This window comes from Heterodontus francisci, chromosome 38, assembly GCF_036365525.1.
Source record: "Heterodontus francisci isolate sHetFra1 chromosome 38, sHetFra1.hap1, whole genome shotgun sequence".
Lineage (NCBI taxonomy): Eukaryota > Metazoa > Chordata > Chondrichthyes > Heterodontiformes > Heterodontidae > Heterodontus > Heterodontus francisci.
This window is the reverse complement of record NC_090408.1, coordinates 34,440,204-34,571,829: the sequence shown is the minus strand read 5'-3', so window position 1 is coordinate 34,571,829 and position 131,626 is coordinate 34,440,204. Positions and strand designations below refer to the sequence as shown.

At 43.9% G+C, this 131,626-nt stretch overlaps 2 protein-coding genes and 1 pseudogene across 6 annotated transcripts; 1 reads left to right on the top strand and 2 right to left on the bottom strand.

Annotated features, from left to right (window-relative positions):
- Positions 1-15,038: 15,038 nt before the first annotated feature.
- Positions 15,039-30,405, bottom strand: LOC137352527 (hyaluronan and proteoglycan link protein 3-like). Of its 2 annotated transcripts, none has more exons than XM_068018078.1 (5): positions 30,113-30,405; positions 23,451-23,607; positions 21,995-22,360; positions 20,815-21,117; positions 15,039-18,468 (listed from the first exon to the last, which is right to left on the bottom strand). In XM_068018078.1, the coding sequence occupies exons 1-5, from the start codon at positions 30,122-30,124 to the stop codon at positions 18,182-18,184; spliced, it is 1,125 nt and encodes a 374-aa protein (XP_067874179.1). In that variant the 5' UTR covers positions 30,125-30,405; the 3' UTR covers positions 15,039-18,181. The 2 variants fall into 2 exon arrangements, with proteins under 2 accessions (XP_067874179.1, XP_067874180.1); XM_068018079.1 differs by having other exon boundaries at positions 23,457-23,607; positions 30,113-30,404.
- A 15,470-nt stretch (positions 30,406-45,875) lies between these two features.
- Positions 45,876-124,792, bottom strand: LOC137352525 (lactadherin-like). Of its 4 annotated transcripts, none has more exons than XM_068018074.1 (11): positions 124,571-124,792; positions 91,501-91,626; positions 88,595-88,675; positions 85,861-85,986; positions 66,945-67,058; positions 64,124-64,305; positions 61,028-61,183; positions 59,874-60,018; positions 49,766-49,968; positions 48,302-48,457; positions 45,876-46,771 (listed from the first exon to the last, which is right to left on the bottom strand). In XM_068018074.1, exons 1-11 carry the CDS (start codon positions 124,638-124,640, stop codon positions 46,628-46,630), a joined length of 1,503 nt encoding a protein of 500 aa, XP_067874175.1. In that variant the 5' UTR covers positions 124,641-124,792; the 3' UTR covers positions 45,876-46,627. The 4 variants fall into 4 exon arrangements, with proteins under 4 accessions (XP_067874175.1, XP_067874176.1, XP_067874177.1 ...); XM_068018075.1 differs by having other exon boundaries at positions 49,766-49,950; XM_068018076.1 differs by lacking the exon at positions 88,595-88,675 and having other exon boundaries at positions 124,571-124,790.
- LOC137352638 (U2 spliceosomal RNA) lies at positions 67,847-67,954 on the top strand (annotated as a pseudogene).
- Positions 124,793-131,626: the final 6,834 nt, after the last annotated feature.

Here is a 131,626-nt window from a genome sequence, read left to right as displayed (position 1 = left end):
TGCTACAACTACAGCATCAGTGCAAAGTGGTTTAACTTCAGACCAGTGCTAAATGCTGAGTCAGAGAGTGTGATTCCCCAGCTGAGAGAGTTTCACTCCAGTTTGTTGCAGAGTGACATTGAGTTCTCACTCCAGATTTAGGCTACAACTTGTTAGTGTTGGTTTGGATTCCAAGCCCTTTGTGCTCTCACCCCACTTGTACCATAATACAGCCTAAGAAGTCAGTGGTGAAAGTTAATCTCCATTCATAATATAGTCCGACCCCCAAGATGACTTCTTATCTGGAAGCCCCGTAATGCTGTGATCAGTTGCTGGATCAACTTGGTACACAGCAGAAAAGACTTTCCTCACTGGCACAGACAACTCCCATTATAAAAATTAGATGGAAAATGAGAAGCAAGTAAGGGACCATAAGCTAGTCAGTGCCAGTTCCTGATGAAGTTAACACCTTCAGGAGGGGAGTGCAAGAAATAAGGCGAAGAAGATTTAAAAATAATGAATTACCACAATCATAGGGTGATGGCCATTTATTGCCCTGCAGTTTTACTTTCCAGATTCTTTTGCAAACTAAAGCATCTGCATTGGCCTTGCATTCTGTAAAAAGTGACTTTCTCCAACTCCCCTCCCCATTTTTACATACAATTGTTTTTAATAGACCTTTCTTCCCGATACTGAGTTCATCACTTCCCTTCAATCTCAGTTAAGCCCTATCTTGTGAAGTCTCTGACATCACCTCGAACACTGGAAAACCCCATTTAAACACCATATAGATGTAGTTGAGTCTATTCTGCTGATTATGGAGGCTGACATCACATTGCCAAAGCCTCACCAGCAATGCTAATCTTTCGCATATCTTACCCATTGTTTAAACTGGCGCCAGGTGTGGTAAGGTGTACACCTGGATGGTACTCCAAGCCTAGAGAAATTTCCTCTTGGCTGTTATTTCATTCTTATAAGGACAACTCACTTAAAGGAGCATTCCATATCAATAACAATTCTATGATGTAAACTTGCATGTTTATAAATAGCAATCATTCAGGTTACCAAGCAACAGCCCCTGCTCAACCATTTTGAACCCAATAGTCTGGGTTTGGTAGATGTATTAAGTTTGTTTCTATATAAGACTTTAATCTAATATTGTATTATGGATCCCATCATTACAATTAGCAGTTCCAATTTTGTGGTAAGAAGGGAGGAGTATTTGAACAATTCTATGAATATTAATTAAAGGTATTTTACACCAATTACAAATTCATAAAAGTTGCTTTCAAGATGAATTAAATCCTTTCTTCGACAAATGCTGTGAGAGAAATGGGTAAGTGTGGATTATTATAACTCTAAGCAAGCCAGGATTGAGCGCTTCTGAATCTTTGTAGTTGGAGCATTGTATTTGCTGGTAAGAGAAACTGATTGTACACCCTGCATGATAGAATTTGTACCAAACCCTGTATGTGTTTTGCAATTTTGTAATGTTTGTTGTTTTTTTTAAAACTTAAGCCCACAAATGTAGGTGTTAATTCAAGCACGGCTCTGTATTAAGATGAGGAACCCAATCCATTTCTGCATAACTTGAATTGTATACAATAAAGTGTATCCCATGTTACACCTGCTCTTAACTAACCCGGTGACTTCACAAAATTCTTAGAGCTTGGCTGGAGAGAGAGAGAGTGTTTGTATTGTGAGCATGTGTGTTCCATGTGCTTGTCTTCTCAACACAATGGCTTCAATCGTTATTCATTTCATCAGCTGCATTTCAAAACCGTGAAGAATTGTTTCTATTGAGTCTTGTTTGTGTGTTTGTGTGAGTGTGTGTGTTTAAATAAATTCGCTCTGTCACAGAGCTGAAAGTTCTGAGAGCATAGCCTTGCAAGTTTTGATTTTATTATTTGCACCACGTTAATTTAAACCATGTGACACTGACAACCCCTCTTCCAATTCTGCAACTGTGTTCAACCCGAGCCATAGAACAGCGGTTATTGCAAAAAGAACTAACTCTGTTTGGCTATGAATCTCTTTGAATTATTCCACTATTTTACATCCTCCTTTTAATTTCACCTTTTGCAAATATGAATATGAACATGAATTTAAAGCTGATAAAACTTCACAAGTTGTTGGTCATCAAGATGCTTGGCTTTCCAAACAAACCAACTTAGTTTCTTACCAGTGATTACTCTACACCAACTAAATATTTTCGATGGCTAATATTTACCAACAGAAGTTTAGAGAGGTCTTTCTAAGAACATAACGTAAGGAAGAAGCACAAGAGTAGGCCATATGGCCCCTCGAGCCTACTCTGCCATTCAAAAAGATCATGGCTAATCTATCTCAACTCCATTTTCCTGCCATATTTCCATATTTAATTTAAAATGTCCCTCTACTATTGAGATTAGTGAGTCAAGTTTTCAATGAAGCCTCACTCTGGCTATGTGCTGGAAACTTAAGGATGTTAAACAGATGTCTATTGCAGGATTACATTTTTTTTTTAAAAACTAAAATCAGGTTTTCTGGGAACTGCATTCAACACCACATTCCAAACTATTGTCATGAAGGTCTCCTATATCTGGCAATTCCATGAAATCATTTTGGACAGTCGTAATCCAGTTCTTCACAGGAACAGGCTCACACTACATTATTGGCAATCTCATTCAGAGCAGGCATAAGGGGGTGAGTATGGTAAGTGTTTTTGAGAGGGTGAGGTTGAAGCATATTGGGCAAACAAGGAATCTTAGTGTACATCTCTAGTCTAGCTACACCCGATCTGGGCATGCTGGATACTAATACTAACATCCATCACCTTGACGAGCGCAAAAAAGACATAGGCTGAAGTTTTACGCCCCCTCCGCAAAGAGTGGGAAAGTGGTGAAGTGTGGGTATAAAATGGAATGGGAGACTCGGGGGGCCGTTCCTGTCCCACTCCTGCCTCTGCCACCACTTTACGCAGGGTGGCGGTGGTGAAAAATGGCCCACCCACCCCAGGCCAATCAAGGCCCTTAAGTGGCCACTTAACGGCCACTTAATGGCCTCTGCCCACTGCCACAGGGATTTTACCCGTGGCTGGTTGGATGGCCCAGACCCAAGAGAAGACGCCTGACAAAAGCAGGTGGCATTCTGACGGCCTGGGGTGGGGGGGCCCTCATGATCAGGCACCCTGTGCCCAACAGAGGGCTGCCCCCACTACCTCAACCACCCCCAACACTCAACACGCGCCCCCCCCCCCCACCCCATCCCCCAGTCACCCGACCGATCACCCCCGGCGAGGCAGCAAAAACTTACCTTAGTTCCAGGGCTCCCTGACATCTTTCTGATGGCTGGGTTGCAGTCCCAGCAGTGGCCACCACTCCCGGTAGTGCTGCTGGGACTAAGAGCTGCCAGCCACCTGACTGGCCGGCAGCTCCATTAGGCGGGACCTCCTGCCTCAATGAGGTGGAAGCCCCACCTCAGACCAATTAAAGGCCTGTGGACCACATGGCATTCCAGCCATAGGCTTGTTTTTCTCCTAAATAACAATTGGAAACATGTTCACGCAAATATGGACCAAAACACCTCATAAAATAGCTTTGCAAGCTAATGGGGCTGAAGCTTCATCTGTCCCAACACAGAAGCTTTGATATTTCAATGTTACTTTGTATTCCCATTCTCTTTGCTGCCTCTGAACCCTTACAGAATAATCAGGAAACCGCAGAAAATTATAGCTTGGGTTATGTTCTAAGGTGTGTCAGAAGTGACCGCGTTAACAGTATAGGTTACCTGAACCTCTTGAAATAGAACCATTGCTGATTCCTAGCATTAGCATTGGGTGCATCTCCATCGCAATATTGGACCAAAATGGTGTAAAGTAATTGCTTCAAAAATAGTGTGCTCCAAAACAATTTTCCCACTGTTTATTTTTATTTTTGAGATTGACTTGAGCAAGACAATACATCATTGACGACAATGACTGGGTAATAATTCAGAAACTAGTCATCCTTCAATTAGAGAAATGTCTAATTGTACCAGAAAGTTCTGCTTCAATAAGACTGGGGCAATACATGTTTCCACGCTATCTACTGCAAGTGACAATATGAATAGCATGTTGTGTGATTTGTTGATCAATCTCATGCACAGATGTTTTACCAACTCCTGTTGTACTTTGTACCTATAATTATTATCAATCTCTAACATCTTGTAAGATTCTTAGTCTATTTTGTAGATTTATCTAATTTTTTTTTAATTCATTCATGGGATGTGGGCGACACTGGCCAGGCCAGCATTTATTGCCCATCCCTAATTGCCCTTGAGAAGGTGGTGCTGAGCTGCCTTCTTGAACCGCTGCAGTCCATTTGGGGTAGGTGTACCCACAGTGCTGTTAGGGAGGGAGTTCCAGGATTTTGACCCAGCGACAGTGAAGGAATGGCGATATAGTTCCAAGTCAGGATGGTGTGTGACTTGGAGGGGAACTTGTAGGCGGTGGTGTTCCCATGTATTTGCTGCCCTTGTCCTTCTAGTTGGTAGAGGTCGCGGGTTTGGAAGGTGCTGTCTAAGGAGCCTTGGTGCATTGCTGCAGTGCATCTTGTAGATGGTACACACTGCTGCTACTGTGCGTCGGTGGTGGGGAGTGAATGTCTGTAGATGGGGTGCCAATCAAGCGGGCTGCTTTGTCCTGGATGGTGTCGAGCTTCTTGAGTGTTGTTGGAGCTGCACCCATCCAGGCAAGTGGAGAGTATTCCATCACATTCCTGACTTGTGCCTTGTAGATGGTGGACAGGCTTTGGGGAGTCAGGAGGTGAGTTACTCGCCTCAGGATTCCTGGTCTTGTAGCCACGGTATTTATATGGCTACTCCAGTTCAGTTTCTGGTCAATGGTAACCCCTAGGATGTTGATAGTGGGGGATTCAGCGATGGTAATGCCGTTGAATGTCAAGGGGAGATGGTTAGATTCTCTCTTGTTGGAGATGGTCATTGCCTGGCACTTGTGTGGCGCAAATGTTACTTGCCACTTATCAGCCCAAGCCTGGATATTGTCCAGGTCTTGCTGCATTTCTACACGGACTGCTTCAGTATCTGAGTAGTCACGAATTGTGCTGAACATTGTGCAATCATCCGCGAACATCCCCACTTCTGACCTTATGATTGAAGGAAGGTCATTGATGAAGCAGCTGAAGATGGTTGGGCCTAGGACACTATCCTGAGGAACTCCTGCAGTTATGTCCTGGAGCTCAGATGATTGACCTCCAACAACCACAACCATCTTCTTTTGCGCTAGGTGAAATTAGGAACTCAACAATGTGGAGTAATCAAACCCACAAGCTCACCACTCCAATAAATAGCACTGTCTCACTTCCTATGTCAATTCAACCATGGCACCCAATATAATGGGTGTGGACCGTTTATCACCAAGGGATTAAATGTGAGCTCTGTATGTGGGCCAGGACTTCTAGTCACAAAGACAGTTATTGTGCACATGCCCCAATGGTACATTTATGATTCCTACACTGCATCACAGAATCACAGTATTGGTACAGCACAGAAGGAGTCCATTTGGCCCATTGTGTCTGCACCATTTGTAGATTTAGCCTGCAGGATTATTCTACTAAACTGGTTTAAAATAAAACTCTTCAGGTATTCAGCGCAGTTTAGCGATGCTTTCCTTTCTCCCAGAGAATCATGACTCTAGCCAGGAATCAACAGATAGTGGGAAAAATAATCCGAAAGAAATTTGAACAACAATAGGTTTGAAATGTTAAAATAAAAGCAAAATACTGCAGATGCTGGAAATCTGAAATAAAAACAGAAAGTGCTGGAAATACTCAGCAGGTTTGGCAGCATCTGTGGAGAGAGAAGCAGAGTTAATGTTTCAGGTCTGTGGCCTTTCATCAGAACTTCTGATGAAAGGTCACAGACCTGAAACATTAACTCTGCTTCTCTCTCCACAGAGGTTTGAAATGTTGTTGCATTATCCAGCAGCTCTTTCTCATTCTGGGTAAGTGGCTGCTCCGTTAACTCCAACTTTCCCTGTGACCTCCCTTGATTGGACTCTAGGTACCCATAATTAGTCTATTTCAAAGACTTAATCTGGATGGTACAGCATAAATGTAACTACTGTCTTCACTAGTAACTGATAGAATTATTTCATTGTTCTCAAGGAGGCAGCCCACTGTGAGGGAGTAGGATTCTGTTTCACAGTGGTGTCGAAAGAAAACAGATAGAGGAGCCAAGTACAATGTGGACAAAACAGCTGCATCCAAACAGATCAGTTTACAGAATGGTCACTTCAAAAAATTGGTTGGTGATGTATTGACCTGTGTAATTTGAAGTGATATGATAATTTATACTTCCAAATTAAGAAGCACATACAAAAAGGAAACTAGCTCTAAGACAGTCTTTCCTCCTGAACAATAAAATTGGTTCTGACTAATAGAGAACTGATGGAATCCTCTGGAAGAACGTGACAAAGCATGGAACAAAGGAGCACTCTTCATCCAGTCAAGTTCACTCCATCCACAGCCCATGTATAGATCTACCTTGCCACCCATTTAATCTGCTAAATGTAAGTTCTGCATAAATACTCCCAGATTCCCAAAGATAATCAAGCATGACCCCAGAATATTTATCCATCCATCCTCACATCTCCACTATTCAACAGCGGCTTGCAAATCTCTACAGACAATATTCAACCATCCAATCTAGCCCCAGCAGTAAGTCTTGCAGAGTTTCCAATCTCAGTCTATTCCCAGAACCTCCAATTCTCTTCCCAAATATTTATCAGCTCCTTTTTGTTTTAAGCAACAAAACCTCCGTCATTCATTCTGTGAGTTTGATCCACATCCACAAACAATAGGAAAGAAAAACTTCTTCCAATCCCTTGCTTCTTTTGGTAGATTATTAACATTTAGCTCATGCCTTCTAGTTTTTTGCTCACAATGCAAGTTAAATACTCTGGTTCCAGATACAGCATCTGAACTTCCATATGGTTTATGCTCCCCCACCCCACACAATTCCATCCTCTTACCTCCACTGAAAATAAATTTGTCTTTCAGCATACTGAGTATATGGCTGGGCTTTACTATAAAGTTCTTCACAACAATGTGAAAAGCTTGTAGCTAGATGTGTTTTTACAGCAATGGTGTTTTATATGGATTATATATTAATAAAGGGAACTAAACTGCAGTGGTGAACTCATTCTTCTCTCCATTCCAATCATGTAAAAATCTCTGAGCTATCTTTTTGTACCCCTGGTTAGAAATACTGCCACACTGAAGTTAATTCTTAGCAGAATCACCAATCAGATAAGTAAGGACCACTTAAGAAACCTTTACGGTATTTCTTTTCCTGCGATACGCTTTCCTCCAGAAGATGCATGACTCATATTGTGCTATTGCTTCAGAAATCCTCCACTACTTCTCTCAAGTGGCTGTTCTTCAAGTGTGAACATTAGTGTCATCATACTATTCAATTATGAAGCCTTACAGCCCATTCCTGTCCTCATCCAACATTCATACACAGAACTTTTCACTAAAGACTATTGGATAGTGCTCAGGAGTGAGAAACCTAAGTGATTTTTTTCCCTTCTCTAGCCCAGATTGAGGTCAATAGACACACCTCAACTATCACCCAGCCTTAAATAGTCCAACTGAACACAGATGAGGGCCTGAATTGAGATCTTTATGGTCTACGTGGTTCAACACACAATAGAATCTCTATTCATTCAGCCATCCATGTAGCCCCCTTTCACTGAATTTAAATGGAGAGCAGCATGAATAAAGTACTACTGGGGTTTAGGATCTCTTTATTTGGCAATTCTCAGTATATGATACATCACAGGGTATATTATATGATACAGTGCTGTAGGAGAAAATTACTGTACCACTGTGATAAAAATGTTCATAACCAAATTAACACATTCACATTTAGACTCGTTGTAAAGAATTGTATGGTTGGATTCTGAAATCTGCACCATATTATAATGTTATCATAAGCCAATCTAATGTCAGTGAAATAATGGGTTTCATTGTCTTAAATATGTAGATAAAATGCCCAAATTTTTAAAAATATATAAAAATGTATTTTCAAATTCATCATTTTGTTTGTAAAGTTCAGTGATCCAAAATTTTGTGTAGTTAAACTAGGTTTACAAAAGCTGCAGCATTGTTTTCAGTGCAGTCCAGGCATAGGAAATACATATGTTTGAATATAGCATGTATTGTTGTAGCATCTTTTTAGTGAGTCTTGCTTTATCATGCTGTATATGTATTGCACACTGTAGTTTGCTTGTATGATGTATGCGTTAGAATAATCTGTAATCACCTTCATACGCTGAATCCTGGGACCTACTTGTAAATGCTGCAGTTGACATTTTGTACTGTTTTGCCAAAGACTCTTTTATCAACCCAGAGGTTACTGTTGGTAGAAATATGGTGTTACTTTGTGTTTTTTTTCAGCCTGCCTCTTCAAAACCATAGATATTTTGCAATGTACTTATTTCCCATTATGACAGAAACAATCATCAGTAAAAAAAAATTAGTGGGTATCAGGTCTATAAATAAACTATCGGAGGAGACCTGTTGTACTGACTGGCATCAAAAGAACATTTACACTATCATCGACATGCAGAAACATTACGTTTCAAGATACAATATCCCTCTCTGGTGGTCTTCATAATTTGGCAATAGCCAATTGCCAATCTATCTACAATCATAACACAATTTCTGCCTAATATAGCCCAGTAGCATGAATGTAGGCATATTGATGACCAAGCACAATACCTGCCTTTACACCTCTTTTTCATAATACCATGATTGCCCTTGCTGGTTGAAATATATCTGATCGCACTAGTTGGTCAAGCATTTCACTGTAATGAAGGACTGCATCTAAGGGAATTGAGGAGTAGAAGTGAGGACCAGTGTTGCAGCCTGACCATTGATTTCAGCTGGAACTCTTACTTTCCTAGGCTAAGAACTATGGCAGTGAACATCCAACCTTGAGAAACCATTAGGTAGATCTTGGCTTTATGTGATAGTTTAAAACATCAAGGCTCCTTAATCAGCACCTTCCAAACCTGCAACCTCTTCCACCTAGAAGGATACGGGCAGCAGATGCATGGGAACACCTCCACCTGAAAGTTCCCCTCCAAGCCACACACCATCCTGACCTGGAACTATATCGTTGTTCCTTAACTGTCACTGGGTCAAAATCCTGGAACTCCCTTCCTAACAGCACTGTGGGTGTACCTACCCCACATGGACTGCAGCAGTTCAATAAGGCATCTCACCACCACCTTCTCATGAGCAATTAGGGATGGGCAATAAATGCGGACCTGACCAGCCACGCCAACATCCCCATAAATGAATACTAAAAAAAAGCAAGTTAACAGTCCCTTTTACATCTCTTGTCAATTTTAACTTCCGTTGAAGTCATCAGGAGCAATTTAAAATGGGCTGCCAACTCACTATCATTTAATTTACACTATCGCCCAATGTCAAGACCTACCCCATGCGTCAGCTAAACAAGAACAACCAACAAAGACAATTCTTTTTAATCACCAAGGAATAAGCATAAAATAAATTTCACATTGGCATGATTGGAATGGCATTAGTCTTGAGGTCCAAGACTGCTCATTATTCTGAGCTTTGGAGTGTACTTCATGGGTACTGCTGACTGGCAGATAAGGTGTGATTCAATGGATTAGTGCTAGTAGGACAGAGTGAAAATGGTCAACTTAACCTATGCAAAGAACATCTATCAGACAATAATTGAGCACTACTGAATACAGGAAGGGGCATTCCATATGTTCCACATTTACACCGTGAAGAGATGAGTGGCTCCTGCAGGAAGGCAAAATAGGTAGAAATTTCATTTATGGTAGAACTTTTCTCCAGGAATGAGTAAAGCCACCTGCTGCCCAAAATTAACCAAAGCTGAACAACTGGAGTAGTCATTTGTTTATCTCTTGAAATAGCAAAGAGTAATCCAAATTCAGCTGCCAGTTCCCATTTCACTAATCAAAAAAATTAGTTCAATATGGTGAATGGAAAAAGGGCTCCCCAGAGAATCAGTCATTGTACTTCTCATGTCCAACAGATACTCAGCTCCAATCAAGTTAATACTGACAAGTGAATACTTGTGTTTTGTGAAAACCATTTTCCATTGTATTCACTCCTGTTAAATAAATCACTCTAGACATCAGTTCCTGGTTAGTAAAATTGTTTAAAACATATTAACAATCCAAATTCAATTATTGCTTTTTACACACATTGCATGGCTTCTATTGTTGACAGAATCACAGCTAAAGTGGAACCCTGCAATACTTTTTGAGCACGATGCAACATTTTCTAAATTATAATGTGCAATAAGAGGGATTGGTTCATTTGGAGTTAACACACAGTTGGTTGCTCTCTGGGACCTGGGTTTTAGTGCAGTCAAGACCAATGGGATGAAAGTTCTCTCTCTCTCTCTCTCTGTTGACTATAAGGTTCCAAGTTCCTACATGAAATAAATGTGAGGTAACGTATATCTAGTTTTTAGTGAGCACAGACCCATTAGCATAATACTGCTCCTAACTGATAATCTTACTTGGATGGACCAAAAACATAGGAGATCAAACTAAATCCATTCGGAAGTGCCTTTCCGAGGATAGGAGCCACAGTACATTATTGATGTGGGTGGCCTCACTGTGCCTGTCATACAACATAAAAGTGTTCCATTTCCTTACACTGCCAACTTGATCAACATTCAAAAAAATCAGAAAAATAAAGGTCGAGAAACTGTGCAACACAGAAGTGTTTTATGAGTAAACTGAGGTCTTCATTGATGAATCAAATGAAATGTTGAACAGAGATATTTTGCTGCCTTTTGTTTATACCAGAGTTTTCTGTTAAGTTTTAACATTTCCTCAGTCAGCAGAGCAGCACATGAGAAGCGCAGCTCCCCACTAATACCATCAATCCCCCACATAGATTGAAGCAGCAGTGCTTGAGAGATGGGCAAAATGGCCTCTTCTCACTTCATGGTTCTTTTATTTGTGTACACTGGAAGCCATAGTCTGTGAGGAAAGGCCATTGTTTTACCTTTCCAATAAAATGGAACATCTCAACACAGCAGGGCCTCAAAGTCTAGTGAATCAAACTATTTATATAGAGCTCAAAAGTCAGGCAGCCAATAGACTCCAAACCTGCGACATTTTGACCAACAATCAGGTGTTCATCCTCTACTTTTAACAGAGTTTGGTGCTACATCCTTACTAAGGAAAGTGAAAGGGATAGTGTCTCTTGATATTGATTATATCAGGAATACATGTCCTAAATGCATAATCAATTACTCTAGTCTGCTTACAAATCAGATTGCATTAGGTATTCCAGTCATAAATTGGTCTTTCTTTTTGTCTGAATGACTGATTTTCAAATAAAAGATAGGTAAATAAAAGGAAGACATGACCTAACACAAAGTCCGTAATCCTTCTCTGTAACAATACAGAAATGAAATATGAGCATTTAATAAATCTGTCAACACCTCAATATGTAACCTTATAGCAAACACTATTTTACCAAAATCTGTGGTCCCAGGCAAAGGGGTTGGTATGAGCAATATTAAAATATTTTGGCAACAGTTGTTGTGTTAGATTTCAGCTGTAGACTGAGAATTTCCAAACAAATAGAAATAAGATGGGGCAATAAATTAGATGTTGTTCTTTCACTTTAGCTATCAAATTGAGCCTACGTAGAAAAGATGATGTTTTAAACAGAGTACTCAGTTTGTAGAGAAAGCACAGATCTCAAAGACACAATTATAATTATCATTTAAGATACTCCTCCTCACATTCCCTAACTTGCATGTGTCATAATCCCTTGATACAATGCAACAAGCTTGTAAATGTTCTTATACTTTGAGTATAAAATGTAAAACTGTTCTGATATATTGGAGACGCCAACGGGCATAAATCAGGCACACATTTTAATGTGTTAAACACAGTTAGTGTGGGAGGCAGCTCTCCACTGAACTAAATTGGCTGCATTCACTAGGAACCAAACTTATTCACTTACAGCACCTAGAGCCAGCAGAGACCTACCCGCGATTGACCAATTTCTCTTTGTGTTAATATACACCTACGTATTGCACCTCCTCAGCACTTTAGAGGATGGTTACATTTTTAATGTTATGACCTGAATAATTTAGGTTATGCAGAGATTACATGTCAAGGATTTTAAACAGACTGAGAATTGCAATTGGAGAAAGGCAGTGCTGGTGAAATAAATGTTTGAAGATGAAAAGTTATAAAACCTCAGTCACTTGTACAGAAAAATCCATGTTTATTGGTGATAGATGCTTCTAACACTCTTTGTATCCATTAGTTTATAGAAGCTTTATTAAGAGAATTTATCACTCTGAAGTACTAACTCTTTAATCACTGTTATGCTTCAATAATAAACGTAGTGATGTTTGGTCCATTCCTGTATGTCCTAGGCTATTTGGGAATCACTGTTAGAAAAAAAAAATTATTCTACCCAGTGTTTCATTTTAATTCCATTCTCTTCCACCTGTTCATAGCACTCATTTCTAAATAATAATTTCCATATCAGACTCCATGTAAACTGGTCTCGGTCTTTAACCGAACTGATCTCTTTGGTATAAATAGGCCCAGGCCAGGTTTGAACCATTACAACTTATTTATTTGAAACATTTTTTGATGTAAATGTTTCATCATCCACAAGGACTTATTTTCACAAAGGAAATTTGTCAGCAATGTGTAAAAGCATGGAGTATATAGCCAACATAATATCAACTGATAACAGCTTTGTGCTTATTTGAAAGATAATTAGCCACAGACTATCAGACATCAATGTCAAAGCAGAAACTAATCTCTGCGCCAAGAGAGAGAAAAAAATCTGTTACCTTAAAATAAGTTCAAGTTTGTCTAAAGTTGAGGCCATTAAGGCATGCATTCTGGAGCAATTAAACAGAACATATGTGTGTTGACTCAGTTATGACTTGACTTTGCCTGCATTTTTAGAAAATATATACAGTCTAGAAATATTTTATTGTAAATATAGCATAAAGTAGACACCAAAAGCACACTTTCCCAATATCAAAGCTTTTCCCCTCTCAAAGTTGATTTGCCAAGAGTCTTTTGTTTACGTAATGAAAACAAATCTCATCTGAGAGGAGCAATGAATGTCGATAATGAACAAGTCAATAATATGCATCCACAGTCTTAACAGTAAAAACATCTTATAATACAATATAAAAGCAACATCTTAGGACAACAGTAAGTAGTAACTGTGAGGTAACAGAAGAGCCAGGACTAGTGAATAGCTAAGAATCTAAATAATAAGCAACATTAGCATGTGGAAAGCCTTCTCTCATTGATCATTTATTTTGAAGTCTTTGATTGAATAGTATACTGCATCTTTTTTGCATTAAGGCAAAGAATATTGGATAGGAAAGATCTCTGTTAGTTACTGAATTGAAAACTGAGACTACAATTTGTGTCTTTTCACTAGGGGTCTCTCTTACTCTACCTGACTCCAAGTTACAACTTAAACCTAGAATATGGCTTTCTTCCGAGACCAGCTAGTGCTCGGAAACCTAATGGCTTTGGCTCCATCTGTGCTTTAGTTATGTCTGAGGGTGATTTGTCTTATAGATAGTTACTTGCATTCAAGAGAAGCAACGTAGTCACAAATCAACACCAGGGGCACTCATAATACATTTGCTGGCCATTTTGCGGGGACTTCATCTCATCTGAACCTCCGTGGAGTTACTGCTTCACGTGCCTTGGACTTCTAGTCACAGTTGGTCTGATTGGAGAAGCCACCAGAGTGGGCATCAGTGCTGTTCTATTCTCCTCTTGCTCTTCAAATGGAAAAAGCAAGAGCTGCCATTTGATTCAAGCTATCTAGGAATCATAGCACAAGTGAAAAAGCCACTCAACCATTCTCTATTATTGAAATCAAGAGCGCAAGAGTGTGAGGATTAATGGGCACAGGCCATGTCCCACCACTCAAAGGTGTTGCGTTCCTTAGAGTGTCCCTGGAGAAGCCACTGCCTTGGGAGTCTCGCTCTTTACAGAAATTTGATGCATTTATATGTGCCTGCCCCAATGATCTGTATATTCAAATACATAAAAGAGTAGAGATGGGACATCTGTAGTTAAGTATGCAAAAGCCATTGACCACCCCAATATCTCATTTTGGAGCAAAGGATTTGTTAAACATGTCAAAATACCAAAAGAGCCTCAGACCGCCTAAAAGCCACAGCTTAGGTGTCTTGTGGAAGTGTGCAACCTACTTCCTACCAGGCAGAACCCCAATAGAAGTGGCTGGTTCTCAACTCACTGCAACACGCCAGTATTACATCTCTGCCAAGAAAACCGCAGGATGTCAGGTCACCTCGAAGTACAAATGAACCTCATGCACATCCTGGCGTTAAAGTTGCAGAGGACCTCATTGTTCTGCCCACTAGCTCTACATCTGATGAGAGAAAACAAATTGGGGATAAAGCCAACAGAAGTGGAGCAAAAACCTTTCTCATTATAAAATATTTTTTAACAATTACAGTTCTTTGATTGTGCAGAGATGCAGTGTTTAAGCACTAGAACTCTGTGTCACAGCAATGGTGGGATATAAGTGAATCCTTCCTGGGGGGACAGTTTCAGGCATGCGACTGTGAGAAGTCCGTTTCCCTTATTAGTTATTTTTGTAACTTCCCTGAGCAAGATTACTCAATTTAGAGACAATTTGCATTCAATGACTGGCAGTTCATAGTTTTATGCCCCTGGCCATAGGGAACTGGGTTGAGACTGCCCAAGTTGATTTCATATAACCCATCACCAGCAAAGAGTAGAGACTTTCTTTCCAGAGGCTAAAGGACAAAATACAAACTCATTGCACCCCTCGGTTTTCAGAATGTTAGAATTTTAGGTATCAACCAGTCTCTGATTATGTGTGGAATGTTGTGGCATAGAAAGGGTTAATTAAATCCAACTCAGTGAACCAACCCTAGTTGATTAAGCATGCCCTGCTGCTCACTTCTTCACCCCACCACACACCCCCCCACCGCCCCCCCCCCAAATCAGCAGAATAGTTTAGCTAAATGTCATAAGAATAACATATTTAAACAGAGCAATACTCTGGTACCCCAAAGCCCATCATCAAACACAAATCCTTTACTGCCCATTATTACACCTATTTATCTTTAAATGAATATTTGCTTTGGAATAAACATTCTGAATTGAATAAATACCAGAAGAAGGGTCTATATTTTTAGTTTGAAAGCATTTTCAAACCATTTTTATACAAATGTACATAATCTATTCTGCACATGACTTTATTCAGCAAATTATAGGTACAGAAAAATATGTTTCCATAAAGTGTCTGTCCTCCCCACCCCCGCTCCCCCCCCCCACTCTGTCCTGGAATAGCTCTTCTCTGTTCCCCACTCTGCACTGGGATAGCTTGTCTCTGTTCCCCACTCTGTGCTGGGATAGCTCGTCTCTGCTCCCCACTCTGTGCTGGGATAGCTCGTCTCTGCTCCCCACTCTGTGCTGGGATAGCTCTCCTCTGCTCCCCACTCTGTGCTGGGATAGCTCGTCTCTGCTGCCCACTCTGTGCTGGGATAGCTCGTCTCTGCTGCCCACTCTGTGCTGGGATAGCTCGTCTCTGCTCCCCACTCTGTGCTGGGATAGCTGCAATATAATTGGTCTCATCATCTTTAGGCTAGGAACGAGAAAAGGGTGAAATGTCAACTAGGGTTCGTCTCTCAATCACTATCCAGTGATTCTGCTGGAAAGCGTGCAAGTGTAAGCATCTGGTGAAACTGAACAACAATGTTAAACTGCGTATTGATCTTACTGCACTACAGATTCATATTTGGCTTAAGTATCTAAACAGATATTGGAGTGATAATGATGTCTGGTACAAACCAATAAAATGCTATATCTATAAAACTTTAAAAAATGCAAAACTTCAGAATTCCCCTCCCTTCCCCCAATATGACAGGTTGATGCAGACATCTGCAGTCACTGGGAACATCAACTCTGACCATTAAAGAAGGTTTCCTTTACTTCCTGGGTAACAAGCTAACATACCATGTGGTTTCTCGGCTGGTCAAAGTATTCACACTTTAAAGGTGAAATCACAGGTTTTCTTTTAACTATACGCATTAAATGAATTGCGTTGGAGAATAATTGAATCTAAAGAGTTCCTTGTCTCTTCAGGTTGTTTTTCAGCTGGAGCAGCAAGCTGACTTTAGATCCTCTGATGGCTCAGTTGGTAAATGCCCCACACAGGGTGCACCACACAGAGTTGAAGGTCCCAGGTTTGATCCCTGGTCTGTGATTCAAGCAGGGCAGAGGCAGAGGCGTTACCATAAGCCGCGTTGCCCCTGAACTAGGAAGAAGGAAAAGAATCAACCAGGGTTCTTGTTCTTCACTTCTGTCCAGTGACTGCTATGGACATCGGATAAAGATGGGATTAGGCTCAACTGTGCTACCTCCTATGGTTGAACAGCTTAACACTTGGGTAAGATACTCAAGGGCTGCTAGAACTGTCTCACTGCAGGGAACCAGTGGCTTCAGGAGACAAGGGAAGAACATGGAAAAAAACATGCAATTGGTTATGCCCAAACTCAAGTGGGCACCCTCCAACCCGAGACGCACTGGTGAACCCACTCGAATCTATACTCAAGCTGAGCAAGCTTATAGTGCAAAGTTATTCGAACAGCTTATGGGCCTTAGAAACACCAACGAGAATGAAACCAAGGTGATCCCAATAGGCCTAAATCTGACCAACTGAAGAAATAGACCAGATGGGACACACCTGACAGTGTGCATATGACCCAGGATAAATACCCTCCATCACACACACAAATTGTTTGTAATATTCCTCTCTACTAATGTGTCAGCTGGTCTTCTCTGGACAACCCCTTATTGACCTTTGTCACTTTACTGCATGCGTGTGCTGGAGTGCTGATCCTTGGTGATCTAATTGAAGATGTGTAGCCTGATTCCTCGTGGCATATGTGACTATTGGTCCTTGTTTCCTGCTGGAACAGGAAGATATTTTTTCTCCACCAGTGGGCGCAATGATATGGGCCTAGTGGAAAACGAGGTCTATCTGGGTCTGATCCTTGTTATCTCTACGGGTGAAGAGATTTAGATCTATTCTCGGTGTCTCTAACTCCCTCAATAAGGAGAATTTCCTGTTGGAGGAAGTCCATGCATCATCCTACCATTTACTTTTTAAACTTTGGCATCACAAACCCCTGAGTTTCACCAACCGGGAATCCAAAATGTACAAAGAAAAGCCAATTTGGAATAAACATTACCCTCAATTGGCCCTCAAATCACAGCTTTAAATCTACGATGGTTTTCTTGGGTGTGTTTGACTTAATTTAAACACACAATGATTGGACAGCAGTTTTTCAAGACTCCGAGCAGTGTCATATTACAGAACCGTATGTTGGAATATGATTATTCCGTAAACTGGTTGTTAAGTGTCCACAGTTGAACTGAGTTCAGTTTATCAATATGGTGCCATGATATGGATAAGATAATGGATCCTAATCCAGAGGTCATATCTTGGGCTCATTCGATATATTCCAAACTTACTGCTCTGCAATGGGCAAATGTCTGTCAGATCAGTGCCCAACAATGCAACACAATATCCCAACCCTAGGACCATTCCCTCCAAACAAGTTGGTTAGATTCCAGGTTGCTATGGCTGGGATCACTGCTTGGACCATTAGATTCTTAAACGAAGACACAGTGGTAGAGAAACTAAAAGGAATGATGGTATATAGGAACAGGAGAAGGGCGGGTGGAACAGCTATTCTGAATACAAAACCCCTTTACTGGCCAAACTGACAATATGGAGTTTCACTGTACAATAGGAAATTTTGGTTTTCCAAAGCTGCCTTAATGAACTCTGAAAGGCTGGGTTTAACATTTTCTTGAAATAAAATGCTCCTGAAGCGGATAGAAGCAGATGTACTATGGAAATCAAAAAGATAGATGTGTATGTGGAATTTAAAATTAATGCAAGTTAGAAAGGATTTTCCAAATAGATTTGGGAGCAACATGGAAGATTATATTTTAACTTTTTTGTTTAAATAATCTGATTTCACTTTTAAAGAGGAGCATTGGCTCCATAAACAATGAGGGAGACTCAAGTGTAGGTTCTCCTGTGATCAACACAGCAATGCCCCATAGCTTTTAACTCATCTTGAAGCAGTAGACCCCAAACTTTCCATTCTCCTTCCTCGGAAAGCCGAAAGAGCGCACGCCGGGCTCTGGTGGGCCGCACTTTGGCCGTGGGAAGGCGATGGGGTAGCGAATGCTACCATCAGCAACCCACCCAGCTTCGCAGCGATCGAACTTGAGAAACTTCCAGGCAGCGTAGAGCTGGCCCACTTTGGCGATCTCGCCCCCATCCTCGCGACAGGCTTTCACTGCTTCATCAAAGTTGAACTTCAGTGGATGGCGTAAGAAGTACAATTTACCTGGAAAAAGACACAAGGAGTTTGGCAAAGAGATTGGAATCAGTACAGGAACCAAAGAACCTTCCTGAGAATAGTGCACAGAGCAAGTTAGTGCAAGCCTGCCTGGTGTTCATGCAGGAACCTCAACACCATCACTCAAATGTCAAGAAGCTGAATTTGCCAAAGAAAGAAAGACTCACACTTAGATAGCGCCTATCACAGGATCAGAACAACCCAAAGTGCTTTACAGCCAATTAAGTACTTTTTTGAAGTGTGGTCAGTGCTGGAATGGAGGAAACGCTATAGTTAATTTGTGCACAGCAAGATCCCACGAACAACAGTGCGGCAATGAACAGATCATGTGTTTTTAATGATGTCGGTTGAGGGATAAATATTGGCCAGGGCAATGGGGAGGACCCCTCTGCTCTTCTTCAAATGGTAAAATGGTGCCGCAGAAACTTTTAAGCCCACTTGAGAGTGAAGGTGGTTTAACGCCACATCCGAATGACGGCAACTCTGAGGGCGCCGCACTCTGTCAGTACTGCACTGGAGTGTCAGCTTAAGCTGGCTCAAGTTGCTGGAGCAGGACCTGAACCCACAACCTTGAGACAAGCGTGCTACCCAATGAACCAATACTAACATCTAAGATAGTGCACTCTTCTACACAGTACCACTAGTCAACCATATGTTCCAGTACTATGGCCGGGATTTTACGTTGGGCAGAGGGGAGCCGGTCACCGACTGAAAAGTCAATGGCCAACCCGCTTCCGCCACACCTAGGGGTCTGTTCAGTATTTTACAGGTCCCCAGGCTTCAATTGTTCTGAGGCGGGACTTATACCCGCTTGAGGGAGGAGGTCCCGCCTCATTGAGCTGCCGGCCAATCAGCAGGCGGCAGCTCTTAGTCCCAGCAGCGCCACCGGGAGCGGTGGCCACTGCTGGCACTGCAGCCCAGCCAAAGATAGAAGAGGACATGGATCTGGGGGTAAAGGTAAGTTTTGGTTGCCTCGCCTGGGGTAATCGGTTGGGCCCCGGCGAGGAAAGGGTGGTTGGATGGGGAGAAGGGTGGCATGTTGGGTATGGGGGTGGTTGGAGTGGCGGGGACGGCCCTCCATCGGGCATCCTGTGCCCGGTGATCAGGGCACCCCTCCCCCGGGACAATTGGCAGCTGCCTGGTATTTCCAGGCGGCTTCTCTGGGTCCTTGGCCACCCGCTTGCCATGCATAAAATCTGCGTGGAGGCTGGCAAAGGCCCTTAAGTGGTTGGTAAGTGGCCACTTAAGGGCCTTGATTGGCCTGGGGCGGGTGGGCCGTTTTTCATCCCCCGCCGCCCTACGTAAAATGGCAGAGGATGCAGGATCGGGTCGGGAAAGCCTCCCGGAGCATTCCGTTCCATTTTACGCCTCCCGGCCCCGCCACCGCCCCGCTCACTGGGGTGACGTAAAATTCCGGCCTACGTGTCACTTGTGTTTCTCCCTAATGGCTTAGTGCTTACTGAGGCTTTCAGACCAGCAAGTCTTAAATTGTCCTGCTCTGTGCTGAGGAGACACTACAATTGTTTTCAACATTAATGGGCTATGGAGCGGGAAATTAAATGAAAACCAGCTATGGCATTTGCTATCGTGAGACCCTTGCTGGAAAACCCATGCGTGCGGACGTTGGTTGAAGGTGCGATTGGGTTGATGCTTTCCACAGTTAAACATTCTAATGTTACTAAGTAGAAGAGCCTCCCTGAGGTATAGTTGAGTCATTAGGCAAATCATTACTTTGCTGAACACTCCTAAAAGATAAATAAAACATAATGAACAATTTCTAGCCATCAGGTAGAAAAAAATTGAAATCAAAACTGTCTAAATTTCTATTCTATTTCAAATATCTGTTATAGGTTTCTAAAAATGTAAACTTTAGTTATTTTTGTAAGTTGAGAAAACCCATTCTACTGGTTAGTGATCTCATAGCAACACCAAAACTACAGACATGTGATTGGCTGTGTTCATTGGCTGTGCAGTGCTTTGAGATGTCTGGTGGTCGTGAAAAGCGCTAGATAAATGAAAGTCCTCTTTTTGCTGCCCCACTTCTTCTTTCTCCCCATGCCCTGCACTTTCCCAACCCTGAATGTGAGATGGCAAAGCTGTGCCCAATTAATGCCACTGGAGGGACCACAGACTTGAGACCTCATCCCAGGCCACAGCAATAGCAATAAGAAGCACACAAGAGCTGCGTACAGAATCATGGGCACAGTCCCTTATTCTTTCACCGTGATGCACTTGCTGTGCCCTCATACTGCTTGAAGGTCGATTTTTCATTTCTGGGGTTACCTCCCACCTTACGATGCGCCATGAATTCTCCGCTGCCCTTTTCCTCTGTACCTTTCAAAGTTGAGGCAAAGCAAAACACATCGTATCGGTGCAGGTTTTTGTGTCGCTGCCCATAGTTTCGGACACCCGCCGAGCTGTCCTTGCCACCGCATGGCCCTCGCGGCACGGTGATGGGGTACTGAACGGATCCATCCATCAGCCAGCCGGCGTTGCACCAGTCTAATCCATCCTCCCAGGCCTGGAAGAGCTGTTCGAACGACGCGATCATGGCATCCTGCTCCTCACAGGCATGCTTGGCATCATGGAAGTTCAGCTGGTACCGGCCATGATGAGGCTGGTAAGGGAAGACCACACCTGAAAGACAAGGCACGAGCAACCATTAGTCTCTGCAAAGTAGGCACCCAAAAAGCAACAACCTCTATACCATAACCCTCTGGAATGTTAATTGGTTTGATCAGTTATTTGTGGCTCAGTTGGTAACTGCACCATCCAGGATACAATCTGGGTCATCTAGATGAGGAAAGCCAATCCCTGGTCTGTACTGGTTTCGCTGATCTTGGATCAGTTAGGGCTACAATAGGTTTCAGCTCCTTCCTGCAATGAGGGATACTGGAAAATCAGCCAGGGTTCCCACTCCTTATAACAATCCATGTGGACATCAGGTGTGCTGAGGTCCCACTTGGTTGTGAAAGGCCCCTATGTTCAATTAACTGTCAACACTCAATGTAGATTCATAGATGAAGTATGGTCATTTGAGTGCCTGGCACTTGTAACTGTACCTAATCCCTTCTTAGTCATGACCCATAGATATACCCACATCGAGAAAACAGATGTCTAGGAATATAGCAACAGTAGGAGGCCATTCAGCCCCTCAAGCCAGTTCTACTCTTCAGTTAGATAATGGCTGATCTGTATCTTAACACCATTTACCCGTTTTGGTTCCATAGCCCCGATACCCTCGCCTAACAAATATCTATCATTCTGGGTTTGGAACTTTCAATTGACCCCACCGCCCCGCCCCTCCCCCGCAGCCTCAATTGTTTTCCGGGGAGAGGGTTCCAGATTTCCACCACCCTTTGTGTGAAGAGGCGCTTTGCCAATGTAACTCTGAAATCAGCCATAAAGAGGAGCTAAAGGTCATCCCTCTTCTCCCAGCTTGAGCTGCTGGTAGGCTGTGCAGTTCATCAGAAACGGCCCGTTTACTCAGTGTGATGTCTTGTCTGCTGATTACCTCGTAACTCCAGCTCAATTATGCTGCTTTCGTCCTCCAGTCCGTCAATCACTTCACACTTGTATTTCCCATAATCCTCCAGCCTGACATCAGTGATGACGAGCGACACCTCCCGCTCGTCATCCTGCTGCAAGTAAACACGCCCCTTGAACTCTCCAAAACTGCGATGGCGCAGCCCGATCGCCACGATGACGTCACTCTCTTTGGAGAAATCCATGTTGAGTTTGGACCACTTAACCCTGACCTTTCGAGTCGTATTCACTGCTGGCTCGTAATGGTAGTGACAGGTCAGGGTCACGTTCTCCCCTCTGTATGCAAAGAGTCGGTCCTTTTGGGTTTCAATGTGGAGCTTGATGCTGTTGTAATCTGCAAAAAAAAAATAGTGAAAGCAAAAACGACTCATTGCTGGCATTCACCCAAATGCATTTTAAAATAAGAAACTGTCGTGTCCTGCCTGATGTGATACTGAGTCACAGAAACCTGGAAGATGCCAGGTTTGATCCCCTGTCCATGATGATGTTGGTTGATCTCAATTGAGGTAGCAGGTGATAATATTGACCCTGGGCTAGCGTGTGGGGAAATCAGTCGGGATTGCTGCTCCTGAGCACTCTCACTGGATGCATTCCCCATGAGGGCAGTATCAAAGCTCAGTTCAGTTGCTTTCCACAGGTGAATACACTGCTAACACTCAATGTCTGGGACCATACATGGAAAAGAGCCACTTAAATAAGCTGCTGGCTAGTGGCTCGTGCCTGTGGAATCAGACCCCCAGCTGTGAGTCACTATCTTCAGGAAAGGAGGGAAGGAAATTGGAGAGGCTTTTCAGGCTGCTAGGTCTGTAGAAGCATCTCAGAGCCCGATTAGCTGGAGCTGAATAATGTACAGTTAGATGGGTACCACATGGTGGAATAGAGTTGCTGATGGGGTGTGGAAGGAATGGGCTGAATGGGCCAAATGGCCTTCCTCAGACCATACTTTCTCATGTGCTTACTGCTGGCTTGCTCAAACAGCAAGGTTAGTCCCTGAAAGTGTTTTATCCCTTAATCAACATCACTAAAACAGATTATCTGGTCATTATCACATTGCTATTCACAAATTAGCTGCCATGTTTACTACATTACAACAGCGACTATGCTTCAAAGGTACGTCATTGGCTATAAAGCACTTTGGGGTGTCCTGAGGTCGTGAAAGGTGCTATATAAATGCAAGTCTTTCTTTATGGGGTGTGGGTTTTCAAAGCAGCCATGTGTACAAACTGCATTTATCAAGATAGAAATTCAACGTATCTTGCACAGTAGAGAGTGGGAGAAACAGCAAAGGCGACAGGAGGTGGCTTGCTGGTCCTGAGATTGAGTAACATCTGGAGAGGTCTACATCACACCGGCCTCAATAACAGTACACAGCAACAGTCACTGGAGTGAAATAAGGATATGATGGAATTAAAGGCATTACTTACACTCACCATTTCCATTGCCGTTGCCATAGCCATTACTGTTGCCATTAATGTAGAATGCGCCGTTGTGTGCTAGACACAGGGACAGGCAAGTCAGCTGCAGCAACATCACAATCAGAGCAAACTTCATTATTGAAAATCCCTGTTGGATTCTGCAGTTCTACAAAAGAAAAGTAAGAGTTTTTAGTGTCAGTGCTGCATTTAGTAGGAAATTCATGGCTAGGTGATGTAAAGATTGGATTTAGATTGGATTGTAAGAGGAAGCTATGACTGGGGGAGGCCTGCACATTCAGGTAAATAATGAGTTAGAATGAATCAGAAAGGAAGTCACTACATCCATCTTTTTCTTTGCTGTTGCACTGACCGTTCTGTGATTTTTTTCAGTGAAGTTTCTATTGAGAGAAAATTGAAACTTTCTACCTTTCATTGAAAAGCTGAAAACAGGAACAGCAACAATCCAATGGTCCCAGGATAGGTCTGCTCAGAAATTTGACCAGAAAAATACAAGTCATTTTTGGTCTATTGCTGTACTGACCAGTGGTTGCCACGTGGTGGTGCTGGAACGACTAGTTGTAGTAACTAGTTCCAGCCACCAGGTGGCGCTGGTGTGCCGGAAGTAGAATGGCCTCACTTGTGCCACCCAGTGGCCAGGCTCCGGAATTACAGCATTTAGGACCCAGGGTCCCAGAAACAATCATAGAGGGTACTTGAGAAGGTTTCACAGAATTGAACTGAAGAATTCTAAACCCAAAACACTAGTAAAGATCCTTAAAACTGGTATTAAAAGCAGAAAACCCATCTACTTATTGATGATATATGAGGATGAACAGGTTATTGGACTGTGGAAGGCATCATGGCTGAGCCAAACCCAACACTGAACCTTGGACTTTCTGTTCTGCCAGGGTCTGTACTCTGCAATTATCCACTGAGCCATTTGTGGGGTGATAATGCTGATACTAGGGCATTTTGGATTTTCCCTCCTGGCTTCTAATTCCTCCCATCGGGCTCAAGTGGGGGTCAGAAAACCAGTGATTAGATTAGAGATACAGCACTGAAACAGGCCCTTCGGCCCACCGAGTCTGTGCCGAACATCAACCACCCATTTATACTAATTCTACACTAATCCCATATTCCTACCAAACATCCCCACCTGTCCCTATATTTCCCTACCACCTACCTATACTAGTGACAATTTATAATGGCCAATTTACCTATCAACCTGCAAGTCTTTTGGCTTGTGGGAGGAAACCGGAGCACCCGGAGAAAACCCACGCAGACACAGGGAGAACTTGCAAACTCCACACAGGCAGTACCCGGAATCGAACCCGGGTCCCTGGAGCTGTGAGGCTGCGGTGCTAACCACTGCACCACTGTGCCGCCCAGTGCTTGTGTGGGAAACAGTCACTCAATGTGTTGTTTTCCAGAGCAGCCAATTAATGGCTAGAGGGCAGACTCGCCGTCCAATTAAGGGCAGGGGGGGCAGACTGTCAATGCTGGAGGACCAATCAGAGGTCTTACAGCTTGCAAAGCAGCAGCAGGATGCAATGGAAGGTGAGTGAGGGAGAGAGTGCCCTCTCTCCAACTTTTTTAAACTTTACATTAAAAACTGGCTTTTGCATCTGAGCCACCACAACAGGGAGGGGGGGCAGTGAAACCCCTCTGCAGGGTGTCATGCAGCTACTGCTGCACCCAGGCAGGCAGGGCCTCTGGTCCCCCTGGTCTGCTGCCAGGAGGCAGCCAAATTGGCACCCTGCCACCTGTGGGAACCTGGAGGCCAACTAGAAAATCCCAGTCGGCCTCCTTTAATTGGCCTTAAGTGGCCCTTAACAAGCTTGATCGGCTGTGGGTGGGTAGCCCTTGCCACCTCACCGAAAGTGGTCTGGAGACAAGATGGGGCCAGGGAACCAGCATGCCCACAGGCGGGGCTATTTTTAGTACCCACCTGCCCTGTGCTTCCAGCTCTGGCAGGGGGCTAAAACTCCAGCCCCAGGAGTCAGATAAAGAAATATTCTCCTTTAAATCCTCTTTAAAACCTTTAGCCAAGCTAAATAGTTCTTCCTTTGGTTCAACGTTCATTTTTGTTTCTTTGTGGTTCTGTGAAGTGCCTTGGGATATTTGTCTCTTTTGAAGCTCATCAAGTCATTTACAGCACAGAAGGAAGCCATTCGGCCCATCGAGTCCATGCCAGCTCTCCACGGAGCTATCCAGTCAGTCCCACTCCCCAGCCCCGCAAGTTTATTTCCTCTTGAAGTCATTGATTGTCTCCGCTTCCACCACCCTTGTGGGCAGCGAGTTGCAGGTCCTTACCACCCGTGGTGTAAAAGAGTGCTTCCTCATCTTCCCCCTGCATCTCTTGCCCAGAACCTTCAACCTGTGTCCTTATAGAAAGAAAGGCCACTGGTGATTGTTATATCACCGACACCCAGCTCTAACACCCCTCACATTAATAATGCTCAAACTGAATACTAGTATTGTTAAAAATGAGACTCTCTTGTCCATTTCAGCTTTTAAATATTGTAAAGGGTCAGACTGTCAGAGGGGAGTGTAAACTCTGCAAGTGTGAATCACCAGGATGGGGTAGAGTGTCCTGGTTCACGTGGCAGCAAGTGCAACATAAGGATAAGAACTTATGGCCTAAAATAGTTCAATGAGAAGTTAATATTTTATATTTTAAATTGACAATCTCCAGTCTTAATCTCCTGAACTAAAAATAATTCCACACAAAAGTTTTGTGCTGCCAGTTTAAATTCTAACAGCAGATGGCAGCAGAGACCAGCATAGAAAACTCAAACTGGAGCCGATCTGCAATAGGAGAGGGACAAGTGGGTATATCTTGGTTTAATGTCTCATCTGAAAGATGGCACCTCCACCAGTGCAACACTCCCCCAGTACTTCACTGAAGAGTCAGCCCCAATTTTGTACTTAGGTTTCTGGAGCAGGGCCTTCTGACCGAGATGCAGGAATGCTACCACTGAGCCTACTCTGACACCTTGTGCATATGGCACTACATCAACTGCTACCTTATCAACTGAGCAATGAGGCTTTGCCACTTTTTCAATTCACAGTGGCGGACTGGTGCATCATTTAGTGCACTCCTACATTGAGGTGTTGTTAGCCAATTGACGCTCTCACATTGACTCATAGTCCAAACAGCACAGAAGGAGGCCATTTGTCCCATCGACTCCATGTCAGCTCTCTGTACAGCAGTCTAGTCAGTTCCATTCCCCAGCTCTATCCCGGTAGCCCGGCAAGTTTATTTCCCTCAAGGGCTTATCCAATTTTCTTTTGAAATCATTCTTCATGTCTGCTTGCACCATCTTCATAAGCAGTGAGTTCCATGAGACATTATCAATCGCAGAAGCTGTCATTTCTTGAAGAAGTAGGAAGATCATTTACAGCACAACCTTAGGGACGAGGGCGCGTTATTTTGAACTCTCACCCGAATGCCCATTACTTGAGTTTTAGGAATGACTCCCACGTACAAATAGCTCCCTCCTGCTGGCTTACTTTGAGTCTTACTCAGTAGATCCTTGCATTGCGTATTCTGGTGGCAAAGGTGATGCTCAGGGCTCATGGTTCACGGTGACTAAATAAATCAAATTCCATTCTTATTGCATGGACTGTTTAGATACTGACTGTTGTTTCTCGGATTATATTTCAAGATTCCATCCATTTACTCCTGATCACTGCAAGTCAGCAGCCTTGGCGATAGGCTCCCTGGCACTGTTGTGTACTTTGAAAGCTTCTCGTCTTCACAGCTGCATGACAGGTGGGCTCCACCTTGTGGGGACATCACCTGAATTCTTGAGTCAGGTGAATGGACCATTTCCCCCTCCCCCATTCTGACACAGGTATCACAGAAATAACTGACAACTGAGTTAAATGAATAGCAGAAATTTCACTCGAAGGGTCAGGAGCTGAAATCTGGGTTACGGATATTAGATTCTTGTTACCCGAGAAAACGAATTTGGATTTCCAGATCAGACACCAGCGCGAGTCCTGTGAGAAAGGTGGGGGTTCACGTTAATGACAGGCCAAGCCAATCTGTCCCGACTGCACATAACATGTGACGTGACACTGACGGGGTATGAATGCTGCTATATTTTATTCCACTCAAGCCCTTCATACACTTTGCATAAGGAGCTAAATTGAGCCCATTTGTGGCCAAATTAACACATGGATCCTGGGAGCAGAGACACTATAACCTCAGGCACAAAAATGAAAGCACCTTATAACTTGTCCAATGGTACTGGGCAGAGCCTCATCTTGATGACAGCCCATCAACACCCTCCCAACAACCAATAAATAACCTCGATCCAAAGACCAAGGAGAGAGGAAAGGAAGAATGAACTCGCATTTATGTAACAACTTGCACTTATATAGCACCTTCAACATAGTAAAACAGCCCAAGGTACTTCACAGGAGCATAAATCAACAAAATTGGAGTATTTTGCACATTATAGGAACAGGAGTAGGCCATTCAGCCCATTAAGCCTACCCCACCATTCAATACGATCATGGCTGATTATCCACTTCAATGCCTTCTTCCCACACTACCCCCATATCTCTTTATGTCATTTGTATTCAGAAATCTGTCAATCTCTGCTTTAAACATACTCAATGACTGAGCTTCCACAGCCCTCTGGGGTAGAGAATTCCAAAGATCCACAACCCTCTGAGTAAAGAAATTTCTCCTCACGTCTGCCCCAAGTGGCTTCCCCCTTATTTTAGCACGTACAAATATAAAATATAGCACATTAGTATGTCCCTGGGACATCCCAAAGCATTTCATGGCTAATGAATTACTTTTGAAGGGGGGCGGGGTACTGTGGTTATGTAGGGGAACACAGCACACCATTCGTGCAGAGCAAGATCCCGCAATCAGTATTTGAATGGCCGGATACTCTGTTTTTTGGTAGTGTTGGTTGAGGGAGGAATGTTGGCCAGGCTGCCAGGAGAACTCTCTGCTCCTCTCCACAAAGCATCACAGCATCTTTAACATGACAGCCCACTCCCCCAACCCAAGCGGTGCAGACAGTTTAATATCTCATCACCTCTGACAGCGCAGCAGTCCCGCAGTATTTAACAGGAACATTAGTCTGGATTATGTGCTTGGGCAATCCTGAAGCCATCATTCGATTGTGAAGCCCAGAGAGGGGTCTCACAGGCAACTCTGTGCTTAAAACATATTGAGCCCACAGAACCATACTCAATGCTAAATAGACTGGATTAAACCTTTCAGATCAAAGCAATAACCCCATGGCTAAATCATTTTAAAGTTGGTGTTTATTTACACTAGACATTAAAATTGTTTTTCCATAATAGTTTATGTTATAAATTAGATTATTTCACAATAATTTGGCTGTTTTTTCAGCATTCATTATTATTTATAGTTTCTAACCTCGCTCCAAAGTTGAGAGAATTCCTTCAATTGGATCATTACTGCTGTCAGTTTGCATGTCAACGGCAGATTCTGTACTACAGTGAAAATATTTTCTGTGATTCTTAACTTTATTTGACAGAAAGCTCCGGAACCAAACAGAAATATCGCAATAAATAGCCAAAATCAGCATCAAAAATCAGCAACATTAAAACCAGCTAAAATAACACATGCCCTCCCCAAAAAAATCCATTAAATATAACATATAGCTGAGTGCATCTGGAAGGTGTTTTATTTTTTGATCGAACTACTAATTCGATGTGTCTTATGAGGTTTTATTTCTTGAATAGCCCCCTTGCTAGATGCCCACTAGTTCAGCTTTGTTGTTTCTGAGGTGCCTGCTGTCCTCCCAGCTGCAGGGCGGTGGCACTGTCAGCAGAGGGCGCAGCAGACAGTGGTTTCCTTCATTCAAAACTTCGCCAAAAGTTTCGGAACTTTTCCGAGTTTGAAAAACTTCAGAACTTCACCTTCCGCACAAACCTCTTAACCGCACCGCAAACTAACCATCAACATGGGCATTCTCCCTTCATCCGTCGCCTTTGTGTTTTAATCTACATTGCAACTTTTAGTTCATAATAAGTTATCCCAGTAACTTAACTTTTTGAACTAAATATAGACAGAAATCTCGAAAAATTAAAATCAATCTGATTGAAATGTTGCCAAACAATGTGCTGTTTCCACATTGTCCTCTATCCGTTTGGTTATCAGAAAAGTTATTAAAATAGCAATTTTTTGTTCCTCCCCAATTAACCAGGACTCGATTTATGAATTTTATTAAACAAAAAGATACCCTTAATTTTTCTGCCTGGCTTTTAGGGTTTTTTTTAAAGCAGGCAATTAAATATATTTTATTTCCCCCATTCGTTAAAACATGTTATAACAATGAATTGACAGTTTGTATATTTTGAACAGGTAACTCGCTCACGGCTCCTTGTTTTAATGTTCCCCTTTATCCCAGACCCACGCAGCTTTTTCCCCTCTCCTCCTCAACTCTTGCACATCTTCACAACAAAAGGCTAAACCCACCCCACTCGCCAAAATATTGCTCGCATTTTTGTTGCTGCAAACTTTAAAAGAAAACTTGCAAACTTTTTCCCCCTTAAATTTCAGCTAAAACTGAATTAAACGGGCGTTTATATTGATATGAATAAATATATGCTTGAAAGTAAAAATGCAATGAAATAGCATAATCTGTGCCTTTAACGAGAGGAAATCTTGTACTTACAAAGTTGAACATTTTTTTTGTGTGTGCTTCAGGTTAGTTCCCTGCAAAATAAAGTTTACTCTTTTGCCAAGTGCCGCTGTCCCTTTGTATCCCAGAGCTTGTAGTAAATCTTTGGCACCTAATAACTACTTTATAAAAAAAGGGGGGCTAGTAAGACAACGTCACCAGTCAGTCCAGTGACGCTCAGTCCTTAAAGCAGCCCCTTCTCGCTTGTCCGGCCGGACACAGCCCGTCACACTCCTGCGATTACCCAGTATGTTTTTGAAAGAGCCAGATCTCCGACTGAATCATGTCTGCCTGTCCACTGTAGGGGGGCTCGTCTATACTAACAGAGCTGTGGTCAATGGAATTTCGACTATTCAGTGGATATCTGGAGTCCTCAATGTCTCCACGCCACCAAAAAAAAAAGACTACCTGCCTTCCCTGAGTCTGAACTAAACTAGAAGCTAAAGTTTGGTGTATTTTAGACCAGTTATGCCTCTTTTCATAAAAGTTCTTTGTGTAGAATATGTTTGGCATTACATCAATAAACAGCATAGCTGTTCAATTACTTTGCCTCTACCCGTTTCTCTCTTTCTCCATCTATCTATACATCTACCTAGCTATAATCATACATCTACTTTATGTTTCTGTCGCTTGTGAGCAAACCACACTTTTATTCCTTTTAGTTAATTTGCTGTGCTTTCCAACTAATTTTACAGCCCCATGTCAGTGCACCCAGTTTTTAAAAAAAAATGCAACCTCCCACAGCTTGTCAAAGCACACAGACCCATATAGTCTCCCCCAGCTCCACGTACCTTTTTAAAAATTCTTTCTTGGGATGTGGGCATCGCTGGCAATGCCAGCATTTGTTGCCCATCCTTAATTGCCCTTGAGAAGGTGGTGGTGAGCTGCCTTCTTGAACCGCTGCAGTCCATGTGGTGCAGGTACACCCACAGTGCTGTTAGGAAGGGAGTTCCAGGATTTTGATCCAGCAACAGTGAAGGAACGGCGATATAGTTCCAAGTCAAGATGGAATAAGAACAAAGAACAAAGAACAGTACAGCACAGGAACAGGCCATTCGGCCCTCCAAGCCTGCGCCGATCTTGATGCCTGCCGAAACTAACACCTTCTGCACTTCCGGGGCCCATATCCCTCTATTCCCTTCCTATTCATATATTTGTCAAGATGTCTCTTAAACGTCGCTATCGTATCTGCTTCCACCACCTCCCCAGGCAGCAGGTTCCAGGCACTCACCACCCTCTGTTTAAAAAACTTGCCTCGCACATCCCCTCTAAACTTTGCCCCTCGCACCTTAAACCTATGTCCCCTAGTAACTGACTCTTCCACCCTGGGAAAAAGCTTCTGACTATCCACTCTGTCCATGCCGCTCATAACTTTGTAAACCTCTATCATGTCGCCCCTCCACCTCCGTCGTTCCAGTGAAAACAATCTGAGTTTTTCCAGCCTCTCCTCATAGCTAATTCCCTCCAGATCAGGCAACATCCTGGTAAACCAACTCTGTACCCTCTCCAAAGCCTCCACATCCTTCTGGTAGTGTGGCGACCAGAATTGCACGCAATATTCTAAGTGCACGCAATATTCTAAGTCATAGAATCATAGAAAGTTTAAGACACGGAATGAGGCCACTTGGCCCATCATGTCTGTGCCGGCCAAATAACAGGGTGTACTAGCTAGATGGATAAAGAACTGGCTGGGCAACAGGAGACAGAGAGTAGCAGTGGAAGGGAGTTTCTCAAAATGGAGACGTGTGACCAGTGTTCCACAGGGATCTGTGCTGGGACCACTGTTGTTTGTGATATACATAAATGATTTGGAGGAAAGTATAGGTGGTCTGATTAGTAAGTTTGCAGACGACACTAAGATTGGTGGAGTAGCAGATAGAGAAGGGGACTGTCAGAGAATACAGCAGAATATAGATAGATTGGAGAGTTGGGCAGAGAAATGGCAGATGGAGTTCAATCCGGGCAAATGCGAGGTGATGCATTTTGGAAGATCCAATTCAAGAGTGAACTATACAATAAATGGAAAAGTCCTGGGGAAAATTGATGTACAGAGAGATTTGGGTGTTCAGGTCCATTGTTCCCTGAAGGTGGCAACGCAGGTCAATAGAGTGGTCAAGAAGGCATACGGCATGCTTTCCTTCATCGGACGGGGTATTGAGTACAAGAGTTGGCAGGTCATGTTACAGTTGTATAAGACTTTGGTTCGGCCACATTTGGAATACTGCGTGCAGTTCTGGTCGCCACATTACCAAAAGGATGTAGATGCTTTGGAGAGGGTGCAGAAGAGGTTCACCAGGATGTTGCCTGGTATGGAGGGCGCTAGCTATGAAGAGAGGTTGAGTAGATTAGGATTATTTTCATTAGAAAGACGGAGGTTGAGGGGGGACCTGATTGAGGTGTACAAAATCATGAGAGGTATAGACAGGGTGGATAGCAAGAAGCTTTTTCCCAGAGTGGGGGATTCAATTACTAGGGGTCACGAGTTCAAAGTGAGAGGGGAAAAGTTTAGGGGGGATATGCATGGAAAGTTCTTTACGCAGAGGGTGGTGGGTGCCTGGAACGCGTTGCCAGCGGAGGTGGTAGACGCGGGCACGATAGCGTCTTTTAAGATGTATCTAGACAGATACATGAATGGGCAGGAAGCAAAGAGATACAGACCCTTAGAAAATAGGCGACAGGTTTAGATAGAGGATCTGGATGGCCGAAGGGCCTGTTCCTGTGCTGTCATTTTCTTTGTTCTTTGTTCTTTTGTTCGATTCTAATCCCACCTTCCAGCATTTGGTCTGTAGCCCTGCAGGTTATGGCACTTGAGGTGCATATCCAGACTCCTTTTCAATGAGTTGAGGGTTTCTGCCTCAACTACCCTTTCAGGCAGTGAGTTCCAGAGCCCCACCACCCTCTGGGTGAAAACGTTTTTCCTCATCTCCCCTCTAATTTTTCTACCAATCACTTTAAATCTATGCCCCCTCGTCACTGACCTCTCTGCTAAGGTGAATAGACTCTTCACCTCCACTCTATCCAGGCCCCTCAAAATGTTGTACATTTCAATCAGATCTCGCCTCAGCCTTCTCTGTTCCAAGGAGAACAATCCCAGCCTATCCAATCTTTCCTCATAGCTGCATTTTTCCAGTCCTGGCAACATCCTCGTAAATCTCCTCTCTACCCTCTCTAGTGCAATTACATACTTTCTGTAATGAGGTGACCAGAACTGCACACAGTACTCAAATTGTGGCCTAACCAATGAGTTATACAGTTCCAGCATAACCTCCCTGCTCTTATTCTATACCTCGGCTAATAAAGGAAAGGATTCCATATGCCTTCTTAACCACCTTATCGACCTGTCCTGCTACCTTCAGGGATCTGTGGACATTCACTCCAATGTCCCTCACATCCTCTACACTTCTCAGTATTTTCCCATTAATCGTGTATTCCTTTGCCTTATTTGATCTCCCCAAATGCATCACCTCACACTTCTCCAGGTTGAATTCCATTTGCCACTTTACTGCCCATCTGTCCAGACCATCAATATCTTCCTGCAGCCTACAGCTATCCTCCTCACTATCTACCACACGGCCAAACTTCTTGATCATGCCCAAATCGTTAATATATATCACAAAAGCAGGGGACCCAGTACTGAGCCCTGCAGAATGCCACTGGAAACAGCCCTCCAGTTGCTGAAACACCTGTTAACAATTACCCTTTGTTTGCTGCCACTGAGTCAATTTTGTACCCACCTTGCTGCATTTCCCTGGATCCCATGTGATTTTATTTTTTTAACCAGTCTGCCATGTGGGACCTTGTCAAAAGCCTTGCTAAAATCCATGTAAACCACATCAACTGCACCACCCTCATCTATCTTCCTGGTTACTTCTTCACAAAATTCGATCAAGTTGGTCAAACAAGATCTTCCCTTAACAAGTCCATGCTGAATATCCTTGATTAACCTGTGCCTCTCTAAGTGACAGTTTATCCTGTCTCTCAGAATAGATTCCAATAATTTGCCCACTACTGAGGTTAGACTGACTGGCCTGGAATTATTCGGAGTGCGGCTTGAAGGGGAACTTGCAGGTAGTGGTCTTCCCATGTCTTCTGGTGGTAGAGGTCACGGGTCTTGAAGGTGCTGTTGAAGGAGGCTTGGTGAGTTCCTGCAGTGCATCTTGTAGATGGTACACACTGCTGCCACTGTGCGCAGTGGTGGAGGGGGTGTATGTTTACGGTGGTGGGTGAGGTGCCAATCAAGTGGGCTGCTTTGTCCTGGATGGTACCGAGCTTCTTGAGTGTTGTTGGAGCTGCACCCATCCAGGCAGGTGTCGAGTATTCCATCACATTACTTTGTAGACGATGGACAGGCACTGGGGAGTCAGCAGGTGAGTTACACGGCACAGATTTCCCAGCCTCTGACCTGCTCTTGTAGCCACAGCATTTATGTGGCTGGTCCATTTCAGTTTCTGGTCAATGGTAACCCCCAGGATATTGATAGTGGAAGATTCAGCAATGGTAATGCCATTGAGTGTCAAGGGGAGATGGTTAGATTCTCTCGTGTTGGAGATCATCACTGCCTGACACTTGTGTGGCACAAATGTTACTTGCCTCTTATCAGCCCAAGCCTGGATTTCGTCCAGGTCTGACCGCATATGGACACGGACTGCTTCAGTATCTGAGGAGTTACGAATGGTGCTGAACATTGTGCAATCATCAGCAAACATCCCCACTTCTGACCTTATGATGGAGGGAAAGTTATTGAGGAAGCAGCTGAAGATGGTTGGGCTTAAGATACTACCCTGAGGAACTCCTGCAGCAATATCCAGGAGCTGAGATGATTGACCTCCTACAACCACAATCATCTTCCTTTGTTCTAGGTATGACTCCAACCAGCGAAGAGTTCTCCCCCTGATTCCCATTGACCAATTTGGATAGGGCTCCTTGCTGCCCTACTTGGTCAAATGCTGCCTCGATATCCAGGGCAATCACTCTCACCTCACCTCTGGAGTTCAGCTCTTTTGTCCATATTTGGACGAAGGCTGTAATGAAGTTAGGAGCCGAGTGGCCCTGGTAGAAGCCAAACTGATCATCAGTGAGCAAGTTATTGCTGTTTAAGTGGTGCTTGATAGCACTGTTGACAACTGTCCCATACAGTGTCCTCCAACTCCACATACAGTCATATACAGTCCCACATATCTATATACAGTCTTATACAGGGCCACACAGCTCCAATTACAGTTCCATAATAGCATCCCATGACTCCAAAAAGCACATAGAATCATAGAATGGTTACAGCACTGAAGGAGGCCATTCAGCCCATCATGTCCATGCTGGTCCTGGTACATATCCCAGTACAAAACACCCTGGTTGCACAAAGCAAATAATCCCACCTCCTCCTCACCCTACCAGTTGGATTCCCACATTGTTAATCACCCTTGCTCAGTTTACCAAGTTCTAACCACCAAACCCCAGTTTTCTACCCAATCAAAAATCATTTATGCCCAGACAATGACATTCAAAACCCGAATGATCCAAAATTCAATTTATTGTAGCCCACTTGTGACTCAGTCAGTTTGCGCTCTGCCTGTTGTGATTTGGAGATCCCCAAACTCAGCAAAACCTCGGGTTTGGTCCCAGGTCTCTGTCCAGTTAACTGGTCTCAGCTGAGGTGAGGTGGGATTGCTACAAATGGCCTTAGTGCCCGAAGCTAGAGAGAAGGATAAAAACAGCTCGGATTTCCGCTCCTGATCAGTATACGAGATTCAAGAATTCTTTTCTCAAATTGGACGAAATAATCAGAGAAACTTTCCTTCACTTCAGAGTTTGAACCGTAGCAACATCTGGATCCCAAATGTCGGGAACGCTGATTTATATAATTATTTCAAAACAAATTATTAGAGTTAAATCTACTTTCTGATTCCTTCTTGACCCTAACTCAAAATTGCATTACGGGTTAATGTTTGGTCCTCAGCTGTGTTTTTATAAGTGATGTGCATAACACACCATACAGGCAAGAATTGTTGACTATAGTCAGTCTCATACACAGATTTTAAAAGGCTGTTCGTTACTTTCCACACAGGTAAGATTCTCTTCAAGAGATTTTACACCTTTTAGTTCATTGACCTAAAGCAGCAAAGTCAGACCAGATTGAGGATCAGACCTGGGACATTCAGCATTGTGTGACTTTTATTGCTGCACCATATTGTGGTGCCTCTGTCTATTTATTTCAGTTATAACGTGAAAACTATGACAGCAACTGGTTCTTTAAAGCAGTGCATTAGGTGCCTGCTGCTTTCAGCCTCTCATCTGGCATTGTTAAAATTCCTTCTGCCAGATATAGGGCAAAGTTCTGTTGAAAACAGCTCAGAGATATTGGGCTTCGCTCTCAATCCTGTGCTCTGGGCTCACCCACAAAACTGACATCAGGAATGTTGATACTGAACAGGAAATTCTATTGCTAACCATAGGAGAGATCCATCTGTATATATATTACTTCATTACATTATCAGAGGACATTAATTCGGGTAATCGACTGTCAGTGAATTACATAGCAGATATAGACTGACAGTGAGTTAGACTAAAGGTTAAGACTGCCTGTATTGAATGTATGCTGTATTTGATCTGGGAATGCTTGATGGGAGAGGGTAGAAAGAACATAACTCGGTATCTAACCCATTCTGTACCTGACCTGGGTGGTGTTTGATGGGACAATGTAGAAGAATCTTTACTCTTTTTTTATTCATTCATGGGATGTGGGCATCGCTGGCCAGGCCAGCATTTATTGCCCATCCCTACTTGCCCTTGAGAAGGTGGTGGTGAGCTGCCTTCTTGAACTGCTGCAGTCCATGTGGGGTAGGTACATCCACAGTGCTGTTCGGAAGGGAGTTCCAGGATTTTGACTCAGTGACAGTGAAGCAATGGCGATATAGTTCCAAGTCAGGATGGTGTGTGACTTGGAGGGGAACTTGCAGGTGGTGGTGTTCCCATGCATTTGCTGCCCTTGTCCTTTTAGTTGGTAGAGGTCGTGGGTTTGGAAGGTACTGTCTAAGGAGCCGTGGTGCGTTGCTGCGGTGCATCTTGTAGATGGCACACACTGCTGCCACTGTGCGTCGGTGATGGAGGGAGTGAATGTTTGTAGATGGGGTGCCAATCAAGTGGGCTGCTTTGTCCTGGATGGTGTCAAGCTTCTTGAGTGTTGTTGGAGCTGCACCCATCCAGGCAAGTGGGGAGTATTCCATCGCACTCCTGACTTGTGCCTTGTAGATGGTGAACAGGCTTTGGGGAGTCAGGAGGTGAATTACTCACCGCAGGATTCCTAGCCTCTGACCTGCTCTTATAGCCACGGTATTTATATGGCTATTTCAGTTCAGTTTATGGTCAATGGTAGCCCCTAGGATGTTGATAGTGGAGGATTCAGCAATGGTAATGCCATTGAATGTGAAGGGGAGATGGTTAGATTCTCTCTTTTTGGAGATGGTCATTGCCTGGCACTTGTGTAGCTAACCCATGCTGTACCTGCCCTGGGGAGTGTTTGATGGGACAGTGATTATAGTATAATCTTTTTCACTCTATTATTTAACTTTGCTAAGAGTCCAAGTGAACTGTTTGGAAAAATCTTTGTCATTTCTCTCCAATCTATTTAAAGTTGCTTCGTATTTGGTGTAGTGTCATTTTTGGTGAGTTGATGGTTGCCTCTGGTGTTGAATGTCTGTGGATGTGACCAGGACTTGGGTCAGCCCAGCAGGAGCTCAGTATTCATACAGACTGACATTGAAAACAAACATGATTCCCCTGAGATAGGGAGGGAGGCAGCCTGAGCCCCTCTGTAACAGACCAGATGTACATGCAGTTAAACAAATGTGTGTGTGTGTGTCTGTGTTTACATATGCATGTATCTGTGTATGTCAAACACGTGCGTGTATGCAGTTATGTATGTGAATGTGCATGTGTGAATTTGAGTGCGAGTGTACCCCACTTTTTGCTTGGGAAGCCTAGGTGATAGTTCAAGGCTGAGACTGCAGGAAACCATTAAAGATGAACTTTATGGAAGCATTTTAAACTTTGTTTTACATTCAGAGCAGGAATGTCACAGAGAATGGAACCTTACACAATGTGAGATTAACCCACACAGTGGAAGATTAACCCACACAGTGAGATATTGACCCACACATTGATATTACCCCACACAGTGAGATATTACCCTACACGGTGAGATATTAACCCACATGGTGACAGATTAACCTACACAATGTGGGATTAACCCACACGGTGAGAGATTACTTGAACGGTGGGAGATTAACCCACATGGTGACAGATCAATCCACACAGTGAAAGATTAACCCACACAATGTGAGATCAACTCACACTGTGGGAAATTAACCCACACAGTGAAAGATTAACCCACACAATGTGAGATCAACTCACACTGTGGGAAATTAACCCACACAGTGAAAGATTAACCCACACAATGTGAGATTAACTCACACTGGGAAATTAACCCACACAGTGAAAGATTAACCCACACAATGTGAGATTAACTCACACTGGGAAATTAACCCACACAGTGAAAGATTAACCCACGCAATGTGAGATTAACTCACACTGTGAGAGAGTAACCCAAGTGGTGGGAGATTAATCCACATGGTGGGAGATTAACCCACACAGCTAATCTAACATCTCCTCCTCTGGTTGCATTGATATGAATCCTATAGTTTAACCAAAATGTTTAGTTTAGTTTAGTTTAGAGATATAGCACTGAAACAGGCCCTTCGGCCCACCAAGTCTGTGCCGACCATCAACCACCCATCCATACCAATCCTACACTAATTCCATATTCCTTACCACATCCCCACCTGTCCCTATATATTTCCCTACCACCTACCTATACTAGGGGCAATTTATAATGGCCAATTTACCTATCAACCTGCAAGTCTTTGGCATGTGGGAGGAAACCGGAGCACCCGGAGGAAACCCACGCAGACACAGGGAGAACTTGCAAACTCCATACAGGCAGTACCCAGAATTGAACCCGGGTCGCTGGAGCTGTGAGGCTGTGTTGTCCTAGTTTACAGTCTATCCATGAACATCCAGCACAGTGATAGGTACAAATAATCAGAATCATAGTTTTGAATATCCTGGAATTCAAAATTTCAGCACAGAAAGCCATTCGACCATGGTGCCAGTGGTAGCTTCACATTGGAACTGCCTAGTCAGAACACATCCCACTCTTTAAAATCCTTTAATATTTTATTGGGAGTGTCCCATTAACAAACCACAACCTTAGAACTACAGTACCAATGTAGCATTTTTTCCATTTCCCATATCAGCCTGAGTGAAGTGGTGCCAAATTAGTGCCATATTCATGATATCGATTTTTTTATTCATTCATGGGATATGGGCATCGCTGATGAAGCCAGCATTTATTGCCCATTCCCTAATTGCCCTTGAGAAGGTGGTGGTGAGCTGCCTTCGTGAACTGCTGCAGTCCATGTGGGGTAGGTCCATCCACAGTGCTGTTAGGAAGCGAGTTCCTGGATTTTGACCCAGCGACAGTGAAGGAACCCATTAAAAGCTGGGTTGAAACTTTGACTTGCTGTCAGGATGTGGGAGATTCCAGCAAGTCCACATTTATTGCGCAGGTAATGATGGGCCTTAAGTAACAACTGTTTTCCGATGCAGTGGTTCCCTCAGACTCCATCTTTCCACTTTTCTTTACTTTAGTTACACAGCGAGTGGTTAGGATCTGGAATGCGCTGCTTGAGAATGTGGTGGAAGCAGATTCAATCGCGGATTTCAAAAGGGAATTGGATAATTATCTGAAGAGAAAAAGTTTGCAGGGCTTCAGGGAAAAAGTGGGGGAGAGGGACTAGATGAGTTGCACTTGCATAGAGCCAGCACAGACATGACAGGCTGAATGGCCTTGTTCTGTGCTATAGCCACTCTATGATTCAGCCTGGACTGAATTTGAGTTCCAGAGAAGAAAGGACAGTGTTCCGACTCACTGTGTAACCCAATACCACTTTTCATTTACCATGTACTAAAATAAGTTCCACAGTGTCTGTATTTTGCTTTAGGTTTCATGCTTATCTTCTTAATCCAACACTTTAATTTTTTTAATGTTTGTAATTAGCTACAAATGCTGTTCTGTCGTTTGAAGTTTGCTGAAAGTCCAATTTTGATTGGAGATTGGAGTGAATCCACCAGACATGATAATTCAAAACTCAAAGCCATCTCTTCATGTGGTCTGGACAGTGGAATGAATCAGCCTAATGGGCAGGGTCAAGATCAAACAGAGTTGCATTTGGCCACTTTCATTTTACAATATATTTAAAGGCACTGGTTTCTGTAAACTTCAGAAACTGTTTTATCTCTATTCCATGTTGGATTATAGATCTGAAATTAAAGGAGTTTGATGTTTTACTGGCATATTCAACCATCTGCGGGATATTTGACCCATTCTCTCCTAAAACAAACCACGTTACTCCTGCAAAAGACTCTTGGTTTTGTTTGTTAATGAGGCAGGTCTCTTTATGTATGGGATCATTGAAGTCTACCCCCCAACCCTTAATAAACCCACATATTGACAGATTTACTGTATCTCTAAACTGAAAACCTCATGGTGTTATAAGGAAACTTGCTGTGAACCGTGTGCTTATGAATGAGTCAGTGTTTAACGGCCTCATGCTAGGCCAGACTTCCAATGTTGGCAAATACAACAGAAATGGAAACATTCCTTGTTCCCACACCTGATTTGCTGGGGAGTGGGGAGATGGTGTAGGTGGGGGACGCTTGGTGGGACGGGAAGGTCAATGAATGCTTTTGCCACTTATACTGAAGGTCTTCATTCTTGTTGACAGGCAGTTTTGTGCAATAAATCATCCAAGAGTCCAGTCTTCGACTGTGAGTCGAGAATGCAGATGATGGCAGGCTATTCAACCACGGGGGCATGACAGGCCAGCCCAATCCTATCCGTACTTCATTTCCATAGAGGCAGTTTCCAGTTAGCTGTCACCAGTCCTGGCCCCAACACTAAGGCACTATGGACCTTGATGCCACCAGAGCCGGGATCAGCTAACCCAATTTGATATAAATGTACTTTGTCGTTTAGTTACCAAGATCAAATCTGTCCTTTTTCTCCCCCACTCACCTTCCCCTTCCCAGGCCACAGGCTAGCCCTGTACAACAGGCCCCATCTTGTCTTCAGATAGTGCCAAGTGTGCAAGACTGACCGGAGCAGGACACCACTGTGTCCCTCCCATTATGGACACTCATCCACCACATTGTGCCTACCTTTGGCGACATGGCTGAGATTAGGTACTCGGAACTTGTGGCTGAACAAGGCTGCCTCCTGTGTTTGTGCCACAGTTAACTTTCAATTTTCTGTGAACTGTTCAGACTGTTTAAACATTTCAGGAATCATTGAGAGGTGTCTCTGGATGGAGAGGGCTTCCTGGGTCAAAGGGCCTTTTCTCATCCCCTGTTTCCTGTGTTTTTATAAAAATATTGCAGTAGATATTGACCAATATTGGTGGAAATGGGATAGTGAACATGTGGAACAAACTCCAGATATGGGTATCTGTTGAGAAACGGGATTGAGAATTCAAGAGCGATTAATAACACTAGTATTTTTTTTTCCAGATGGTCAGAGAAAGAAATTGCTGTTCCTTCAAGTATGGGATCAACACTGGTGGGAGAGGTAGAAACATAGGAACATAGGCGCAGGATTAGGCCATTCAGCCCATCGAGCCTCTCTGCCCTTCAATACAATCGTGGCTCATCATCCACTTCAATGCCTTTTTCCCACACTAGCCCCATAGCCCTTTATGTCATTAGTATTTAGAAATCTGTCAATCTCTGCTTTAAAAATACTCAATGACTGAGCTTCCACAGCCCTCTGGGGCAGAGAATTCCAAAGATTCACAACCCTCTTCACAAATTGGCTACTGCGATTCCTACATTGCAACAATGACTATGCTTCAACTAGTACTGCATTGGCTGCAAAGTGCTTTGGGTCATCCTGAGGTTATGAAGGGAGCTATATAAATAAAAGTCTTTCTTTTTTGAACTACTTATGCTCTTCAAATAAAGAAGAAAGACTTGCATTTATATAGCGCCTTTCACAACAACTGGACATCTGAAAGTGCTTTATAGCCAATGAAATATGCTTTGAAGTGTAGTCACTGTTGTAATGCAGGAACGTGGCAACCAGTATGCGCACAGCAAGCTCCCACAAACAGTAATGTGTTAATGGCCAGATAATCTGTTTTTTGTGATGTTGATTGAGGGATATATATTGGCCAGGACACCAGGGAGAACTCCCCTGCTCTTCTTTGAAATAGTGCCATGGGATTTTTTACATCCACCTGAGCAAGCAGAGGACAAAAGAAACAATCAGATGGCAAAAAAGAGAGCCCAGCAGAAGGAAAAAACATCAGTCACCCTTGGGCCAATGTTATTTATCAGTGCCAGCTGCAGAAGGGATTACCACTCAGGAGTCAGCCTCTACAGCCACAACAGACTTGTTCAATCCAGAAGTGACGAGCGCAGTTCATCATCTGCTAGGTCAGAGAGATGCCATCATCACCCAAGTAAGCAGATGGGGCCTCAGTTTAACACTTAATCTGAAGGACAGCACCTCAGACAATGCAGCACTCCCTCAGTATTGCTTGGGAATATCAAGCTTGATTTTTGTGCTTAAGCCCCAAAGGGAGTGGAACTGGATCCCAGAAGCTTGTGACTCAGAGGCAAGAGTGCTACCAAGTGAGCCACATCTGGCATTCATTTTTTCATAAATTGAAGTTGTGTGTGAGATATATCTCAGTGAAGGGTCATAAAACATGGTGCAGGATCCTGATGTTCGAAAGAAAATGGAAACTTAAAGTGTGGGTCTATCAAAGGAATCAGGATTATTGGTGTGATACAGAGTTTTGGAATGGAGACACAGAAAGCATTGTTTAAATCTTCTTTAATTGATTGCGCCAATATTTAAAAAGATTCCAGCAGGATTAGTTCTTACCTAAATCAGAGATTACAGTGAGTGGAGGAGTGTTTGTTGTGTTCTGTACACTACAATACTTTATAACGTAAGTCATGCAAGTTGTTTGAAATTCAGCAGAAGGGTTAATCCAAAAAGGAAGTTCTTTTCATTTCTCTTGTCCTCATTGGAAAGGCTTTAAAGCCTGCTAGGACCTTATGACCCCATTCCATAGGCACAGGATATTCCCATAATGCTTTATAGAGGTCAAGCATGCTTCATTGAGTTTTGTCGGATTTTTTTGGTGGCAAAAGGGGTTAGCTGAAATGATGTCACTTGCCTCATTTTCAAGATAAACTAGGCCCTAAACCTGCACCCTGTAACTTCACCAGAACACAGAATCATTGGAATTGGATATGCACTTGAAAAGGAAGCATTTGCAGGGGTATGGGGAAAGAGTAAGGCTGTGGAACTAATTGGATAACTCTTTCAAAGAGCCAGCATGGGCATGATAGGCTGAGTGGCCCCGCACTGTGGTGTATGATTCTATAATTCAACACCTTCATTTGAAATCCTATTTTTCAGTCAAGCACCGACTTTGACCTTAAGTCACAAACTGTTGCGTGCATCTACGAGTCACTGTTACAAAACATCCGCTGTTGTAAAAAGTCCTCCAACACTCCCATTCTGAAGCGTACACACACTCGCATGATCATAATTCACTTGTTTTCCCAATCACCTGAGTCCGTCTCTGTCACCGCATCACCCATCACCCACAGACCGCACCCTTACCACCGCCACGCACGCTGATTTAGAACGCAAGAAACTTTAGACTGAGAAAAGGCCATTCGGCCCATCAATCCACTCCTCCCACAGTGCTTATATAAACTACCTTATTGTTGACTCTACTCCACCCATATAATCACCTTAAACAGTCCATGAACAATCTGCTTTATCACAGACTCTACCTCAATAAGTTGATCTTCCTCACAGCCTATGTACAACTGATCTTGCCATTCACTCTACCCATTTACTTTCCTGAGGCAGAGTTCTGTATAAATACTCCCTGATCCCCAATGCAGCAAACCTTCAGAAGTTCAACCATCCTCACATCTTTTACTATTCTACCTTGACCTTCTGCACTTCACAGATAACAATCCCCCAGTCCTAGCTGAGAAGACCATCATCCCGTGGAGCATTTGATCACTGGGTGTTGGTGGCATTAGCATAATTTAAAAGCACCTTGAGAAGGTCCTAGGAAAGGATTGTAAAGCCCTATTTGGTCAAGGATTTGCAGCTTTCCCATTACCAGTTTAATTTTGCTCTTGGGATACACACTCCCTGTACTTCCATTGGTTCTACAAATTGGTTCAAACTTTTAGATGTACTTGACATTGCAGTATAGAAATTATGACGTGGAAAGCTCCATGGAAAATAATAAATGTTTTGCCAATGAATTAATGAGTTAAAATTCTCAGCTAGCAAACTAACCTGTGGCCAACCAACACCAAATCAATATGAAAACTGATTTGCAAGAACTGGTGACCAAGTTAATAAGTAAGTTAATAAATACCTAAAGGTCACCTGTAAGAACCATACCCTGTTGTACTAGGGTTTGCCTACAGGCATGTTCACAAGTCTTTGCGTGTTGAAGTCTGGTGTATCATTTTACAGAGCATTTCTGAATGGAAAGTGTTACCAACATTAATGGTGCATTGATAATGCAAAAGCTCTCCTGGTGTGGCGCATCGGTTGTTTTCAAGTGAGCAGTGCAAACAGAAATGCTCATATTGCCCCAACATTCTCCCATTCCCTGACAGAGCAGAGTTGAACTGCATCCTGGCTATTGAGTAACAAGTGCACATGACCTGAAGGGAAATCTGCAAACAACAGACAGATTGCAGATACAAGCCAGCAAAAATATCACCTCCAGGTGTCTCTGGTAACAAGTCTAATTTCTCTGTGTTAATTAAAATGGTGCATGATTAGAAACTGGTCTCTTCACTAATCCTGCTTTTTAATTTAGTTGAAAGTGATGCCTTTGTAAATTGTGACAGCTGTAAACTTGTTTGGAGTTTCCTGGTCTTTGTTATGATTTTGGGTGGCAGGGAGATGGGAGACTGTATTCTGCCAAACCCTTATTGCTTTTCATTTAGGAACAGAGGAACAGAAGGAGACCATTCAGTCTCTCAAACCTGATCTGCCATTCAATTAGATCATGGCTGATCTGTATCTTAACTCCATCTACCCGCCTTGGATACATAGCCCTTAATATCCTTGCCTAACAAAAATCAACCTCAGTTTTGAAATTTTCAATTGACACCCCCAGCCTCAACAGTGTCCCAGATTTCCATTCTCCTTTGTGAGAAACACTTGTTCTGTCTTTAGTCTCAGGATGTCACTTGCATTCATTGCTATCAAACTGCGTGGGTGTTCTCCCGCAGACGTTCAGTCTGTCCCAATCTGAGGCTGCTTTGACCATCACTGCACAACCCAGTCGTTGGCAGTTGCAGTGAGACACTCACTGTATAGCAAAAGGGATCCACTTATATTGCCCCAGTGTCTTGCACATAAACAGAACCACATTGTAACAGGGATTACTAACCCTTAAGGATCTTCGTGGAGGAGTTAATGGGGGTAATTTTGACTTTGGGCAATATTGAATTGCTCCCCCGTTCTACATCTCTCCTGATTTTCTGTTAAATTCAATGGAATACAAAGTGAAAACCAGGAGATGTAGAATAAGCAACTGATCCGATATCGTCTGCTTTGCATTATCGTAAAGAGTTAAATTACCCCCAATAAGTTTAAATCTTTATTAGAAATTCCACTGCATAATCCAAATCTACAAAAAGAAACACACAGCCTTGTCAATGATGTGGTATAAAGAACCTTTCTGCTCTGTCACATTGGAGAGTCCCCAGGCTAAGTTGGCAGCAGAGGTTTTCACTTTTAATCCATTAGTGTCACAAACTCATTATTCTGGTAAGGGCCAAAATCCCAATCACTTAAAGCGTTCTCAGAGATACTGGGCCAAGCAGGGATGGGATATAGGTCTACACTTGAGATTTCCCCACTAGCTGAGCTCCTGACTTCAATCACACTTCTCCATTCAGTTATCAAACAGAGGTCAGTCATTTCCCCATAGGAATAGGACCAATGGGCCCAATCTTTCATTTTAATAGGGCTCTTTCACTCACTGTGTGGAAACTGAGGTAACCCTGCCTCCCAATAGCATTCCATTGCCTGTGAGCAAGAGAAGAGGAGGAAACAGCAGGAGTTCCCATTAACATCCCATGGCAAGCTGAGAATGGAGTTTCAGACACACTGGGGCCTAGCAAATCGTGCAGGGCCACAGGTCAAGAGGAGGCACACTACAGAAATTATGGATCCTGTCACTTTAAAATATGGGTTTAAAAAGGGTTACTGCCAATGAAAAGTTACCATAAAGTGAAGCTGGTGTTCCAGTGTGTATAAACAGGTACAATACAGTGATGCAGATCAGCGCGTAAGACATATTGAATGTTCCTCTATTGCATGCAAGAAGCAAGCGTCTATTCCTGACATCCCAGCAGCTCCACACGGAGAGTGATCCGCTCGTGCCAGGTCTGAGGCAAGATCCGGACAAACTGTGCATAGAAAGGGGGATCGAATATGTTTCTCTTGTGGCTGTAGTTGTCGTAGTTTCCCTGGAAAACCTACAGTGATGGTTTCAATAAGCAAAGAAAATGTTAATCTTTGTTCTGATTACAAGCCTTTTATTCCCCAAATCCCTCCCCCTCATTCTCTTTTCCTCAAGCTGGGATTGTTCCATGGGCTCCAGTACCTCACTTAACTGACCATTCATCATGTGTGATTTTAGACAGTGAGTGGCGGTAGACCACTGAATCATGAAGAGGCATCACAGCTGGGCCTATTCCAGCTCTCTGAGGTCCATGCACACATTTTCCAGCAGGGGTCACTGGTGTGCCAACAGGAGTGGGAACTTTTTTCTTCCCCCTCCTTTGCACTAACTGGCTGAGGTGAATTGCCCCCAAGACTATCCCTGGCTAAGATCAACTAAACTGCAGCACCAGAGAATAGTGAGGGACCTTAAAGGGCCAGATGCACTCAGGAATGAGGAGGGAAACTCGCACTGAGGGCCTGAGCCAAGAGGTAGGTTTTTTTAAGCAGGTTAATGTTAGGGGCTAACTGAAAGAAGAGGAGACGACTACAAGGTTTTCTCCACTGTGAGAACTAAGGACATTAGCAGCTCCTTCCCATTATCTATCACTGCCTTTTACATGACGGTGCCAGAAACTGGCTGTAAAGGAGGGAAATCCACTGGCTGCCAGCCTTTGCTTCCTTACCACCACCACCCACTCCTTCACAGGTAGGGAAGGAGTTGCCAACAGCAGTCCTCCTAGGGGCAGTGGGAGGGAAATCACACTCAGGGCAGTGAGATGGATGTAAGCTACAGAGCCGGAAACTTACTGAAATTCACTTGCTCAATACCGGCTGCAGGAGAATTCCCCCCAGTAGCTCCAAATGGCCTAGTCAGACCTCACCAGTTTTCAGTACAAGAATGCCGCTGCCCAATTTTTAACTAGCAGGCTTCATTAGCCTTTGATCAACTGCCCCTAACAGGGCTAATTAAATCTAAGCTGGAAAAACAATTGTATTTATATTGAGCTTATCGCTCAGAAATGTCCCAAAGTATTTCCCATAAAGACAAATTACTTTGAAGTGCAGGGACTATGACATAGGGAAACACAGTACCCATTCTGCACACAGCAAGATCCCGCCATCTGTTTTTGATGGGGGTGGCTAAGGGAGGAATGTTGGCCCAGGAATCCAGGAAAACTCCCCTGCAGGCAGGAAGCCTCTGATGGTAGCTTCAGTTTTCCACTCATATTGTTGTAACATCCACCTGAACTACTGGAGCAGGCAAATGGGGTCGCAGTCTGATATCTGATCAGGAGGACAGCCCCTCTGACAATTCCTCAGTATTGAACTGGACTGTCATTATAGAGTAGGTGCACAAGACCTGGCCTGGGGCTTTCACCCATAATCGCTTCTTCGGAGGGAGAATTGCCAGTAACTGAGCCAAGCTGACACACATATAGCTACAAACAGTAACAAGAATAAATGTGAATTGTTTCCCCACTAACTTCTTTTGAAGTTTTCTCCAGTCTGTTAGGCTTCTTAGCACACAGCACCATAAATATATACCACACCATCTTGTTTACCTTGTCTCTTCTTGTGACGTTGTCTTGGTAAATAGACCACAACTCTCCATCGTCACTGTAGGCAATTTTAAAGGATTCTACATATTGAGGTACTCCAAAATCTTTCGCTCCTTGGGTGATAATGCCAGTGACTTTTTTAGGAATCGTGAGGTCAATCTAGAAAAGAGACAACAGATAAACATCACAGAAGGTACATCTGAGTGATAAAAATGATGAAAGAGCTCTAGCCCAATCGAGCTGAGTCCTTCGAGCAGACCGTGTAAAAATCGCAAACTCATGGTCTCTGTGCAACACATTTGATTTTTCCCTCCAATTTTTATGCCAGCAGTTTGCTGCTTCTGAAGGTGGTAACTAGTGCTGTAGCCTAGCTGTTTGGGTAGTGAAACCACTCTCATATCCCACCCAAGTTGCAATTCCTCCTGTATGAGCCTAGGCATTGAGTCTTGATGGACTTACTTGGTCATGGGGAGGGAACAAATCAGTCAAAATTGTCCCTTTCCACCTGCAACTCTGGTGGGAGGCAAACAGTCCCAGAAGAAAAGTGCTAATTAGATGCAACTTTGGGAAACATCTCCTTGACCATCCCCACCCTCCACCCCCAACAACCTCCTCCAAAGATCATTTTTTTAAATTCATTCTTGTCCTGTAAGCATTTGTTGCCCATCCCCAATTGCCCTTTAGAAGGTGGTAATGAGTTGCTTTCTTGAACCGCGGCACTCCATGTGGTGTAGGTGATGGAAAAACTCAAGGATATCAATCCAATATTATAATCTATGCTAATCATCTCAAAACTATGCATTCGATACATAATACTCACATGGTCCCAATAGGACCTGGGATTATTACTTTCTACACATATTTGGGGATTTATGGTTTTACTTTTCCTAATAACGTGATCAGATTTTAAATGTTGGTTGCAAATGATGGACTGTTGTTTCTGTAGCAACGCGTATTTGAAGTTCACTGCTGTCTGAGATTCATCTCCTGTTATTTCCAGCAGATCTGCTCCTGGGCAGGAAACTATATTATAGTAGGAACACAGGAAAAAGAGGAAGCCTTTCAATTGTTCGAACTTCTTCCATCGTTGTGATAGCTATGGCAGTTCCATCTTTTTAATTCCAATTCTGTTCACATTACTTAACACCCTTAGTTGCCAAGAAAGCATCTATCTCCTTTCAAACATATCAAGTGATTTTACAATTACAACCTTCAGGGACAGTGTATTTCACATTCCCGCAAACTTTTGTATGAAGAGATTTTTTTTTCTGGATCCACATTTACCAAGCTCAGTTCAAATCTTAAAATTAGGTTACAATAGCACTAGAATGTTCCATAAGAGGGAGATAGGCCACCTGCCCAATCTTTGCACTATCCAGTCCCCAATTTATCCATTCAATAAATCATGAAAAAGTGGACTTGAACTTCAATTGCATTCATTTAGTCAAGAAGGTTTAGGAATGATACCTGAAGCCACTCGGATTCGTTGCTGAGCTCAGCAGTCCAGGCATTGGTTTTTCCTTGTTTATCCAGACGTGCTAAGCAAGGTGCCCAGGTGAAAGCATCAATCCCCCACATTTTGTAGGTACTCGAGGCAGTAATCTGCTTGTCTCCAATGAACCTTGACTTCATCCCAAGTGGCTCCGAGCAACCTGTTGTGTTTAAGTAAACTGTAAACACAAATTTTATGACAGAGTGGGAAGTGCCTCCAAATCACTAAATATAACACAGCATCTTTGATTCTCTCCGGCTGCCCTTGATACTGGGCAGCCTCCAGTACCTTGTCAAGGGGCCATTCTTTATGGGTAAAACTAGACAGAGGGTTTTGGCCAGCTATTTTTTTCCACAGGGGCATCACAACCACACAGGCGCCTATTCTCACTTAATGTCTGCACACATGCACTCTTCAGCTGGAGCCACTGGACAGTGGTCAGGGGAGCAGAAATCCTGACTGTTCACAACCTAATTTAATGGTGCTGAGGTAAACCATGGTGACCCAAAAAACATGCCAGACTGAGATCAGCTAACTCAGTGAATCTGGGACTTTCCAATATAAAAGCAAAATACTGCGGATGCTGGAAATCTGAAACAAAAACAAGAAATGCTGGATTCACTCAGCAGGTCTGGCAGCATCTGTGGAAAGAGAAGCAGAGTTAACGTTTCGGGTCAGTGACCCTTCTTCGGAACTGACAAATATTAGAAAAGTCACAGATTATAAACAAGTGAGGTGGGGGTTGGGCAAGAGATAACAAAGGAGAAGGTGCAGATTGGACCAGGCCACATAGCTGACCAAAAGGTCACGGAGCAAAGGCAAACAATATGTTAATGGTGTGTTGAAAGACAAAGCATTAGTACAGATTAGGTGTGAATATACTGAATATTGAACAGCAGCAAGTGCAAACCTGAAGAAAAACAACCTGAAAAAAACAGTGGGTAAGCAAACTGAACAAACTAAGATGAAATGAAATAAATGCAAAAATAGATTGTAAAAAATGTAAAAAGGAATGCAAAAAAAAAGGAAGAAAAAATAACTAAAAATGACGAAAAATGAAAGTAAAGTGGGGGGCTGTCATGCTCTGAAATTATTGAACTCAATGTTCAGTCCGGCAGGCTGTAGTGTGCCTAATCGGTAGATGAGATGCTGTTCCTCGAGCTTGCGTTGATGTTCACTGGAACACTGCAGCAATCCCAGGACAGAGATGTGAGCATGAGAGCAGGGGGGAGTGTTGAAATGGCAAGCAACCGGAAGCTCAGGGTCCTGCTTGCGGACTGAGCGGAGATGTTCCGCAAAGCGGTCACCCAGTCTGCGCTTGGTCTCCCCAATGTAGAGGAGACCACACTGTGAGCAGCGAATACAGTATACTACATTGAAAGAAGTACAAGTAAATCGCTGCTTCACCTGAAAGGAGTGTTTGGGGCCTGGGATAGTGAGGAGAGAGGAGGTAAATGGGCAGGTATTACACCTCCTGCGATTGCAAGGGAAGGTGCCCTGGGACGGGGACGAGGTGGTGGGGGTAATGGAGGAGTGGACCAGGGTGTCGCGGAGGGAACGATCCCTTCGGAATGCTGACAGGGGAAGGGAGGGGAAGATGCGTTTGGTAGTGGCATCACGCTGGAGGTGGCGAAAATGGCGGAGGATGATCCTTTGGATATGGAGGCTGGTGGGATGAAAAGTGAGGACAAGGGGAACCCTGTCACGGTTCTGGGAGGGAGGGGAAGGGGTGAGGGTAGAGGTGCGGGGAATGGGTCGGACACGGTTGAGGGCCCTGTCAACCACAGTGGGGGGAAATCCTCGGTTGAGGAAAAAGGAGGTCATATCAGAAGCACCGTCATGGAAGGTAGCATCATCAGAGCAGATGCGGCGTTTACCTTGTTCACCTTCATTGCTTTCTATTTCCCTCCTGGTGTTTGATAAGGTATCTACCAAAACTCGTTTTCACAGCCACATCTCCTTCCTCAGTGACTGTCTCCGGCTCCGACTGATTCCACGTGGATTCCAACTGCAGTTTCACCCATCATGCTTTGAAACCACCCAGGATCACAGGTATCTCCGAGAAATACAACGTTCCTCGGACTGCTACTCTCGCCGCATCCTGAGATCCACACTCAGTGCTATGCGCCGCCATATGCACACACTGGACCTCTCTCTCCAGCAGCACCGTCTCACCTTATCTCAAATCTGTTCTACTCCGCAGTTTCATCTCATCTTACGTCTCATCCGACGCATTAACAAAAAACTTTTTTTCTTCCTTTCAGGTGTTAAGGAACGCAAGCTCCAGCAGCTGATGGGGACTAATGCCCCTCCAGATCCTCCTTCCGCTTCACTTCCCTCTGACCCCACCCCTTCTGATCTGACCCCTTGCTGTGTATTCACTATACCCTCTGACCTCCCCCTCTCTGATGCTGAGCGTTCTGTACTCAGCAAAGGTCTCAGTTTTATCCCCTTACGCCCCCACCTCAATGAATTTCGCGCTCGGCATGACGTTGAGCTCTTCTTCCGTCGCCTCCGCCTCCGGGCTCACTTCTTCGACCAGGAGTCCTCCCCCCGACCAGCAGACCCATTCACCCGCCTCCAGCATTCTCCCTCTACCTGGACCCCTCACCCTGGCCTCTTACCCGCTCTTGATCTCTTCATTGAAAACTGTCGGCGAGACATTGGTCGTCTCAATTTCTCTGCCCCCCTCACTCACTCTAACCTGTCCCCCTCTGAACTTGAGGCACTCCGTTCTCTCAGGTCTAACCCCGACATGGTCATCAAAACTGCAGACAAGGGTGGTGCTGTTGTTGTATGGCGTACCGACCTCTACATCTCCTCAGGAGATCTTCCCTCTACAGCTTCCAACCTCATAGTCCCGCAACCCCGGACAGCCCGCTTCTACCTCCTTCCCAAAATCCACAAACGGGACTGTCCCGGCAGACCCATTGTGTCAGCCTGCTCCTGCCCAACTGAACTTATTTCTTCCTATCTAGACTCTATCTTTTCTCCACTGGTCCAGTCTCTTCCCACCTACATCCGTGACTCTTCTGACGCCCTACGTCATTTTGACAATTTCCAGTTTCCTGGTCCCAACCGCCTCCTCTTCACTATGGACGTCCAATCGCTCTACACCTCCATCCCCCACCAGGATGGTTTGAGGGCTCTCCGCTTCTTCCTGGAACAGAGGCCCAACCAGTCCCCATCCACCAACACCCTCCTCCGCCTGGCTGAACTTGTTCTCACATTGAACAACTTCTCCTTCAACTCCATGCATTTCCTTCAAGTAAAAGGTGTCGCTATGGGTACCCGCATGGGTCCTAGTTATGCCTGTCTTTTTGTGGGATATGTCGAGCATTCTTTGTTCCAGTCCTACTCAGGCCCCCTCCCCCAACTCTTTTTCCGGTACATTGATGACTGTATCGGTGCCGTTTCCTGCTCCCGCCCCGAACTAGAAAACTTTATCAACTTTGCTTCCAATTTCCACCCTTCTCTCACCTTTACATGGTCCATCTCTGACACTTCCCTTCCCTTCCTCGACTTCTCTGTCTCCATCTCTGGGGATAGGTTGTCTACCAATATCCATTATAAGCCCACTGACTCCCACAGCTACCTCGACTACACTTCTTCACACCCTACCTCCTGTAAGGACTCCATTCCATTCTCCCAGTTTCTCCGTCTCCGACGCATCTGCTCTGATGATGCTACCTTCCATGACGGTGCTTCTGATATGACCTCCGTTTTCCTCAACCGAGGATTTCCCCCCACTGTGGTTGACAGGGCCCTCAACCGTGTCCGACCCATTCCCCGCACCTCTACCCTCACCCCTTCCCCTCCCTCCCAGAACCGTGACAGGGTTCCCCTTGTCCTCACTTTTCATCCCACCAGCCTCCATATCCAAAGGATCATCCTCCGCCATTTTCGCCACCTCCAGCGCGATGCCACTACCAGTCGCATCTTCCCCTCCCTTCCCCTGTCAGCATTCCGAAGGGATCGTTCCCTCCGCGACACCCTGGTCCACTCCTCCATTACCCCCACCACCTCGTCCCCGTCCCAGGGCACCTTCCCTTGCAATCGCAGGAGGTGTAATAGCTGCCCATTTACCTCCTCTCTCCTCACTATCCCAGGCCCCAAACACTCCTTTCAGGTGAAGCAGCGATTTACTTGTACTTCTTTCAATGTAGTATACTGTATTCGCTGCTCACAGTGTGGTCTCCTCTACATTGGGGAGACCAAGCGCAGACTGGGTGACCGCTTTGCGGAACATCTCCGCTCAGTCCGCAAGCAGGACCCTGAGCTTCCGGTTGCTTGCCATTTCAACACTCCCCCCTGCTCTCATGCTCACATCTCTGTCCTGGGATTGCTGCAGTGTTCCAGTGAACATCAACGCAAGCTCAAGGAACAGCATCTCATCTACCGATTAGGCACACTACAGCCTGCCGGACTGAACATTGAGTTCAATAATTTCAGAGCATGACAGCCCCCCACTTTACTTTCATTTTTAGTCATTTTTAGTTATTTTTTCTTCCTTTTTTTTTGCATTCCTTTTTACATTTTTTACAATCTATTTTTGCATTTATTTCATTTCATCTTAGTTTGTTCAGTTTGCTTACCCACTGTTTTTTTCAGGTTGTTTTTCTTCAGGTTTGCACTTGCTGATGTTCAATATTCAGTATATTCACACCTAATCTGTACTAATGCTTTGTCTTTCAACACACCATTAACATATTGTTTGCCTTTGCTCTGTGACCTTTTGGTCAGCTATGTGGCCTGGTCCAATCTGCACCTTCTCCTTTGTTATCTCTTGTCCAACCCCCACCTCACTTGTTTATAATCTGTGACTTTTCTAATATTTGTCAGTTCCGAAGAAGGGTCACTGACCCGAAACGTTAACTCTGCTTCTCTTTCCACAGATGCTGCCAGACCTGCTGAGTGAATCCAGCATTTCTTGTTTTTGTCTGGGACTTTCCAAGTCTGTTTGCCTCAACCACGCATTGACCTGACCAGGTCAGCCAGTAGCTAAGCTCTTCATTATTTTGATGTTTAAAAAAAAAGCACCCTTACAGAACTTTCTAATTAGGCAATATCCAACTAAGATGCCCTGCAGGGCTTGGACATGTCATGCAAACACACTCAAGAAACTTAGAGTCTTTCCAGCTATGGTTCACTCCTCATAGTCTCTCACCCTTTCTCTCCTGAAGTTGCTGACTGACTCCAGATATATATTGTCACAAGTGTAGCCAGGCAAATAAACCATGCTAACTGAGACATACAGATCAGGAAGGTTTCAGATCTGATACCTGAGTTACCAGTCTCAACTGAGAGTGGATGGCAGGTTGTGGGGGTGAAAGGGTCATACAGCACTGAAACAAGCCCTTCAGCCCACCAAGTCTGTGCCAACCATCAACCACCCATTTATACTAATCCTACATTAACCCCATATTTCCTACCACATCCCCACAATTTTCTGACCACCTACCTACACTAGGGGCAATTTACAATGGCCAATTTACCTATCAACCTGCAAGTCTTTGGCTGTGGGAGGAAACCCAGAGCACCTGGCGGAAACCCACACAGTCACAGGGAGAACTTACAAACTCTGCACAGGCAGGACCCAGAACTGAACCCAGGTCGCTGGAGCTGTGAGGCTGCAGTGCTAACCACTGCGCCACTGTAAGAGAATTGGAGGAAAATATAGCATCTATGTCTCCTATTAGCATTTGGCACAAAATTAGTCAACGGGAAAGCCAATAATTACATCAAAAATACAAATTTTAACCAACAAACTCCAACACAGTACTTCACCTCATTAGCCACAAGCAGTGCAGCTCTAATCATCACTAAACATCACGAGCAGAATCAGATCCAAAGTAGCAGACATACTCACACAAGGACACTGGGAGTTTGGCTCATATTGAACAATGAAATATTCCATTGTTTTATGAGAATAAACATTCACAAAACTGAATGCAAAGAAAGTACCATTTTCTGGCTAAATGTATTTTCAGCATATTGCATAGCAATATGAGGCTGATCAAACTACAGCTCATTCAAATCACCTTTTATCTGACACATGTTATGTGTCAGGCCAACAGAACTAAGGAATAAAGGTCCATTTCATCTATTAGCAGTTTCCCACAGATGAATATCGTAATTAACCACCTTAAAAGTGCTGCATTGTGTCCCTGCATCTGTCCTGCAATCACTGAACAAGTCAACTTTTTATCATGTGAGATTACAGGTTATTCGCTGGCGTTTTAGGGATCACCTTTCATGATTCCGGCCGATTTCTTTTGGAAAAAAAAGACCAGTGTTCCTGATAACAACTAAATGAACCAGAAAATTGTAGGATATAGACTTGGTTTGATATTTCCACACAGAACGAATGCCTGATCTTTGTCTGGTTGTCAAAGTGTGAGGTACAAGTGAGGGAATCTCCTCAGATGAAACAAAAAACGCACGGTCAAAAGGCATGTAAATGCTGAACGCTACCTTGGAGTTCCTCTGCTGCAGTTTAGTAAACAGTATTTGGAAAAGTTTCAGCAATTGATTTCTAGTTGTTTGGAGAATGGTGAATGGACACAAAGAGGAACCTTTAGAGCTGGAAGCAAAGTTATAAATCGATAAAGCTAGTTTGATTCATGGGATGAAGTGGTTGGCTTATGAGGAAAGTTGAAACATATAAGATTCTGAGAGGGCTTGACAGGGTAGATGCTGAGAGGATGTTTCCCCTCATGGGGGAATCTAGTACTAGGGAGCACAGTTTTAAATTAAGGGGTTTCCCATTTAAGACAAAGATGAGGAGTAAGTTCTTCTCTCAGAGGGTCATTAATCTTTAGAATTTTCTTCCCCAGAGAGCAACAGAGGCTGGATCATTGAATATATTCAAGGCTGAGCTGGACAGATTTTTGATATAAGGGAGTAGAGGGTTATGAGGGGCAGGCAGGAAAGTGGAGGTCAGGCCCCACCAGATCAGCAATGAATTATTATTGAATGGTGGAGCAGGCTCGAGGGGCCAAATGGCCTCCTATTTCTTACGTTCTTGTTGGGTTAGCTCATCCCTAGTAGATCGTGGGCACAACAAGTGATTTCAGGCTACTGAATGCGATTCATTGATGCTTACTGGATAGTGTGTCTGTATGAACAATTGGTGAGGAGACGCACGACCTCAGCTATCATTGCCCCCATGTTTGAACAGCCTGGTAATACTCACTGTTCAGGATTACATTTGAAGAATGGCCTCTAGGCTGAGATGCCTGAGGGTGACTGGTGGTTGTGGATGGAACCCCATCCCAGCAAAGAATCAGCACCTTCAGGAAAAAGGTGAAAATATTGTGATGAGGAGGACAAGACTCACAGTAATTGATGGAGGGGGAAAGTCAAGGATCACAGTGCTTGCTTGCTAAAGCTCTCTCCAATATGCTATTTTTTTCTGTTTGCCTGCCAGTTACTCCAAGTACCTTATGTCAAATGAGCTGTTTCCAATTAGTAACCTAACACTCACTGTCAATAAGGATGTCAGTGATAGTGTATAAACAGATTGGCAAACTTCCTCTGCCCTCCCATCCATCTCACTGCCTCCAGTAATGGGATATCCCATCCTTACTGTCATGTGGCAGGTTTTGAGCAACTGGGAAAGGACAAATAAATGGCATTAATACTTGTGAGGAGATAACATCTTATCAGACTTTACTTCGAAATGTGGTGACTTTTGTTATGTCAGAAAACACAACACCCAATCTGCACCAGCAATGAGATGAATGGCTAATCAATCTATTTTTTTTTTATGGCATTTGAGGGAGCAAAGATGGCCCGGACATTGAGAGAACAGGAACATGGGGACAGGAAGATAGGCCTGATATAATTCTTATCTGAAGGTCGACACCACTGATAGTACAGCACGCTCTACATACCGTGTTGGACAGTCAGCCTACGTTATGCACACAAGCCCTAGTGTGGAGCTTGAACACTAACATCACATTCTGTATCCAGAAGCAGAAGTGTTAGCAACTCTTTGCACCTTTAGTTTTCTGAGCCAAACTTATTGGCCTTTATAGCCACTCCAGGCACTGCTCCACAAACCACTGACCACCTCCAGGCGCTTACCCATTGTCTCTCGAGACAAGGAGGCCAAAGAAGAAGAAGATAAAGATAAGGACAGACTGATGATCAAATACTTCATCATGGTCCTTGTGCTGGGGACAGGGCAAGATGTCCAGGTATTTGAGTAATGGAGAGGAGAGGAAAGTTGAATATTCTGGAGTTGTGTTTGATTGTCTTTAGGAATAAGGGAGTAGTTATACAGAACTTTCCTTCAGGAGATTAAATGGATGGAGTAGAGTCCACATTGGGGTAGTTTGTACATATCTGTGCTGCAGTCAACAGTTCACCTACCTAGGCTCAACTATCATCAGTAACCTGTCTCTCGATGCAGAAATCAACAAGCGCATGAGAAAGGTGTCCGCTGCTATGTCCAGACTGGCCAAGAGGGTGTGGGAAAATGGCGCAGTGACACGGAACACAAAAGTCCAAGTGTATCAAACCTGTGTCCTCAATACCTTGCTCTACAGCAGCGAGGCCTGGACAACGTATGTCAGCCAAGTGCGAAGTCTCAACTCATTCCATCTTCGCTGCCTCCAGAGAATCCTTGGCATCAGGTGGCAGGACCGTATCTCCAACACAGAAGTCCTCGAGGTGGCCAACATCCCCAGCATATACACCCTACTGAGCCAGCGATGCTTGAGATGGCTTGGCCTTGTGAGCCGCATGGAAGATGGCAGGATCCCCAAGGACACATTGTATAGCAAGCTTGTCACTGGTTTCAGACCCATCGGTCGTCCATGTCTCCGCTTTAAAGACATCTGCAAACGTGAGATGAAGTCCTGTGACATTGACCACAAGTCGTGGGAGACAGTTGCCAGTGATCACCAGAGCTGGTAGACAGCCATAAAGACGGGGCCAAAGAGTGGCGAGTCGAAGAGACTTAGCAGTTGGCAGGAAAAAAGACAGAAGCACAAGGGGAGAGCCAACTGTGTAACAGCCCCGACAACCAATTTTATCTGCAGCGCCTGTGGAAGAGTCTGTCACTCTAGAATTGGCCTTTATAGACACTCCAGGCGCTGCTTCACAAACCACTGACCACCTCTAGGCACTTACCCATTGTCTCTCGAGACAAGGAGGTCAAAGAAAGAAAGTGCTGCAGTAAGCCTGATGGGAGGAATGGTCTATTCTCATTGTGGGCTTTCTCTTATTTGCATGAACAGCTGGGACAATAAAATCAGTGCCCTAGACACTATTAAAAACACTCAGGAGCAATTTCAAATCTTGGGTTAACTATCCCAACAATCTCACACTAACCAACAATGTTACTCTAATAAGGAGAAAGTGTTTCCAGTGGCAGAAGGGTTGGCAATCAGAGGACACAGATTTAATGTGATTGCCAAAAGAACCAGAGTCGACATGAGGAAAGATTTTTTACACAGTGAGTTGTTGTGATCTAGAATGCACTGCCTGAAAGGGCGGTGGAAGCAGATTCAATAGTAACTTTCAAAAGGGAATTGGATAAATACTTGAAGGGGGAAAACTGAATGGCTATGAGGAAAGAGCAGGGGAGTGAGACTAGTTGGATAGCTCTACCAAAGAGCTGGCACAGATGTGCTGGGACCAATGGTCTCCTTCTGTGCTGTACCATTCTTCAAGCTAACAATCTCACTCTAACTATGTCACACTGAGCAGCAATGTAATTCTAACCAACAATCTCATGCTATTCACATCCTGCGTTCTCTGAGTAAATGCCACTTCTTATATTAACGTACAGGATGTTTATTCCCCTTGCCCGAAACAAAAACAACAACTCAGATTTATATAGTGCTTTAACATAGTAAGAAGTCCCAAGACGTTTCACAGGAGCGTTATCAAACAAAATTTCCTCATTAAAGCTGTTTCCTGCATTGATGCAACAACAGCTGGGTAATAATGGGGATACTTTCTATTACCCCACTTCCCCAAATGTTTTTTGGCAGGAGATGTTCCACCCTCAGCATCAAGTCCCAGAACTGTCAATTTTCATCGCACCTCAACCATTCCCAATCAAAGATTTACCATTCAATTCACAGCCAATCAGCTCCATGCGCAACGTGCAGGCTCTTTGACACACCACTGGAATAAGGCGGATGTATTGGGCAGTGACGGGTGGGTCAATTAGGTTACTCTTCTGTTCATTATTATTGTGGTTTCCTGTAAATAACTGTGGGAATGAGAAAAGACAGAAATCCCAGTCAATCAAAATGGCAATGATAAATTCCCAAATCATGAAAATACAAAATCTAATTGGGGAAAGGCTCCTACATCTGTGTGCCAGGGAGGACTACAGTAAGGCACAGTGAGATTTTTGGTGTTATTTCGCACCACCCCAAAGTCTCCCCTCCTCTGACTCCCCACTGGGGTAGGGTTCCACAGGCAATGGCTGCCCTGTCTTACCTCACCTGAGTACCCATTCTTTGAATGTTAGCTTAGACAGCGAATGCTGGCAGGCATTATGACCATGGACAGCATTACAGCTATGCTTGACCCCACCTTTAACCAATGTCCAAATGATCATTGAGTAGTGACTAGGAGGTTTCACCATTCTAGCCCAGCAACACCGAAGCAAATTGTAGAATCCCCTAGCGCCAGACCACAGAGATCAGCAACTAAACCTGGGTGTTTCCTCACTAGACTGGCTCAATAAAAGAAGTAAAGAATTTGCATTCAAATTGCATGTTTCACAACATCAGGATCTCCCAAAGCACTTTTTGAAGTGTTGTAATGTGGGAAATGTGACAGTCAATTTGCGCACAGCAAGCTCCTAAAAACACAAATGAGATAATGACCAGATAATCTGTTTTAGTGATGGTAGTTGTGGGATAAATGTTGCCCAGGATAACTCCTCTGTTCTTCTTCGAAATAATGCTATGGGATCTTATACATTCTCCTGAAAAGCCAGAAAGGGCCTCGGTTTAACGAATCATGTGAAAGACCACAGAGGGCAGCATTATTACCAAGTGGACCAACAGACAAGAAACAACATTTCCCTTTATAGCATTTAGGGTATTTGACTACATATTGGGACTCTATATGGATGAGATCAAGTGACTGGCTTTCATCTGAACTTATCTGAAATTTTGTGATATATATCCTTAGTTACCCAAAGCCCTGCCCATTCAGGCCTTTTAAGAAAACTTCATTAACAAAGATCCCTGTAATTTGCACTTTACCTTTTCTTTACTTTTCTCACTGTCTTTGAAGGTGATGAAGTTTACTCCATCAAAGCTGTAAGCAATTTTAAACACTTTGATGTATTCCGGAGACCCCACTGCCAATGCACCCTGTGTGATGACCCCAGTAATTCGCATCTTTCTCAGCAAATTCACCTGCAAAACAAGAATGTAACCTTTCACAAGAACGAAGAAACATCTTCCTTCAAAACAGGTAATTGCATTGGAGCTTGACATTTTAATTCAGAAGTTACAGGCCCAAATACAGTCTCCCCTCCACCCTTTCAAGATGTGAAAGTGGTAGATTCTCCCCCTCAGGTGAGGGGGGTTGGAGATTGGAAGTCTCCAGGGGGGTTGGGTGGGGGGGGAACTGGAGGCCTCATGGGAAAGGTCAGGGGTTGGGGGGATGGGCGCTGTCCGATCACAGGGGTTGCTCAGACAGGCACGCTGGATCCAGGAGCTAGGTGTAAAGGCGTTCACCTCCTGGATCCAGCAAATCCTCAGCTGGATGTAGTTGCTGGGTTTCCCAACCAGAAAACTCAACCGTCCGTGGTTGAAGTTGAAAAGCTGAATGACAAATTACCACATTTAAAGTCCCAACCTGCCTCCTTCCAGTTCTGATGAAAAATCATAGGCCTGAGACATTGGGGTGAAATTTAATCCCCCAAAATGGGCAGGTTGGGGGGGTGGGGGTCAGGTGACACGTTAAAATTTTTTAAATCTCAAACTGATGCCATCCTGCCTCCAACCCGCCCACGTCTGGGTATAACAGAGGCGGGACAAGGGTGGACAGCCGAACTACTCCCAGGAAGCAGGCTGGCCATTTAAATATTTTAATGAGACTGGCAACCTCAGATTTATCCTGTTTGATAGGTTTAACCCAGGCCTTGAGAAACCCAGCAGTTCAAGAGAGGCAAAAGGGAAGGTAAGTGCCGATTGTGCTTATGGGCCAGGAGGAACAGAAGTGCTTCCTTCCGCACTTTCTTAGATTGGAAACTCTGCCACCCCATCAGACCCTTCCCCACATAAAGACCCTCCAATCAGGGATCGGACCCCCATCCCAGGATTGGGGGTTGGAGTCCCTCATGCTTCCACTAGCAAATGTAGTCTTCCTACCTGGGGCTGTGGCCTGCGCCAGAGTGCTCCCTGCCTGACTGGAAGCCAAGCCTGTCAATCAGGCTGACATAGGAACATAGGAAGATAGGAACAGGGGTAGGCCACTCAACCCCTCGAGCCTGTCCCGCCATTCAATAAGATCATGGCTGATCCGCGGCCGAACTCCATATACCTGCCTTTGGCCCATAACCTTTAATATCTTTGCTTAACAAAAATCTATCTATCTTAGATTTAAAATTAAGAACCGTTCTAGCTTCAACTGCTGTTTGTGGGAGAGAGTTCCAAACCTCTACCACCCTTTGCGTGAAGAAGTGCTTCCTAACATCTCTCCTGAACGGTCTGGTCCTAATTTGTAGACTATGCCCCCAAGTTTTAGAATCTCCAACCAGTGGAAATAGTTTATCTTTATCTAGCCTGTCTTTTCCTGTTAATATCTTGAAGACTTCAATCAGATCACCCCTTAACCTTCTAAATTCCAGCGAAAACAGGCCTAATTTGTGTAATCTCTCCTCGTAAACCCCTGTATTCCAGGTATCATTCTTGTAAACCTGTGTTGCACTCCCTCCAAGGCCAGTATATCCTTCCTAAGGTGTGGTGCCCAGAACTGCTCACAGTACTCCAAGTGGGGTCTAACCAGGGTTTTGTACAGCTGCAGCATAACCTTGTGTCTTTATACTCCCATCCTCTAGATATAAAGGCTAGCATTCCATTAGCCTTTTTGATTATTTTCTGCACTTGCTTGTGGCATTTTAAAGATCTATGCACCTGAACCCCCAAGTCTCTTTGGACATCCACTGTACTTAACCTCTTCCCATTTAGAAACTACCCTGCTCTATCCTTTTTGGTCCAAAATGGATAACCTCACACTTGCCCGCATTGAAATCCATCTGCCACAGTTTTGCCCACTCACCTAGTCTGTCAATATCTCTTTGCAATTTTATGCTATCATCTAGACTGTCTACAATGCCGCCTAACTTTGTATGATCAGCAAATTTGGATATATGACTTACTATGCCATCATCCAAGTCGTTAATGAATAATGTGAATAATTGAGGCCCCAACACAGATCGCTGCAGGACACCACTAGTTACATCCTGCCAACCAGAGTGCTTACCCATTAAAATGACATCTGAGCAGAGATCCACAACATGCGGGGAAACCCAGACTTCCGGGTTTCCCTTCAGAAGCACCACTCCCCGCCCGCCAACCGCCACACTCATCAATCCTGTACCTTTCAATATTGGAGTCGTTAACTCTATCTCCACAGGTGCTGCCTGACCTGATTGGTGTTTATCAAGCATTTTCTGTTTTAGCAGCAGGGCTGGGAGTAGGTTCAAATGGAGCATAAAGACTGGCATGGACCTGTTGGCTTGAATGGCCAGTTTCTGTGCTGTAAATACAATGTAATACTCAAAGTATGGTGTCACCAGAGCACTATATAGTTTGAAGGTAACTTTCCCGTATCCTACTGTCTGGCGATATAGTCTAGCCTTTTATTGGCTTTATTGGTTGGACATTTTGAGCGTCAAGTCTACAAACATGCGTTGGTCAATTGGAGGGTTTTCCTGTATTCCCATTAGAATCAAAGAATCATGACGGCACAGAAAGAGGCAATTCAACCCATTGGGTCTATGCCGGCTCTCTGTAGAGCAATTCAGTCAGTCCCATTCCCCCCATTCTATCCCCGTAGCCCTGCAAATTTATTTCCCTCTAGTGCCTACTCAATTTCCTTTTGAAATCATTGATCGCCTCTGCTCCCACCATCTTTGTAGGCAGTGAATTCCAGGTCATTACCACTCACTGCATAAAAAAAGTTCTTCCTCACATCCCCTTGAATCTCTTGCCCACAATCTTAAAACTGTGTCCCCTAGACCTGGTACCATCAGCTAATGGGAACAGCTTTTTTTGTCTAGCTTATCTAAACCTGTCATAATCTTGTACACCTCTATCAAAGTGGAAAGATTCTCTTAGACTCAGTACCTGGAACCAGGGATTATGGTCAAATGTTGCCATACTCCAAGCGTTCACAATTCCCTTGTTGTTGAGTCGTGCCAGATCTGGGCGCCAACGTTTCAGGCCCAGAAATCCCAGGTGCACTGAAGAGGCAGTGATCTGGTGGTCATCGATCGCTCCTCCCTCCATCCCTAATGGACTTGCACAGGCTGAAAAAAGGTCAACGGAAACTTGTGAATAACTGAGAGTGAGACTTCTTAAAATTATTGACAAACCCTGGAGGGGCCAAGGATCATGATGCAGCATACCAGCAAGGTTGAAGAGTTGGGCAGAGGAAAGCAGGAAGCAATACTGATTACATGTCACCCGGCCTGGATTTGGAAAGCACGAGGGCGGTAGTCGAAAGGGAAGACTGAGGGAGGGAGGGAAGGAGTGCCGAGGTTCTGGGGAAAGAAATAAGCTGGAGTAGGCGACAATGCGATGAGTCTGGATTTCCTACCTGGGATGTTCATGGTCTGTATTACTCAGAGCCATACTGGGCAAGGGTATACCAATGTCAGCCTTTTCTTTTGCAAGAAAAGAGCTGACTATTACCTGAATTTCCAGACAGAAAGGATAAACAAAGCCAATGCTAACACAGAGTATGTACTAAAGGGCAAGCTAACAGCACAATGCTTGTGAGCTTTTCAGTCTGGTTGCTCTACATTCCAAACGGTCGCAAAGTTAACAACCCATTGTCTCAGTAAACCCACACCTCAATGGCAGGGCAGATTCCATCCTGATTGGACTTCATTCAGAGGGGAAATGTGCAAGTGAATAAGCTGTAGCCACTTACATTTCTTACTGTGTGTGTTGGGTGTGGTTGGTGGAAGGTAGTTCAGAGCCACAATAAATTAGGACAAGGGCTCTGATGCATTGAGCAGTATTTACATCACCACAGCCACTGTCGTGGAAGAATGCTCAAAATATGGCAGAAACTGTAGGCCCCACAAAGCAAAGCTAAGTATAAACCATAAAAGAATTGTTAATGGGGACTTTATGTGCTGTCCTAAGCCTCTCACTTCTCCCCTAGTTGTATGTTTATCGAAAATGTCTCTCCTCTCCTGAAGGCTGGAGCACAGTTCCACAAGTGCCAACTCTCCTCCAGTACCTCAGACAATTCTTCTTGTTGAGAGATGAGCTGCTGAGTGGCAGCAGGCTGATTGGCAATGGAAGGCATAATATCTGAGCTCAATGCTGTCCTCAACTGACATCTAAACATGCGGATGTTTCAGCAGGAGTCAGGCAAAGGAACAGGATCATTTTGGTGCTCAAGATGAGCGATGTCAGGACTGAGGAATTAAACACTTGCCACTTCAGACACCCATTGTCTGCATGGATTAATACCAGGCCAAGTACAATGGAAGCCAGATACAGTGTAAAGCTCTCTCTACTTTGTCCCAACAATGTCTCCCATAATGGAAAATGGGGGGAAATCATAGAGCTCTGTGGAAGGATGAGTTTGATGGGCTAACTTTGTGATATTTACTTGAATACCACTTCAAATATGATCACTAAGTTCACAACCCACCACTGATTAATCATCTTAATCCTGTACTGTACAAGAAAAGAGTTTTTCTGTGTCCTCTTTCTGAGCTGTTTAAGGATTCAGGAGAGCATCCCCTAATGCATCCATTTCTGTTTCTCACACAGGCCATCCCGAGTAAGACTGACAAATTGTAGCAAATGTCTTGTGAACCCAGTCCTATTCTCTGGCTAGTAGATGGAGAGACCATCATCCCTTTTTGTTAGGAATGACGGGTCTAGTCGGACTGTGCTGAATCACCTGTTCGTCACAGAAAAGATTGTACAGAAAAACACCTTTGACTACAAATCCATCAGGCAGCGGTCCGAACGTAACATCCTCGACGCCCTGCGGAAAAAGGGGATGGTGGATCCTGTAGGATGGTTCCCCGAGCAGACTGTCAAACTCATTTGGCAGAATGCCTCATTGCCAGAACTTTCAAGGCGTAGCTTGGCTGGTGGTGAGAAAGGCCCTCCCTGTCAGATCCTTTCTACATGCCCAGAGTGTCACTGCCTCCACATGCTGCCCTCGAGGTAGCTGCGGTGGGGAAGAGACTGTCACTCACCTCCTTCTGGAATGTGCCTTTGCAAAGCAGATCTAGAAAGAGATGCAGTCATTTTTCTTTAGGTTCAATCCAAGCAGCTCCGTAATGCAGGATTCAGTACTCTATAGGCTGTTCCCAGGGATACACATGGAGATAAACATCAACTGCTGCAGGAAGACCATCAATTTGGTAGATGCACTTTGCTCTGCCCAAAACATGCTGGTCTTCCAGTGCAAAGAGCTGTCCACGGCCGAGTGTTGCAGTCTGGCACATTCAAAGATCCAGGACTACGTAGTTAGGGACGCACTAAAGCTTGGGGTAGTCGCTGCAAAGACTCAATGGGGAAAGGCCACTGTGTAAGACTCTCCCGCCATAGCACACTGAGGGGCTGGAAAACATGTAAAAGCCCCTCGGACTGTATACACTAGAGAATGTTTTGGTATGTAGTGCAAATGTACATGGTAAATATAACCGAAAAGGGCAAGTGTAGTGAGGCACCTCATGTACTATATTGAAAGAAACTGAACTGTATTGCACTTTATGAAATGTCCAATTTGAATTGTTTTGTAATTTTTCTTCTACAAATTTTATGCTTAAAATATATTTTTGAAAAAAAGACTGTTTTGTGTGGATTTGAATTCAGGTCCTAGAGATGAAAAGGAAAGCGTCCAACCCACAGCCCCACCCAGTGCCCAACCCAACAGAAAGGGTAAGGGCTGATGAGTAGCACAAACACTCACTGAGCTGGCAGCTTTTCCCTACATATGGAGATGGGCAATTACATGAGTAATGCGCATCTAGATCCACACACTGCCCTCCATTGTTACACGGCTGGGAAGCACAGTCATTGACATCTGGAAAAAAAAAGATTGAGTATTTGTTAATGTTGTTTACCTTATTAAAAATAGCACAAACTGTGATCTTCCACCAGTTCATTCCCTTCACCCGCCACTGGTGACAGAGCCTTTAAATACTCTGTCCCATTATCTGGAATTCCCTCCCTAAACCCCCTCTCAATTTCTCTCTCCAAATGTTTAAGCCTCCTTTAAGCCCATCTTTTCAACCAAGTTTTTGGTCACATTCTCTAACTTTCCCACCATATCCTTTACAATTTACCCTCTGTATAGGCATCAGGTTTTTGGTATTAAAGATACTAAATAGATGCAAGCTGTTATTGTTTTGCTGTTGTTATGGTTGATGATAAGATTAAGGGGGACTGAGATATGGAAATATTTCTTCACTCAAAAGTATATTCAAGACCAGAGGTTGATAAATATTTGGGTATTAAGGGATATAGGATAGTGCAGGAAGGTGAAGTTGATATAGAAGAACAGCCATGATCTTTTTGATTGGTGGAGCAGGTTCAAAGGGCAAAATGGCCTAATCCTGCTCCTATTACTGAAGTACTCAGGCTGATGTTAGGTTATGGTAGCTTCACGGTTCTGTTACTGGACCAGAAAATACAGGTTCAAATCCGACCATAGCAGTTTGAGCAATGGAACTAAGTTTAAATAATCTGGAAATTAAAAAACTGGTACCAGTAAAAGTGACCATGAAGGGTTGGACTGTCATAAAATCCCAACTGGTTCATTAAAGTCCTTTAGGGAAGGAAACCTGCAGTCCTTACCTGTTCTGGTCTATTTTTGATTCTCGGCCTTTTGGCTAAGATCAAGTGTAGTATCTGTTCTTATCAGTGCTTATTTGATTGAGAAGAGACCATGATCATTGCCTTTTGATCTGGGGAAGCTTTGAGTGAAATGGCTATAACCAATTTTCGAGCTTCGGGCCAGGGAGTGCGCAACACCGTTCGGGTGGTCGTGAAGGACAAGGAAGGAGATGCACCGGTCGATCGCACCTTCTTCATCAAGAAAATTCTCTTTGATTGCTGCGGATTTCAAGCGACGGATGTCTTCTGCCTACAGGATTTCCCCAGCAGTGGATACTTCGACGTGACGTTCCGGAACGTGGCGGGATGCATCAAGTTCCTGAAGGCGTTCAAGGAGAAAGGGGACCGGGCTCCACTGTCGATCCTCACAGCGGAGCCGCTCTTCACGCTTCCGTCACAACGGGACCGGGTGGTGACGATTCACCTCTACAACCCCCATGTTCCGGTGGTGGATGTACTCACCTTTCTCGCCAGGTACGTCGAGGTGGCCGGCAGCAGCACTGATGTCAAGGACCCCTTTGGGATCTGGACCAGCAAGCGGCAGGTCAAGGTGACCTTGAAGGTAGATCCCAGTGGAGCCATCATCCACCCTCCCTCCAGCTTCGCTATCGGGGGAAGTCGAGGCTTCTTGGTCTACGCTGGGCAGCCCAGAGTTTGTCGCACCTGTGGCAAATCTGGTCACATGGCAGCCAACTGCAGCACGGTTGTTTGCAAGAACTGCAAGGAGGAAGGCCATCAGACCAAGGACTGTAAGCAGACTAAGTGTTGCAACTTGTGCGGTGCGGCAGGCCATCTCTACAAGACCTGCCCCAAACGTTGTCTCAGCTATGCTCAGGCGGCAAGGTCCAAGGAATGGCCGGGCGAAGGTTCGACGAAGGCGTCCGTTGTTCGAAAGGAGACCAGCAACCTTCTCCGCAGTGAGGAACTTCAACCTGAGAAGGAAGGGGAGGCGGCTGAAACCAACGACCCAGCACCTACCCAGCGCCCGGAAACCCCTCCTCCACAGACAGAATCAATGGAGGAGGAGGCAGCAGATGGACAAACAGGTCAGTGGCAAGTGGTCCAGAGGAAAACCACAAAGAAAAAACATCCCAAAGCCACCACCCAAACCAGTGGCAAGAGGAGGCTTTCTTCTGAATCAGACTGCAACAACTCCTCTTCACTGGACGGGGAAATGCTGGAACGACAGCCCCTTCAAAAGAGGCGGCAGAACTCTGAGATGGATGATCAAGCATCCCAGCCCCCGGACACTGGAAGCTGTGATGGGCCCGGCGTGCCCCAACCCCAATTCCCCACACGTAACGACGTGGCCAACGCATCTCAGCTCCGGGACACCGGGAGCAAAGACACGTCTGGCGCACCTGAGCTCCGGGAGACCGGGAGCTGTGATGTTTTCGAGGAGGAACAGATGGAAGCAGCTGAGGACAACCCAATCCTCTCTGCCTACAAGACCCCCCGATGTCACCCGAGCGGCACAAAACCTGCAGGAAAAATCAGGAGGGGTTTCTGAGCCCAACCAACGTGAAACTGCTTGCGCATACGATGGGTATGCAGGAACATCCCGAAGGGGAAGGACTGGGACTAGCGAGGACAAATGGTATGGGAAGCAACAACTAATTTTTTGTAAAAAATGGGTGTAAGAATTGCTTCCATTAATGTGCGTAGCATTAAATCTACTACGCGATGTGTTTCAACCTTGGATTACCTTGCCAAGGTCAAAGCTGACCTACTGTTTCTGCAGGAGTGTGGAATACCACACCTCAGCACCTACAGGCAGTGGTCGCGATGGTGGTCCCACGGGCCATCGATCTGGTCGGGGGGTAATGACTGCCGTTCCTCCGGCCTGGGTATTCTGCTGCGGGGAGGTAACTTCACCATCTCCGAAGTTAAGGAGGTGGTGGGCGGCCGCCTCCTCGTAGCAGACGTGATGTACAACAACGCTCCGCTCCGGTTGATCAACGTGTACGCCCCGGTACAACGCAGCGAGCGGCTGACCGTCTTCCAGCAGCTCCCACTGCTGCTGGCGACGTCCAGGCCGGTCATCCTAGGCGGTGACTTCAACTGCATCATCGATGCGGCTGGACGATCCGGCAGTGACGACAGAAAACTGGACGCTACGTCCAGATTCCTCATAGAAACAGTTAAGGATGCCAAACTGCACGACGTCTTCAGCAAACCTGCAGACGGAGCGCAGCGCAGATACACATGGTCAAGATCGGACGGGTCTGCCCGTTCCAGGATTGACTTCCTGTTTGTGTCCCGTGCTGTCACGGTCGGATCCACCGACGTCAAGCCGGTGTTCTTCTCCGACCACTGCCTCTTACTGGCCGACTGTCACTTACAGGACGACCAGCGGGTTGGCAGAGGGACGTGGAAGCTCAATGTGACACTGCTGACCCCAGAGAACATTGAGGAACTCAAAAGGGATTACAAAGGTTGGAGGACCGTGAAACCCCTCTTTGAGTCTCCAGTTCACTGGTGGGAAGCGATTAAGGAGAACATCAAGAGGTTCTTCATCCACAAAGGTGTTCAGAAGGCGAGAGAGAGACAGAGGGAACTGTCCCGACTCCAGAAAATTATGCAAAATCTACTCCGGTTGCAGTCAATGGGGGTCGAGGTCAAGGAGGACCTCCAAGAGGTGAAGAGCCAGCAGGCCTCGCTCTTTGCCAAGGAGGCCTCCAAGATCATCTTCCGGTCCAGAGTCCGCTCCATCGAGCAGGATGAGACGTGCTCGCGTTACTTCTTCCAAAAGGTACACAGAGAGAGCTCTGTTATCAGCAGCCTGAAGGAAGAAGATGGCTCGGTAACGTCTTCGCAGTCCGACATACTAAGGATCAGCAAATCCTTTTATGCTGGGCTGTATGACGCGAAGCCCACAGACAGCAGAGCCTCCCAGTCCTTCCTGTCATCTATCACAGAGGTCTTAGATGACAGCAGGAGGGAGGGACTGGACAAGCCGCTAACTCTGGACGAGCTGACAAAGGCCGTCGAGTCTTTCGAGGCGAGTAAAACTCCCGGGAGCGACGGCTTACCGGTCGAGTTGTACTCGGCCCTGTGGGACTGGGTCGGCCCGGACCTGCTGGAAGTATACGAGAGTATGCTCCTGGCCGGTAGCATGTCAGAATCCATGAGGAAAGGCATCATCACCCTCATTTACAAGCAGAAGGGGGAGAGGGTAGAAATCAGAAATTGGCGGCCCATCTCACTGCTTAATGTTGATTACAAGATTCTGTCCAAAGTCATAGCCAGTCGAGTCAAGTCTGCTCTGGAGCTGGTGATTCACCCCGATCAGACCTGTACTGTACCCGGCAGGAAGATCTCTGATAGCCTCGCGCTACTCAGGGATACGATCGCCTACGTACGGGACAGGAGGGTGGACACCTGCCTCATCAGTCTGGACCAGGAGAAGGCTTTTGACAGGATATCGCACACCTACATGATGGACGTGCTTTCCAAAATGGGGTTTGGGGAGGGAATCTGCAATTGGATCCAACTGCTCTACACAAACATCAGTAGCGCAGTGTCAATCAACGGGTGGGAATCTGAAAGTTTCCCGATCAAATCTGGAGTCAGACAGGGCTGTCCTCTGTCCCCGGTCTTGTTTGTTTGCTGTATTGAACCCTTTGCTGAGTCTATTAGGAAGGATGCGAGCATAAGAGGGGTGACAATCCCAGGCAGCGGAGGCACTCAGGTCAAAACCTCCCTGTACATGGATGACGTCGCCGTCTTCTGCTCGGATCCGCTGTCCGTGCGCAGACTGATGAGCATCTGCGACCAGTTCGAACTGGCCTCGGGAGCCAAAGTTAACCACGGCAAGAGCGAGGCCATGTTCTTTGGGAACTGGGCTGACCGATCCTTTGTCCCCTTCACCGTCAGGTCAGATTACCTGAAGGTGCTGGGGATTTGGTTCGGAAGTGCCGGGGCGTGCACCAAAACATGGGAGGAGCGAGTAGCCAAGGTACGACAAAAGTTGGGCATGTGGGGGCAGCGATCTCTCTCCATTGTGGGTAAGAACCTGGTCATCAGGTGCGAGGCGCTCACGTTGTTGCTCTACGTGGCGCAGGTCTGGCCCATACCCCACTCCTGCGCCGTGGCAGTCACCCGAGCCATTTTCCGCTTCGTCTGGGGATCTAAAATGGACCGGGTCCGGAGGGACACGATGTTCAAATCTCTGGACATGGGCGGGAAAAATGTACCCAACGTGGCCCTCATCCTGATGACCACCTTCGTGTGCGGCTGCATCAAGCTATGTGTAGATCCCCAGTACGCAAACTCCAAGTGTCACTACGTGCTGAGGTTCTATCTGTCCCCGGTGTTGCGAAGGATGGGCCTGGTCACATTGCCGCGGAACGCTCCGTGCAGTTGGGCGGCGCCGTACCACCTATCCTTCGTGGAGCAGTTTCTGCGGAAAAACACCTTTGACCACCGGTCCATCAGGCAGTGGTCTGCACGGAATGTCCTCAAGGCCCTACGGGAAAAGGAAACGGTGGATCCTGTCGGATGGTTCCCCGAGCAGACCGTCAAAGTCATTTGGCGGAATGCCTCATCACCAGAACTTTCAAACAAGCACCAAGACGTAGCTTGGCTGGTGGTGAGAAGGGCCCTCCCCGTCAGATCCTTCATGCACACCCGAAGTCTCGCCCCCTCCGCACAGTGCCCCCGCGTTGGCTGTGGTGGGGAAGAGACGGTCGCCCACCTCCTCCTGGAATGTGCCTTTGCAAAGCAGGTGTGGAAAGAGATGCAGTGGTTTTTGTCAAGGTTCATCCCAAGCAGCTCTGTAACACAGGAGTCTGTGCTCTACGGGCTGTTCCCAGGGACGCACACCGAGACAAACATCAACTGCTGCTGGAGGACTATCAATTCGGTGAAAGACGCCCTTTGGTCTGCCCGAAACTTGCTGGTCTTCCAGCGCAAAGAGTTGTCCACCGCCGAATGTTGCAGACTGGCACATTCCAAGGTCCAGGACTACGTGCTGAGGGACGCACTAAAGCTTGGGGCAGCCGCAGCAAAGGCTCAATGGGGAAAGACCACAGTGTAAGGTTCCCCCACCAAGCTAGACTGAGGGGCTGGATCCATGGGAAACCCCTCGAACTGTATCGTTAATATTCTGAATTGCTGTAAATGTAAAACTGTAATTGACATGACAATTGTGAAACGGAAGGGTTGGGAAGAAACTCATGACATTATTGAAAGAAACTGATCTCTTTTGCAATGTTTGTATTTTTTCGTGCTGGTTGGAAACTGTTTGGCAATGTAATTTTTACAGATTTTTATGAATAAAGTATATTTTGGAAATAAAAAAAAAAAAAAAAAAATTTTTGATTCCAGTTCCACACCACCGTGGTTGACACTTAACTGAGAAAGCCACACAATTATATCAAAAACTTGGGCAATTAGGAATGTGCAATAAATTCTGGCCTTGCATACGATGCCCACTTCCAGTAATTAATATTAAGAAATCTACCACAGGTTTGTAACTTTTATTAATAAGAACAAGATTGCAATATTATACAGCCAATCATGATGGCACATTGCAAAGCAACATTCTTACATTAAAGTTTCTGCATGTTTACACTTGGAACAATCTAAACACAGTTCAAAAGCTTTGCAGCATAAATTCACCAAACTCGAGAGCCGCGAAACTATCTTCAGAAGTTGGAGAGGGTGAGACAAGAAAATGAAGAGGGGAAATTGGAGACGGTGGGAAATGGCATTTTACGTTCCATCCCAGTGATTACTAATGATTATATGCCCACATTTTAGGCTAAGGCTGCAACCTTGACTGCTGCCTGTTCCATAGGCCACCCTCAGGATTGCTACACCATTGAGTGATGGAGCACAGGCTTTTCCCTGCGATTCCTCACACAGTAAACTTCAGATTATGTCGCTGTGACCTGTTGCCAAACAAAACGCTAGGCACTTCTCCACAGGATGACAGGAAATAAACTACAGGCCAATTTAACAGTCCAATTGAGAATAAAGTTCTTTTTATATAGGTAAGTACAGATAAGGGGAATTGTTCATCCCATCTAGCCCATGCTTCGACAAATGCTTATGTTACCTCATTGCAAAATGTCATAGAGTGATAGAGTTATACAGCACAGAAACAGGCCCTTCGGCCCATCATGTCTGTGCTGGCCATCAAGCACCAATCTATTCTAATCCCATTTTCCAGCACTTGGCCCGTAGCCTTGTATGCTATGGCATTTCAAGTGCTCATCTAAATATTTCCTAAATGTTGTGAGAGTTCCTGCCTCTACCACCTCTTCAGGCAGTGTGTTCCAGATTCCAACCTGGGTGAAAAGAAATTCCTCAAATCCCCTCTAAACCTCCTGCCCCTTACCTTAAATCTATTTCCCCTGGTTATTGACCCCTCCGCTAAGAGAAAAAGTTTCTTCCTATCTATCCTATCAATGCCCCTCATAATTTTGTACACATCAATCATGTCCCCCCTCAGCCTCTCTGCTCTAAGGAAAACAACCCTAGCCTATCCAGTCTCTCTTCATAGCTGAAATGCTCCAGCACAGGCAACATCCTGGTGAATCTCCTCTGCACCCTCTCCAGTGCAATCACATCCTTCCTATAGTGTGGTGACCAGAACTGTATACAGTACTCCAGCTGTGGCCTAACTATCATTTTATACAGCTCCATCATAACCTCCTTGCTCTTATATTCTATGCCTCGGCTAATAAAGGCCAGTATCCCATATGCCTTCCTAACCACCTTATCTACCTGTGCTGCTGCCTTCAGTGATCTATGGACAAGTACACCAAGGTCCCTCTGTACTTCCTAGGGTCCTACCATCCATTGTATATTCAAAATGTAAATGCTTCTTGAATTTTCCAGAGTTTTTGCCTCCTCTACCATACTCAGAGACCATTCCAGATATCAATCACCCTTTGTTTGAAGAAATACTTCCGATGCTCAATTCTGATTCCGACATTTTACTCGTTTGTACGTATGTCCCATTTGTCCTGAACTCATGATTTACCTTAGAATAGTTCTCAGGATTAAGTTTTTCTATTCCAATTATATCCTTTATAAGATACTTTCTTATTTGCCTACGTTCAAGGCTGAAGAATCCAAGTTTTTGCCGTCTTTCTTCATAACTCAGTCCTCTGACTCCCAGGATTAACCTTGCATCCTTTGCATTGCTTTCAGTTCTGTTTTATTAGGGCATTTTAATGGCAACTGGGATAACCCTACTTCCTAATAGCAATTCCTTGCTGACTTTATCTGGAGAGTAAGAAGCTGAGAGGGAACGATATTGGATCCCAGCTCAGCAACATCCCACAACGAGGCAGGGTGTGAACAGAGGCCAAGAGATAAATAGAGCCATACATCGGCAAGAGCCATAGGTAAAGTAGAGATGGGTGCTGCAAATGGCCCCATTAATACTAGGAATACCACTTCTGTAAATCAGTCTTCAGCATAGAGCTTAATCTCAGTCTCAGGGTTGGGCAGGAAATTACATAAATTACTCTTGCTTAATTCCCTAAATTCCTAGCAAAAGTTAATGTGATTTACAAGTGCTGTAATATCTTCAGAGGCTGCAGACTCACAAAACTCTTGGGATCTTGCAGGAACCTGTTTCTCCTGACATTAATTTTGATTCTATCATTCTCAAATCATTAGCTCTCAATCTCGTTAAATTACTCAATGATCAAATGTCTGAGCTATGAGCTTTCCAGGGAATATTTTAATCATCAAGTACAAGGATTCCTTTGCTCGCACAGGCCTGTTAAAACGAGACTGCTTTGGTCCAAGCCCATGTTGTACCTTGTAATAAGCGGAAACCTCTTTTCCAGTCGTCTCCCTCCCCAGAGTGCTCCATTGTTCTGCAGTAAGTAATGTGTAGGATTAAACCATTGACAGCATCTTTCATAAATTTAAAAGACATGTTGCTCACAAGAGTCCAATTACAAAGGTCTTACTCATGAGTGAAGAAACTTCTGGAATGTGGGATCACCTGTTGCCATGTTATATTGATCCTATTCAACTGCTTTATTGAGAGGAGTGACTGAACCACTTACAGCTGTCCACATTATGGCCTCTATAGAATACAGAGGGGTAGATGTGCAACTGTCTTAGATGAGATTACTGATGTACAGTCATGTTTTTCACTGACTAGCAAATTCAAATTGTTTCTGTTAAGATAGAAAGTAAGAGAGAAAATGAGAAAACTTCTGTCTCACCACAGCATACGTCAAATCCCAAGTTTACAGCTTGGATAATTACCCCAACCTTAGGCGTCTTAGACTAGCTAACTTGAAGTATAGGAGATCAGGCTGCAATAGTGTAACCTCCAATTCATTTTCTTCTTTACCATATCTGTCTCGGAGACGCTGAATAGCACAATTAAGATGAAAAACTCAACCAGCAAAGCTGGTAACACTGGAAAAATACAAAGTGAGGTTTGTATGATACAAAAGAGTGAGACGGATTGCAAACTCATTTAAACAAAAGGATTAGTGATTTTTTTTAAAGAGTGAGACAGGTTAAATGTGTGATTTTCAGATCTGCATGCAGGTATCCAATCTTTCAATACAATCCAGCCCCACCAACCTCCACAACCAACTCATTTGTGTTAACATGCAGGTGAAAAGTTATTGTATTCCAATTAATGCCATGGAATACTTACATCCCATTCATTCTGTCTCTGTGTGGTTTGTTCCAGTTGTATAACAGGATGGAGTCAGAGACCAGAGACAGCGCCCAAAGAATTGACATATAAGTAGTTATTTCATATCAAGTTGCCATGTATTTTTTTCAAAGGGAAATTTTGGCAAAAATAGCTCTACCTTGTACTATACAAGAAACCACTTACTGCCCCTCCCGCTGCCTGTTCCTGTCCAGTCAGGTAGAAAAAGAGCAAAGTAGACACACATCTAGTGAGAGGCCGAGGAAACAGTCAAAAGGCCTAGGCTGTTGACAGCTGCTCAAAAGTCACCCATGGGACATCTGCCTAAAGAGGTGGTAGAGGCAGGAACCATCACAACATTTAAGAAGTATTTAGATGAGCACTTGAAATGCCATAGCATACAAGGCTACGGGTCAAGTGCTGGAAAATGGGATTAGAATAGGTAGGTGCTTGATAGCCGGCACAGACACGATGGGCCGAAGGACCTGTTTCTGTGCTGTATGATTCTATGACTCTATGACATCATACCTCTGGTTGTGGATCTTCCCCTGATATTGACAATGGGAAATTGTAACCAGCCTGTCCTAGTCGGCCAAGAATTCAGACCAGCTGCAGATAAGCAAACGGCAAGCGCTATTTATGCTTTACCACCTGATGTAGGGAAGGAGACCATCTCTCACTTGCCACAATGCATCATGTAAATTGGGTACCTCAGGTACCTCATATTGTAAATACCTCCCTCTTCTGTTATCCACGACTTGAAAGGAAACAATATTTATCCTGCAGGCATCAATTAACTCCCTACAGATAATCTCTGATTGGTTACTGAGATTGTGTTGCTCTCCAGGGCAAGGATGGAGAGGGAGGGTCAATAACAGACTTGTGTACTCGAAAGCAGAACAGTTCCATTTGAAAAGAACAAAGGCCAATACGTCATCAAAGAACTTCTCTTGGAAGAACTATCAGACCTGAGGGCTGATAAAGGGTTTCAGCTCACCTCAGAATGAGGGCCACCTCATTCAGTGTAAGTTATTTGTTAAAGGTTCTTTTGCCTTGATTTGGGCTCCAGGTGCAGCTCCTGGTGGAGGTCCTCTGCGTTTACCCAGTATAGTAAGCCTTGGCTTAGTTGGTAGCACTCCTGCCTCTAAGTCACAAAGTTCTGGGTTTATGTCCCACTCCAGGGCTTGAGCACAAAAATCAAGGCTGATACTCCAGTGTAATACTGAGGGAGTGCTGCACTGTCAGAGGTGCTGTCTTTCAACAACTTAGATTTATATACCGCCTTCAACGTTAACAAAACATCCCAAGGTGCTGTACAGGAGCATTATAAAACAAAATATGACACCAAGCCACATAAGGAGATACTAGGTCAGATGGCCAAAAGCTTGGTCAAAGAGGTAGTTTTAAGGAGTGTCTTAAAGGAGGAAAGAGAGGTGGAGAGGCAGAGAGGTATAGGGAGGGTATTCCAGAGCCTGAGGCCTAGGCAACTGAAGTTGCGGCCACCAATGGTGGAGTGATTAAAATTAGGGATGCATAAGAGGGGTGCAGATATCTTGGAGGGTTGAGGGGCTAGAGGAGATTACAGAGATAGGGAGGGGCAAGGCTATGGAGGGATTTGAAAACAAGGACGAGAATTTTAAAATTACAACTTTGCTTAACTGGGAGCCAATATAGATCAGCGAGCACAGAGGTGAGAGGGGAAGGGGACTTTTGGATGAGATGTTAAACCGAGGCCCTATCTACCTGCTCAGTGGATGTAAAAGATCCCATGGCACTATCTCGAATTACAGCAGGGGAGTTCTCCCCAGTGTCCTGGGCCAATATTTATCCCTCAATCAACATCACAGAAACAGATTATCTGGTCATTATCACGTTGCTGTTTGTGGCAGTTTGCTGCGTGCAAATTGGCTTCCGCGTTTCCTATATTACAACAGTGACTACACTTCCAAAGTGCTTCACTGTATGTAAAGTGCTTTGGGGTGTCGTGAAGTCATAAAGGCGCTATATAAATGTAAGTCTTTGAAGTCCTCCCTGGCCAATATTTATTCCGCAACCAAAATCACTAATACAGATTACAACTTATATTTATATAACAGCTTTAACCTAATAAAACTTCCCAAGGTACTTCACAGAGGCATTATAAAACAAAAGATGATACCAAGCCCCATATGGACATTTCTTTTTATTCGTTCGTGGGATATGGGTGTCGCTGGCAGGACAGCATTTATTGCCCTTCCCTAATTGCCCTTGAGAAGGTGGTGGTGAGCTGCCTTCTTGAACCGCTGCAGTCCATATGGGGTAGGTACACCCACAGTGCTGTTAGGAAGGGAGTTCCAGGATTTTGATATTAGGGCAGATCTCCAAAGCTTGGTCAAAGAGGTAGGTTTTAAGGAGTGTTTTTTTTTATTCATTCATGGGAAATGTGCATCTCTGCAAAGACAACATTTGTTGCCATCCCTAATTCTTCTTGAGAAGGTGTCTAAAAGAGGAGATAGGTGGAGAGGTTTAGGGAGGGAAATCCAGAGCTTGGGGCCAAAGCACTCCAATGGTGGAGTGATTAAAATCAGGGTGCTCAAAAGGCCAGAATTAGAGGAGCACAGATATCTCGGAGGGTTGTGGGGCTGGAGGAGATTAAAGAGATAGGGAGAGGCAAGGCCATTGAGGGATTTGAAAAAATGGATGAGAATTTGAGAATCAAAGTGTTGCTTAACCAGGAGCCAGTGTAGGTCAGTGAGCTAAGGGTGAATGGTATTTGGTGCGAGTTAGGACACGGGGAGCAGAGATTTGGATGACCTCAACTTTACAGAGAGTAGAATGTGGGAGGCCGGCCAGGAGTGCTTTAGAATACTCAAGTCTGGAGAAAAACATTATTGGGTTATTATCACATTGCTGTTTATGGGATCTTGCCATGCACAAATTAGCTGCCAAGTTTCCTACATTGCAACAGTGACTACACTTCAAAAGTTCTTCAATGGCTGTAAAGCACTTTGGGATGTACTGAGGTCTTGAAAAGGTGCTATATAAATGCACATCTTTTTTCTTTCTTGCTGAGACTTACATTATGCCTTATGTTGGAGGTGGAGGGGGCGGGGAGGTCTAAAAATCCCACAGGCATTCACACAATGAATTGATTTGTTTTAACTGTTGCTTCCTAGTATTACATAGAAATTACAGCACAGAAGCAGGCCATTTAGCCCAACTGGTCTATGCCAGTGTTTATGCTTCCTCCCACCGTACTTCTAATATTGTCAGCATGACTTACTGTTCCTTTCTCCCTCATGTGCTTATCTAGTTTCCCCTTAAATACATCTATGCTACTCGCCTCGCCTACTCCTTGTGGTCGCAAGGTCCACATTCTTCAGACAATAAGCTGTGAGATGCAGGTTCCACTGCATTTGGTTCTTCTTAAAGTTCAATTTCAATGGGCGGGTTGTCTTATGAGGAAAGGTTGGACAGGCTAGACTTGTATGCACTGGAGTTTAGAAGAGTAAGGGGTGACTTAATTGAAACATATAAGATCCTGAGGGGTTTTGGCACGGTGGATGCGGAAAGGATGTTTCCTCTTGTGGGAGAATCTAGAACTAGGGGTCACTGTTTAAAAATAAGGGGTCACCCATTTCAAACAAAGATGAGGAGAATTTTCTTCTCTCAGAGGGTCGTGAGTCTTTGGAACTCTCTTCCTCAAAAGACGGTGAAAGCAGAGTCTTTGAATATTTTTAAGGCAGAGGTAGATAGATTCTTGATAAGCAAGGGGGATGAAACGTTATCAGGGGTGAGCGGGAATGAAGAGTTGAGGCTACAATCAAATCAACCATGATCTTGTTGATTGGCCGAGTAGCCGACTCCTGCTCCTAACTCGTATGTTCGTATGTTTAATTTCTTTGCTTTGCTCCGTGAGGGGTTTTTTGCCTCAGTGCTACACGGCTGACTCCTTGGGGGCAATTTTAACTGTGGGCAGTAGTGTAAAATGGAACGGCCTCCCATTATACACCTCACCCAATTTCCCTTTCCATAGACTTCAATAGAAAATGGAAAGGAGTGACTTTGATGCACACTTAGCAATTTTTCAGAAAAAGATGCTCACTCACAAATTAACTGAAATGATGTTTGATTTAATATGAATGGCAATGTGTTGAATAGAAACGTCATGGGGAGCAACAATGAGATGGGAGGAAGCAGAATGCAGAGTCTAATGCTGAATCATCACAAACTGCAACTTGCCAAGATTTTAATCTTCTCTCCAACAACCAGGTGTTCTAGCATCTTCCCAGGTTGTTGAAAACCCTTTTCAAAGCTGCTGTATATTGAAAGCATGTTAATCTTCTTAAATCCAGAATTCTGTGTTTAGTAAACACCTATCGACTCTTCAGCAGAAACACTCCCTCAGGCAGCTCACAGAAAGGCGTGGGAAAAGGAACAGAATTAATAGCCGAAAGGCAAGAAACAGATCTGAAAAGGAAGAATGAAAACAACAGAGAATGCTGGAGGGCCATCAGAGCCTGAAATGGGCAAAGGCAGGTTTACGTCTTGGGTGGAGACGCTTCTTGAGAGATACATCCAGTCCCAGTCCCCGCCCGAAACTGTAAACTGTCCTTATTCAGATATTAGCGGATCTGATGTGTATGTCCAGCATTTTGTGTTATGCTTTCAGATTTCTGCTATTTACAGTTTTACTTTTTTTAAATATAAAATATTAGAAACATTTCTTCCGATCATTGACCAGGGGAGGATGAGTATACAAATCAGTTTCGAAGAACCTCTCATCTTTCACCAGCTAGGACCAGTGCATCTATTAAAGATGAAGGCAGAAATGTATTTCCACCTGAATTTTTAACTGGACCAGGACTGTCAGGATTGGAGAATTTCTCTCTCCATGGATGCTGCCAGACCTGCTGAGTATTTCCAGCACTTTCTATTTTTATTTCAGATTTCCAGCATCTGCAGCATTTTGCTTTTATTTGACAATATCAAGACATTTGATACCAGGACTGACCGTACCAGGAATATTGGTACTGATTGTACCTGGTCTGATCAAATCAGGAGTAAATGTACCACATCTAACCTTACCAGACTGTATGACGGTACCAGGACTAATTGTACTGGGTCTGACCATACTGGGTTTCAACACACCATTAACATATTGTTTGCCTTTGCTCCGTGACCTTTTGGTCAGCTATGTGGCCTGGTCCAATCTAGACCTCCTTTGTTATCTCTTGCCCCACCCCCACCTCACTTGCTTATAACCTGTGACTTTTCTAATATTTGTCAGTTCCGATGAAGGGTCACTGACCCGAAACGTTAACTCTGCTTCTCTTTCCACAGATGCTGCCAGACCTGCTGAGTGATTCCAACATTTCTTGTTTTTATTTCTGTGTTTGACTTTATTCCACTTGACCGTGCTGGGTCTGACTTTGCTATTTCTGACCATACCTAGCCTGAGTATTTTGGTGCAGGGGCTGAATGTACCAGGATTGTCTTTTCTTTCATGCAACATTCTAAAAAGACAAAACTGTGAAATAAAATGTAATTTTTATTTAAAAATCAGTCTCATATCATTCATTAAACATCTCACCTTGAATTAATTGCTCCTCCCTCCATGCATGCCATCAATTTTCTTCCTTCACATCAGCCCTAGATGCACTGCAATATATCACTGTGTAACTTCACTTTTATTTCACAGTTCTACATTTTCAAAATTAATAAACCAAACAACTTTGCAAAAATGAGCAGCGAGGGACCAGGTACAGTAAGACCTGGTAGAGTCACTGGTACAGTCAGACCCAGTACAGTCACTGCTACAGTCAGAGCAGCTACAGACAGACTAAGTACAGCCAGATTTGGTACAGTCATTCACAGCTACAGTCAAACCAGGTACAGTCAGAGCAGCTACAATCAATCTCTGGTACAGTCAGACCCAGTACAGTCAAACCAGGTACAGTCAGGCCAGCTACAGTCAGTCACTGAAACAGTCGGACCTAGTACAGTCAGACTCACTCTGGCCATGTCTGATATGGTCAGACTCAATACACAGTAAGATCCAGTGGAATCATGATCTTCCCTGAGAAGATCATACTCAGCAGCCCTTTTTACGGCACGCCTGATTTTCTTCAGTGTGAAACAAGTTGCTGATTTGTCATCAACCCATTTTGCACTGCTTCTGTTCACCAATTCCACCCTGCAAGTATCTGCATCAAGGACTCATACAGCATCTTCAGCACAGTTTTGACATGGAGTAATATTCCTGCGACACTGTGTCCATCAAGCAACCTTAGGTATGGAACAGCACAGATCAGATTCAGAATAAAGTTCTCTCTACACCTTCCCCAACAAAGTGACTGAACCCCAAATTCCAAAGTGGCCCCTGCTGCAAAAGAGCAACATTTACGCTTTTCCTGCATCTGCCATCCTGTAACCACAGTGAGATTGCCAATTTAGTACCAACTGAAGAAGTTTTGGGCTGTAGTCCCACACCCATTAGCACCTGGATCGAAACTGCTCCAAGCTCGTTTCAGGTCAAACATTTACAACCAGCAGACAGAGAAATCTTTCATCCCATAAATCTGGGCTGAATTTCAAGCTAAGTCCCTGAGGTCAAACAATAAATTATTTTTCCTAATTCACTGCATGACCCAGTTCCCAGTGCACATCACAATATATATTAGCTGCAATGGGGTCACTTCCTAATGTGAAGAAATCAAAGGAAAGCTCTTCTCCCCTCAGGATGAGTCATGTGTTATCAGCTGTCCATCAGCTAGAATGATTGGCTGGTTTAATTCAGATTCTTCCAGTTGAATTGGCTGCAGAGAGCATTGGCTGCAGTGGCCAAATCAACGTGTCCCCTACATGCTCCTTAGTGGGGAAATGTGCTCAGTATGAAATCATCTTCCCCTACACTGAGATTAATGTAGAGAATGCTGAAATCCCTGAGGCTGCATAGCAACTCTCACACATGACTATACTGGACAATGCACCAGGGTGGCTTAATTGGAAGCACTTGCATCTCTGAATCATGAAGGTTGTGTTTTCAAGTCTATAAAAGTGAGCACTGCTGACGCAGGTAGGAAACCTCAGGGGCACCTCAAAATGGAGGCACCCCCGGACAGATATGTAAAAATTATAATTTAAGGGGCTGAGAGTGGTAGGCCTTGCGGGATGGAGGCAAGCCCCTCCGGGTGATCGTTGGCGAAGCAAGGCTGCCTTTCCTGCCTGGGGTCCCCTCTTTGAGCCTTGGTGCCTCCGGCTCTGATGCCCCCACCCCTGGCCTGCTACCGAGAGGCTACCTCCATGAAGTTGGCGGCCTCCCAACATGGCTTGTGGGGAGGGGTGGGGGGGAGGGGGGGCTGCCCTACCATCGGCAAAATGCTGGTGGCCCCATAAATTGGCCCCTAATTGGGGGCCTTAATTATGCAAATCAGCTCCCTCCTCCGTGGAGCAGCAACTGATTTGCCTCACAGCCTGCTGCGAGGAACTTCCTCGCCGGAGGGACAGCGACGGGGAGCTGTCCTGACACGGTTCCCTTTTATTTTACGTGCCCCCTCGCCTCCGTTCCCACCACCTGGGGGCCAGTAAAGTCGAGGACATATGTAGGCTGATTATCCAGTGCGGTACTGAGAGAGTGCTGCACTGTTGGAGGTGCCGCCGTTCGGATGAGATGTTAAACCGAGGCCCCATCTCCCTGCTCGAATGGAGTGTAAAAGATCCCACAGCACTATTTGAAGATCAGGTGAGTTCTCCCCAATATCCTGGCCGATACTTATGCCTCAACCAACAACTAAAACAGACTGGTCATTATCTCATTGCCATCTGTGGGAGCTTGCTGTGTGCAAATTGGCTGCCGTGTTTCCGACATTAAAACAGTGACTTCTCTTCAAAATGTACTTCATTGGCAGTCAAGCATTTGGGACATCCTGAGGTTGTGAAAGACGCTATATCAATGCAAATCTTTCTTTTTTTTTAACAGATTATCACCATGAGTGTTTTTTTTGCCTTCTCATTGACAAGACTGGCAGCAATTGGATGAATGAATTCCTAAAACATTGCTTCACATTGTTCTTTCTACCCTGACTAAAGTTCAGGTCATGTTGGGCTTGTGTTTGACAGCTCCAGTTACACTGATGAAGTTCTGCAATATCATCCCCAGTACTGTCTGAGTGATGGAGCCACATAGCTGTGCTTTACAACTATACATTAAATCAACAGTTAACTCAACAACAGCTTGCAATTATTTAGCACCTCTGACCACCCTAAAGAACCACTCCCTCCACCACTAGCACACCATGGTCACTGTGTTTACTATCTACAGGATACACTGCAGCAACTCACCAAGGCTTCTTTAGCAGCCCTTCCCAACCCTGGAAAGGCACAAAGGGCCAAACAGCCTCCTTTTGTGCTGTGTTATTTTATGTTTCTGATTTTAAGGGTGATGGTGGAGAGGTCAAACTGGGTATTGTCAGCCCGACCCATTTCCAGCGTTGGTCTGACCATGAGAAATTTGTAATGGTGATTGAAAATTTCAGCAATAGCAGTTTGAGAACAATCTCCCCTTTATGTCCTTTTGAAACAAGTCAGCTGTCTGGTTCCCCTGAAACTATTCTGGGATAAGATCCAAGCCTCGAGTGATAGCAGCTTCTCCTTTCTTGCTGGCTAGCCATTGATATCATGGGGGCTGTCAGGAGACACATTGATCACTCTGACCTGGTCTCGGGGTTGAGACTAGCTCTCACAAGCTTTAGTGTCAAGGTTTTTTATATTTACAGAGATAATGGACAGGTCTGTAGTCCATTTAATTTTAGGAACCAAACTTTTTAAAGAGTTGGATGCACATTGATTTCCCTTAAAACCAAATGATTTCTCCATCCAGACTATAGGAAGATTATCTACAGAATAATCAATAATAATGGGGTTTTTCGGGAAAAACTTTCAAGGCTCACGATTCATCACTTAACATGAGTATGAGTCACAGATTGGCACATAGACCAATACAGCCAATTCAGCAACCCAAGCTCACCCCTAGCGAGGCTCTAAATTAGGAGCAGACCCTTTCAAAATGTAAAATTTATATGACACTAATGGCTTCAAAGATCATCAGAGACCAGCAGTATTTTACAGCCAACACCTGAACTCCAAGATTACATAACTGCCTTGCCATTAATATATTTGCTCATTTCATGAAGAATTGAGTGAGAGACCATTCAATTCAGGGTCCGTTTTTCTGCCACGAGAGGCTAACAATGTGGAATCCAATTGCCATCGCACTCCATGTCACCGACATGCAATGTTCAACAGCTGTGATATCCATAGATTCTCCACAGATAATAATTTCCCCCCCCAAAAAAACCATTTCACTTACTTGTTTGACAATGAATGCCCTGGAAGCCAGTGGGGCACTTGCAGGTGTATTCGCTGAAGACATCTCCTCTACGTGATATCAATTCGCACAGGCCACCATTTTGACAGGGGTTAGGGTGACAAGGCCCTGCAATGTAACAAAGAAATAATCATGTGTGGAAAGTTGTCATTTAGGTTGGTAGCCGGGAGTTAACCACTCAGTCAATCTGGTTGCCAAAATATTCTAGGCCCCAGGCACTTTGTTGTAGGCCTCAAGCCATTTACTAGTTGTCAACCTTATATGCTTCACTGGAAGCATTTTTCAGGTTTCTTCCACTCTATAAAAAATATCCAGCCGGTCCCTTAATGCTCTACAACTCGGGTACTGCACTCAGAAATAGACTGGTGCTAAAGTTTATGATCCTGCTCTGCCACTGCAACAATGGGACAGACCAAGGTCTTTCAGTCCACCATAGTCCCATTCCCGCACCCATTTTCCCAGCCCTTTTAAATTTTGTTTCTTCAAATATTGATCCTCTTCCCTTTTGGAAGCTATTATAGATTCCATTTCCATCCCCATGTTTGATCATCTGCTCATGATCCTAAATTTATGCCTTCCAGTTACTGACTCACCAACCAGCAAAATAATTGTTCCTGATTTGCCTCATCAAAACCCCTCAATTGAACACGTCTGTCAGATCTCCTCTTTAGCCCATACTGAAAGCTCTGGAATTCCCTCCTTAAACCTATCCACTTCTCTACTCCTCTTTCTTCCATATGAGATGCTCCTTAAAACCTACCTGTTTGGGCAAGCTTTTGGTCACCTATCGTAATATCTCCTTATGTGTTTCAGTGTTAAACTTTGTTTGTTAATGCTCCCGTGAAGCATCTTGGGACATTTTACTCCATTAAAGGCACTATATAAATGCATTTTATTGTTGCCATTATTGTCTATTCTGTTGAGGTGGCAAGGAGAGGAGATTGGGGGAATATACAGAAACGGTGGCTGATGTTTCTGCCAAATTTCCAAATCACAGCTGGGAAATTCTTGAGAGCTGCGTTACTTCTTCAGAAGTGTGGCATAAACAGGGTTTCGGGCAAAGTAATGCTGGCAGAGCATGAGCAACTCTGAGGGATTTCCCAGCCAACATACTTACTGCTTCAGTTCTTTGGTGGCTAAACACAGCATCCAGTGTGGTACTGACCTATACAAACAGGAAGGCTCCTGGCTCCACCATGGGCCTGGGTTAAGGTAACAAGGAGCTGGGTTGGTGACGGGGAATGGTGACAGTGATGGTTTTAACTCTGCCCACCCAGCGGGAATTGTGTGGACAGTGGGTTAAAATGGCAGCCAGGTGGTTCCCACAGCGTTACCGCATTCCTCACAATTTTAACTTCCAGGAGCTTTGCGATCACTCAGTGAAGGCAAATGGGGCTTGATAAATATTGAAATGGTGGGGTTTGATGATGTAATTTGGACCTTACCATAATTCTAACCCCAAAATGCATAAACTGCACCAAGCCTGCAGGTAAGAAATCATTTTTTAAGGTTACTTGTGGTCTAGGATTGTCTTTCCAATAAGGACATCTTCTGCTTTCCCAACCTCCCCCACTGCAATCGAATCAGCACCACCCCTACCCCTGGTCCTGCATGACTTACCTTACTGGGGACCACTTGCTTCGGCCCTCATCGGCGTCCGACACCTGCCCTGATTCCCACTGCCACCCGTTGGTCATGCTGGCACTCCTGCCGGTTTTGGGTAGGGGACAAGAGTTGAACTTTTTTAATGAGTTAAAATGGCCTGGGGCCCCTTGGTGCGGAGCCCATGAGGATTTCCTTCCTGGGCCCAACCTCCACCCACCCCTGAGCTAAAGATAGCACTTGAGACTAAGGAAAGGAGAAAAACACAGTGTCAATCTCCCAATCTGTGACTCCACTGGGAAATGTGTGCATGGACAATAGGTGAAAACACAATTGGCTTCAGCTGGGGTGGTCAAATGCTCACTTAGACAAGATACTGGGGGTTCATCAGCTTCAGGAGAGGAAGAACAAAACAGTCAGAATTTAGGGGGATTGATGAGCAAGGGCATTCCTTTAGGCTAATTATCAGACAATAGTGACATATTTCAAGAACAGATCTCATCTTTCAATAAAGGCAGCAACTTAAAGACAGCAGACAATGATTTGCCTGGAGTGCAATGTCATGTAGAATGATGCAGGTTCTAGGCTAGAAGAAAGGCTCTCAGGCTTAATATTCAGCTATTGCCTTATGCTCAGCTACCTGCTTCGCCATGGAAGCTCTGCACTCACACACTGGGGGCGCAAGAAGCCGAAAGCTCACTTACAACTAGTCAGCTCCAGAGTTGAAAGGTCTCCCTGGAATGCATTTTGCTCAGATCATTGAGCGGCAAGACGGCAGGCATCAGAATCAGCCCGCCAATTTGAGAAACGTGCCTAGTATTTCCCGTAACGTTACGCTGGCAGCTAGCATTCAAACACAAGCCAAAGAATGGAAAGGAAGTGCAACAGCCCAAGCGGTCAGTGTACACGCACAAAGCAGCAACTACAATTGCCAAACACTCATTTTAGAGAGATTAAAGAAAAAAGAAAGAGTTTTGGCATCTTCTGCAAGAGTTTGAGAATGGCATTGAACCCCACACAAGAGTCGTGAAAATCCAAGACCTGCAGCATGGTCAAGCTTTGAATTTCTGTCCAACAACATTGTTTCTGTTGTCAGAAATCACAGGCAGCTTACCTGAAGGTTTGGAGTATCTAGTGACATCGTTATACCTTATGTCTTCCAACGTATACCCGGTAGGTTCCTCTGCACCACTTCCTGTTTTGATTGCATCAATAAATTATATTAAAATAAAATGATGTGCGGGCTGGGGGGAGAAGAAACATGGTTGCACAATTACTTCACACACCACAGGAAGTGATGCGAAGGAACTTCCTGGGTACAGCTATGTTGAAGATAAAAAGCAGAATGGCTTTGTAGAAGTGCCCAATCTCAGACAATTCCCCACTGAAGTACATCTGACTCCTGAAGTCTTCTCACAAATGGAAATGGAAACTCAAAAGGCGGAAACTGCTTGGTTAACAACAAAGAAAGTGCTTGCTCTAAAAAAAAGTAAATTCATCTTGTTCACTGGAGTGAGCCTTTCTCCTATAAGGCTTTGTCCTCCTCTCCTAAAGGTACTGATGCTCACAGGGTACATGCTATGGTTCCATGGCACTATTGAAGAAGAGCAGGGTGTTCTCCTGGTATATTGACTAACATTTCTCCCTCACCCAACGCCACAACAACACAGATTCACTGTGAGGTTTGTCAAGTGACGAATAGTTGCTCTATTCACCCAAGCAGCAACAGGGCCTGCACTTCAAAAATAAAATTTTCGATATGTAGTAATGTGGGATGTCTTGGGCACACTAAAGAGACTATGCAAGTTTTAATTCTTTCTTTCACAGATCATAGAATTTTATAGTACAGAAGCAAGCCACTTGACTTAGATACATTGTTCATTAATTTGCTAATTAATTACAGCCTGGGGTTCTGTTAGTCCAGGCATTGAATTAACTACTTCATGAATATAACTGTGAAGTGAGGGAGAGACTTAGGTACATAAGCAAAATTGATTAATTTGATGTAGTCAATCCACCGGTGTGTAATTATTTATATACTTGTGACTGAACATTGCCAAATCCTTGCCTCAGACTACAAGAAAGGTACAAATGAGAGAGGCTTTTAGGCCCATTTTAACTCACCCATCCAGAATAAAAGACCTACTATCATCCATCGCATCATCTAACCAAATCTTATATGAGTCTTATGTGAGGTTTTTACCTCCAATATCCTCTTCTGAGGATCGTTCCAAGGGGATACACTGGGTGAGAAAGTTCCTCCTGCTACCTGTCCTAAACTTTTCTTCCTGCAATTATATAAGCCACCCTTATCCCAGCATACCCTGGGACAGTCAATCTAGAATGAGGGTAGAGAGAAGAGTTGAGAATTTGAAAGTTAAAAATTTAGACTCACTGTGGACCTGACCCAGTAGTTATACAATGCAATCATTCAGTTTTTAAACCAAAGCTGGCTCTCGGGTCCTCCTCAAATGTTTTAACCTTTTCTAAAAGGTGAATGTAAAAGATCCCCTGGAACTATTTTGAAGGAACAGCAGGGAAGTTCTCCCCGGAGTCTTGCCCATATTTATTTCTCAACCAAATGCTAAAAACAGACTATCTGCTCATTATCATATTGCTGGTTGTGGGAGCTCGCTGTGCACAAATCAGCTGTAGTGTTTCCCACATCACAACAGTGACTACACTTCTAAAGTGCTTCATTGGCTGTGAAGCACTTTGGAACATCCTGAAGTTGTAAAAGACGCTATAGAAATGCAAGTATTTTTTTAATGATCTTTTTCTTTCATCTTAACTGGGGCTAATAAGCTGTTGCTTGGAGGTTTAGATGTGACCTGACACTGTTCAGCAGTGGGAGGGAGAGATAACACTTCATTTTAGGCATTGCCCATCCCTTTGTGTAGTGGACAGTTGTAGCTGAGATGGCTGTTGCCCTGCCATCACATTTTCATTAATACGCTGCCTCAAACTGGCCTGCACTATTACAAGACCTCCTACAATGAAGACACTTCAAGAAATATTTAATTGACTGTAAAGTGCTTTGGGACATCCTGAGGTTGTGAAATGTATCATATAAATGTAGGTCTTTCTATCTTGTCTCAATTCCAGTACATCAGTAGTTTATAGCACACCGAGATAAACATCAACTGCTGCTGGGGGACTATCAATTTGGTGAAAGACGCTCTTTGGTCTGCCCAAAACCTGCTGGTCTTCCAGCACAAAGAGTTGTCCACGACTGAATGTTGCAGATTGGCACATTCCAAGGTCCAGGACTACGTGCTGAGGGACGCACTCAAGCTTGGGGCAGCCGCAGCAAAGGCTCAATGGGGAAAGACCACTGTGTAAGATCCCTCCACCAAGGTGAACTGAGGGGCTGGATCCATGGAAAACCCCTCGAACTGTATCCAGAAAATATTTGTTTGCTGTAAAATGTACATGGCATGTAAAATGAAGTGGAAGGGTTGTGGGGCAACTCACTCCTGTATTGAAGGAAACTGATCTGCTTTGCACTCTTTGTATTTTTTGACTTGGTGCTGTTTGGAACTGTTTTGTAATGTATTTTTTACAGATTTTTATGAATAAAGTATATTTTGGGGAAAAAATCAGTAGTTTATAGAACAAAGTCTGAAAGAATCAACAGATGGTTTTACTGTCAGAGATCCTCAACTAACAGCTGCATAGCCTTGCCTATCAATGAAATACTGAAGGCGCTTGAATGCATCCTTTCTCTAGTAAATTCTGCTCAAGGAGAAGTGATTAGGAACGGGGCCAGGTTCTGGACACTGGGCAGGGATTTTGTTTGCTGCTGCATCTGACATTTATTTGCTGTCAATTATGTCTTTCATTTCAATCCAATTTTGGTTGTTCTGCTTCTGTGTAAGCCACAGAACTGTAAAATTATTAAACCAACAAAGTAAAAAAGGATAGATAACAGCCATGCAGATAGAAACACAAGGTAGAAGAACAACCAGCTCAAACTTTAGCATTGGTCATGCTAGTTAAGGTCTTTCCCACGGTTCTTACCTTGCTCCATCTCCGTGCAGTCTTTCCCAGTGAATCCGTCCATGCAGATGCAGTAATAGGGATCTGAAGAGATTCCAGCCAGGCACGTGCCTCCATTCTGGCAAGGGTCAGGGCGACAAGGATGAGCTGTGAAGCAACAAGAAGCATTAATGGATCTGAAATGCATGGGACGTAACCATGGCAGTTACTCCGGGATCATGACCACCCAGGACCTCTGCCATTGACCCTGCCAAAGTTTGTGGGTTGGGGAAGGTCCCTTTAGTTGCACGTCACCGCTGGGCATCTGCATGATTAGTGGTGAAATGCAAATGCCCGCCGTAGTGAAGACGCCGCAAATTGCAACAAAATTGTAGCTGCCCGAGGGAAGGATTGCCAACTGAAAAATAAAATATTACCCCCAGCCTTTGTAATAACTGAAGAAAAAAAAATTGCTGCCTTTCTCTTAAAGGGTTTGGACCATAATTCTGACCTGCTTAAGGTGGGCCCCACAATTGCCAATCCATAGTCCCATTTGCCTCTTTTCATTGAGCTTACTGGCTGCCAAGAAGAGGCCAAGGATGTGGGAACTCCCAGGCTTTAGTGTTCCTGTCCCAGCTCTGCACCATCCACATCAATGGCCTTGTTTGGGACGGTAGAGGCTTTGGCCACTGGAAACTCCAGGACATGATCAGTACCTGGGACATCAGGGGCTTGATCTAGTTTGCAGTCCTTCTGTTGCATTGCCATCAGAGTTAAGGTGAGAGCATGCCAGAACAGCCAAATATATTTGACTCAGTAACAAGTAAATCTTCGTTCAAAGTCAGTTCCTTTTTTAACGACAGCAAGGGAGGGGATAACGGAATATTAAAGATTTTAATGGCAGAAATGCCTTATTCCTCAGAAAGTTGAGTGAAAAACTGATACAGATGATTCACTATTTACACTTACCACTATAAAGACAGGAAAGTTATACCATGCATTGCACAATGCATTATTTTATGACCATGTCCCTTTAAAGCCACAAAGTCAATTGTTGTTAAGTCAACAGAGGCTCAGGCCACTCAAGAGTTTAAATTTTGTTTGGCTCAGGCGCTTTCCAGATAGGAAAATACTTGTCATTTTTAGCCTGTACTTGTAAAACATTCAGCATTTAGTGACTGATACCCTTTCTCTTTAAGATTGTTTTGCCCTGTAACCAAGTGTGATGGCTGGACTTTGGTATCTGGAAGATGACATGTGGAGTGTGCCATCTGGCTCATGAAAAATGATGTGCTATATGTATTGGGAGAGCTTTACCTCCTCTGTCTGCTGGAGATACATCCAGCTTCTTGGTGTAACTCCAACAGACGAATCAGGAAAAACAGACGGGAAGGCATTCCGCTGGTTCCCCACTGCCCACCACTACTTTTGGGATTTCCCACTAGAAGTGATGGCAAAAGACCTCCCATATGTCTGCCCAACTATGGTGGGTATTCTATGAGGAAAGTGGGATGAATTGGATAGCTCAAAGAGTTTGCCTGGGAACGATAGGCCAAATGGCCTTCTTCAGTATTGTAGCATTCTATGATTTTCTGATGATAATGAGTTGTAAATGATGGGATAGGTCATACAATGGAGTTCTGATCACTTAAATTATAGCATTGCTGGACACCAGGAATGGCAGTCTTTTCTGATGGAAAGCTTTGCTGTGAGAAGAGGGGAATTAAAACTCATTCATCTCCAAATTTTTTAAAAATGTAAACAAAAGATTGAAAATGTGCTTGGCTGCCGCCAACACTGACTTCCCTCCCTTTCTGAAACCTGATCCCTGATGGGGGAAATACAACTGGGAGCCTGCTCATATTGACCCCGACCCCAGGAAATCAGCCAGGGGTGAGGGCATATCTCGGCCACTAAAGCAGCTTTGCTGTAGGGACCAGGAGGGAAATAGACCCCACTGTTTTTAAAAAATCAACATATATACATATATTAAAGGAGAAAAGTGTGCTAAAATCATGAAAGATAAATGATCAACAACATGCATATAAATATGGCACCTTTCATTTACCAGATGTCCCAAGGTATTCTACAAGGTTCTAATAAACATCAAACAGCAACAACAATAAATTGTATTTATATGGTGCATTTCATGTAATCAAATGTCCAAAGGCGCTTCACAGGAGCAGTATAATACAAAATTTGACAGCAGGCCACATAAAAAGATATTAGGCTAGGTAACCAAAAGCTTGGTCAGACAGGTAAGTTTTAAGGAATGTCTTAAAGCAGGAAAGGAAGGTGAAGAGGCAGAAAGGGTTAGGGAGGGGGGGCGGAGTCGGGAGCTAGGGAGGGAATTCCAGAGCTTAGGGCCTATGAAGCTGAAGGCACAGCCACCAATGGTGGAGCAATTAAAATCGGGGCTCAAGAGGCCAGAATTAGAGGAGTGCAGATATCTTGCGGGGTTGTGGGTCTGGAGGAGATTACAGAGATATGGAGGGGTGAGGTCATGCAGTATGTTAGTGGAGTTAAATGAAGGTATAGCTGAAGAGGCATATTGAGGGAAAGGTGAGATTTTGTAAGGCAGACAGGTACAGGGGAAGAATTCCAGAGACTAAGAGCATAGTGGCTGAAGGCTCTGCTAAGTTGCTGGCATGAGGGAGGAGCAGGGTTGGGACTCACTGAAAACCAAAGTCAGTTGAGTGGATGATGAGTGTATGGAGAAAATTGCAGAGGTGATACAATATATGAGTGAATGTATCCAAATGCCTTCACTTCAGTTTAATTTTGGCCACTCATTTCTGGTCACTCATGTTAGTCAGGGATAGATATTACAGCAGTGAACAGTTTGTGGTTAGCGCTTGCTGAAGTGGTGCACATACCTCTTTAACTATGCCTTCATTTACCTCCACTAACATTATTTTACTTTCAATTTGTTGCTTATTAAAACCTTTTAGAATATCTTGGATCATCTGTAACATGAAAGGCACCATATATATATATCCACTCGCTTGGCAGCACAGAACATAAGTATTGCTGAAAAAAGAGACTTGCTGTCGATGCTTTTAGTCTTGCACTCATCAGGACAGACACAAGAATACCAAATTTCAAAGGGAGCAACAATTTATACTACTTGAGAAAAGGGTGCTGATTGGTTGGCAAGTTGACTCTGATTAGTCGAGGCACTGCCATGAAGAATGCAGAACTATTGTCCCCCACGTTTTTGTTTAATTAAAAAAAAAGGTATAATGCCTGGACATGATCCTTTTGCCTTCAGAGGACGGGTCACTGCATATACATATGTGTAGCTTCTAGCAAGTGTAAGTAAGCCACATTGTGAACCTGAATGATAATCTTAAATTGGTTCTAGGTATAATTCTTAATTAACTTGATTGTTCTATAAGTGCTGTCCAATCATGGAATAACATACAACATTAGACTTCATGTTCTAAGTTTTGCAAGTAAACAAAAGCATGGGAGACAATAGTTCCTTGATGCATTCTCCATGCCAAAACCTCATGGTGTTCCCATGTCCTTGCTGCCCTTGTCCTTGTAGGCGATAGAGGTCACGGATTTGAGAGGTACTGTCGGAGGAGCCCTGGCGAGTTGCTACAGTGCATCTGGAACACACTGGAGCCATGGTGTGCCATGCAAATTAAATGTTCTCCAATTGCCGTGCTAACTCCAGCAGAATCCACACTGAAGTACACTGGTTAACCACCAGTATTACAGTCGGCTGATTTTCAGGGACAATATTTTTAATGGAGTAAACCCCCCGAAGAAAATACAAGAGGAGCACTAGGAAAACAGGCAATGTTTAAATTATCCATTTTAACATTCACTCAAGCATTTCCATTCCTTCAAGGTCAGACAGTACAAACAGAGCCCACTTGTGATTCCGCGGGTAGGCTCAGACTCCCTAGAACAGAATGATGTGAACTCTTATCTAAACATGTCACAGTGCTGCTAAGAAATCTTGAAACTCAGTCTATTTATTTATAGTTTTGTGTTTTGAAAGTCAATGCTTGTATTCCCTCCTCCGCTTTCCTGTTTGATATCTCTTTCCTTGAAAAGTCAATTAAGAAACATTCACAGCAGCTGAACAAAAGACAGGCTCATGGCTTGACAAGAAAGTGACAAACACTGGGATTTATTCCCATCAACCAGGTGCTCCTAACCACCTTTTCCCATGGAAAAGTGGGTGCGCACACTGTGTGGTATTGGGTCAGACAGAACAGGAAGGAGTCAGGTTCTCTTCCTGGTCTGTGCTTAATTAGTTGGTCTCAACCGGGGAGCACAAGGGATTGTTAGAATTATCCAGTAACCCTGAGATGGGGATAGGGAAAAGGAAATCAGCCAGGAATCCCATTCCTGATCACAACCTACTGGAAGGTGCCATGTGTGAATTTTGGTTGAGGATGGGATGGTGCTCAGTCACAAGCCCTCCATGGTCGAATAGGTTGTGGAAAATAATGGATAAATGTTACATTTAAGCTCTCCCGATGCAGTGTTTCATGTGATGATCGTGACGATCAGGAATCTGGGCACAGACGTCAACGCGGCTAGTTCACAGCCGCCATGTTTTTTTTCCCCTTAAAATGGATGGTAATTCTGGGTCACAAACCAGATTGCCAGACCTCCTCATCTAAATTCTGATATGTGCTCCCATCTTGTGAACAGGGGTCGGCAACATGTCCGTGCACGGACACCAGTGTCCGTGGTAAAAGATTTTGAGGTCCGTGACTGGTAATTTCAGGAATGAGAAATTTCCCGTTGACTTCTTCTTCCATACAAATCTGACTTTAAAAAAATTTGCAGCCGTCAGTTTCAGTTTCACAGCTGATAGGTGCTGGGAGCAGAACAGCGGCTTCCGAACTCAGGACAAGTTTAAGGTTTTATGGCGGGTTCCGATTTTTTTTTTAAAGCCTGCCGAAAACCACGAACTTGTGTTCAGCAGCCACTGTTCCCACTCCCGGCACCTGTCAGTGTGAAACTGAAACTGACGGCTGCAAATATTTTTTAAAAACTGACCAATCACAAAGCAGCTCCAGGGAGAGTTCCCGCTTTCTGCAACTGTCACAGAGAGAGGGCGCGATAGGGAGAGAGAGGGGAGAAAGAGAAAGAAGGGGGGAGAGAGAGAGGTGGGAAGAGAGAGAGAGGGAAAGAGAGAAGGAGATGAGCGAAAGAGAGAGGAGGAGAGAGAGGAGGAGAGAGAGTGGAGGAGAGAGAGAGGGGGAGAGAGAGGGAGGGAGAGAGAGAGGGGGAGAGAATAGGGGAGAGAGGGAAAGGGGACGGGGAGAGACTGAGGGAAAGAGAGTGGGGGGGTGAGAGAGGAAGGGCAAGAAAGAGGGGGGAGAGAGATGGACACAGAGGGGAGAGAGATGGACACAGAGAGGGGATAGGGACTGACACAGAAAGGGAGCGAGAGAGCAAAAGGGGAGAGAAAGAGATCAAGATCACACCTGACAGATGAACATCTGTCCAGATTGTCCTGATCACTACATCAGGTGTACAGGCAGACGTTGAGTACTTGTGCAAAAAGAAACAATATCAAATACTCACTAAATAGGGAGAAATGCATTTTAAATCAGACTGTGTTTTGATGGCATTAGATTGGCTGTATACTTTATATACAAATTAATTGCCCCCATGTCTGTGGTTGAGTCAATAATTTTGTCAAATGTCCGTGATGCAACATGTTGGTGCCTATCCCTGCTTGTGAAGTTCTCCAGCAGCAATGATAAATAATCAAATTTATCGCCAATTGTTTGCCAATTGGATCATGTGCTAAAGGGCTGCTGTCCATGGAACTGTGCAAGTGAGTCTGTGGAATTCTCTTCTTCAGGGATGAGTTTCAACTGTGCAGGACTTCATCCCTCCCTGCTCATCCTTCTTTTTCCGCCCATACCATTTTCCTAGGTCAAGGCTTATTCCGTATTCACAGCAGTCTTCCACTTGCCAAAGGGAATTTAGTCGAGGAAACTCTGGCTGTGCTGTAGCAGGGGAGTCCAGCATGTGAAGGGGCATCAAGTGACTTTAAAAGGGAGCAGATGAAGATTGGATTGAAGATTCCCAATGAAGGCCTTAGCCACAACTGAGATCTTCAACATTTAAGTGTTTGTAGCTGACTGGAGGGAGGGCAGGCCACTATAAGCCCTCTCCATTCAGTGAAGGATCTCGAGACCCTTGACATCTTCCATATGGCAGCCTCAGGGAGTGGTGGCAAGTGGGGCAAACTGGAGTGTAATTCGCCTGGGACTGGGGCATAGTGCTCCCACTGCCATTGGTATATATCAGGTGGGGAATGTGCAGTCAGTGATGGTCCCAATCAGGGAAGGGAAGGAGGGTGAAATCCTGGTTGAGAAATTGCAACAGCAATAGATCTCGCTGCTTAAATTCTGTCATTTCCCACTGCAATCCTGCTCAATTATGGGCAGAAAGAATCTCCACCCCCACCCTGGGCAGTACCTTCACAGTACAAAGGAGAAAAAGGGTAGAAAAATCCCCAGGAGTCTCATTAACCGGCAACATACTGCACTTGAACAGATTATTCGAACATCATCACACCATGCACATTATCTCATCTGCAATCAGTCTCATACCATCAAAACATACCATAATGTCTCTAATTCACTGAACCACAAAATAGGGACGGAACAGTTACTGATTTTGACACTGACGCTAAGAAGCATTGTGGAGCTTTGCACACGATTCAGAACATGAAGCAACAAGTACGACAGACAGTAAACACCGTCAGAGGCACAATTAATAAAATACTTTGGCTCTTGTTGCCAATGTCTTACAAGGTCATGCAGATTCTGTGAAGTTAGTCCAGACCATCATGTCCCTAAACAGTTTTCAAGACTCTCCCATCCCCCAACCACAGTTTATCAATGTGGATTTAACCAGTTTAGAGTGACTTTAATTGTCCCTAATTCATTTAGCAACACATAGTTTTGTCCAACTGAATTAGTTTGAATTCAGGTCGGGCTACAACTTTAAGAAGGAAATCAATCACAGCACAGAAACCTAACTGAATGTGTATGTACCTGTCATTACTGTCTCATTGTTCCTCCCCTATTAACATGGCAACTGACTGCCAACCCCCATCCTTCGATAAAGATAAAAGAGCATAATGTGAGCAATGCCACAGGAGATATGTATTTGGAGATTAGACACCTTGATCAGAAGCTGCACAACCCCAGTTAAGATTTCCAATCTGTTAGTTGTACTGGACAGAAAAATACTGGCTGGAGTTTTGCAATTTCCCAATACATGCCAAAATGGAAAATGTCCTAAATTCCTTCCACTAGCTCCCCTGAGAAAGCTCTGTGCTATTAATAATCCCCAATCCCACACCCGCGCCCCCATCCGACCTTTTCAACAAATATCAATCCAGTTCCCTTTTAAAGGTACAATGATTCTTTTTTTGGAATGCTCTGCATTCACTATATCCCTTGGGAAAATAACTTTTTCTGATCACCAAATTGTGAATTTGTACTTGTGATCTTTAGTCCTTTCCTTCAATTCTCTCTTTACCAAGCACTATTTTAAGGGCTGCTCTTCAGGGATAAAACATTTGGTCGGAGCCTTTCATTATTTAATCCTTTTCATAGCGGGAAGGTGAATTCCTGCCTGAGCAGGAATTTGCAAGGAATATATGATTTTAATTATCCAATTATAATTGCGTGTTCACTTCAAGTTAGGCTCCTAAATAAACCCAGCCAGAGCATGTATTTAATCCCAATTTAACTTGGATCCTACAGAGGCAATAAACCACATGCCTGCAATTTCTTTTCTTATCTCAAATAGATCAAAAGCTGAAGGCGAGCATTTATTCCATGAACTACTTTCTGAAAAAATGTTCTGATTTACCTCTGTGGTGATTTGATGAGAGGTGATGAGAGATGGCACAGTGGGGGAAAGATTAGCTCCCATTAATTGGGCTCATTTTAAAACAGTTATAGCCATAAATCTGCCACAAATTGGGATTCTTGCTTGCCACTTTCTTTGGAGAAACAAAGGAAGTTGGTGACTGTGACTGTCAGTTTTAAGGCTTGGAATTCAAATCTTCTTCTTCTTTGGCCTTCTTGTCTCGAGAGACAATGGGTAAGCGCCTTGAGGTGGTCAGTGGTTTGTGAAGCGGCGCCTGGAGTGGCTATAAAGGCCAATTCTAGAGTGACAGACTCTTCCACAGGTGCTGCAGATAAAATTGGTTGTCGGGGCTGTTACACAGTTGGCTCTCTCCTTGCGCTTCTATCTTTTTTCCTGCCAACTGCTAAGTCTCTTCGACTCGCCACACTTTAGCCCCACCTTTATGGCTGTCCGCCAGCTCTGGCGATCACTGGCAACTGACTCCCACGACTTGTGATCAATGTCACAGGACTTCATGTCGCGTTTGCAGGCGTCTTTAACGTGGAGACATGGACGGCCGGTGGGTCTGATACCAGTGACGAGCTCGCTGTACAATGCGTCCTTGGGGATCCTGCCATCTTACATGTGGCTCACATGGCCAAGCCATCTCAAGCGCCGCTGGCTCGGTAGGGTGTACATGCTGGGGATGTTTGCCGCCTTGAGGACTTCTGTGTTGGAGATACGGTCCTGCCACCTGATGCCAAGGATTCTCCGGAGGCAGCGAAGATGGAATGAATTGAGACGTCGTGCTTGGCTGACATATGTTGTCCAGGCCTCGCTGCCGCAGAGCAAGGTACTGAGGACACATACTTGATACACATGGACTTTTGTGTTCCGTGTCAGTGTGCCATTTTCCCACACTCTCTTGGCTAGTCTGGACATAGCCTTTCCCATGCGCTTGTTGATTTCTGCATCGAGAGACAGGTTATTGGTGATAGTTGAGCCTAGGTAGGTGAACTCTTGAACTACTTCCAGAGCGTGGTCGCCGATATTGATGGATGGAGCATTTCTGACGTCCTGTCCCATGATGTTCGTTTTCTTGAGGCTGATGGTTAGGCCTAATTCGTTGCAGGCAGCTGCAATCCTATCAATGGGTCTCTGCAGACCCTCCAGTGTGAGATGTTAATGCAACATCATCAGCAAAGAGGAGTTCCCTGATGAGGACTTTCCGTACTTTGGTCTTAGCTCTTAGACGGGCAAGGTTGAACAACCTGCCACCTAATCTTGTGTGGAGGAAAATTCCTTCTTCTGAAGACTTGAATGCATGTGAAAGCAGCAGGGAGAAGAAGATCCCAAACAGTGTAGGTGCAAGAACACAGCCCTGTTTCATGTCACTCAGGATAGGAAAGGGGTCTGATGAGGTGGCGCTATGCTGAATTGTGCCTTTCGTATTGTCATGGAATGAGGTGAAAAGATCGGATGTCCACCAAAGCTACTTTTTCTAGTAGTCTGAAGAGACCACGTCTGCTGATGAGGTCAAAGGCTTTGGTGAGATCAATGAAAGCGATGTAGAGGGGCATCTGTTGTTCGTGGCATTTCTCCTGTAGCTGGCGAAGGGAGAACAGCATGTCAATGGTGGATCTCTCTGCTCGAAAGCCACACTGTGCCTCAGGGTAGACACGCTCAGCCAGCTTCTGGAGCCTGTTTAAAGTGACTCAAGCGAAGACTTTCCCCACTATGCTGAGCAGGGAGATTCCACGGTAGTTGTTGCAGTCACCGCGGTCACCCTTGTTCTTATAGAGGGTGATGATATTGGCATGGCGCATATCCTGTGGTACTGCTCCTTCGTCCCAGCACAGGCAAAGCTGTTCATAAAGCCCTGAAAGTATAGCAGGCTTGGCACTCTTGATTATTTCAGGGGTCATGCCATCCTTCCCAGGGGCTTTTCTGCTGGTTAGAGAATCAATGGCATCACTGAGTTCCGATTTTGTTGGCTGTATGTCCAGCTCATCCATGCCTGGCAGAGACTGGGCTGCATTGAGGGTGGTCTCAGTGACAACACTTTCCCTGGAGTACAGTTCTAGATTGTGCTCCACCCAGCGGTCCATTTGCTTATGTTGGTCAGTGATTGTGTCCCCTGATTTAGATTTGAGGGGGGAGATCTTCTTGATGGTTGGCCCAAAAGCTCTCTTAATGCCATCATACATTCCTCTGATGTAAGAGAGGCTATAATGTTATTGTATACCGTGCTGGTTGGAACTCATCAGGAACAGTTCCAGTATCTAATCACAGGGTGAATATTAATGTATCATAAATGTCAATCTTCAGGACAAATTAAGGAAGCTGGGCTTATTTTCTGTAGGAAGGAGGAGGTTTCAAACTGCTGGAACTGAAGTTTCCCAAGATTATGAAAGGAATTGATAAAATCAACCCAGGCAAATAATTCTCAATGGTCAAGAATTCAAACGCCAGGGGGCACAAGCTAAAAAAAATAGGAAGTTAGGAATGAGAAATCAGATGAAACTCTGCAAAGAGTTTTGGAAGGAAGCCATTGAAGTGGGACATTTTAAATGGAGAAGAGGCAACCAGATGTTCCTATGTGTTTCTGAAGGGAAACAAGATTGAGGGATAATGGTGAAAAGGTGCAGAGGTGGGTTGATCGGTCAAAAGGGGCAAGTTTATCAGCCTAATCGCCCTTTCTGCTGCTGAAAATTCTATTGTTTTTATTCGGGAAGAGAGGAAAATTAAATTGTTCATCTCTTATGTTACCTATATCTTAGGCACTTATTATTCTACAGATGGAAGCTCTATCAGCACTCAAATTCCTGGCAAGCCACTACACCCTCGAAATGGGACTTGACTTCGAATGGTCCTGCATCCCCATTCCAAATCCCAGGGTCGGAGTCATTTAAATAAAGGGGCAGATGCTCATGCCATTTACAACCTCTGCCCCACAGAAGCCTGGAATGTCAGACTGGCACCTTGCCTCTCTATTGGGTGGTTGGGCTGGTCGTTCTGACCAGAGAGGCAAATGTCTTTTTAAATTCCTGTTTACCAGTTTCTTAATGGCAACAATGAGCGATCATCATTGTGAACCCCATGTAAACCACGGGCCAAGTGCTGGAAAATGGGATTAGAATAGTTAGGTGCTTGATGACTGGCACAGACACGATGGGCCTGTTTCTGTGCTGTATAACTCTATGACTCTAAACCTTTATACATCACATTCGCCTGCATCATGCATGAATACTTTATATTAGCTTCCAGAGAGGTAGAACTGGAAAGATTTTTGGTAGGGGATACTGTCCCCTATGCGGCACCTGTTTCAATTATGTCATAATGGAACATGTTGAGGGGTTGGGGGGGGGGGGGGGGTGGGGGGAGCTGGTTGCAAGAAGAACCAACCCTCACCCCATCAGAAATATGGATCATTGGCAAAAGGGACAGAGAACCCATGGAACTGGGTTATTCCCCATATGTTATACTGCCACTTGTTGCTCATTTAATGATTTTAGAATTGGCCATGTTTTCAATTATTTTAGTACTAGACAGCAAAAGTAATTCTTTTAAAAATCTCTGTCCATCACAGGTCTCAAAATCAGGTAGAGCATTTCACCGCAGCATAGTCGAGGAGTCAAGCTCGGCTTTACTTTCGCTTGGTACAGCTTCTCACTCCTGGCAGCTGTACCATTGAAGTCTGCAAAGCAACAAAAGCCAACAGTAGAACAGAGATGCCTTTGGACAGGAATGAACCATTACGTCCCGCTTGGTGCATCTTTGACCTTCTAGTTTAAAACCCCAGAACATTGAAGAACAGACACAAAGCGTGTTGAGAGACATTCATGTGCTTCTAGAAACAGTCCTTTTGTGTATTTTCCTCTTCATTCATACTTTATTGGTGGGTACTGTGCAGATTCGGATATCTTTGGGCATGGCAACAATGGGATTTCTGAACCCTGCCTGGCTACCATCCCAGTTTTGCAACCTCATTCTGTCCATTGCACTGGGAAATCCTCCAGTCACCTATTGTAAACTAACAACAGAATTTCCCAGGGTCGTGTAGGAACTCGAGGGCAAATCACACAATGAGGTTTGGTCTGATTCAGCTAGAAGGCAAGATCTAAAAGTTCACAAGTTCAATGACTTCTTGAAAAGAAAACACTGATGGCAGCTGTCCCTTCCCAAATTAACCTATCTAAATGGACAGTGAACATGTTGTCTCTTAAATAGAACTTTCAACCTTCTCAGATATGCTTGACCATTATGGTCCACACCAAGGTTTCAGGAATCACTTCACCCTCTAACATGGTTCCATGACATTCAAGTCACAATTACTAGTTCAGATTCTTCAAAGTCTGAGAACATAAGAAAGTACAGAACTGGAAATAGTCTTTTGGTTTATTGAGCCTTTTCTTTGCCCATGGATCATTGAAGAATCTGTTCTATTGTTACTACCCAAACGATCAAACCAAATTAATCAAAATTCAGAATATCAGTCTTACACTACATTACACATATTAAATCAGTAGCCATGGCATAACTTGGGATCAGTACAAGAAGCAGGGAAGGGGTAGGGGCTGGCCAGGGATGGGGCGGGGAGGCGGGGGAGGTCAGAAGAATTATTTTAAGCAAAGGGTTATTACATTGTAATTACATTACATTACATTCTATTTACAGCACAGAAACAGGCCATTCGGCCCAACTGGTCTATGCCAGTGTTTATGCTTCACACGAGTTTCCTTCCACCCCAACTTCATCTCACCCTATCAGCATATCCTTCTATTCGTTTCTCCCTCACGTGTTTATCCAGATTCTCCTTAAAAGAATCTTAGCTATTCACCTCAACCAGTCCCTGGGGTAGCGAGTTCCACATTCTCAGCACTTTGTGGGTAAAGTAATGAAGTAGTGCTCTGTTTAACATTCGCTGTTTGTTTCTCTGTTTAATTTTATTTGACAAGTAATTTTGCTAGTAAAATATGTTGGACATTTCCTACATTACAATTGTGAGAACACTTAAAAAAACTTCATTGGCTGTAAAGCACTTTGAGGTGTCCTCAGGCCATGAAATGTGCTATAGAAATGCAAATGTTTTTTTATATAATCTTACAGCACAGAAGGAAGCCATTCGGCCCATCATGCCTGTGCTGGCTCATTGAAAGAGCTATCCAATTAGTACCATTCCCCCGCAACCCCTGCTCTTTCACCATAGTCCTGCAAATTTTTCCTTTTCAAGTATTTATCCAATTGCCTTTTGAAAGTTACTATCGAATCTGCTTCCACTGCCTTTTCAGGCCGAGCTGCCAAATCACAACTCGCTGTGTGAAAAAATTTCTCCTCATGTCCCCATGTTGTATTAATGGTGATGACATTGAGGTTTTAACCTTGGAAAAACTCAGCAGGTCTGGCAGCATCTATGGAGAGAGAAACAGAGTTACTATTTCAGGTTGATGGTCCTTTATCAGAACTGATGAAAGGTCACAGACCCAAAAGGTTAACAGAATCACAGAATTGTTACAGCACTGAAGGAGGCCATTCGGCCTGTCATGTCTGTGCTGGTTCTCTGAAGAAGCAATTTACCTAGTGCCACTCCCCCGCCTTCTCCCCATAGTCCTGTACATTCTAACTTTTCAGATAGCAATCCAATTCCCTTTTGAATTCCTTGATTGAACCTGCCTCCACCAAGCTCTCAGGCAGTGCATTCCAGATCCTAACCACTCGCTGCGAGAAGATGTTTTTCCTCATGTTCCCATTGCTTTTTTTGCCAATTACCTTAAATCTGTGCCCACTTGTTCTTGAACCTTCCACCAATAGGAACAGTTTTTCCCTATTTACTTTGTCCTGACCCCTCATGATTTTGAATACCTCTATCAAAACCCCTCTCAACCTTCTCTTCTCCAAAGAAAACAGTCCCAACTTCTCCAATCTATCCACATAACTGAATTTCCTCATTCCTGGAACCATTTTTGTGAATCTTTTCTGTACTCTCTCTAATGCCTTCACATCTTTCCTAAAGTGTGGCAGCCAGAATTGGACATGTAGTGTTTGATTGATCAGGTTTTGATTGTATCAGTCTGTTCACTTATCTATGTTCACTGTGTTTGATTGCTTAAGCCTCTGGGCGAGGCTGCAAAGTCAAAAGTGAAACTAAGACACACATGGCCGGAAGCATCTACAGAACTCATGCACTGGCTGCTCTCAAAGACATGTTCTGAAATTGTGTAAGAACCTTTATAGTTAAGTGCTGTAAATAGACCAGTTGGTTATTTAACACAGTGTGATATCTGCATTTCTCTAAGATTAAATCAGATATAAAAATTAAGCCCAGTAAGCTGGCGTAAACATAATAGGACACAATACTCAGTTGAGGCCAAATCAGTGTTTTATACAAGTTTAGCATAACTTCCTTGTTTTTGTACTCTGTGTCCCTATTAATGAAGCCTAGGATGCTGTATGTTTATTAACCGCTCTCTCAACCTCTTCTTCCACCTTCAATGTTTTATGCATATCCACTGAGGGTTATGATAATGATTTCAAATGGCTTTTGAAATGAAGTCAATAACAATGCTTAAAAGGGAATTATATAAACGCTTGAGGAAGGAAAATATTAATGGATATCGGAAAGAGCATGGAAATTGGAATGGGTGGCTCCAAAATGGGACTAGCACAAATACATTGGGGCAAACGGCTTCCCACCGTACTGCAATTTACGTGCTCCCAGAAACTCAGCAGTGTCACATAGTGAAGACAGAGGATAGAGGAACTAACACTAAACCTCTCACTCCATATTTTGGTTCCATGGTTAGATTCTTAGCCTCTCCCTCGAATACTCCAACAACCATGTCCATTTACACTCTTTTCTTTGAAAATCTAAAAATAGAGTTTTATAAGCCTTAAATATTCGCTACTGATTTTGATCTTATAGTTTAAATTCCAAATTTGATTAACTCTAAACCTTTCAGACAACAACCACAAGCCCTCAAAAAGGGTTTAACAGCTGTGTATCCTCCTAATGAATAATCCAGGGTAGGCTCGCAAACTGGATATCCATTAGCTTTTCCCATTTATGGAACAAAAGTGGATTTTAAGGCATGACCTATGATAAGTAGTTGAGTTTTAATCCGTTAACAAGTGACACCTCTGATGTGCTAAGCTCCGAATAAATGGTATGAATTTGTATGCAAAAAATCTCAGCCAGGTGCTGCCTTCACAGCGAAGCCTCACAGCAACAGCCCAGTTAATGTCCCTCTGTTGACCAGTGTTGGTATTGGCTGATTGGCTGATATGTGTCAGTTGTGGCTCAGTCGGTAGCATTCGCCTCTAAGTCACAACTTTCTGGGTCCAAGTCCCGCTCCAGGACTTGAGTGCAAAAATCTAGTCTGACACTCCAGTGCGGTATTGAGGGAGCACTGCACTGTTGGAGGTGTCTTTTGCATGAGATCGTAAAACCAAGGGCCCGTCTGCCTTCTCAGGTGGGCATAAAAGATCCCATGGCACTATTTCGAAGAAGAGCAGGGGTGTTATCCCTGGTGTCCTGGCCAATATTTATCCCTCAGTCAACATCACTAAATCAGATTATCTTGTCATTATCACATTGCTGTTTTTGGGGAGCTTGCCAAATTTCCTACATTATAACAGTGACTGTACTTCAAAAGTACTTTATTGGCTGTAAAAATACTTTAAGACGCCTTATCGTCTTAAACTCAAAATACTGTGTTACACAGCACAAAATGCTCTCTCCAGACACCAGTGTGGAAAGGCAGAATGTACAATTGCACTGCTGGATCCAGTCTGAAAATATCACACCCACTATTATATTTGACTAAAATCCTACTGACAACGTAATCATTTATTGACAATATGTTTGGAGAGGGATTTACATTGGGAAATGCAAGTAACCTGACAAGAAAGACCTTCAGTACGATAAGGCCATGACAGAGCTAAGACAAACTAATTTCAATATGTTCCTCTTCAACTTCTCTGCCACTTCAAATTTTCTAAAACAGTAATTTAGTCTTGCAAGAAACAGCAATGCATTTCTCTCTCTCAATGCTATTTTTGATGTAATTTGCATCATACATGAGGGATTGGCTCTGCTTCCTTCCTTTTATTATTTATAAAGACAGATTTCAGAAGTATAAGATAGGATGAAAAAATCTTAATAGTACAGCAGGTCAAGAAACGATAATATTTATCAAAATCAAATAAATATGACTTGGAGAGCCATGGTGAGTGGGGTGCAACATTTTAACCTAAACTGAGGGGACCGGGTTGGCTCATTTTACATCTCGCCCCTCCCTATCGCTGTAACCTCATCCAGGTCTACAACCCTCTGAGAACTCTGTGTTCCTCCACCTCTGGCCTCTTGACCATCCCCCGATTTCCTTCGTCCCACCATTGATGGCTGTGCCTTCAGCTGTTTAGGCCCCCAAGCTCTGAAATTCCCTCCCTAAACGTCTCCACCTCGCTACCCCTCTCTCTCCCTTCGGAAGGCTCCTTAAAACCTACGTCCTTGACCAAGCATTTGGTCACCTGTCCTAAATCTCCTTATGCAGCTTGGTGTTGACCTTTGGCTGATAACGCTCCTGTGAAATGCCTTGAGACGTTTTACTACATTAAAGGTGCTATATAAATACAAGTTGTTATTGATATGCCAGTTACATCAAAATTAATTTACCAGATTTCAATGGAGAGTAAACTCCAACAGCATCAGTTTCCTGCTGGGGGTTGGGGGGACGGCGGGGTGGGTGGGGGGGGAAATGGGGCGGGTGGTCGGGGGTTGGAGGGTTACCCTCAATATCCATTTTAACAGTCACATCACTAAATCCTGCCAACAATGTATTTACTGAGATGAAGGTCATCTGTCACTCAACCTCAGAGTCAGCTACAAATTCTGATGCCTAAGCTACAATGCCATCAGCTCTGGGTAACCAAAAAGATATAATCAGCTAGACTAAATCCCAAGAGATGTCCTCAAACTGATGCCCAAAAGTTTGTTCGTAAAACAGGAGAGAAAATAAAAAGATACAGATACTGAAAAGGTGTCACCCATGTCAGGCAAAATAAAGAACCCTAACCAGCCAGACCACAGGATGTCCCAATGCACAATCAGGGAATGCTGCAATTGGCTTCTGCCTCTTCAAAACAGTTTCCAGCACTGTTATGGAGCCAGCAATTACTAGGAGTGCAGCTGCAAACCGGTGGCTTCCTCTACGTATAGCCAGGATGGAACATCTTTCACCACCTGGGGTTGAGGATGGGTTTTGTGATGATGGAAAAAGGTACTTCAAAGGCATTCACAGCTGAATTAAATCTGGGATCTGTCTATTTAGTCTCAGGTTAGACTAAATGTTGGCGATGCAAGGGTTATTGTGGCTTGTTCTAACTCTAGGGGAGCTGCTGTCATAATAAAGCCCCATAGAGCCCATTAAGTTGCTTAAAGGTGCTAATATTGTGTGACTTTAACAGGATTGACAAGCAAAATCATTTACTTGCTGTCATTTCTTTTTTATTTCCAAAATATACTTTATTCATAAAAATCTGTAAAAATTACATTACCAGTTTCAAACAGCACCAAGTCAAAAAATACAAACAGTGCAAAGGAGGTTCATTTGCTTCATTACAATCATGAGTTGCCTCACAACCCTTCCATTTCACATTTGTCATGCCAATTACATTTTTACATTTTACAGCAAATGAAAATTTTTCTGATACAGTTCGAGGGGTTTCCCATGGATCCAGCCCCTCAGTTCAGCTTGGTGGGGGGACCTTACACTGTGGTCTTTCCCCATTGAGTCTTTGCTGTGGCTGCCCCAAGCTTATTTACTTCCTGTCATGAGGCAGCTCATCAATAAATAACAGATTAATTTGCATGAGATTAACCCTCATTGCCCTGACCATCTCTGTGCCTCACTTCTATAAGGTGTTTGCGGCTATGACTAATTCAGGTCAGTGCACTCAGAGCCATGGGGGCTCAATTTGGGCTGATTACAATTTGTCAATCCACATTGCAAATATCTTACTCATTCCCTGGGGCTGGGAGATCTTCCAGGTATTAGTTCCACTGCATAGTCATTCACGAAGATCAGGAATGTTTAGTGTTTATTACTGACAGACGTACAATTAATGTTCCAATACGATTTTATTTACATTCAACATATTTCCACTACAAGTAACTGAACAGTCTCAAAGGGGTAAGGTCAAAATCATTTATTTGAAGACCCATTGCTATTAAAGGTTGTGAAGCATTCTTACAATCTTGTAAAGTTTGGGTTCTCAAAAGGGTAGAACTCTCTTCCTGCCACAGTTCCTTCCTCCTACGAGCTATTGCCTATTGAAACCCAAGTTCAAAGAATCAGAGAATCATAGCGTCATAGAATGATTACAGCACCGAAGGAGGCCAATCAGCCCATCGAGCCCACACTGGCTCTCTGCAAAAGCACTTTAGCTAGTCCCATTCCCTTTATCCCTGCAATTTTTTTTCCCTTCAGGTGCTTTACTAATTCCCTTTTAAAAGTTGTCATCCTTGCCTGCCAGATCGTAGCCACTTGCAGCGTAAAAAGCTTTTCCTCGGGTCGCCTTTGACTCTTTTGCAAATCACTTTAAATCTGCGTCCTCTGGTTCTTGAGCCTTCCACCAATGAGAACGGTTTTCTTTATCTACTTTCTCTAGACCCCTCATGATTTTAAACACCTCTGGCAAATTTCCTCTCAACCTTCTCTTCGCTAAGGAGAACAACCCCAGCTTCTCCAATCTATCCCTGTAACTGAAGTCCCTTCTCCCTGGAACTATTCTCATAAATCTTTTCTGCACCCTCTCTAAAGTCTTCAAATCCTTCCTAAAGTTTGGTGTCATCTAACCTTTGCATGTTTTATCCTGTCCTATTTTGTTCATCCTTAGTGTGGCTCTGCACTATAGGCCTTGGCCTTTCAGTTAGGTATCTCAATAGAAAGAACAGCTGGTTGAGGGTTTGCTGTAAAATGTACATGGCATGTAAAATGGAATGGAAGGGTTGTGAGGCAACTCACTCCTGTACTGAAGAAAACTGATTTCCTTTGCACTTTTTGGAACGTCAACTTGGTGCTGTTTTGAACTGTGCTGTAATGTATTTTTACAGATTTTTATGAATAAAGTATATTTTGGTGGGGGGGGGGGGGGAAGCCATATAAAAGCCTCAGATTAGATCCCTAGTCTGTTCACTGAGCTTGGCTGGGCCAACTGGGTGCAGTTGTGGGTTGGAATGGAAAAAATAAAGCGAGGATCTCCACTGCTATTATGCTCCAATGACCGCTGTTTGAAATCAGGAAAATAAAGGAATCAGATTGGCTGTGATTAGTCACCCCCCTCCCCCACCCCACCCTCCCTCCATTGTTGTCCAAACACCTAAAGAATGGGAAGTTGGGTGAGGTACGGGAGGGTATCAGCACCGATTGAACTGGAACAGCGCGAGTGGAGAAAAAGAACAAAAAAAAATGAAAAACCAAAGATGATAAAAATGCTATAGAATCTTAGAAGAAGCTTATGATTTTCTCACTATTCAACCCCTGGCTGGCAACACCCCATCCCACCCCACCCCCAACACACACCCTTATCAACACAGCATCCACTGCTCACCATAAAGTATTTGATTTATGAACAGGTGTGGGTCTGTTTGCCCAGAGTGTGTAAAGACTGAGCCTATGAAGTGTCCTCTTTGAACTACCATTCCCAATTAATCCCCTACGCAACCTGTATTTACATCTCCGTCTGAACTCTGCATGTTTGCCTCTGTGTTGTGCGCTGTGAATGAACTTGGATTTCAAACAGACACATTTTGCTGCCATTGATCTATCCAACTGTGAATCAGTTTTGTTACTTTTTCTGGGCACCTTTAGCTGTAGGAATGGAAGAACTGACTTTTCAAATCATTTTCTTCTCTCCTCCCCTGACAGTGTTAGCTTCATGCAGGTGGACTGGGGAGAAGAGGAGACGAGTGACACAGGTTCCAAGGCTGCTACTTACCTTCAGCCAAGTAGTTATTCCTCCTTCCTCATAGGCAGTGAGTGTCAGACTGCTATTCGACTGCAAGGGGCCATTACAGCTTAACCCAATGTCCATACACACACTTTCAAAGGGTCACTGGATAGTGAACAAGATTGACGACCTTGGGTGACTCTCCTCCCCCTTATTGGGAATGTTGATGCAAACTTTTGTATCCCTACCACTTGGAGGAAGCTAACTCAACACAATCCAGGGAGAAAGCCTAGGGCCATCACAGCCTGTACGGCTCAAGTGCTGATATTTCTGAGAATCAAATATTAGAATTCTGCCTCTAACAATTCATCGCTAAACTGATGTTCATTTGACCTGCACCTCATCCTAGTTAGTTGTACACAATGAGTTTAAGTGACATGATCAGACGTTACATAAATTTGAGCTCTCTTCTTACAGCTTGGTGGTTTCAATGCCTGGTTAGTGACCTCCTGAACTGAGCTGAGGTCTTCCAGAAAAAAATTCTGTTCCATCTCACTGGGCTTAGCTCAATGATCAAAGCTTTAAAATGCATTTTCCAGCAACTCATGCGGATGTGGGTGACCAAAGGCCAGTATTTTCATGGCCACATCAGTTGTGGGGACGTGCTCTGTGTCAGCTGGCATGAAGGCAAATCATGCTGACTGACTTAACTTTCTGTTGATTACAGCAATTAAGTAATTGTAATTGGATCATTGGCGCAACTCTGACCATTAGCAAAAAGCAGCTAACTCCTGCCCTTCTTTTAAGAAATTCTATTCTTACATAGTTCCCTTTTTATACATTTTTTTGCCGTTCTCTCCATGCACAGTAATAGCTTTGAATTTGAATAAGCTGCCACCCACCCTTGGTGTCACAGGTTTAAGTTCAGTAAACATATCAATAGGCCACAGGAGAGAAAACGAGTAGGAAAGCAACAGAGACCATACCCTCAAGAAAGGATCTATCACCGAAAATTGAGCTACTTGAAGATGACTGAGACAATGCCGCTGAAGACAGCAACCCAACAAGCAGATGGTCACAGACATCTGTGCCCTCATTGCCGAAGATCTCACACCTTGCAGCACTGGTCACCATGACCTGCCAGTAGCCGTCAAAGTCACTGTAACCTTGAACTTCTTTGCTTCTGGCTCCTTCCAAAGATCAGCTATGGACTTTGGTAGCGTCTCGCAAATGGCTGTACACCATTGCATCTCTTTGCCAGAGCTGGACAACACATTTATCTGAAGATGGATGTGGCCTCACAGTCACAGAGAGCATTGGGTTCCAGCTTCACCGTTGGATTCCTCCAGGTGCAGGGCTTCCTTGTGGTTATCAGGGCACCCAGTGACTGGCCAGTGAGATCCATCAACGAGAAGAGCTTCCACTTCCTTAACATCCAACTGGTCAGCTAGCACGGCAAGAGCTTCCTCCATGTGTGCACTCACTTTCCTGACAGCTGCCATGACTCCTTCATCCTCCGCCAGTCCAGGCTACCTCAAATCTTCACCCCTCTATAGAAACCCCAGACAGAGAGGCACAGACGCACTATAACCAATGCCACCTGCTCAGTAGAACAGCCACTGAACAGGCCATCGTACTTCTGAAGATGCAATTCCGGTGCCTGGACCAGTTATGTGGTGCCCTCCAATATCATCCTGCAAGGGTCTCAGTCATTCTGGTGGTCTGCTGCATTCTCCATTACATGGCCCTCCAGAGAGGTGCAAACTTTGAGGACAATGAGGAACTGGTAGGAGGCAGCTCATCGGGGTAGGAGCAGCAGGTGAGAGAGGAGCAGGAAGAGGAGGCAGAGGGAGATGAAGCTGAACAGAGAGAGGTGACCCTGCTGCACGATAAGGTGGCCCCTTCCTGCCACCCTCCAGGATGATGACCACCCTCCTCTCCCTCAAGGCCTCCAGCAATAGATCCAGGTCTCGGGTGCCAGGCCTCATCTTCCCTGTGACATCTTGCTTCCCTCTGATGTTGTGGCACAAATCACAGATCGCTCCCTTAGGACAACCAGCAGCTGTGGGAGTCTAAAGGAGTCCGACACTTCGGGCTGGATTTTACCTTAGGCGGATGAGAATTTGCCACCAACGTAAAAGTCGGTGGTGAACCTGCTTCCACCTAGCCTGGGGATCCGTCCCGCATTTTACGGGTCCCCAGGCTTTAACTGTTCCAAGGCGGGACTTCCACCCGCGTGAGGGAGGACGTCCCGCCTCATTGAGTTGCCAGCCAATCAGCGGGCCAGCAGCTCTTAGTCCCGGCAGTACCACTGGGAGTGGTGGCCACTGCTGGGATTGCAGCCCAGCTGATGCCATGGATCCAGGAGGGAAGGTAAGTTGGGCTTGCCTCACCAGGCAGATCTGTCCTTTCCTGGTGAGGTTGGAGTGATCGGTTTGGGGGATGGGGGCATCTTGGGTCCCGAGGGTGGCTTGGGAGGTGGGGGCAGCCCTCAATCGGGCACCCTGTGCCTGACTGCCATGGCCCCCACCCCCCCACCACTGGCGGGTGGTAAGGCCGGCAGCTATCACTGGGTGGACTTTCACGTCCCTAGCACGCCCGCTTGCCATGGGTAAAATACCCGTGGATGTGGGCAAGGGCCCTTAAGTGGCCGTTAAGTGGCCACTTAAGGGACTTGATTGGCCTTTGGCGGGCAGGCCGTTTCCCCCCCACCCCACCCCGCTGCCGTAAAGTTGACCTGAGGCGGGAGTGGGGCAGGTAGGCCTCCTGGAGCCTCCCGCTCAATTTTACGCTGCCCCCACGCCACCATCCGACCCGCTGGGGCAACGTAAAATTCAGCCCTTCATCTGACCCACCCCCATTCCCACCCCCACCGGCTCTAAATGGACAGGAAACCCATCTCCATACCATTTAAGGGCATCCTCATGCAAAAATATGAAGTTTATTAAGTCTCCCCCTAGAGATGGGTTTCTGACCCAAAAACAGACCCGGCTCCTGTTTCCCACTTCTGTGGCAAAAATTCAGCCCCAGATTTCTAATGCAGATATGACACTTAGTCGCAGATGCAAAACAATCTTTTAAAAAAAAAGGAAAGCCAATCATTGACCTGCTGCCTGAAATTTACTAACTGACCTCAGCCCAAGTAGCTCTTCTTCATGTGTAAGCCTGAATAGTGAACAGCAGCAGGCTCTCAAACCATGTAGGCTAATAAAGCTGGGCCCCCTACTTGCCTTCACCCAACATCTTCACATGGGTACTTACCTGCAGTGGTCACTGGACAATGATCAAAAGTGGGAGCCCTCATTAACCTTTGTCCTTCTCAGCCTAGAGAAGTGACCCCACTGTTCCTCCTGCTAAGATCAGTTAGCTTAGGAAGTGCTGGGCATTTTATCCATATGTCTTATATTCACAGTGAGGGATACCCACTGAGCCATTAGAGATTACAATACTTAAAGTTATAAAAATAAAATCTACTGCAGCACTCAACTAGTCACTAATGCATCTCTATTTTTTTCAAATGGCATAAAATGTCAAAAGGTATTACCCGATAAATAGCAGTCACATTTAAACACTTTGCAAGAAATGGAACTCATTGCAATTACACCTTGCATGGGTGCAGTGAGTGTGAAATGGTTTGTAAATTAATTGGGAAAGACAAACTCAAAAGTAGAAATGCCCATTACATTTTTCTCCTCACTAATGTAAAATTACACCAGTAAAACCAATCTTGGTGCAGCATGAAGCTCTTGTCATACTCCAGGGCATACCGCTGGGTGTGTGCAAGTAGGATTTGAATCAAGCTTACTGAGCAGAAAACAATGATTCACATCTGTGGTTCCATTAAGGGCAAATTAGAACAAGTACTTCTACAGGGGACCAATGTTTTGTTTATTCATTCATGGGCTAGGTCAGCATTTATTGCCTACCCTAATTGCCTTAATTGTACTGCATTTATTATTCTATATAAAAATGCTTTAATTGTTGAAATGGCTGTGTTGTTTCATATATATATATATATATATATATATATATAAGTTGAGACAAGGTTCAGACTGGGGTAGTGGGGAGGTGGAGGCAGGGGGCATGCATGTGCTATTATAGGCTTGCATGGTTTTAAAGAACTTGGCAGGGTGTTGCTTGTTGTGGAACTTCACCATACAGCTAGATATTACAGTGGAGCAGTTGGAAAAGAGGCCTATCCCAACTATTGGCAGAGAACACTGAAAGCAAGCCCAAAAAACTGTCTAATGAAACCTAGGAAGAGTCTGATGACAAGCTCCAATAGACAAGACTTTTGCCTTAAGTCGGAATTCCCCCATTGCATAGTCTATTTGCATTTACAGAATTCATGGTACCTACATTGTTATCTGCTCTTCCTCAACTACTGTGGATGCCAATCCATTAAAGTGTCGCTATCTTATTTTTCCCCATCATAAGTGAACTCTCTGAACAAGGTTGAAATTAAATCCTCTAACAGATGGAACAAAGGTTTTGGTTTTACTTTTTACAATAACAGTGCATCCTTTTATTCCAGTTTTATTAACACAAAAATACAGTGAATCCTTTCAGTCCCAGGCTCATAACAATGCAACTCTCAACTAAGTTCTTGAAACTGAGCATTGTTATGAGCCTGGGACGGAAAGGATTCACTGTATTTGATGCACATTGTTAACCAAGAATAACAGGGCAGCATCTTTGGAATGTCTCCATGACCAGTGAATATTTTTTCCCTTTCCACATTTAACTCGATTCCCCAGGTGAGGCTTGGCAGACTACATCAAGTGCACTCACTGCTAACATCATTAAGAAGTGTGGCTTGGATCTGAGACAAGAATACCAAGGCACTGACTCAGTCCAACCACACGCTTACTGAGTTCCACCAAACCAGACTGAAGTAGATCTGCAAAGAGCCCTAGAGAGTATCCAATCTAGAAGATGGCCAGAGATTTTTATTTTAATATTCATTCATGGGATGTGGGCATCACTTACAAGAGCACCATTTATTGTCCATCCCTACTTGCCCTCGAGAAGGTGATGTTGAGCCGCCTCCTTGAGCTGCGGCAGACTGTGTGGTGAAGGTACAGTGTTCCAGGATTTTGGCCCAGCAATTTCTCATCTGTAAATGGTCAAATCAACATGAACAACTATCTTCAAGAAACTGAAGAAGTTGCAGTACCATAAAGGTGCCTATCATTTATTTGGAAGCTGCCCATAACTTTCTTCACAATGTCTGGGCTGAAGTAAACATCAAGGCTCATATCCTCCCAGCGGGCCTCTCTAGAGTTCTCCTCCTTTGCATCCACCCAAAATTTTAGTTGCGTTGGCAGCTTACCCTACCTATATTGACGTATGATCTGGCACTGTGCGTTGGGCAGTTCCAAAATAACTTTTGCTGGTTCAGTTGTCCAAAGATCAGATCACTGAAAACATGAAGTTGAAGAAAAACATTGACACAGATTGTGCTGATAGATGGACTTGCTCCAAATACCAACGCGTTCAGTGCCAAGCAACAGCCAGATGGGAAAACAGCAGCCTTGCACTATGGTGGAAACGCCTGACTTTGCACAAAGTTAAAATAATGCCAGCGAAGGACAAAACAGTATGCTGGCACTACCCAAACTGATGTATTAAAGATTGTTCCTAACACCTACATGCCATATAAAGCATTATACACAGATTTCTCTGCATTAGTTTTAACATATTTGTAAATACAGTTACTTTTTTATTCTTTCACGGGATATGGGCATTGCAGGCAAGGCTAGCATTTGTTGCCCATCCCTAATTACCCTTGACACCTGCGTGGCTTGCTGGGCCCTTAAGAGTCAACCACATTGTTGTGGGTCTGGAGTCCCCATAGATACGTAGAAAATAGGAGCAGGAGTAGGCCATTCGGCCCTTTGAGCCTGCTCCGCATTCATTATGATCATGGCTGATCATCCAATTCAGTAACCTGTTCCTACTTTCCCCCCATATCCTTTGATCCCTTTCACCCCAAGAGCTATATCAAACTCCTTCTTGAAAACATACAATGATTTGGCCTCAACTGCTTTCTGTGGTAGCGAATTCCACAGGCTCACCACTCTCTGGGTGAAGAAATTTCTCCTCATCTCAGTCCTGAAAGGTTTACCCCGTATCATTAGACTATGACCCCTGGTTCTGGACTCCCCCACCATCAGGAACATCCTTCCTGCATCTACCCTGTCAAGTCCTGTTAGAATTTTATAGGTTTCTATGAGATCCCCCCTCATTCTTCTGAACTCCAGCAGATATAATCCTAACTAACTCATTCTCTCCTCATACGTCAGTCCCACCATCCCAGGACTCAGTCTGGTAAACCTTCGCTGCACTCCCTCTATAGCAAGAACATCCTTCCTCAGATAAGGAGACCAAAACTGCACACAATATTTCAGGTATGGCCTCACCAAGGTCCTGTATAATTGCAGCAAGGTAAGGATTAGCAGATTTCCTTCCCTAAAGGATATTAGTGAACCAGATGGGTCTTACAACAATTAATGATACTAGCTTTCAATTCCAGATTTTTAAAATTAATTTATTATTTAAAGGAATTTAAATTCCATCAGCTGCCATGGTGGGATTTGAACCCATGTCCCCAGGACATTAGCCTGGACTTCTGGACTACTAGCTCAGTGATATTACCACTACACCACCATCTCCCCATAAAAGTATTAAGCACAGAAGAAAATATAAAAGAGGTACCGGAGGCAGAGGAGTGCATGGGATTTCAAACCATACACGAAAGAGTCACAAGCAGAGGTAACATCTTCACGCCTCATTCCAAGAACAGAACAGGGACAATCAGTACAATTCCAGTGTTACTGGCACATCAGTGCAAAACTACAGCACAGAAAGATGTTTGCATAAAATTTGCATAGATGTGTAAAAATAAACTACACACCAAAAAAAAAGACTAGACATTGAGGCATACAGTTCAGCAAAGTTAGTGGTTTGTGCTGTGCTAACGGATCCCAGCTGAGGTGGTAGTAGGGGCACTGTGATTGGTCTCACTGTCCCTGGGAGGAAAAAAATCAGTCAGCACTCACAAGATCATACGATAATTACAGTGGAGGAAGGCCATTCAGTCATCTTCATTCATTCATCCAGAATAACCCTAAAATCTCCCACTTACAGCATTCTCAGTGATTACAGTTCCTCAGTGATTCCAGGGTACCATTTCCTTGTATTAATTTCTCCTGAGAAGAAAAACTTCCTGATAACCAGTCCTAATTTTGCATTCCACTTATTTTAACCTGTTAACCCTTGCCTTAATCTTGGAATTTAAAGTGATTTTCCAGTTACTTTTTCCATAACAGTTATGATCTTAAGTAACTCTTAAGATCAACTCTCAAACACCCTCTTTCAAGTGCAAAAATCCTAAATTTCTTTTGTCTTTCCTCAAAATTCAAACCTTTAAGACTAGCAACCAGTCTTGTTGTTCTTCTTTGTCTTGACAGCAGTGTTTGAATTTCTCCCTTGTGTTTCAGTGACCAGCACTAGACAAGGCACTCAAAGTGCAGTCTGACTAGAGCACCATACAATTTGATGACAGCTACTTTTGACATTGTATTCTACTGTTTTAACTATGTACTTCAACATTCTATTAGCTTTGTTGGTTGCTGTTCTAGATCAGTTGGGCACGTTGAATGTAAAGTCTATGAAGGCTCTTTTTGCAATTTTATTCTTATATGCTTCAACAGCATTCAGGGAGTGTCTGTTTCTGTTTGTTGGCGAGTGACCCCAGATGCAAAATTTGCACCTGAATGCTGGCTTGAGGCAGAACCAGACTAAGGCATGAAGAATGGGCTCTTGGCAAGGTTATCATGGACCAATTTGCATCTGTGGAATCATGGCTGACAAAGGGTTAACACCATCAGGAGAAGGGGTGAGGGGCAGGAGGAAAATTAGGAGGGGAAACAGCCAAGTCTTCATTTTGCAGATTTGCTGTAAAAGTGGATTGCAGAGCAATTAAGCCAAAAATACTGCCAGGAACACATTGCATCAATTTACTCCCCACCATATATTTTTATCCATGCAATTTGCTAAAGTTTAATTCATATTTAGCAAACTGCACATATAATTATAGAACAGATTGGCTCAAGATAATATTTGGACATAGCATCTTTGTAATTTTGTTGCTTTTCGTTTAAGTATATAATGTGATTATTATATACTCCTGCACATCAGCAAAAGGATGTTTTTCAAAAATATTTTCTTCACATTGGTCAAAACCATCTTCAGCTAAAGAATTCTTGAGTTTAAATAGTTTATATTATTGAATATGTTTTGCTCTCTTTTTTGCAGATGAGTGCATCTACAGAAATACCATTCATATCATAACCTTTTGTGGCTTAGGGTTCCTGCACCTGACTATTTACCAGTGGCCCCTGCTGGGAAGTGTTAGGTCAGGCAAGGACATGGCCAGCATTGGCTGAGATGCCACCTGTAGTTGAATAGTCTGTCAACAATCACTGACTCAGCTCACACACAGGGGCATAATAATTTTTGTAGGTTGATGCTTCATTTTTGATCAAGGATGTCACCCGAAACACTAACCTCATTATGATTGTGGCCAAACAGTTGGGTTTTATTGTAGATTTCCAACCTTTTTGACTCGAGAATCATCCCTGAAGTGCCAATTATTATTAACAGACTTTCTAACACGAGTACCACAATCCCACAGCCAAACTGAGGATGGTTTCACTTTTTTAAGCTGTAAATTTGTATGAGACAGAATATTCTTCTACTGTGAAATGATAGATGTCATCTAACCACTAAAAACACAGTCACACATTCTCCTCCACAAAGAAGGAAACATGAAAAATGGCTCCAATTAAAATGCTGATTCGCTTTACTTCTTTCAATAACACTGATTGGAAGCCGAGCCAAGTGATAAGCTGGTTAGAATATCAGTTCTGCTGTTGTCATCCGGTGCTGATAATGCTACATTATAACTAGCCAGTGACCACATGAGTTCCTGGAATCTTTGACAGCCCTCTGCTATGAAGCGTTAAAGAGAATGCCTGGTATGTTCAGCAAGTCTATAATGCCCATAATATGAGTTAATCTTTTGTATGCAGCCCTTTACCAGAACTAATGAAGCGTTCCAACTGAAATATTATAATGTGGAAGTCCAAAAGATTTGGCTTGTTAAATCCTTACTTCCAGGTTTTTAATTATATTTGTTCAGCCCCAGGACTTGAATTCATAATCTTAGCCTAAACACCACAGTGCTGTACTGAGGGAGTGCTGCATTACCAGCTCTAGCTGCTGCTGTAGTTGTCAAAGATCCCATAGCACGATTTGAAGAAGAGGGTGGGGAGGCGGTTCCTCTGGTGTCTTAGCCAACATTCCTCCCCTCAACCAACACCATGAAAAACAAACAGATTAATTCATCATTCACTCATTGCTGTTTGTGCAGTTTTGCAGTGTGCGAAATGACCATTGCATCTGTCTACAAAAAAGTGACTGCACTTCATAATAATTCCACCAGCTAATAGTTTTACTAATTTCTCTTTTAAGGGAAGACATCATCTCAGCTCACTCTAAAGTCTACTGTATTTTAGGACTAGTTCTACAGTTAATCTGTGCTTTTTGTCCTGGAACAGCGAGGAGTTTGGAAAATGCAAAATACTACCATAGTGTATTCTGAACCAAACAGAATCAACACCCACTATCATATCAGTGCAGCATAACTGAAAGACAACATGAATTTCTAGATTGCATGCCACACAATACATCATGGAATGGCACATACATGTCATCAGTCTGTTGTGCATTGCATTATGAAGTAATCCACATATGCACCCTGTAACTTTTTTTAACTAGCAGATGGGAGGAGGGTTGCCAGGCAACTGTCTGGTTTTCCCAATTCCATACTTCAGGAGCAGGAAGCAGCACCATCTTGGGACGTTGAGCGTCACTGAGGCAGTCGATTCCCTTGGCTGTGTTTGTGTTCCGTGATATTATGGGATGGAGTGGAGACGGAGCTATTTCTATGAGAGAGACAATAAACACACACCCAGACAGCAGCATTGTAGCCAGACAGCTTCCCCCACAAAAAAAAGTTTTTGAAAATCTTTTTCTCATGATATTTACTGCACACATTTATAACCTTGTTACATACAGAGCTATTAAGTGAATCTCTAAAAGATTTATACATCATGTTCAAGATTACAATCAAAGTAGCAGACACAGTGATAATGAGCAATAGTGAATTCTGTCTGTGTCCTACAGATTACAAGAAACTCCCAACAGAAAAGTTTATGCAGTTTTAGAACAGTTACCAACCTACGTATAAATATAAACAAGGCACACATTTTCGATTCACTCAAAACCCATTCACATACACAGAGTTAAAAGCGGGCCCAAGGATTCTGTCCTACAGTTGCTTAGACTTCCTTAGAAAATATCTCAAATTTAATTCATGGTTTTGTTTCAGGTTAAGGTGAAAGCTGATTTTGTTCCAATCGTTTTTGGTTTTGGAAGGATTCTGAAAAAAAAGTTGATTCTTGAGTTATATCTGGGTGCGGGGGTTTTCATCTAAGTGTTTACAGGTCACATGTGTGCTCGTACAGTTGATATCATTCTTTGTGTAACTCCCTTCTAACTGGATCTGGGTTCTGTCAGCATATAAAACAAGCTGAAACTTTACAAGAAAAACTTGTGCACCAAAAATATTTAACAGAACCACTCAGTCATCTACTTGGTGCCTTAGTTGAATTTCATCTTCTGCTCTGTTCATAGCTGCCTCAGTAATCATAAAGTGAACATTTATTTCATGATCTAGTTTGCATGTTAAAAATCCTTTTTGTGTTGCTGGTTGGCCTGATGGCATATCAGATTGGGACTGTCATCACCTGGCACCACAGAGGCAGAATGCAGGTCCATGCTTGTAATTCTTCACACATTGGGCGTCCACTTCTGTGCTATTATGGCAAAGATCCAAATGAAGCCGAACACTTCATCACATAACCAAAGTAACTAGTAAAACTATCTCTTCAACTCCAATTAAAACTGGTCTCATATCAGAGACATGAACCTGTCAGATTCTTATCATCTTGAAGTTCCCTTTTTGTTGTAATTGACTATCAAATAGCGTCACGATGCAACTAATTATAATTTGAATGAAAATACTGTTAATATATTTTTGTTTTTTTACCCACCCCCAACATCTTTTTCATACCACTGACTCTTGCGAGGTCAAGTGCAATGGGCACCATCTGTTCTCCACTACCTTACCCAAATGGCCACTTTTCTTTTGGGAGTCCTGATGGTAAGTATCAGCAAGCTATTCAACTACAGGGGAAGCATCACAAATCTAATGTCACCTCCACTCAATTCTGTGCCCCCCACCTCACCTCTGCTCAGCAGTTTCAACGGCAGAGGTTTCAGCAATTACAGCCCACCCTCTTGAATTTACCCTTATAGTACATGCCATTCTTCCCACCTTCAATAGTCTCCTTGTAGCCTACCTCTAGAGGCTTTTACCTACCAGCTAAACAAGAGAAAATCATATGGCATTGATCACCTTCCTAAACTGTTCTACCAACCCCTGCTAAATGTCTGACCATCCACTTCCCTGACCACCCCCACCACTTCCCACCCCCCCCCCCCCCCGTGAAACACTTAGAATGTTTTTCTCCAATAAAGACTCTACATAAGTGCATTTTGCTCTTGTTGACATTCACACACACAGCCACGTTCCAACAGTTGTTACTGTAGAATCATCAGAAGGAATCCTGGCTGATTTCAACCCCATAGAGCCATGTCAACCATGGCTCAGTCAGTAACACTCTTGCCTCTGAGTCAGAGGTTCAAGTCCCACTTCAGAGACTTGAACACAAACAACTAGACTGACACTCCAGTGCAATACTAAGGGAGTGCTGCACTATAGAAGGTGCTGTCTTTCAGATGAGACATTAAATAGAAGTCCTGTCTGCTGTCTCAGGTAAAAGACCCCATGGCACTATTTGAAGACGACCTTGGGAGTTCTCCCCAGTGTCCTGTTCAATATTTATCCCTCAATCAACATCACTAAAACAGATTATCTGATCATTATCACATTGCTGTTTGTGAGAACTTGCTGTGTGCAAATTACAACAGTGACTACATTTCATTGACTGTAAAGCACTTTGGGACAACCTAAGGTAGTGAACGATGTTGTAAAAATGCACGACTTTCTTTCAGACTGAATGTTAATTGTGGAAATATTTACATGTTTTTCTTCACTCTTAGTAAACAGGAATATTTTGTTGTGGATTGATGACATTTCATTGAAATACACATTAGTAGGGGTTGTATAAAATCGAACCCTCAGTCATCCAGCATTCAATAATGCAGGCACACCTTAATACTGCTCATTCAAATACTTAATACAGTAAAACCCAAGAAGCTCACATCAGTCTAGCTACGGAGACAATAGTAAAGACCACCAGTTTACAATTTTCAGAAAGTACAGAATGTGATCCCCTACAACACCAAGTAAAGGTTCCAGATTCAAATACAATGAAACAGAATGTGGCTTATTCAGTCACTGTAAACTGAAGGTCCTGATGTTTTTTGGAAATAGCAGCCCCCTTTGTATATTGTGAGCAAAGTTACTGGTTTTTCATTTTCAAAACAAAAAAGAAAGATTGTGGAAAGTGATTCTCAAAACACCGGGAAAAAATCCTAAATGCCACGAAGTAAAAACAGACCTGGCTCTTTCAGTCACATAAATTCAGCAGACCTGGCAATAATTTCCTAGGAAATGAATCATTCCATATGTTCTTGTTGGTCAGAAATCCCTGATTCATCTTTGAGCCCTCCCAAAGCAGGCTAGAAAAAGAAAACACTATATTCCCTTCAGCTGGGTTGGAATAGAACCGTCCTTCCCAGTTGACATGTGGCTCATCCTAACTTTTTATAGACTGTAAATCCGAATTAGCAACGGGGGATCAATTGACTGCAGTGAGCCGCTGGAAACTGAGCACAACTCAGTGTAACATAATTGTAAAGCAAAATAGAAAACTGGCAGAGGTGAGTCTCACCAGAGCTGCGTTTTTCAAACAGCGTCTTGTTATTCTACCAGTTAAGAAATGATCTCATCTCACAATATGAATAATACAGTAAGGAATTAAAAAAGAGGGGGGGGGGGGAATGGGTGGATTTTAGTGGAGATTATTCTAGTTAAATTTCCTATCATTGAGAACAATCAGTGAGTTATCTCTGGGGAAAGCTCAATGAAATCTGAAGTTATCTAAAGCAGCAAACATTCTCAGGAGTCTGTGCAAGTTTATAAAGATCAGCTGGTCCTTACCACTTGATCCCAGGGCGAAAGAGTAAGTGATGAGTAAAGCGGCGCAAAACTTCGGGCTGTAGCGTCTCATCCTTACTGCTGGCTTGTGTCTCGGTGTTTGTCCTCAAGAGTTGTGAAGAGAAAGGTGGGAAGAAGCTGGAGCTGTCAAGAGCTGATATCGCAGATTACAGGACACGTGCCTTCCTGTGCATCCAATTATCTCGCTGACTTGCAAAACCCTGCCTCAGGCACCAGCTCAATGCGTCAAAGTGGGAGCTGTTCTCAGTAACTGGTCAGACAGAAGGAGGAGGTTTCCTCTGCCCGCAACTCGTTCACTTTCTCACTCACTCTCACTTTCTCGCTCTTTCCTCACTCTTTCTCGTTCGGCTTTACTGACCTTTTCTTCCATTGTGTTTCCCCCCCCCCCCGGGGGCACTTTGAGTCATTGTGTTGCGTCTGACTGCCCTGTTATTAAGATAAAGTATATTTAACATAATAACAGCTGATTTCATTAAAAATAATTAGAGCTCCTGCTTTATGAATCGATTTCAGTTTTCATTGCATGGGATTCCAGGACTTTTTAATCAATGTTTTGGGGACTGTACCCCATAATTACATGAAATTCTGACGCAAGTGATTTTGAAAGTAATGCTTCAGATACCATTCAATAAATTTCTTAGTAATGTTGCAGAGGTTTATAACTGCCCTGAACTCAGAGATAAGATTATCCTTGAAGTGAAATTGTACTTTGTATTGTTACCATATGAGGACTTTAACATATGCCTATGGACGTAATGCATTTATATATCGGTACTCCGTTGGTAGTACTCTCGCCTCTAACTCAGTAGATTGGAGGCTCAATTTCCAATCCTGGATGTGAACGCAAGAATCTAGGATGACACTCCTGTCAGTGCTGAGGGAGTGCTGCACTGTCTTTCAGATTTGATGTTAAACTGTGGCACCATCTACCCTCTCAGGTGGGATGTAAAAGATCCCATGGTACTATTTCAAAGAAGGAAAGGGAAGTTCTCCCTGGTAATAAAAATAGAAAGTGCTGGAAATAAGCAGCAGGTCTGGCAGCATCTGTGGAGAGAGCAATAGAGTTAATGTTTCAGATCTGTAACCTTATTCAGATAAACCACAGCTTTAATACAGAGAGGGAGTAAGCCTCATTTTCACAGGGGAAGTGGGGAGGGGGGTTTGGTGGGCACAGGTAGATCTGGTTCTGCTAGGATCCTTTTCAATTTGGACAATACACTTAAAGTCTAGTCGTGGAAGACTGGAAGGATCTTCTGTCCACTGCTTTATGTCAGTGGGGCATGTCAGGAGGAGTTCCTAAGCTTCCCCAGGACATTATTCCTTTATGCCCTGTGAAAGACCTCTGTGGAGCTCACATTAGTTGAGCTCATTGGGAGTTCCTTCCATGGCTTTCTAAAAGTCCCAAAATTTTACCAGAATAAGATCAATGATTCCGGAGGAGAACAATTACCTTCTCTAATTGGAGTGGCTGCTATGGGAGCTGAAATAGATCTTCAGCCCATTTGAACCTCAGGCGGGATCAGTTCATCCTTTGAGGGATGGACTGGATTGGCTCAGAGTGGTTGCCAACAGCGCAACTTGGCTGTGCAAAGGACCCCTGGTCCTTGGACACAGGCAGATGGGTTTCCACTCTGGAGCAGGGTCCTAGGAATTTCCAGGCTAGAGTAAAGCTCACCCTACACTGCCTCAACAAGCACTCAGGCCCCGACTCCATTATAAAAGGTGTGTCAGAGCTTTTGTTTTTGTCCCTGGGGCTGTATATGTGCAAACTATGGAGCCCCAGTAAAAAGTCGGCAAATGTTCCTATTGATTGGTATATACTTTAAGCTGCTAATCCTAACAGATTTTGGTCTTCTGATTTAGGGTTTATTCACCTATGAGGCAACAATGCCAAGAATAACCCTTTCCAAACCCATGAACTTCAAACAGAAGAAACAAGAGAATAAAAGAGTAAATGGCATAGAGTTGCATGGGCTTCAAGGGCCAGATTGCCAAGGGGTTGTGAGCCACAGATTGGATGCTTGTGAGATGCAGCACAGGTTAGAAGCATAAATATGATCCATTTACACATACTGGTCAGGTGTTTCCCAGATCAGAACAGATTATAAACAGAGTAAAGTTCCCACTGCACCCTCTCATCAAACAGTCTCAAGTCAGCTATAATACAGCTTACATGCAGAATAAAGCTTCCTCTACTCTTGCCCACAAAATTTGATTTAACCCAGTATAAGAAGTGTTTCCTGTTACTGCACCAATGTGATGTTTTTATTTTCCATTATTATGCTGAATTACAGTCAATTTGGGGCATTAAAGTAATTGCAGTAAGAATTGAGTTGGGATTCAACTCTCCCAATGTTGGTAATGCACAACCTGATGCAGTACAGAGCCATATGGACCAGGAATGTCCATGATTAGATACCTGATCTGTAGTGAGTTGGCTGATACCAATTGGTGCAGGTGTTATAATTGGCTTTGGTCTGGACTAAAAATGAAAATATTCTATGTTCCCACCCCCGAGATGAGGACTGTCTCTTGTACTATTCTCCAGCAAGAATCAGCATCTCTAGGCAAGGAGGAGACAAATCTAAGAAAAGCATAATAAAAAACTCTTTCCAGTGTTTGCATTTGCCCAGGTTTCATGTTTGAAATATTGATGTACTAGTCAACTGCTCAACCAGGTTCTAATTACCTCCTTGAGTTGGGCCACTCAGCAATGTTTCCTTACTTATTCTAAATTAGAATGTGTTTTGCAGTAAATCATAACCAACTGACAGTCACAAAACACAAACTAGTAAAGGCCCATTGACACAAGCCAACAGAACAACAGGCAGAATATCGATCCCATATTCTGAAATCTATGGGCTGTGAAGAAATCAGCCCGAGTCAACTCGTGCAACAACAACTTGCATTTATATAGCATCATTAACATAAGAGAACATCCCAAGCTGCTTCACAGGAGTGTAATCAAACAAAAATGAGAACTGATCCAAAGAAGGAACCGTAAGGACGGGTGACTAAAAGCTTGGTCAAAAAGATAAATTTTAAGTCAGGTCTTAAAGGAGGATAGAAAGACAGGGAGCCAGAGCTTTAGGAAGAGAATTCCAGAGCTTAGGGCCTAGACAGCTGAAGGCACAGTCACCAATGGTGAGGCAAAGGGAATGGGGGTTACACAAGAGTCCAGACTTGGAGTAAGTTGCATTCTTGGAGGACTGTCGGGCTGGAGGAGGTTGCAGAGATAGGAAGGAGGATTGCGTGGTCAACTGTGCCAAAGTTTGCAGAATTCAAGGAGGGAGAGTGCACCACAGTCACAGTCACAGTCACAGATGATGTGATTTGTGACTTGGATAAGAGCCATTTGAGTGCTGTGGTAGCCGCAATGCAATGGCTTCAGTCAGCTCCTGCACTGACTTCCATTAACCCCAGCCAGTCTTTGTTTCCTTACTCACCAGGAACTTGGCAGGCCCAAAACACCAAAGCCCACGTTTTCATGTCTCAAAAATATTTGGGAATTTGAGAATCAAGGAAGGCTCTGAATAACATTCATGATAATGCATGGCTTTATTTTTTGATTTTTGTTTACCAGGAAAAAGCTGTCATCTGAAGCACTCAATTGTGTTAAAAATAGCAATTGCAATGACTGGAAGTGGGTTAGTATAGTGTAATTTCAGCAAGCAGAGGGCTTAGGTTATATTATAACCTGTGAGAGTGAAGCTGAAGTGTTTTGGAATGTGACCTGCACCCTGAGATTAAACTGTTGACTCCGTAGGTCATACACGCTGGATGATCCCAATTTGTTAATCTCAGCCAGGCACTGGTGAGGGGGCTACATTAAGTTTTATGCCCTTGGGGTAGAAAAGGGGACAAACAGTTCACTGCCCTTGGGTTCTTAATGCAAATGCCCATATGTGTGAGCTGTTTGCTGATGGAAGATGAAGACTAGCAAAAGAACACCGGGCAGACTAGACTGCATGAGCGATGTCTTGTGTCGGCTCACTTGTACCTTCACACCCACTCAGTGAAACTTAAAGAGAATCAGATAATTACAAGCAAGTGGCTGAATAGGGAGACAAAAATTCTTAAAGTCTTTGAAAGACTGAAAAGGCACTGCAACCCACTGACAGCCTTTGCCGAGGACAAAAAGGGAGAGCTGAGAACTGACAAGCAAAAGCTAAAGGAAAGGAAACCCAATGCACAGATATAAGTCTGCATGTAAGTACAGGTGCAGCCAACGCTCGACCTCTGTTTGATGGTTCCTGAGATGGAGATGATGCAGTATGCGGTGGTCATGAGGAGGTGTACAGCTGTAAGAATTATTGTCTCTTCATTCTGCAACTTCCCTGTAATTATCCAATTCCTTCAGGTTTCACTGATACACAATTTTCCATTTCCTTCATTTGTATGCTGCCTGCATCTTTTCAAATCTGTGCCCGCAACTATGAATAATTATGTGAACAAATTAACCCACAAATATTGAGTGCTCTTGCACCTAATCATTCTCCTGGGGTTAGCACCAGTTCTTAACCATTTAGACCTGATTTACAGTATTACATGAAATTTGGGGGAAAGGGGAGCTGCAGTTACAGAAGTCACCTCAAATGTCATCAGCTTTCATTCAGCATTGTAACACACTCTGGGTTTTTGGCATAAGTCAAGCTTAAAGTTGTTGACTTTAATATTTGCGCAATTCTAGAAATAACAACAACAAACAACCTCTATTCATATAGCACCTTTATATAATTAAATGTTCCAATGCACTTCGCAAGAGCATTATAAAGCATCATTTGAGACCAAGCCACATAAGTGATAAATAAAGTTTAAAAATTCATTTGTTTTGGAGCTTTGCATAAAAATATCTGCCCTCAGCATAATCGGCAATTTCTGCATTACAGAAAAAGTTGAACATCAGCCACAGAACCAAGCAGCTGACAGCAAAACATACAATGCTCTGCTGTCAGCAATGCCACAAAGCCAGCTCAACAGAAACAACTGGTAACTTATCATTAACCCTGTCAGCAGCAGCATGTCTCCACTTCCTTTTACTTCTGTTTCTTTTCTTCTTGCTCCCTTTCTAGTTCTTTTTTCCCCCATTTAATCTTTGGATGTGGGAAATACTGGCGAGGCTGTATGCATTGCCCATGCATCACTGCCCTGAGATGATGATGGTTGGTCCTCTCTGAACCACAGCAGTCCGTGTGACAATGCAACTCCCACAATAGTGTTAGGTAGGGAGTTCCAGAATTGCGAGCCAGTGACAATGAATGAATGGTTCCCAGAGTCTTGGCCAATATTTATCCCACCATCAACATAACTAAAACATATTATCTGATCATTATCTTATTGCTGTTAGTGGAACCTTCCTGTGCACAAATTGGCTGGCATGTTTCCTATATTACAACAGTGACTGCATTTCATTGGCTGTAAAGTGCTTTGGGACCTCCTGAGCTTGTGAAAGGTGCTATATAAATGTGAGTCTTTTTGCTTCTGATGGTACGTATCCCAGTTAGGATAATTTGTGGCTTACAGGGAACCTTGGAGATGAAGATGTTCCCATGATTTTGCTGCTCTTGGTGGTCGAAGTTGCAGGACTTTGATATGTTGTTGAAGTAAGCTTAGCGAGTTACTACAGTGCATCCAGTAGGTAAGGCAGATACAATGCACCAGTTCAGTGACAGGGCAGCAATCAAACGAAACATCTGTAACACATTCTCCCTATAACACATTGTTACTGTAGCACATGGTTTTTGTAAATGCACACTCTGTGTAAACACGTTCTTTCTATAATACGTTGGGGTAGATTCTGATGCTGTGTGATAGTGTAAAATGGGTGATAGCAAATTAGCAGACCACCTTACATCTTTTTTTTCTGTTGGAAAATCGCACAAAGTCAACTGTTACCCCATTCGTCTATGCCATTGCATCTGCAATGCTTCTTCTCTGTCACACAGTCTCTTTTCCATCATGCTTCAGCTCCATATTCACTTCCTAAGCACCACTGCCTCTCTCTAACCAGTGTGTTTTGCTTTTCTTAATGAGAAATCTAGATGATGGTTCAAGGCTCATATCACAGGACACCACCAAGGTTGAAGTGATCATCAAGTGGTTTGGTGACATACCACTTTCTATGTCACAAATTCTCAAATACATACAGACAGAAGCAGAGTTATATACATAGAAATTACAACACAGAAACAGGCCATAATAAAAACAGAAAATACTGAAAATAGTCAGGAACAGGCTATTTGGTTCGACAGGTCTATGCCAATGTCTTTGCTCCATACAAGTCTCCTCCCACACTACATCATCTAATCCTATCAACATAACCTTCAATTCCTTTCTTCCTCATGTATTTAGCTTTCCCTTAAATGCATCTATGCTATAAAGATTTGCATTGTTCTTGTCCATACACAGGTGTGCAGACTATTGTAATTCTGTCCTTATCTTGGAGTGAATCTCATATCCCTTCACCCTTTGCTCAATCAGGAATCTGTCTTTTATTTGACTGCTTCAATGGGACCTACATTCATCGTAACCTTTTCCATAAGGAGGTAAATATATATACGAGGCAGTCACTCCTTAAGATACTTTTAGCCTGAGCTATCCTCAGTTTATAATCAAATCCCTGCTGATATAATGTCTCAATAAGAGCTTGGGCCGCCAATGAAAATCGAGATACTCAATTTTCTCTGTTTGAAAGGAAGACAAGTGAATGATGAACTCATATGTGGTTAACAAAACCCTTCCTCACTCCTTTAATGAATCAAGAGTCTCGCTGCTCCCCGTGGACCCCTCTATTTATACCACATGTCTGGTTTTGATGAACACTATTTCGTGGTGAATGGAAACTGGATCCCACCCATCATGTGGTTCAGACAAAACGGATATGCAAGATGTTGTTGGTTAAAAATCTAAATAAAACTCAACTAACATCATTTTTACATAAAAGAAATAGAAAAGAGTAGAATTTTAAAAAATACTCCATGGAGGAGTGCTCACTGACACAGTTATCCCACATGTTTAATGAACCTTTAGGCATTGCTG

Excerpts from the sequence above, each read along its gene's own strand:
- LOC137352527 (XM_068018078.1), bottom strand. Across the intron at positions 22,361-23,450 it reads CGGCAATGGAAATGGTGAGT|ATTACAACAGCATCAAGCTC; the intron begins GTAAGTAATGCC and ends TTTTTTTTGCAG. Across the intron at positions 21,118-21,994 it reads AATTGAGCTGGAGTTACGAG|GTGTGGTCTTCCCTTACCAG; the intron begins GTAATCAGCAGA and ends CTTGTCTTTCAG.
- LOC137352525 (XM_068018074.1), bottom strand. The coding sequence starts at position 124,640 with ATGAGACGCTACAGCCCGAAGTTTTGCGCCGCTTTACTCATCACTTAC. Across the intron at positions 91,627-124,570 it reads TTTCGCCCTGGGATCAAGTG|CTCATCCTTGTCGCCCTGAC; the intron begins GTAAGGACCAGC and ends GTTGCTTCACAG. Across the intron at positions 49,969-59,873 it reads GATTGGCTGTGAATTGAATG|TTTACTTAAACACAACAGGT; the intron begins GTAAATCTTTGA and ends TTGTGTTTACAG.